The 144,179-nt window shown below is 29.0% G+C and overlaps 4 protein-coding genes across 5 annotated transcripts; 1 reads left to right on the forward strand and 3 right to left on the reverse strand.

The window, feature by feature from the left end:
- Window positions 1-31,775: 31,775 nt before the first annotated feature.
- LOC111031061 lies at window positions 31,776-33,682 on the reverse strand. The gene has a single exon (XM_022310847.1). The coding sequence runs from the start codon at window positions 33,366-33,368 to the stop codon at window positions 31,950-31,952; it is 1,419 nt and encodes a 472-aa protein (XP_022166539.1). The 5' UTR covers window positions 33,369-33,682; the 3' UTR covers window positions 31,776-31,949.
- Window positions 33,683-36,373: 2,691 nt separating this feature from the next.
- LOC111031062 lies at window positions 36,374-39,085 on the reverse strand. The gene is made up of 4 exons (XM_022310848.1): window positions 38,432-39,085; window positions 37,438-37,690; window positions 37,183-37,352; window positions 36,374-37,106 (listed from the first exon to the last, which is right to left on the reverse strand). Exons 1-4 carry the CDS (start codon window positions 38,660-38,662, stop codon window positions 36,732-36,734), a joined length of 1,029 nt encoding a protein of 342 aa, XP_022166540.1. The 5' UTR covers window positions 38,663-39,085; the 3' UTR covers window positions 36,374-36,731.
- A 3,879-nt stretch (window positions 39,086-42,964) lies between these two features.
- On the forward strand, window positions 42,965-50,019 carry LOC111031053 (2-iminobutanoate/2-iminopropanoate deaminase). Its single transcript, XM_022310838.1, has 5 exons — window positions 42,965-43,243; window positions 46,474-46,634; window positions 49,430-49,498; window positions 49,590-49,645; window positions 49,855-50,019. Exons 1-5 carry the CDS (start codon window positions 43,092-43,094, stop codon window positions 49,897-49,899), a joined length of 483 nt encoding a protein of 160 aa, XP_022166530.1. The 5' UTR covers window positions 42,965-43,091; the 3' UTR covers window positions 49,900-50,019.
- Window positions 50,020-50,169: 150 nt separating this feature from the next.
- Window positions 50,170-105,432, reverse strand: LOC111031051 (pyrokinin-1 receptor-like). Of its 2 annotated transcripts, none has more exons than XM_022310837.1 (8): window positions 104,969-105,432; window positions 85,048-85,156; window positions 81,731-81,988; window positions 75,880-76,096; window positions 66,911-67,199; window positions 54,511-54,747; window positions 52,040-52,165; window positions 50,170-50,817 (listed from the first exon to the last, which is right to left on the reverse strand). In XM_022310837.1, exons 2-7 carry the CDS (start codon window positions 85,098-85,100, stop codon window positions 52,056-52,058), a joined length of 1,164 nt encoding a protein of 387 aa, XP_022166529.1. In that variant the 5' UTR covers window positions 85,101-85,156; window positions 104,969-105,432; the 3' UTR covers window positions 50,170-50,817; window positions 52,040-52,055. The 2 variants fall into 2 exon arrangements, with proteins under 2 accessions (XP_022166529.1, XP_022166528.1); XM_022310836.1 differs by having other exon boundaries at window positions 54,521-54,747; window positions 104,969-105,423.
- Window positions 105,433-144,179: the final 38,747 nt, after the last annotated feature.

The following is a 144,179-nucleotide window of genomic DNA, read 5'->3' on the forward strand; positions in this document are numbered from 1 at the left end:
ATAAAAATTAATAGATCTTTTATTTCTAAACTAACATAAAAAAAATCTGATACATTATATTTGAAACCTGGGTGTCATTCTCTCATATATTAAATCGTCATTTTCAACACTGCTTTTAAAGTTTGTATGTTAATAATTCATGTTGCAATATTATACTTAAGACTTAAATAACGCAACAAAAAAAAATTATTCATTTAGATGGTATCAAAAATTAAAAATTCGATAAAAGAACTTTCCAAATCATATCAAAATGAAATAGGTACACTAAATTAATGACTAAATCCAATATTAGTAAATAAGAAGTATGAATTTGTATAAATAAACAAACAAACAAATATCAATAAACTAAAATCATTAAAATAGTTGTTATAATATTATATATTTATACGTCAATATAAAATTGTGTGTATAAAAGAAAAAGAGCGGTCAGCTGTAACGCGATGTTGTACATTAAATGTTAGGAGAATCACTGAAATAGTTGTTATTAATTTAAATTCGATAAAATATAAAATCTTTGTACTTACAAAAAAATTATCTGACCGAAAATTACGTGTTAGAACATGATATTACTAAATTTGTATGTTTTATGATATTTTTGTGATTTAAAGTAAGTAATCCAGCTCAACGATAGTGGTTCAAAAATAAAACACGAGCCTGAGTTTGCCCATTGAATGTGTGTAAATTTAACCAGGCCTATACAGACCTAATAAAATATGGACAGATTGGTCCGTATGTGGTACCAATACATCGGGCATGATATGCAGATTATAAATTGTAATATTCGAAAAAATTGGTTTAATAATAACGAATATATTAACAAAAAGTTAAGTATTTTTGAGGCAAAAAAATATTGTGCTCCACCGTTTTTAGTTGTAACGTGTCGAACGTTGTATACAAGGTCGTAGCCAGAAAAAAATTTAGGGGTTTCCTAACCTAACCTATAAATGTTATACTATGTAATAAAATATGAAATTATAAAAATATTATTTAAATTAAGAACATAACATTTTTTTAAAAATGTCGGTGGGTAACTATGTACATTATCTTATATTTCAACATTAATAATTATAATTCATTACACTTTAGTATACAAGTTAACTATATACAATGCATATATCAAAAAAATAAAAAAAGTGTGTAAAACGTACTACAATACAACTATCTATCTATACTATTATATAAAATGGTAAGAGTTTTCTTAGACCGCGCTAACCGAGAAAACTACCGAACCGATTTGGCTGAAATTTTTTACTGTTATACTTGACAGTCTGCTGGAGGTCATAGGACCACTTTTGTTTAGAAAAATCCACCAGCAAGTAGGAAATATGGATGTCAAAAATACAACAGTGGCGCAATCTGTATAGGAAAAAATAAACTAAATAATAAAAAGTTGTTGTTGCAGATTAATATAATAATAGTTGCTATTGGTTAATCGGGCATGTTTGTTGATTTGAGTTATTATTTTTCGTGAATTACGTGTACGCCATTTACGAGCATAATTTGTGCTTACTTTTTGATTATTCTAATGAGTTAAATTTCGGGTAAGTGGCTAATTTATCATCATGCCAAGAGCGCCAAGAGCATACATTGGCAGAGAACTGCCAATGCTATTCGAATGTATAAAAGAATGTATAACACAACAGAATGTTCTCAAATATTTGCACAGGAGCAACGTAACGCTTTGAGTATGAAATCAGCGTTTAATTATCAATCCGAGATTGATTATTTAAATATTAAAGTGCCTCAAATAGGACCAATGACGATATTATATCCTAAGTGCCATGCAAAAAAATGGAAAGATGAAATCAATGGATTTTGCTGCGCTGACGGTAAAGTTGTTTTACAACAATTTGAGGGTCTTTTATAAGTAATTAATTTTAATTTAAATTAAATTTTTTATTTTTATAAAGCTAGAAAAATTAATGTTATTATTTATACATATATATATATATATATTTATTATATTATATATTATTTATATAAGTTTGTGTCGTTTATATTTGGTACATTTATTAACGGGTAACGAAGTACACGGGATCAGCTAGTATTAATATAATTTTCCTTGAAGTATTTGAAAATCTTTTGATAACTTCTTCAGTGTCAATTTCAATATCTCTATGTACACTCATGAGGGCTAGTCATCCTACTAACCTTTCTTGTCTGGTTCTGTTTCTTAAAAACGTTTTCGCTTATCTAACACAATTTAAATATAAAATATACCGTTAAACCGTTTTATTTTTTTATGTGTTGTAATCACAGTGACACGTATCAATTCCAAAAAAAAAAATTCGGGTGGGGGTGGGGGTCTAAAATATTTATTCGTTTTTATCTTTATCTAGATAATATTTAGTACTGTTATCTTTATCTTTATATAGATAAATTATTAGTTATCTATTCCCAACACGGCAACGGCATTGACCATATACCCTGTCTAAGCGTATAAGTCGTACATTGCTGGGCAGCGGTTCCCGCCGTTGCCAATGCCTTCGCTTATTGTAATTTGTAATATACTAAATAGTAAAATACTAATACATCGTATTCGTTCTGGTGACATTCAGTGTTGACTTGTATTTTCGTTGCCAAGCCGTAATATTTAATAACCACGTATTATTTGTTGTCTTTGTAACTACGAACATTAAATAAATATTTCACAATTTATTTACATTTTTTTAAAATGGATTCTTAAGTGTATCAATCTATAATTGTATAATTTTTCATCAGAATATTATGTCTACGATGTAATGACACTTCAATACATTTTGAACGATGGCTGAGAGGGGGTAAAGATGTGTGTATTTTAATATTGCAAAAAAAATTGAACATGATTATAAAAAAAAAAATCGAATATATTGAATGAACAAATATAATAATATAATAAAATATAAATAAAAACATGCGAGAACCTCCAAATCATCTTACATGCCGGTACATAAAAATATGTTACAAAAAAACTACTGACATCTTCACAAAAACACTTCGTCCAACTCCGGATAAAAAATTGAGTAGGCAAAAAGAGTAGTAATTCATAAAACTTTAGCATCATAAAGATGTGATATGTTCAATAAATGCTAAGTAAATTAAATTTAAAATAAATTTATTCCATCTCAATAATTTATTTACTTTTGCAAAAAGTTATTTTGACAAATAAACATTTCTGTTCATGATTAGACTATTAAACAAATTTCCATTACAAATGTTACTAAATTTGTTTCATACAAGGTCTTCATTATTAATTTATAAATAAAATACATTCTCGCAAAGTAAATAACTTATTGAGATAGAATTGATTTAAAATTTAATTTAATTTACTTAGCAGTTACTTATATAAATCATTTATGATACAGAATGTAGGTAAGTAGTAAGTACCTATACCAAAAACCATTGGAAATTGTCACAATATCATTTATTTTTACAGGCTTAGCAACTCGGTACCTTGACTATATAGTCGGTATGTATAATTTTAAGAGTGTTTTAAAAATTAAAATTTTAATAATATTTAATATTTAAATTGTAAGTAAGAGCATGGTTGACCGTAAAATAAGAATATGGTGTTAAATTATTATTACAATTGTTGTTGTCCTTGGGACATTATATGTATTGATTGGCAAATCCAAACTGTAATATATTGTGTATTGTAAATTAAACATTAAGGTCTGTGGTGACTTACTGTATCGTAAAATAACAAGATAAATTTTACAGTTTCACTACTTGTTTGTTTGTCCAAAGAAATAGCTATTAACTTAGGTACATAGATTCGTTACGGAAAACGTCAGCTAGGCGAACACAAGAGGGCCGTTGCAGCTAAATAGGGTCGTACGCAACTAACACTATACTCTACTCCTATTTACATTAAAAGGGGAATAATATGTCTGTGTGGGCTGTTCGTGACTTATTCAAGGGGCCTCTGTGTGGTGATTCATGCTTGAACGATGGTATTTAAGTAAGTGTATATAGCATGATAGTGGGGAGGGCAGTAGTGGGGTATCAGTGATCAGCACGCCAATCAATATGATACGAGTGGCCGTGCAATCAATCGACGTATATCGATAGTTTTCGGCACAACTTATGCGAGTGGCTGGTCGTTCGATTCGCCGTGTTGCTGAATCGTTTCCACTGGTTGAACTGTACTGTTGCCTCTTGTTTGATCAGTTTCGTCGTGCTGCTTTATGCTGGTTTTTGAGCTTATTTGATAGTTTTCGGGTCTTCGAGTTGTTGTAATATGTTTGAAGGTTGGTGGAAGAATGATTGTAAGTGCTAAAAGTCCAAACATTTATACATATTTCGTAGTTGTTACAAGGTAGTTCTGACAAGAACCGTGGTAAGAATTTTTAGTCTCAATAATAAGGATTGATATGATTTAACTGAATTGAGGCATTATTATATGTTTTATTATTAATAACAACATTTTTTTTCAGAAAATGCGGGTAAGTAAACATAGTTTTTGTCTTATAATCTTTGTTCTAACACAGTTTTCCATTATGAGAAGCATAACTGGAGATCCATTGATGTTTCTGATGAGCAAACAACAATATCAATGTGCATAGCGGGTATTCAATATCACTCTTTTTTTTATGGTGTTGCGGGGTTGAAGGGAATACTTTTTAAAATTTCCGAGAAAATACCAGAGAGTAGTCCTGAAATTCATCCAGAAATGTCAGTTATTCCGTAATTGTGAATTATTTAAATCACTATTATACAATTTCTTAAAATATAACTGGGGAATACGAATCCTTTTGTAAATTTAAACAAACATATTTAACTTGTATCGTATCCGATTGAATCTATTTGACGTTGCACATTTCAATGTCAGCTTTCAGTATAAGAATAGAATTTCAAACATTTTGTTAAGTTTAACACTCATGTATACTGTTTAACATAAAATGTCTTTCTAATCATTTCGTATAGTTAACTTTTTTTCGACTGTATTTTCGTGAGAGCATTATTAATATTTTTGTAATATTCATTGTCTACGTTATCATTCTTTGAAAAAATATTCCTGATGACCAAGCATTCAGTGACTTCCTTAATAACCTCATAGTTTTTAAATCTCAAGTAAATGGCGTAACATGAACATTGTCAAAATGGGACATATTATATTAGTATTTTCGAGGCCAGAGTGTCATTTTATTATATTTATATTTATTTTATTGATATAAACGCCTTTATAGGCTCAAGCAGAGTATGATAACTTAAATAATACAAGGTTATGAACATAATATCTTAATTAGTTTAAAATTAAATAATGAAAATACAATAACACAAAATAATTTGAACAATAGCATTAGTTAAGAAAGATAATTACTACATACTAAAGAGACCAAGCGTACAACTATAAGTTTCGAGTAAAAAATAGGTCCACATTTCTCAGCTCATTACATTCTCGAGCAACGCAGTCAAAAGGATTATTACATCCATAAGAGGTACGATGAAATGGTATTGAAAAATTAGGATGATGCCGTGATTAATTCACATTGAGGAACATTAAAATTTAACGATTGTAATAAGTCTGAACAAGATATATCGCCATTTATTAATTTGGACATAAAACGAATATCTATAGAATTGCGTCTAAAAACAAGGGATTCCAAATTGATACTGGCTTGGATTGATGATAGAGACGTTAAAATAGGTGGATTTACTTGAGAACGCAATTTTCTCTTACACCCAATTAGGCGTAAAAACTTTCTTTTGACTCACTCAAGTGATTCAATATGTCCAATTGGTGTAGGATTCCAAAGAACTGAGTAGAATTCATGAATTGGTCTAACTAAAGAGGTGTATCAAGTTTTAAGACAGGTTTCGTTGCTAAATTCTTTCGTATTCTGAATTATAAAACCAAGACTTTTAAGTACTTTTGAACATAAGTAATCAATGTTGGAGGAAAATAATAAGTTAGGCTGGAATACCACCCCTAGATCATTACATGAATCAATTTCAATGAGTTTGTAACCATTAATATGATAGGAAAAGTTTAATTTAGACTTAGTACGGAAAAACGACATTTTGAGACATTTGGTTGTATTTAACTTAAGCCCATTAGAATGGCACCAATCACTGACTCTGTTTAGGTTATTTTGGATTAAATTAGAATCATCTACAGAGGAAACTTTGGCAAATATTTTTAAATCATCAGCAAACAATAATTAGTTACAACATTTAAAGCAATTACTGAAATCCAATAGAAAAATGGAAAACAGCAACGGTGATAAATGACCGCCTTGGGGAACACCTTAAGGGACTGATAAATATCAGATAAAAATCCATTGATTTCTACTTGCTGCGATTTATCGTCTAAATAAGAGCTAAACCAAGTTAATAACGGATCATGTATACCAAACAGACGTAATTTGGCAATGAGGACAGAGTGATTTACAGAGTCAAAAGCCTTACTAAAATCAGTATAAATAACATCTGTTTGTCCACCAGACTCCATTGTTTTTATAAGAATATTAACAAAACATAATAAGTTAGTTTCAACAGAGCGCCCTCTCCTAAAACCATGTTGATTGGTTCAAAAATTATAGTTATTTAGAATATTATTAAATTTAAAAGTTAATGAAGGAATCAATAATTTTTCCAAAAGTTTAGGCAAGGCAGACTGTTTAGTTATCGGTCTGTAATTTGTTACCAAATTATTATTACTTGACTTAAAAATAGGTGTGACATAACTATTTTTCCATTGAGATGGAAAAATACCTGCAGATAAGGACCGATTAAATATTTTGCATATTGGAACTGATAATGAATAAGCACATGAGCGAAGAAGAATATTAGGTAAACCATCGGGTCCTGGACACGGATTACCATCTAGGGAGCTGATAGCTTCAAAAACATCACTTGTCGAGATTTTTATAAATGGTTGATTACATATATCAGCAAAATTTTTAGAATAATTAAGACAACTATTTATATTTAAAGATAAATCAGAATAGACTGAACTAAAATATTCTTTAAATAGATTAGCTACCTCAGGTCCACCCGTTGACGATTTATCATTAAAAAACATCATATTTGGTATATCATTAGTAGAATTTAAATTTTTAATATATCGCCAAAAGTGTTTGGGATTCCGTGTGAGATCACTTTGAACTCTGTGTAGATAGTGCAATCTACATTTTTTTGATTCGACCTTACATAAACTGCGTAATCGAGAAAATACATTATATGTATTGCAATCATTAGTCATCTTAAATTCTTTATGCAAACCTTTTTTGTTGAAGATTAAAGATTTCAATTCCTTACTATACCACTGAGGGTACTTGTGTTTACGATTTGAGAATTTAGGGGAAAAAATACTAATTCCTTTATAAATTGTAGAATAAAAGTTAGAGATAACCTAAGAAAATTCAAGATTATCACTTAATAAAGATCCCCAAACAATAGTATTGAAATAATTATTCATATCTTCATAGTTAGTACAAACAAAGTCAAAAATAGGAGGTAGAGATTTAATTTTACAAACCGTATCAGCATTAAGACCAATTATTTGTAATGGAGGATGTGCTAAATCAATAGGAACTAAAAGAAAAGAACACTTAGTCACTACCAAACTATAATCATTAGAGATAACTAAATCTAATATATTATTTTTATAGTTGACAATGGCATTATATTAAAATAATTACATAAAGGCAAAGGTTTCAGCTAAAATTTTAGATTTTTCAGAAGCAGGACCCGATAGAATAGCATAATGATCTCCATTAGACCATTTTATATCTGGCATATTAAAATCCCCAACTACTAAAAAGGTAACATTAGGAAATGAAAATTTTAAATACTCAAGTTGTAAACAGTGGCGATTATATAGATCAAAAGGACTATTTGGGGGAATATATAAAGAAATAATCATGATTTTAATGTTAACTAATTTAAGCATAAACGCAACACACTCAAGAGTAGGATCTGGTAAAGTAATTTCAAAAGAACAGAAACGATTGTGTATAGCAATAAGAACTTCCCCACCTCTTGAGTAAATACTATTTAAATTATTACGATCATTGCGATAAATAATGTATTTATCCATACCTAATTCTTTACTATTAATGTCATTCGTAAGCCAAGTCTCCGTTAGTATAAAATAATCATAATGATTTAAAGAGATATAATTAAGACAAATATTAGATCATTTAGATTTAAGTCTTGATAATAACCCGAAAGAGTACCAACATTTTTATTTAAAATACTATCATTATTAACATTTAAGAGAATATCATTAATACAAGAAAAATTGGTTTTAGATTTACTTGAGCCATAATTTAGTTTTTTTGAGTGAGCTTGGGTGTTCCTCGAATATATAATTAATGAACCAAGTCCCATTGTCAAATCTATTTCTTCGGTCCCTTTCCTTCTTAAGTGATGATAGAAATTTCCTTTGATGGTATGTTAAATCCGTAGTAATCCATGCATTTTTCCAGCGAGGAACATTCAACAGTGATTTTTTAGATTTGAGAACAGTTAAGACCACCCGAGGAGAATCAAAAGTGATTCTAATAGGTCTGGGTCTATTAGCAGTCCTATCTTACTGTTTACCTAGTCTAACAACAGATGAAATACTAACATCAATATTTAAGTTCTTAATGAGGACACGTATTCTCCTGCGTTAACAATTTGGTATTAATAGAATGAATATCGTTACGCACAATTTTCAAAGTATTTATTACATCCGTTAATGAATAATTCTGTTTAGTTACGGCCTTAATAGATGGTGATTTGCTCATATTGGAATATACAATAAGTCAATAACTAATAATAGTAATAATAATATAATCTGCACTATAATATTATGTAACGAGTTCAGGCAATACAAGTTAATGTAATAAGACGTAAGAATGTAATTATCAAAACGATAAGAACATGACTATTGTCCAGACGGAAAACGATTATAAGCGCACGAAACGCTTAAATTACGATAAACGACAAACAAGTATCGCACGTCCGACCATCCTGAAGGTTGAAACTGTTGAAACATGCCTTGGGAATAGAATATTTTAATACTTTTTAAAGTTTTTTTTCATTCCTTAATTTATGCTGATCGTTTTCTGTGTCAGTAAAAAGTATTAGTTACATTTATCGAAATTGTGAAATTTAAAAATAATTTTTAATTTATAACAATTTTTACTTTTTCCAGTTTCGGATCGTAAGTAATTCATTTTATTACAAGTTGATTGTAATACAGTATTTCTTCTTGCAAAGTCTTTCATTATGAAAAGTATAGGCCAGAATAAATTACAATTTAAGGTTTAACTAAAGTTTTAAATATAAAAGTAATGAGTGAGATGGAGGAGGGGCTATGATCCACGAAAAAAAACCGTGTTTTGAGAAGCTAATGAAACACTTGCAGAAGTTTGTTTGGGATTTTCCTGGAGTACACTCAATTTCACGAATTTATCGGAAATACTATTTTTTTTTAATAATGTTCATATGTTTCAATGTTTAATTTAACTTGTAGTATTAAATAATCCTAATCACAAATATATTATTCCCCAAACTTTTACCGAATACTAAAAATACGTTTTTTGAAAACGTATATTGAATAAGTATCTTATCAAATTAAATCGTATTCATGTTGTGCTATTTAATGTCAGTTGTCAGGTTAAAAATGGGTTTCCAATTAATCTCTTCGCTATAATAATTATGTAAACTGTCAATTATTATTAAAAATCTTTCAGTACTATTGAATGACGCAATTTTTTGTTTTTACAGTATTTCCCCTATTGGTAGAAAAATATTTCAGTAATATTCTATGTACTTGGGAACGTGCCTTGAATAATATTTTAAGTAACCCATCATAAATTGAGTATAACCTCATAGTTTTTAAAAAACATGTAAATTACAAAAAAATAACAGATTATCCCAAGGACATCCAGCTGAGATATTGCAGATATAGGGTATCATAATATTGTGTGATTCATACTTCTCTTTTATTAATTTTTGATTCATAATGATACTATTTTGCTGTCTCGATAAAAAATATTGTTAAAATTAATCGAAATCAAGGTATTTAAAAGTATTTCAAAACTAATATTATATTTTCAAATAGGTACAAGGAAAGGTACGTAATCAGTTTTATGTTGTAAAATATGTTTTCATATAGTGGTGTTTAATCTTAAATAGTTCTCAATCATAAGTTTAAACGTAAAATTATGAACAATTTTAGGAGCTTTTATTTTCAAATTGAACGATACTTAAGAGTTATTAAATACGTAGGAAGTTTCTTTAAAAATCTTGTCAATATTCAAAAGTCCAGGAATTTATCTCAAATAACGTGTTAGACCATCTGTTGCGCCAACGAGCCTTATCTAGGGCGTACGCTGGACGCTTAGTTCCCTGGACTTATGTGAGGGGTAAGATACTACGTTGAATTACTCGTCAATTATATAAACATCAATATAATATTATACAATAGAAATATACATATATTATTAAACAATAGAAATATATATATATATTATTAAACAATAGAAATATACATATATTTGTTTTCCAACAATACGGGACGGCAAGAGGCGGAGATCACCGCTCCGGTGGGCTACCGAGTACTTGAGCGGAGCTGCTGAATAATCTGGGTACTGCACCGTCGATAAAGATTATCACAGCCAATTTACCAGGTTTGTATTGAGACCACGTGTGAGAAAAGTTGTGGAGCTGCGACTTAGAGCAACGATAAAATCGACACGAATCAAAACGATCTTAAATAAAAGCGAGTTGAGCTGACACACGACGAGCAATACGGACGTTGAGCTAAAACGACCTGGCAAACAACTAATGAGCGACGACGAACGACGTGGAGCAACGAACAGTTGCGAACGAACGACAAAAACGAGCCGGGACGCGCATGCACCGGGTGCGTAGCAACGCCGACGGCAGCATCTCCCGCGTCGTTACCCAGACCGGGGTAACGGTTACGACGGACGGGTCACCAACATTGGAGAATGACCGGTTGCGATCATCACTGCACGATGAACCCTTAACGTGGTATATTTTACCAACAGAAAAGTCGAACACCATCTTAAGATTGATTTACGTTTACAATGGTTTTGTACAATTGAATTTAAATTTAATACATTTATAGTATTGTAACTCACATATGATAAATACAACACAGCTATGGATTACTTATATCCTCAACTTTAATATTATATTATATATATATTTATGAATACAATGTTGCAGAATAATAAACTTCATTAAAATAATATATATAATACAATAATAATATATATATAACTGCAATACATCCATGTATACCTAACTCATTATTCTCATAAATTGTAAAAATATACTTATACCTAAACAAGGATGAGCACCTGAAAAACAAATTTGTAAGTTACTAGTTTTCATAAGTGGCTCTCAAAAAATGTCAAGTCATTCTTTGTATAGTGCTGGTACTAATACATGTCGTCGAAATTTGAACTATAAATACTTGTAAAAAAATCCTGAACATGTATTGTTCACATTCAGCTGCTAATGTAAAAATAAATTAGGAGCCTCGTATTAAATTTTAAAGCTTTTTTGTATATGAAATACATTTTATAAAGTATAGACACTCAAAAAATAAATTTAAAGTATCTACTGTTATTCATTTTTAGTATTTGCCGCTGTGTGTATGAGATGAGGGTTGTAAATTGGATAAACAAGAACACCGAATACATATCTACTGTGAAATTATACTGATTTATTTAAACTTCGATTTTCTGAACACTTGAATGATAATATGTAATAATAGTTTCATGACTAGCTTACTGCACTATGTTAAAAACTGCACTGTCAGCCATGCCATTAGCGTGAGAACCCGTCGGTCGCTTGATGATACAGCGTTTTAGGAATATCCGATGTTGTAAAAATTTGAGGTTGCAGGATAACCCATACTTTTTTTTTTTTTAATTATAAGCAATGTTATATGTATATTTACTAACCAAATATACAGCCAGTGCCCTACTTAAGATATGCTAATCTATAGAATATTTAACCTACGAAGTGGCATATTATACTACAATGATGTACAATTCATATAATATCTATATACCATCCAATCTATATACCTACCAAAAAATTTGGACATTGTCTAAAATGTTATTTATTTTTACAGTATTTAGAGAAATGTTCAGAAGAACAGTACATGAAAGTATGTAGAATTAGTAAATACCGTGTATTTATCTGACCAACAGAGAATGAATGTGCGTAAAACATAAATATGGTGTTAGAATTTAGAATATTTGATGTGTATTTGACAATTAAATACAACAAATAATTTGATAAATGGAGATAACCTAGGCTTAAGCTATCGACTGATTAAAGTAGAGATCCAGAAACTGATGTGCTGGGATCGACCGTACTTTTCGAGCACAGTGGGTTATACCAAAACAATGCATTGTGTAAAATTACTAGAAAACCTAAAAAATCGTTTTTCCAGTTCAAGTAATTTTGTGAATTATTTATTAATTTTTTTGAGTACGGGTTTTCCCAATTGACAAAATATATTAATTAGCAAGTCGGAAGTGTTATGTAAAACAAGTATCAGTACAACTGTCCTAAAATTTGAAACTCAAAATATTTTATAATTTAAAACAACATATTTTATTTTTTTCCTGATCACCCAGGTACAAGATATTTGTCTTAAATTGGTGTTTATTCACACAAAGTTTTTAATTGTGAAAATCATAAACGGAATTATATTTAAAATGTGAATGTGGAGGTCTTCGATCCCAATCAACTATAAAGTGAGTTTCCGACACACTTATTTCTAGGAACTTTTAACTGGAGTAACCAGTTACTTTGTCTATGATCTGAATCAACTAACACATAGAACACTTCAGTAAAATTTAATTAATTTATATACCTAATAAATGTTAATGTTTGTGTGTATAAAAGCAATCATAGCCCATAGCATTCGTTGTTATCAAATAATGAACAAAGATAAAGTTTAGCCAAATATGCTTGTCACGAACACTTTGTTTGAAAATTTGAATTTTAATGAAAATCAAAACTGCATCGAATACTTTTGGATTGTGTTGGGTTGCAATTGGTTAATGCAAATCGTTACATAAATATTTAAAATTAAACTTTAAATAATAGTGAATCTTTGGCCATTCAATTTATCAGACATCTATACTTTTTTATTTAAATACAAATTGAACTTGCATTTATTTCTACTAAGCGAGTATGTAATATGAAAGTTACGAATAAATGTGGATATTCAATTAAAATTTTTCACCTAATGAGAAATTTGTAGAATATACCTAAAGTGTTACAGACCTATTAGATGCAGAATGTAGATACACAAACACAATTGGAATTCATCACATTGTTGTATTTTTACAGATAATCCACAGCGATTGTCAGTAACGTTGTTTGGTAAGTATATTATATTTTAGTGTGTATTAAAATGTAAATTGATAATAAATATTTTAATAGTAACTATGTAGTGTCTATATATATTCAATGGCAGACAGAGCTTACTTGACTTAAAATAAAAATATGATGTAAGAATGCTGTTAAAATTGTTGTTCGTTGTTTTGGATATTTGATATAAAATATTTCTTGTGTAGTATTATTGAGTGAGAATTACCTCATAATATTCAAGATCAAGTAAATGGTTGAACAAAAACAAGTAATTTTAGGTGACCTGATTTATTAATTGTCGATGTCAGAGTGTCTTGTGTTACACGGTTACACATTATAATATAATTTAATATCGTTTTTAATAGTTTTTTTTAATAATATTTTCTTTCATGATACATAGTATCGATTAGATTTATTAGAATAGGAAAATTTAATAATATTTTTGAATTAACAACAATTTTTATTTTATTCTAGAGTTTATAAGTACGTATTAGTATTATATTGTAATTTTAATATGATTTGAACGTTTGATTTGTTTGATTTTGTCATGAAGCATTTTGTACATACACGATGTCATTCCGTCTTTTGCGTTTTGTGCCGTGTACTAGCGGATGTTTGGCATCATCCTTACCACAAGCGTAGCACTCAAAGTGATTTGTTCTACAATTTGATTTTCTTTGTTTTCACCAAAATGCTTATACAACCAAGCTCATGAAATGTGATTTATACATCTGATTTTTTATAATATATTAATTTACTCTACTTGTTATAATTAGTAATCCATTATAAACTTTTGTAAACATAATGCAGACACAAACTTCAATTATTATAACATAATTAGTACTAACATTCAGAATTTGTATACTCATTCATATTCATATTTAAATCTTAATTAGTACTTCCTACAATAATTTGAAAAATAGAGTTAAATGGTAATTATTGAAGATAATAAACCCAATGAATAAGTTAGTTATTCAATATTTTATAAATTAAAAAATTTACTCATTTAGTAGTCATTACATTAATAAGAAAATTTTATATATTTACAAATTATAAATTATTGTGGTCTCAGTCAAATATTATTGTATAAATAAAATCAAAATATTTAGACATTGAAAGAATGGTCAAATGTATTATGAACATTAATGCTCTTTCTATTTCGACACCCGATTGAATTAACTTCATTTATTGGAGATATTGGAATATGATTCTTGTTTTGATTTTCTTGAGTAAAATCTAACTTGTGGTTCAATTCAATTTTGAAAAATATCATTTTTAACTGATTGAATTTTACTCTTCTTTTCTTCATTCATAAGAGAAAATATAGCTTTGGCCATCTGCTTTTTATTACATTTTTTTTTTTTGAATCATTGTAAACACAAATTACTCAGTCTTCAAACTTTAGTTTGGTTTTTTTTTTTTTATTTAACACATTTTGATAAAATTATTCTGTGTTAGAAAAAAGTATCAGAAAGATTTATCAAAACTTTGAAATTTGTAAATATTTTATAAGCACAACTAATACCTAACTACATTTCTATATTATTCCAGGAGACTTCGGTACGTAATCAGTTTTATTTTGTAAAAAATAATTGTCTGATAGTGTCTATATTCTTACAAGGTTTTCCTTTAAGATTTCTTAAAGTTTTAAATTACAAGGCTGTTTGTTTTTGAAAATGCTAATGAAATATTTGTTAACAGTTCATAGGAAATTCCCGAACATATTCAAAAGTCCACGTTTTATTTAAATACACAATTGTTTAGTTAATATTGAAACAGTAAATGACATTTATAATAAAAATATTATATCCATAAATATTAGAAGACTTAAAAGATTAAAAGATTAAAAGACTTTTTAACAGTTTTAAAAATGCATTTAATTTGTATAAAATTATATTTAAAAAATGTCAGTTGACCGTAATCATTCTACAATTTAAATAGTTTTTTAACTAAAAAAACAATAGAAATTGAATTATTCATAAATATTCTTTAATTAATTGAATAGTAAAATTTTAATTTTATTCCAGAAAATAGAAGTAAGTAACTAGATTTGTTTTGTATTGATGTTCTATATGATGAGGAGGATAGGTGGGAATTTATTAGAAGGTTATGGTCCCACACTCTATAAAAGTCGCTTATTTTTTGGGAAGCAACTGAAAAACTTCCAGAAAGTATGGAAAAATAAAGGAATTTACAGTTAATATTTAAGTATTATTATTTGTTGTCATGATATGTTTAGTTAAAAAATTCAGTGAAAAAAAATGTATTTCAAACAATAATGTAATTATACTATTTCAAAAAATAACTATGACTAGCAGGTGATTTTAAAAAACGTATATAGTGCGCACCTATAAAATAAGAATGTTATAAAAATCATATTGTGTACATCATTATAAAATCTCAGGTTTTTAAAATGTTAAGGTGTATGAAAGTTCGTCTTTATTTCGTGGCATTTCATCAAAACGTAAAATAAAATAAAATGTACTTCCAGAAGTGTAAATTTTTTTTGTAAAAAATATTTGAAATTTTTCGATTTGAGTTAGTTTAATTTGTTTTATTAATACAAAATATAAGTTAATTTTATACAAAAAAAAAATGAAATTTATTTGGAGTTATACTAATCAATTTATACAACAAATCGAAAATCTATTGACTACTTTATTAAAAGTTTTTTGATCCCAAAATTGAGTGACAGCTGACTGTGCGTACGTTTGCTACTGATTTCTAAACATCAAAGCTGTAGTTTGCGTTAAAGCTTAAATTAGCAACCTCCAGGGGACTCACCCACAGTTATAATCAGTCTCTACACATACACACATATCATTCACGATAGATGTATACAGTATTGCCCACTTAAAGTGGTTTGTTTTAAACGACCTTAACATGAATATTCAACTGACAATTGTATTTTTAATTTAACTATTAAAATCAGAACTTTTGTAGAATGTATTGAATACCTATTTAGCCTATAAAAGGACTAACCTATATGATGTAAAATGCAGATATACCAAAAATAAAAATTGAAAATTGTCACAATGTACATTACATTTACAGATATAACCACCGAATTCGAAATATTTCAATCACGTATGTATGTTAGAACCTAATACGTGTGAATTATAAATTAATTTTGTTGCTAAACAGTTAAGTATCAATGTAAAGTCTATATTACTTGCATATATTCAATGTTAAAAAGAGCAAGGTTCTACGTAAAATAAGATTATAGGGTCAGAATGTAGTTACAATTTATGTTTTTTTTTGAATATATGATATTCAAAAACAAAAAAATAAGTTGGGTAGGATGTTTTTGCTGAGATTTTATTTTGCCTAAGACTAAGTTTAGATTCCGACGGGAGATTATGATAAGAACTTATAGGTTTATCCTGCTAAAGTAAAGTTGCTCAACCATTTTGAGTTCGCGACCCTCTATTATGTCACCAAGATGTCCAACGACCCTTTTATAATGTAAACATTAAAAAATTGAACAAACTGTTAATATTGTATTTATTTGTGTATATATTTTACAAAAAAAGGTTTATTATGTACACTTCAATTAACGTTTTTATCGACTATCGGACTATTCAAAAAAATATATATATATTCTAACACTTACTATTAATTATAAGATGCTAAGTGAAACAATTTGTTTCCCACATGGATTGGCGATCATATAATAATTATTGACGACCTCCAAAGGGGTCGTGACCCCCCGGTTAAAAATCGCCGAGCTAAAGTAAACATTGTTGGAATAACTGGTCATACCAAGGGACATAATCCATGTATTAGTAAGTCCAAAGCGTCATATGCTGGGCGTTATTGATTTTTCAAATTTTATTTTCTGTTTCGGTAAAAAGTATTGGTAAAATGTAACAAAATAGGAATACTTAAATTGTATTTTATAATGAATCATAATTTTTTTTTTATTCCAGGTTATCAATGTACGTAGTCAGTTTTTTTGTTAAAAAGATGTTTGTTTTATTAAAGTGGTACTAATTCTTAGTTTTCCATTATGAGAAGCATGAACAGAAATAAATTGAAATTTTAGAGAAGCTAACATTTTAATGAACAAGTGGAGAGCTTCGATCACACACCACTAAAATGGAGTCTGTTTTGGGGGATGCTTAAGAAATAGATAGTTTCATAGAAATATCCTATTAATGATTAATGTTCTCATGTCCGTGAACTCATCGTGAATCAAGAATTAACTGGTATACTGTTAAAGCTTTAAATCTTTTTACGTACACAATGAATTAACTGGTATACTATTAAAGCTTTAAATCTTTTTACGTACACAATTAATTTTTACACTTAAAGGTTTTACCTTTTTGACAATTTGTTTCTTTTCATAGTACCGTCATATGTTAAGATATTATGTATTGAACAATTCTAAAAAAATAATTGTATATATATATATAGACTCTATATTAACGTACATATACCTAAGGCTGACTGCTGGTTAATAGGTGATAGTGTTCGTACATTTTAGTTGATTAATGTGATGAATTTTTACATTAGTATAACATATAAACTCATCCATGATCACATTAAATCTATATCGAGCAGAGATGCAATCCAAACTTATAGTTTATGTTGTATTGGCATTTCCTTAAACTATTGACAGGAGGTTATGACAAAACCTTATTGTTAGTTGATCTAAAGTCCGGAATGTCATGGATTATACATTATATATTTTTGTATACTTAATTTATTTGTTTTCCGGAAACCTTTTCGATACCATTTTTCTGTTTCGATAATAAAGTATTATTACGATTTACCAAAATCAAGAAATTTAAAATATTTTATAATTAATGTCTACAATTTATATTATTTTCCAGATACTGCAAGTACGTAATCGCTCCCCTTTGAAATATATGATTTTCTTTTGTTAGTGTTTACTCAGAGAAATATTTGCGAAATAAGAAGTATAAATGAAAATCCATTGAAAATATTAGAGTCAGTTCTTGGAGATGTTTATGAAACAAATTTGGAAACATTTTATCAAATTCAAGGGATTATTGAATGTCCGAAAACTTTTCGGGAATGAGTAACTGGACCGTATTTGCAAACAATTAATTTATGCATACAAGAATTGTACATGATAAAAATTAAAACTTTTACACAACTGTTATAGTGATCCGCACTACACGTACGGCAGACCAGAGCTTTTCTAAGTGCCCACATTTAAACATTTTATTTTTTCATTTTCAACTTTCATACTTGAAAATGTTAAAGTGATGAGAGTCATAAAAAAGTTGGATGAGAGCAGTAAAGGTGGAGATGAAAACAACTCTGATATTAGTTGTGCCGGCTGAGACCGTTGAGAGCAGGTTAGTAAGCTTTTGGATGGTGTCTGGATAAACAAGTTCATCCGGAAATACACCGGTATATATGGCCGTTGGCTGTTGTATTCGGTTCTATTATTGGCTGGCAGCCAATTGGTTAAGTTTCATGTTCAATTGAAATATCCGGATAGTGTGTTGACCACTCGATTTCCATGAGGTTGGATGTTTCAGTTAACGTGTGAATTTGTACCACAACATGCTTTTTACAGAACATCGTCATTGAGTAGATTAATGTGATGAATTTGTTAAATTAGTATGACACATAAATGCATCAATAAGTACATATAATATCTGTTCTGAGCAGAGATGTACTCTAAATCAATCGTGGAATGGTATATTGGCATTGTCATAATGATAAACTTTTGATTATAACAAAACCTCATTGTTGATCCAGCTTTAGTAAACAGTGTTCAAAGCACATGTTAAAAAAAGGGGACATAATATATTAAATAGCATGTCCATAGCAACATTTATAAGTGTTGATAAAAAAATATTATTATGATTTTTAAAAGTCAAGAAATTAAAAAATATTATATAATAATTGTCTTCAATTTATATTTAATCCTAGGTGATTCAGGTACGTAATCAGTATTATTTTGGAAAATATGGATTGTCTTATGGCGGTGTTTATTCTTAGAAAAATGTTCAATTTTCAGAAGCATATCCATCTATTTTCATGGATGCAAATTAAATACTTATGGAAGTTTCATAGAAAAGTCTTATTAATATTAACTGTGCTATGTCCGTGAATTTATCACGAATAACCTGTTAGATTCTTTGGTCAGAACCTTATTACAATTACAATGATTTATACATAAATAGTTTAAAGCTTTGAGTATTTAAAAACTGTTCTTATTTTCTTATGATCATCATACAACCGGAGCAACTAATAATAACTAACCTACATGAAGAACCGTATTCAATAATTCCAACAAAAATAATAGTTTGTAAATACTCTATATTGACGTATCAATACTTAAGAACGGGCGAAATCAGACTGCCGTATCGTAGATGGTATTGACCTTACATATTCTTTGGGTGGATTTGTGTGATCGATATGTTAAATAAGTATGACATATTTATTCATCAATCACCACATTGAATCTATTCCGAGTAGAGATAGACTCAATACTGGAACCAATGGTGGAATCGTGTATTATTCTTACCTTAAATTTTCGTCAGGCGACTTTGAGAAAATAAACTTCATTTAAACATCGTCCAATGAAAATTTTATTCAAGGAGATATCAAATATTAATATTAACCAGTACAATGTACTCAACATTTATATGTGTCGTTAAATAATATATAATTATGATTTATCAGAATCTAGATATTTAAAAATATATTACAATATAATTTGTATTTTATTCCAGATATTTCAAGTAAGTTATCAGTTTTATTTTGGAAAATATGATTGTCTTATGGTGGTGTTTATTCTTAGAAAAATGTTCAATTTTAAGAAGCATAATATAAAGAATTATATTTAAATATGAGTCTATTTCTGTGGAGATGCTAATGAAATACTTAGGAATGTTTCCATGAAATCCAATTGAATATACAAATATCAAAATTAAATTTTTATATTTTGAAAGAAATATACGTACAGCGATATAAGAAAGACACGCTTTATGATATTTGAAAAAATTTGAAGATGCATTTTAAATTTTTACTTCTATTCAATTATTTTTTGATTGCATAGAATATTTATCCTTTTGTGTTAATGACTTATATGAATTAAAAGCATTTTAATGTAAATACACCAAAATAAAATATAAATTATCACAATGTTGTTTTTTACAGGATATGAGGCTGAAGTCCAAGCATTTATGAACTGTATGTATAGTTAAATATCTGCAAAATAAAACCTTAATTGATTAAGAATACTTTAAAAGTAACCATGTCAGTAGTGTCTATAACATAAAATAAACTATATTTTATGCCTAAAATATTACAGGATAATATTAAGAGAATTGGATTATTTCAAAAATGTGTTTTATTTGTATAACATATAAGCCAAATACGATCACTCAATCACTCATCTTCTCAGAACCTACAAAACGTATGAACTTGAAATTAGGAATATTGATCTAAGAATTTAGATTTGCTACAAGTTTGGATGCCTTAGCTTTTAGATTAAATAGTTATTGTAAAGGAATACAAATTTATCTGTTTGATCATAAATGGTTGTCATTTTTTACTCGAACAAATGAGGTAAAAGCATGCATCACAGTGTCAAGTTTATTCATGAACATCAGATCTCACCGATATAATACAGAATTTTTAGAGGACAGACAGTGGGTTTTATTCTTTTGTGATGAATAACAAGAATGTATTCTTTATAAATATAGTATGTTATAAACAAATAAATGATAATTTTAAAGAATTTTAAATACAATTATAACATTGTATACTCACAGATTATATAACAAACAGAAAAGTTATGGGGGTAGCACCTTATTGTGAAAAGAAAACCATATTTTTTTCTCAGTATCATATTAGGTATACGGATTTGTATACTCATTTAGTTACTAGGTACCTATAGTTATATTTTTATTTATTCATGAAATTACATTTACAATAAGATATAATGATAATTTATGTAGTCAGGGTATTAATAATGTTCTAATAAATAAATAAATAAATAATTTAGTAGATAATTGTTTAGTATTAGGTAAAAAAATACAGAAACATAAGGATAATTATTTGGTTAGATTTCCTCATTGATTAAAGTATTAAGGTATAAAAATATTTTAAACTGCAAGACCTTTATTAAATTACTATAATATATGTAAGTGTTAAAAAAAACTGTTATATTTTATTTTTAATGGAACAAGTAACTTTTTAACTAAGTTAAGTTACTTTTATTTTCTACTTGACTTATATTTCATACAAGTTCAGAAAAAAAAGTGTTAAAAAACATAGTTGATTTTCCAAGCCTTGACATGCAAGTCATGAAGTGAAAACAATTTCATAGTTTTCAAGTTCAAGTAATTGGAACAATAATCGCTGTGGGTATCGCAGTGGAAATAATTTATGTTAATTGTCATGGCCAGAGTTCCATGTGAAGAAATTTTTTCATTCACTGGTCATGTATTTTAGTATTTTTTTAAGTTATTTTTCATGGCAATTTTCTACTTCGGTTAAAAGTATAGGTAAAATGTATTAAAATTATGGAATTTATGAATTTTTAAATTAATGTAAATTTTTTTCCAGATAAATTAAGTACGTTATCAGTTTTTTATGTTTTTTATTTTTATTTTTAAAAGTAATTAACAATCTGTATCGATACTAGACACAACAAGAAAATGTGATAAAGGTTATTAACATATCATGAGATTTTGTTGAAAGAAGACACCCATTGATAACACTTTCTGCTAACATGATAATTATTTATTTATTTATACATTTTTTTAAATTAAATTAAATTTAAGAGATATCGACACCACTAATGCTTCAGACGTATCGGAGGATTTCCAGGTATTGAGGGAATTTATTAATTGATTGGGGTGATTATTTAGAAGGTTATGGAATTTTTTATAAAATATTTTAGCTTCATCGTTTATTGAGTTAAGTTTTGAGTCAGTGTGTAGTTTATGATTTGACACGTAGGGTAGCGCATTCATTAGTTTTCTAAGCGCAATATTTTGAAAGTTTTGGATTTTCAAGATATTTGTCTTTTTCGCATTGCCCCAAAGCTGAAGGTCGTAGGTCCATATTGGTTTCACTAGTATTTTGTATATAAGCAGTTTTGTTCTAATAGAGGTATGATTATTATTGGATAATAAGGGTTCGTGACAATGATTCAATGATAATCTTTTGGTTATGATATGATGAGCCCACGTTAACCTTTGATCTTAAGTATGGCTAAGGTATATGATTTTTGGAGAATAGGGAATTTTAATTCTGTAAAGAACAACACCAGGACAAGGAGTATGTCTGAGGGTAAATTTTGTGTGAATGGTTTTTTTCTGGTTGACTTTAAACCGTCATTTTATAATCATTTTTCAATAGCATTAAGGTGAGTTTGTAGATTTATTGAAGATAGGATTGGATTATTGTTAATGGATATTAGTGCTTTGGCATCAGCATAGTCAGCTACTAATGTGTTGGAAGGGGGGGGTAGTAGGTTGATCAGTTGCAAATATGTCATAGAGAATTGGAGATAAGAGGCCACCTTGAGGCACACCGACATTTATAGAAGCTAAATCAGAAAAACCGATCCTTAGCGAACTTGAAAATATCGATTAGTTAGATAGGATTTGATGAGTAGGTAGTAAATGGGTGGAAGGAATTTCTGAAGTTTATATAAAAGGACATTTCTAGGAACACACATAGCCAGGTTATTGTAAATTAGTTTATGAGAAGGGAGCCGAGTGCGCTGGAAGAGAGCTCTAGCTCTTCGTTTTTCGACTATTTTGTTCCGTATATACATAGGTAATGGATCTGATGAGGGAGGAGCAAGAATATTATTTGTAGCTGAAAAGGCTGCAGTTTGTATAACATTAGTAAGGTTGTAGATAGCTAAATCTATATCGTCGGGAAAGTTTTTATGTTTAAATGCATTTCTTTATCGACTAGTTAGGTAAACTTGGAACGATCTGTGAATTTATTAAATAGTTTATTGGATTCTTTATAATTTGGGGAAGTACTGAGAGTAGGAGCACTGATGAGTGATTGGAATTAAAATCAAGTAAATTTTTAGTAAATAAATAAGTTATTTGGTATTCTGGTCACAAAAATATCTAGTATATCTGGATTTTTCCCGAAAGACGAAGGCCAATACGTTGGATCAGTTGAAGCTAGAACTTTAAATCTTTTTAGATTGATAAAATTGTACAAGGTGTTAGGTGACACCACGTAGGTTATTCACTCTGCGCCCCCATGATTGGCGTTTGGCATTGAAATGGCCGCCTATAATAAAGTAGTTATAAAAGTGGATTTAACAAAAATAGTAGCACCACCGTGCGCTTTGTTATCTGGGTGATTTGTTTTAATTAAGGTATAACTAGGAATATGGATATACGAGTATTTTGTGAAGTGAGTCTTGGAAATGAGGGCAATATCAATGCGTTTATTGATAGAAGAGATTCGAGTTCATGGAAATGGTTTTTGAGTTCATTAGCGTTAAAGTGTAATCTTAAGAGCGAGTTGTCGGTGACGGAATTATTATAATTATTGGACATTATTTGTCTAGAATCTTGAAAATTACTTTAGTTAATAGAGATATAAGGGGATCAATTAATGTTTTTAATTCGTCTAAAAAGCTGGACATTAATTTGTTTAAATCAGGAGGATGAGTTTCATTGGTAAGAGGTGAAGTGACATTAAGTGAAATGTTGGACCTAGTCAGAGAGTAAGTTTGCGTTTGTAGATTAGAGTGAGTGTGATTAGGTGGACGGCTACCTTGTACATAAGTGGATTTAGTTTTATAATTATTACTATCTATTCTGTTACTTGGTGATCTGGGATTTTTTCGACGTTGAAGTTCTTTGTAGATTGAGCAGCCTTTGTAGTTGAATGGGTGGCTTTTGAACAGTGGACGCATTTTGGAAGGACATCTCTTGAATTTGGGCATGCAGATGACTGATAATTCACTCCACAACGAACAAAACGAGGATAGTATCCACAGTATCCTTTTTTGTGTCCGTATTGTTGGCAATTTAAACATTGACTGATTGTTTTTTGGTTCATAAGGTTCTTCAACTTTAATTTTACAGTGAAGTAGTAATGAAAGTTTGAAAATTCCATTAGACTGATGAGTAGGCTCGCGATTGATGAAGAATAGTGGAAGGGGGGTTTCGCTGACTTTGTGTAACACATTAGTAACTTAACTTAGCTCAAAACATCAAACTACTAACTCCTCCTTTATTAGAGTTAGAGCCGTGTATGAGTGAAGGTTACGAATAACTATGTGGAGTGGTTTTGTCTTCTTTCAGTTGGTAAGTGTGATATTCAGCTTTTTCAGTTTTGAGGTATTGTATTAATGCTCTGTACGCACTAGGGTCAGGTTAGGTTGGGCACTAGGTTTTCAATGAGTTAGTTGTAGACTTGCATATGCAATTGTCAACACCAATTAGCTCAATTAAGGTCGTACATAGTTCGGGATTATATTCGACACCCTTGACAAATATAGGCGGAAAAGGTTTAGTGAAAATTTCGGCATCAGTATTAGTATTAGTTTGATGAGAGTTGGGTATATTTTCAGCAGTAGTAGTGTCAAACGTATCGTCTTTGGCGAATATTTCAAATCTGTTACATGTAGCAAAAATTTTCTTTTTATGGTTCGGAAGCTGAGTTTGAGGACCTGTAAAGATCCCGCTTATTCGTTTGTGAATGACAATCATTATCCATGCTGTTTGAATCGGGCTTATTTGAAGGACTGTTTTGGTGAGCCACCTGTATATTAGTTTTGTTTCTGTTGATAGTAATACTTTTATTTGTATTATTAGTCTGTACATTTGGCGATTTAGGCGTGTTTATCTCGAGGACAAAGGTCGTCCTCTGTGGTACGGTGCGGTCGATACGCGTTAAGCAGGTACTAAGATACTTAGTCTAGAATCGGTCTAAAGCACGGGAGACGCCGATGGCGGGGTGAAAAAGCACGACGGACAGTCAACTCGTGCCAAGGGGCGGGGGGGAGGGGGTGTTTAACGTCCTACACTAGTACAACGAGACCATGAAGTCGACTCAAACGAAACAAAACGCTAACAATGACAGCGAGAGACACTGGCCGGTCCAGTAAGAACGTGCGTTAAGAATAGGGATCCCATACGTTCCGTATTTAACGGGATTGTCCCGTAATTGAATGAAGCGTCCCGTTGTCCCATCAAAAAATCAAAAATAACACTTTTGTCCCGTATTTTGGACAACCCATCCCGTTATTTTAAAATTATTTCAAAAATTAGATTTTTTCTTATCATTTAGCATTTTTAATTTTTAATTATTGATAAAATATGATAATATCTAAATCAAATGATAATTATCTGATTATAATGACAACAAATGTCTTTTTTGATTTTGTGGTTACACTGATTACTGATAATATATCGGCTATCAAATCGGCAGTCGGCACAATATTTTATATTATTATTATTTATTATAGCATATGTAATAAATAGTTACGAAAAGTACATTTCAAGTATATAGTATTTATCCAGTAGCATATTTAGACCCCCCCCCCCCTCTTGTAAATACGCCAATGTATTCCTACTAAATACGTATGATTTAAAATGGCCCGTATTTAAAATAAATAAATCTGGGATCCCTAGTCAAGAACTAGTTGACGACCACGACGCTGATAGACTCCGGCTGAAGACACGCCAAAATGGTGGGAGGCTGAAGGTTTATAACTTCACGAATGTTCGACGACCAACCCGACGTCCATCGGCGATGGTGCGCAAACACGTACGAACTGGAAATTTGGAATAACTCTAATGATCTAAATGTGCAATATAAAAGGATTTTCCGAAAAATACACATTTTATTGATTTGGTCTAATGGAGATCTTCAAAATCACTGTAGATTTTTAAACTTTTTTTGGATTATTTATTATTTATATTGTTTGCAGAATATTATAGTAATAGAAGAAATTAGTGAATTTTTTCTTGTTTATGTATGGTTACCGCTGGGTACTTGGCAGTTGATGTTAAGTCATGATTATCAGGTCTTTAAACAAAAACAGTTGTTCTCATAAACATAATATATTAATTTACAAGGATAGAATGTCATTTATGAGTATTATATATTTTAGTATATTTAAATAATTTTTTATGACATGTTTCTGTAAAACAATTTATCAAAATAGAGAAATTTAAAAAGAGTATTAATATAAATACCGTTTTACTCAATTCCAGATTATCTAAGTACGTAATTCGTTTTATTTTGTAAAAGATGTTTCTTATATTGTGTTGTATATTCATATAAAGTTTTTCATTATGAAACATCATTTTCAACATCCATGTTTGTGGAGAAGGACTACGATAGCACAAAACCAAACACCTGACAGCCTTTAGGAGTCTGATGGACTAGTAATTCCTTAAGAACTCCTAAGTTCCTAAATCGCCATCTAGAAAATAATAATATATTGTTACGTCAATATTGTTCATATTATTGTAAATTCTCCCAATGGTAAACTTTCCCAGGTTTACTCCAATTCCACCTTACGGTAACGTGTAAACTTTCCCGGTTGTTCGATACATCAGTACTTCTAAGCTTGGCGACCATGGGTCATTATTCGTATTACGCTGTCGGTAAAGTTGAAAAACTTGATTAAGCCATTATAGTTAATATCGTTTTACACATTTAAATTACAAATTCATATTAACAGTAATAGTGTAATACAATTGATAATAAGTATTTAATATGATAATCACAATCTCTGCAGTGAATCCCATTCATAGTGTAGCAATAACATTCAAAATAACTGAACAGAAATTACACATTTCCTTGTGGTAAACATAATATTGACTCTGGAGAGCTTACTAGTTTTGAAAATCGAGATTGCTTACCATACGATCGGGAGAGTTTACCACCTCCTCAAATGATAATTTAATGTTAAATAAATCATACAGTTTTAATTAAATGATCCGAATCACAAATATTTTATATTTTAAACTTGGCTAACTTGGCTGTATTCCTACATAAAAAAATTGTATTAAAAGTACTTCACTGATGAAGTGAAACTTATTCACATAGATACGAATAAAAAAACCGCTTCAGTCAGTCTCAAGGTCGGTCGGCACACTTCGTACATACTCGTTTTATTGTATCAATATGTAAAAAAAAAATTTGAAATACCTGGTTTCCCCCACTGGAATCGAACGTTCATGAATTTGGGTAATACCTCATAATATTAACCATTAAGATATCTAATGTCTATGTTGCCGTGAAGTCGTCATTTTTGGAATTTTTATTTTTATAATCGATTAAAGTTCAAATTTAGAAAAAACTTATGTCATTTAAAATTTACAAATAATTTTTAAGTAAAAAAATTAGAAACTCTTTAAGCTAAAAACTGAAAATTTAAAACAATGTTCCAAGAGAGTCGACTATTCTGTCTCTAAAATTGTAAAAAAAATATAAACACTGTTTTTAATTTTAATTTTCTTAAGTTCAAATGTGGACGAAATAACATTAAATAACCAAAATTAAAAATATTATTAGTATGTACATTAAAATTTAAAGTATATTATTGTATTTTATACACACTACGACCATTCAAATGTATTTTAATGTACTGTAGTACTGATAAATTAGATAACTAAAGTACTGTAATCGCAATAATATCATCTAATGTAGTAAATTACTAAGTAACATTATTGACTGACAAATCGTTTTCTCTCAGAATCGTTTTTCGTATATATGATTTTGTATCATTGAATTAAAATTCAACAATATCTATTACAGTGACCTATTTGTACAATATTGTACAGTAGAGTGATGTAAACATACCAGCTTTTTTTAAATTACTTTTGATGACACCATGCTGTTTGATAAAAATATTTGTGATAGTTATGAAAGTAGGGAAATTCCATAATATTTCATAATTCTTATGTATTTACTATGTCTTATATTTGATTACAGGTCAATTCTGTACGTAACCACTTTATTTGATAAACTGTTTGTCTTATGAGAAGTACTATTTATTCTTTTAATTTTTCCATTATGAGAAAATATGTGGAAGCAAATGAAAATTGTAATGGGAGATTTTTTATTTAAACATTAATTGGTGCGAGGAATGGGTGGGCAATGATCCCACAAAACTAAAATGCCAATTATGTCATATGTTTAATTGAACTTGTTGTGGTAAATGTTCCGAATCACAAAAAAGAATGGGTACTATAAAATATAACAGGATGATTCTAAAAATGGTTTTTAATTGTTTAGTATTATTTAAATCAAATAAAAGATACTTGCTAGATGGTCGCATTTTTAATATATTCTTAATTACAATAATAATATAATTTTGAAGTCTTTCCCGAGAGTTGGAGATATATTTCAGAATCATTTCTTATTTCCGGATAAATTCCTTCAAGAATATTCTGAATATAACATCATGAAGTGAGAGTAACTTTTATTCAGTAACCTCATAGATTTGTCTTGCTCAATAAATTGTATAAAATTAACTGGATATCCCAGGGACATAATATTTTAATTGCCGATTATATAATATCATGCGATGGGAATTTTACATCATTCAACATTCTTTATAATGACATTTGTCTGTCTTAGTAAGGCAGTAAACAATATTGTTAAAATTCATTAAAATTGAGATATTCAAAAATTATTTTATTTTTAATACATAATTCAATTTTTATTATATTCCAGATCGACCAGGTACGTTATCAGTTTCATTTTTTAAATAATGTTATTCTTATAGAGGTGTATGGGTATATTCCAAAGTTTTCCATTATGAGATGCATAAATGTAAATTAAATACATTCCAGGTTGAGCTTTTAAATATAACTAAAAAACTGGTAGCTTTTGTATAGGGGCTAATTAGTCAAAAGACTCTTATGGAGAATAAGTCTAGTAAAGTCAGCATGCTGTGCCTGCAGTTATTTGTACCCAATCTATAATAATTATTTAAGTTGCCAAATTTTTTTTAAAGATATTTCCTGAGATTTAGAGTAATATTTCAGGAACATTCCATGTCCCGTTACATTCCTAGAAAAATCTTTATAGTTGCAGATCATTAAATTAATGTAATGGTTACTCATTAATCTCATAGAATGTTTCAGATCAAGTAAATATCATTATGAACACACCTTATCCATAGGAAATTGATGTTCTGATTGTCCAGAACACAGTGTCATTTGTTGGGCATTGTATATTCCTTTTTATGACAATTTTCTGTATCAGTTAGGAATATCGGATAAATTTATTGAAATCACATTTTCAATAAAAAATGTATTTAATAATTCATACCTAACTACTTTTTTTTTGTATTTCAGCGGCTGGAGGTAATAATATTTTTAAAAGTGTTTGTTCTCTAAATTTAGAGAAATATTTCTAGAATATCCCAAGTTCCTGGGAACATTCGCTTGAGAATATTTTTAGTAGTGCATAATTACAATAATGATGACATAAAATAATGAAATTATAGTATAGTTTTCTATCTACTGTAAATTATGTGAAAATAATTTATTATCCAAATAACATTTTTCGCTTATGGGTTATCATAATAATCTGTTACGTCTCATATTTTTTTGAATTTTTTTGTAGTTTTTTTTTAAATATTTGGATAAAAATGTTCTATAGGCAATAGTAAGTATGGCCCAGATTTATCAAAATCATAAAATCCAAATATTGTTTTTAATATTTTAGTGTTTTTTTTAAAAATTATTTTTATAAAAATGTTCTGTAGAGTATAGTAAGTATTGAAAAGATTTATTAAAATCGTAGAATCCAATTATTATTTTTTAAATTTATGACAGTTGAAAATTTCTATATTATCATTATAAAAAAAAATTACATAATCACTTTTTTTGATTAATATTCTGACTGTTTTGCAGCGAAATGTTATTTTTATACTATTTTATTATCAATTTTGTTGTATGCCTATCTAATTTATAGTCAAAAAATCTAATGCTTATTTTAGTATACGAACAATTTCTTACGAACTCTCGAGATTACTCTCAAGACGAATTTAATATTTTTTTTTTTTTGTTAAATACCTACTCAAGGTTTAGATATTTAATTAATTAATTAATTCAGTTTATAGTTGTAAATGATCTGAATCCCCAAGGTTTTACAAGAAAATAATATATGAAGTTGTTGAGGGTCTCGGAATCTCCACATATAATATAATATAGAGTACATGGACCTCACACAATTTATAAATTGTTAACTCGAAATCATTAACCACTCTGAAAACATCTAATGTTCTAATAGTGCTTGATCTCTCATAATTTTACAAATCATAGGGCATAATAGCCAAGTACAAGTGTAAATTAATTTCTCTACAAAAAATTGGCAATAACAACCGAAAACAACACCACACGTGCAAGTAGCTCGATCCGTTACATCAAAGTAGCTGACACCACATTTATGCGAGCCCAGAGAGCAGTATAATCAGATGTTTCATTGGAACGAACATTTTACCAACTTCTAGTCAAGCACACGCACACACATACACACACCGTATTTTTTTACTAATTAACACTATTCTTCAATTCACTTGGAAATCGTCTGAATTTCGTCGCAAGAGCTTACGTATAAAAAATAGTATTTAATTTTCTGAATGATTTTATCTAGAGCTAGAAAAATATATCTGGAATATTCTTATAGTGATACATAATTACACGACTGTAAGAGCTATTTGGTAACCTCAACGACCTTCATGCTCAAGTAAATATTACATAATGAACTCCATCCAATAACCATCCCAGGGAACAAAATATTTTAATTGCCGACTGTAGGGTGTAATGCGTTGGGCATCCTACACCATTGAATATTCTTTTTAATGATATTTTTCTGTCTTAGTAAGACGGTAAACAATATTGGAAAAATTCATCAAAATTGGGATATTAAAAAACATTTTATTATTAATGTCTAAAAACAATTTTTATTTTATTCCAGATCGACCAGGTACGTTATCAGTTTCATTTTTTAAATTATGTTCTTCCTGTAGAGGAGTATATTCTTACAAAATTTTCCATTATGAGTTGCATAGATGGAAATACAACACATTTGAGGGCGAGCTTTCAAATTTTAACATCAATGTGGAGTTATAAGTCTAAGATCACACACACAATTAAAAACTGATTGTTTTTATGGGCTAATTCGTCAAAAGCTTCTTTTAGAGAATTATTATGTTTTTAGTTGCAAAATAATAGAAAAAAAAAAAGAATATGTGTTATACCCTGGTAGTTGGATAGATGCTTCCTGGGTTTTTGTTTCAGTCCGGTTCGATGTATTTGCAACATGACTCACTGACGAATGTAAAGCTATACAAAAATACGTACATTGTAGTTTATGATTTTAAAAAATAGTCTGTAAACTGAATAATGCCATGACGAGTTCTAAACGACAAGTATGTTTCTTATCCGAGCCTGTCATCATTCGACGCGGACGTTAACAACGGGTGCGACTCGTTTGCGCACATTTACCTTTTTTACAACACGTTTGCGCACAAAATCACAACTCGTTTGCGCACACATATTTTAGGTTTAAATAATGATTTTAATATTACAAAAATTAAAATATATTAAAAAACATGCATTGTAGGTTTAATAAGTAATAATAGTAGTCTATTAGTTATAAAATTATACTAATTTAGAATGGTGACATTTAAGTCCGATTTTCTTCATATAAGTTAAACGATTAATAATATTATTTTTATATTCATTCCAAATGTTTTCCAATTGTATCTCCTTATTAATTGTCTCTTTTCTTTTGAAATTTATGATTTTATTGTTTATCGAATTAATTTTTAAATCAGTGTCACTTTGAATTCCAATAATGACGTCGATTACTTGATGTATGTGCGGATGAGCAGTGTAAAACTGACTATTATATTGTTTGTGATAACTCTCGGCACCATTAGTAGTCTTAGGATTATTAGTAGGTTCACAAGCCCATAATGTTGGAGGGAAATTGCTGTCCGATGTTATGTAATTTTCTAAAATATAATCGGAAAATATAGAAATATTAGACGTAGTACTTGGTGCTATTGACATAAGATCACAAAATCCATCGGAAACTTCGTCAGGGGGTAAATAACTTAATCCAAAAAAACATTTCATCCATTTTCCAACTTCTGAGTCGTTGTTTAAGTACTCGCTCGATAATAATTTATGTTGTTGAATATGCCTAAACCAATTTTGCCCTAAATGAAAGTTACAACACATGATTTTGCATTTAGGGAAAATTTGCAATACTGCATTATGCGCAGATTTTTCAAAGTCGACATGAAAATTGCTTAAATTTATTATATTACCAGTAATTTGAATACATATATTTTGTAATGTTTTCCACATACTGATGTAAGTATCAGTATGTTTGTTACTTAAAAAACAAAATGCCACAGGAACATAAAAATTGTTTGTAAATACGTGAATAGTATAAAGTTGAACAAAATATTTCGGAGCGAATGAAAATGTCCCATCCCCAAAAACGTGTTCTGCACTTTGTAGCAATTCCAAATTTTGTTTACATGTAAATATAAATATATTTTCATCATCACTAACGAAACAAAATTTATTACCTTTGTAAGTAATATTATGCTGATCATCAACTAATTGTTTTTTAGCATCTTCTAAAGATCTCGGTATGTTTGGAAAGGATTTTTTTCGTTTTTCATACATGGATCTTCGAATTAATTTCATATCGCTATATTGAAGATGTTCAGATTTTTCGTTGTTTTTCAATTCCCGGCGTATTAGTTTATTTGGTTTAATATGTAAATCCTCTTCGGCTCTACGTTTCAAATTGCTTCTTACTACTTCTCGATGAATTGTTCGGTCGTCGTACTCGTCATGGGTATGCGTGTTTGTAATTTTTAAAATTTTATATGATTCATTAACTAACCTAACTACAGCACTTACGGAACAATTTTTATTTGTACACCTAAAATTTTTATCACCAGATTTTAAAGTTCGGAATTCTCTAAATTTATAATTTTCTATGTTTAAACATTTTTTTCCTCGACGCGTTTCAAAAACATCACAAATTTCGATATCCATAGTCAATATAGTCAGTTGTTATAGTACAGCTTTCTGGCGAACGACTGTTTAAAAGTATTATGCTTTCCTAATACACGACGATTATTTTAAATCGATATATATTGATTATTGATATGCTGGTAATTTGTACTGATAATTTTTACCGATAATTCAATTACTTTAGGTAAGTCCAAATTTAAAAATATAAAATATATGTTACTCAGTGTTTATGTTGTGCGCAAACGAGTCGTCCGTTACAGGTAAACGACTGATTTCGTTGTGCGCAAACGAGTCATCGATATCTAGGTAAAAAATGTAGATTGTGCGCAAACGAGTTGCACCGGTTAACAACAGATGCGTGGATAAGATAAGGGCACGACCCGGACGTTAGATACCATGAACAGCAAACGACATGTAAACGATACTATGTCGTTGTATCATACGTATGAATTAACACGTTTTATGAATACGGAATCAGCTGCATGTAGCATAGAACAGAAGTAATGCACAGTGTATTAGTAACCTTAATGGCAATTAAAAATCAAATAAAACGGCGAATAAACGTGTGATACGATGAAGCACGTTTTAAGTGCGTCGTGTGATAAAGCGGGGAAAGCACCTAAGTAAATTAAAGACTTGCGTGATTTATTAACCAAACTTCTGTTTTTATTTTATTCCAGCTGGAGGAAGTAATTACATTTTTTTTCTGTAAAAATAAGTTTAGAAATATTTCTGGGATATTCCAAGTTCCTGAGAACATTTTTCGGAGAATATTCCTAGTAGTGCAATAGTAAGATAATGATTTGACATAACATGATCAAATAAGAATAACCTCATAGTTTTCTGTCTCAAGTATTTGACGTCAATAGAACAAGTTATTCCAGGAACATTCGGCGATTCTGGGTTATCATAATATTGTGCTGGGACTTGGGAGTCATATATTTATTAATTTTTTCGGGTTATTATACATTTTTGCATACAAATGTTTTGTAGAATATAGTAAGTATTTCTAACACTTATCAAAATCGTAAAATTAAAATTTTTTTTTAATATATGATGATTGGAAATATATATATTTTCATTGTAAAACTAATTATTATATAATCACTTTGTGTTGAATAACATTTTGAATGGTCCGCTTCAAAAATGTATCATTATATACGTTTGTAATCAAATACAGCGAGTTTTTGATAGGCCAATAGAATGCAAATTGCCTAAAAATCTAAAACTTAATTTTTTCAGAATATTTAAGGGCATTTCCGGTTCAAAATTATTGTAGAGCAATGATTAATGAAAAAGACTACACGACATTTTTTAGAAATTTATTAGTATAATAAGATAACATATCTTGATTTATTATAACTAAAAATAAAGTTGTTAAATAAATATTTTAATTCGATTCTAATTATATTGTAATTTTTTTTTTGACTCTCATCATGGATGTATTGAACGTTTCAGCGGATAATTATTTATTATTTTATAATCACAATAAAATTTTTAATTTGAATGAACTAATATCATAATGATGATAATTTATAAATAACATAAATGTAACTGAGGATTTTTTTATTGAAAATGATTTTTTGAAAAAAATGCATTTTGATGGGGAAGATCAAACCTTTCTATTATTTTTTCCCTCTTTTAACGGAATAATTATAATATTTTTGTATTGGTTTATGATTATATTCATATTCATAATAATGTATTTTGACATTCAGCAGTATTTAAATATAAAAAAAATATAAAATAACTTATAATATGAATAAATGTTATGTACGTATTTGTTGATGAAGAGTGTACTCTTACATATACTGCACGGAAGCAATGTGAAAGCAGTGCCTAAAGCGTCGTCGGTTCAAAACATAAAAAAAATAAGTTAACTTCTGTGTAGTTTTGTCATATTGTTTCTGTAACCCGATGAAAACAATGTGCTAAGATGTAATGGGAGTAGATGATAAAAATTAGTATTCAATTTATATTTACCATTTAACTTATCAGTGGTGCATTTAATAGTGGACGCCGTTATGTATGGCAGATATTGTTTGTCGTCGTCGAAAGTAAATAAAAAATCAAGAAAATAGAAAAATATGGTTACTAAAATATTAACAAAATATGTAAAAAAATTGATTTTATTTTTAGTCAAAATTATCCAAACTGTACACATTTTTCATCAGATTAAACAAATCCTAACCCAAATATAAGGTTATTCATTATATTAGTTTATTGCTGCAATTAAAAAGTAAAGAAATTCAATATCTAGTTCATAGTACAATTTTGTCATTATGAATGATAATAAATTAGAAGATAAACTATGATGTGAATTAAAAATAATAAAGATATCATTTCTATTCCAAAATTGACTACAATAGTACCTAACCGAAACCTCTGCAACGGTCGTGGTTTTTTATTTTGTTTTCAACCTTTTCGGATATAGTGGTTATTTTCAGTTGCGTGAAGATAGAACTATTTTTTTTTTAAATGTTAATAGTTCCCTGGCCTTCACCTTAAATATTTTCATCGATTTGGGCCCATTTCGCCGAAACCCATTTCGCCGAATCCCGTCTCGCCGAAAACCCATCTCGCCGAAACCTATCTCGCCGAAACCCATCTCGCCGAAACCCATCTCGCCGAAGCATAGTAAAATAGAATTTTGTTTCGTTATAATATTATTTTAAAATATATAGTCAAATAAAATGGTGAAATAATAAAAATAAATGAAATAATAATTACGTTATAGTAAAAATATATAAAAACATTAATTGTCAAAAATGTATAGTAGAAATTAGTAAAAATAATTAATATTTAGTAAAAATATATAAAAACATTAATTGTCAAAAAATGTATAAAAAAATTTATATTTATATTTATAATTTTATTCAAGATGGAAGTGGTAAATAATCGCATCTAGATATTCCATAATAGATATTTGTCCATTTCCAAATCTGAATTAAACATACATTTGAGGTATTAATATAATATTATAATAATTATATAGTTAATTATTTAGTATTTACCGCTCTTTTCCCGTTTTTAATCGGTCTTCTAAAGTTTTGTACTTTTTCCTCATTTTCGGAGCTTGGTTACATTTTTTTTGAGTAATAATATCAAGTTCAAAATTTTGCTGCTGGTTTTTTAATTCTTTGATTAAAATAAAAATGTTTGGGTGTGGTCGACATATAGTCCTGTTAAGAGCTGCATGCCAACCCTCGAGGTGGTTAATTGTCCTCGTATGGTCTGTTTCGTAGTGGTTCCACATGCTACGACTAAATATACTAACGTCGTTATCCAAATAAGTTTCTACGAAGTAACTCATCAATCTATCCAAACCTAAATAATTTATTTATATAAATATAAAAATTGTAGTACACAAATTTTAAATACCTTTTAATATTTACCTTCATGTTGAGGCGCTTGGGCATGAATTTCTGTCCAACAATCATCGATTTGGTCTATTGGTATTAGAGCTAGGCTACACATACGGCGTACAGTTTTTTTTATATCGTCATTTTGATTATAATCACGAACAAGCCCTAAATTTTGAACTTTCCGCCAAATTGATTGACCCAAGTGGAATAAACATCCTTTTATAGATGTTGTATATCCAAAAGTTTCTCTAATTGAAACAATCATACCAATTTCAAAGTCTATTTGAAATGTATTGGGGTTAAATATTAAACCATTCCTTAGAGCAGCTTCTTTTATTATTTTAAACATTCTGGAATACGTTTCTGTGCTTTTGTTGGGTAGCAATGCATAAGCCTTTAAAGTCAATTTTCTATAATTAATAATTATGTACTAAAAACTCCTATTAGTTTATTTTTATAATTATAATTACCAATGGTATCATTATTCCTACAACATAGCTGTGCAAAGTATAAATTTGGGTAAATAACTGAGGTGCTGATTTAAATGTCCCATCCATAAAAATAATTTCACTACTGCATAGTCTTCTTAAGAATCCTTCCGTCCCAAATACAACAATTTTGTCGTCAAGACCATCACATCCTATATACATTTAGTTATTAATGGTTTGTATTATTAACTGATTGAGCAGTACCTACTTCTCAAGTTGTCATGAAAAAATAATTACCTAATAAAAAATCCTTTCTGTCGTTAGTTGATCTCCATTCGTTCTCAAGAATAAGTTCCGATAACTTTGTAGGTAATTTTGGTACCAATTTCATTCGCTTTCTGTATGCTGAAGATCTGACACTAGTATATACAGGAACAGCATCTTCTACTTCTGATATAGTGCAACCTTTTATTCCTGAAGAAACAAGGGATCGTCTCACTTCGTGGAAATTCTGAGGCACAGATTTTGTTGGATTTGAAACCACTTTTTCCTAAATATATAATAATTCGTTTTTTATGTGATCTACATACTAATTATATATGTATACTATATACACGCTTGATATATGATTTATTATTATAATATATATATAAAAAATATAATAATATTTTATAATATTTAATATTATACTATTTAAAAATTTGGCGCCCGGGGCATATAATTTATTATATTAAAAATCTTTAAAATTTAATTTAATTAAGTTAATTTTTAATGCAAGGTTTGTTATAAGTTATCGTAGTAAAAAAAAAAAATCGTTATTCACATACAAATCAAATTTAGGACCAGTAGTTCATGAGTTTACGTATTTAAAATTTTGCGGGGTACCCCGTACCACTCCACTCCGCTTGTCTAAACTATAAATACGTATAACTCATAAACTACTCGCCCAAAATTCGATTTTTATGTATCAAAATACTCAGAAAATTATTCTGCTTTGGAATATGAAATTAAAACTCTATGTTGTCATTCAAAAAACTAAAAAACTAAAAAAAATATAGGGGATAAAAAATATTTAAAAATATAATTGTTTAATAAAAACGTATTATTTTTAACGACTTAAAACTATGTAAAAAATTGTTTTCAAAAACACGAATACTTTTTGAAATAATGAGTGTTTTACGCTTAATCAATCACACTGTATTATTTATATATTAACGCAATATATATACGTATACTTATAATATATACAAACTATAATATAATATATAAACAAACTGAAGATTTATTTTACCTTTAGAGTTTCTCGAAATCCACGTCGTGCCAATTCAGCTCCATGCGTCGGGTGATGATGAATTTTGGATATTATTGCAGTCGTTTGCGATCTTAATATTGCTCGTCCTCCACAGTTATCAATACACTTATAATATTCATTATTTCCATTATTTCGGTCAATCCTATGTATATAATTATCTACAACTAATAGCGGTTTGCCGCGGTTTGAATTAATTGTATACCAAGACATATTAAAATACACTTTTAAAATACAACACTTAAATAACTAGTACGAGTGGCAAATGTGACTGCAGATTATAAAGAGAGTGACTGTGAGTAAACTCATCATCATTATATGTGTAACATTTTACATTTGTAGATGTAAGTTTTTATTACTATTGTCACTTTATCAGCGATAAGATTACGGAACGATGTTTCCGCGACGATGTCACCTGAAATAGCTTTCTTCCCACTTTAATAATACATCAATTATAGCGAAAAGCAACAGAAAAAAGTGAATTTTTGAATTTTAGAGTTAGAAATATTAAAAACTTATTTAACCACTTTTTGTCACAATATATTAGGAACCTTGTATTAATTTTTTAGTCTTTATGACCTAACAAATACAATTTTATTTTAAATTTTTCGGCAAAATGGGATTCGAAAAAATAGCATTCGGCCAAATGGGATGATACCGCCTATATATCGTATAATAGCAAAGGTATTCGATTCCGGAACGAACCCTGGTGGTCATCCTTTTCATCAAGGGTTATTGTTTATGCTACGTTTGTATTATTTTTCATGTCACCGTTTTATCTTGTAAGGCAAACTCATAATGAACTAAGAGAAATTTAAATTTGGGGTGATACCAAAACTACCACGCCCCATCTAGGAATATTTGGCATTAAATTATGCTATTCAGTTTTGCTTGAATGCTTGTGTGTAGTATGGGGAGTCCGACATACCGAAACCACAACTTATTATTTCGGGATTCCAAATGAGCGATTCTTCAGTTGTTTGTTTTTATTATGTACCAGATTAATATATATTTGCAACTAGGTACCTACTCTATGGCTTCCGAAGTCTAATTAAATTGCATTAGGACATTGTAAAGACATTCCTTCCATGGATAAAAGATTGACTAAATGTTGGCAAATAGTATAATGATATCACACACCATATAGGCAGGTATATGATGTGATTCTTTTACTCCGGTCGAAATTGGGAAAAAATCATTTAGCAAAAACGTAAAACCACTAAAAACATTTCAAAATATAATAGAACTAAATATTGCGATATCATAGTCAAAAAAAAAAATATAACAAAAATCACTAATGAACAATTCACACAGTTAGACCGGGAAACTAAATTCGACTTAATAAACAATAAATACAAAAATAAATTCATTAATTTTTTATCCATAACAGCTATAGCAAAACACTTTCAGCATAAAAGTAAAAATTTAAAAATTAATAACCAACACATAAAAAATCAAATCAAAACACACAAAGGTGACAAAAGTTCCACGGATAACCGGTTCCCACACACCTATAACAAACGCTGAACCAGCATTAAAAATCAGTGAAAAAATACTGAACGAAATTACAATTAAAACCCTTGATATAGACATAAATCCCACTTTAAAATTCGAAGAAAAGCTATTGCTACAAAATCTAATAAATAAATATCACGATTGTTTCGCAAAAAAAAATCCAAACAATATAGGAACTTTTGAAGTAGTAGATATTTCAATACCCACAACTAATGAGGAACCAATAAGCCTCCCACCTCACAGATTATCTATTAAAGAACAAACCGAAATACAACGGCAAATAAACATATTAATAGAGGCAAAAATAATCGTACCGTCTAATTCGTCTTATGCTAGTCCCGCGTTTCTGGTTCCCAAGTCGGACGGAACAAAACGATTAGTAGTAGACTATCGCGCTCTAAATAAAAGGGTACCTCATCAAAATTTCCCAATGCCGCATATACAAACAATACGTATATGACTTCTTAGAAAGAGCGAATTACTTTAATAAAATGGACATGCAAAATGGTTTTTTAAATGTACTATACTCACAATAAATTACTAACAATAGTAGATAATACCTAGATATATTTTAATATTTATTAAGAAGTATCGTTTAAGCTGCAATAGCAATCAATTATTGTAAGCCATTATTTAAATGTATTAGTATACAAATGTGTAAAAGATATGATATAAATGTAAACATTATAATGGCACTTTTCTTCAAAAAAAAAATAATGCCAATGAAGAATTACAAAATTCATGTATTTAATTTTCAATTTTTACTAATCTTACACTATATAACCTATATTAACCTACTAATCTACTATTATAAAATAATATATATATATATATTGTATAAAAAAATACACTCATAATATTGAAAGCCATAACTCAATTGTATTAATGCGTAACTGTAAAAAAATGTATAATGAATGTAAACATTGAGCTTACGTATGGTATTTAAAAAAATTATGTTAACAATGAAAAATATTTAATTCTCTTGTGTACCTAATCTTAAAATTTAATTAAAATCTAATAAATATCTTCATTACTCATTTAAATTAATAAAACCGATGATCAGCACAATATCTTTTTAAAAAAAATGTCAAAAAATTATATAGGCATTACACGTTTACAATGTATAATTCTTTTAAGCCATTCACAGCATACAACAACCCAAGCAGTTTGTAAAATGTTCAACGGAAATATCAATTTACAAGGAGCAGAGTTTTTTCAAAAAAAAGGAGTTAGTAAACAACAGATACCTATCTTGTTGTGGAAACCAAATTTTACTCTAAACCGAGAACCAATATCAGACATCTCAAAAACAAAATATACCATTGTATGTATACAAATTAAATGATGTAAGCATTATGGATGTTTTTGGTACGCGTTTAGAAATAACTTATACTTTAGTAACCAAAAATATATATAACACTGAAATCAAATAAATTAAAATAAAAGAGGAGTATTGTGATGGTGTGGAACACCATTACAGTTTTCATATTTTTATAATTATAATATTGCGAATAGTATTATATACTGTACAAATATCATAGATGCGCGTATCATCTTTTATCCATTCTGTAATATCATGGAGCAAAGCTATATATATGTATAACTATTTTGTATAGTTAACAAAATTTATAATAATCGTACGGCCTGCTTGACATTCGTCAGCCGAACCAAGTTAGTCTCGTCTCACCACTTGATCCGTGTATTGTTGCTGCCAGGTCATCGGTAAAGTAAAATATTTTATATTACATTTTGTTTTACATTTTAAATATACGTTAAACAATACTCGGTATAACTACTTGTCTTGTCGAACATCCAAATCCTCTCACATTCCCCCGTTTGGTACATGATCTATCACTACGGATACACAATTACACACCGTATACCAGTAGTGATAGACAATAATTTAACTGTTACCACGTAACAATGGCTCTCAGTATATTTTTGAAATCTTCGTTTGCCCTTTCGATGGATCCTTGAGTTTGACTATGGGGTGGTTTACCATGGACAATTTTTACACCATCCCACATTGAACATAGCTCTGATATAACTTTATTTACGAACTGTCGTCCGTTGTCGGAATGTAAAATATTTGGAGCACCGAAAATAAGAAATATATTTAATAAGTGGTGTGAAACTTCTTTAGCAGTTTTAGATTTTAGAGGTCTTAGTTGAATAAACTTGGTTAGGTGATCCTGATAATTTAATATAAATTTAAATTCACCATCTTTGCAAGTTTGCATATCTACCAAGTCTACTTAACGACGGGAAAAGTTCACGACATATAATAGGTTTGATTACAATACCTTTTTTCGGAACTTTTTGTTTATGTGCATTATTATATTGTTATCTGGTATTGTATCTTGCTTGGTTACCTACATCATTTCTAAGCGACTTACAGTTAAATGTGTGTGTGATACGGTGACGTCTGCAATAACTCCATAATAAAATTATAACTTTTAACGACTCTAAGAACACGGTAGCTATACACGAATGACGTTTTGAATTCTGCATATGATCATTTAAACAATGCAGGCAATCAACAGCCGATGTGTAGGAATCGGACTTTGTGAAACCATTACGGTCGTTGTGAATTAATTTACATTTAATGAAAATGTTTCATGGCGTTTGACCTCGGCGCGTTGAAATAATAAATCGTAGACCACATTAACAGCCCTATCAGCCGGGACATAGGTTTAATTTACCTTCATTATTATATATATATATATATATATATATATGTGTGTACATTAGGTATACATAACGCGTACGCACGCGCGCGCGCGCACACACACACACACACACACACACAATACATATCATAACTGGCGCAGTACAAAATGTGTACAATTATGTCGAAACGTGATATCGGTTGGGCGGGGTAACGCGATCCTCAATGATCTCTGATTGTCGCGGCACACTCGGTGCGATGTCGATGAAAACAGTTGTCGATTATAATAATGTTATCATTATATTTTTATTTTTTTTTTTTATTTGTTACCACGAGTAATAGGCGAGACCTCAGATAGCGGAGAACTCATCACCGAAGGACTCCGATAATAATCGATAACCACCGCCATCACCACTCAATAATAATATTATAACATAACTACTGAAATACGTTAATGTTATGTTCATTAGTAGACTCACAGCTCGCACACCGGTCATCTGCACTCCGTCGCTGTTCACAGCGCTAAGGAAAAGTTCCGAATTCTCCGAAGGTATGAGCCGCTTGTCACACGTGTCCACGGACTTGGCGGGCCCGTCGGTCGGGATCTACAGGTGATTGCATTAATTTGATAATAATAATGTCAGTGTATTCATATACATGCGAGGCGTACACTGTAATATTATTATACTATTGTATGGTTTTGACGAGTGATGTTATACGTACTGCACGACGAGTTTACTCATCGATGGTAACACCCCAGACATACGATGCCGAGTTCATATTTCCTTTCGAATTGCTTATGACGGTCAAAGTTTTAAACTTCCGTCACTCAGCGTGAAGTCTGACCGTTTATTTAGTAGGCCGTCCGCAATAAATATCGTTGTCATACAGCTTGAGTTTGCGATGCACTCGTGTCTCATAATATATATATATATATATATATATATATTATGTAATATATATGTGTATGTAATGCACTCGTAGATCTTGTGCGGACCGATACGTCAAGTCGGACATATTAATATATTATTGTAAAGTCCGTTTTATGAAATACATTTTCCCGACGGGCCATGTTGTAAGCCCAATTTGTTTGATCCGCACATAATTCTCAGGACGCATTACATTATTCGAGTTCAAATATAGCTGTGTCTAAGTTATTCTACTTACAACGGTCATTGAAAGTTATTGCTGTGATTCTGTCAGTTTGAAATAGAAATTGCAAACCAAACAACCTCGAACATATATAGAAAAAATAAATTCTGTTTGAAGTGAAATGTAATTTTGATTCCGAATCCATTAAAAATGTATTTTAGATCCGGGTGAAAATGTATCTTTGATATAATATAATATTCTAATAATGTCATATGATCACATAATATAGGTACCTACATACAGTTTCTACGCGGTATATAAATCAACAAATTTATTGTCAAGTATCAAATACTGTTAACATTTTTTAATCATCTTTTTCAATTGAATGTTCTAATATTGTCAATACCAGCTGTAATTAGAGATCTTAATATAAAATACAAGGTAGTAATATAAAAAACCAATAACAAAGTGAAATAATATTGTCACATGTTTTCACAGACGTTATTTTGTGCGGCAATATAGATCAATTATAACTTCTACAATAAAAATCACGATTATCGAATAATAAAATGTTAACTATTTAATTAAAAATTTGGTAAGAAATATCGTGAGCCTGAAATAATATTTTTAAAATAATTTTTCCATATTTTTTTTTATTCAAGGGAAACATTTTAATCATTTATATTCTATACGTAAAACTTATTCGTGATTTAAAAATGTAATGTCTTAGACAAACTGTAATAATATTAATGACTCTACAAACAATTAGTTGAATACTCTAATCGTTTAATCAATAAAAAATAATAGTGCACGTGCATACTTTTTATATTTTTAGTATACATAGAAATTAAAATGTCTACAGCGTTCTTTTGTTTTAATTGGATTTGGTTGTTATAAGTATTCTTTCTTGCATTAAACAGATTTAATTATGCTTGTTTTAATGAAAATCTGATTGAAAATAAACAAAAATTTTCTGAATTTATATTGGTTATACAAGTTTTTGTGAAAACCATTCTATTATTTATTTATTTTTACTTATTTTCTTCTTATTATTTTTGAGTGATTAGAATAAAACTCATAATCCTCAAAAAAAAGTTTTTTGTTTATTAAACTTAAAATTGCTTGATGTATCAATCTTAAAGGATCTTACCGAGATTATCATCGCTTTTAAAATATATTTTTCTAGTATTTAAATGTGTTTCATATCGGTAACGTTTAGAACGTTGCAAATTAAGTATAATTAAAGCGCCGTTCGTTCGCAGACATTAAAATTATATTTTATCATAAATGATATTCTAAATAAATTAGGTATTAAAATTATTTGTATCAATGTATAAGCATTTTTTTTTTATCAATGGATTATTATTTTTAACTTTAGGTCAAACTGTCAACACTATATTGCTTCTAGTATACTTATCGGTCGAACGATATCGAATAGTTAATTGAACATTTAAGTAAGAATATTAATACGAAGTAAAACTAAAAAAACAAATGTTTACAATGAAACTTAATGCATTTTATATATTAGTTATGTACTTATCATTATGAAACATACAATAATACGCAAGTAATTGCATTACAAAATTCTTGAATTATAACCAATTTTTGAAAACAATAAAATGCACGTATTTATATAAATTATAGGTACCTAAGTTCTTATATTTTTAAAAACATTTAATTAAAACATAATAAGGGTTTGAAAGGTAACGACTATATTGATAAAATATTTTATCTGTTTGTTACGTTGTTTTTTACTCATAAAATATATTATATTGTTACAACTAAATTTTTTTTTAAATGTTTGAATTTGATCGATTTGTTATAAGTTTCCTTTTGAATTAGCTAGGCAATAATAAAATCATGTTTTATTCATACATTTCCACGGGTGTTTTATGAATGTTGGGTCGATCTGAGACACTTACATTTTTTAAAGGAAGAATTAAATAAACAATTTTACTCTAATTTGATTAATTTAGTTAGTGTCGATTAATGTAATTATTTTTAATGATAAAGTGTGAAAACATGAGAAATAAATGTTACGAATTATTTTAGTACCTACGTATCAAATTTTAATTTTTGAGCATCAACTACAACGTTATATACTTACATTAAATTATTTACATTCGATTCATTTATACATTTTGTTGTTTTTTTTTTAATAAGATATTACTTTATTTATATCCGTTAACAGTTTTGTACAATATCATCTATAATTATAATTACAAAAACAAATAAATACATTTCATTAAATTCTCGGAGAATGCTCTAAACCTTCTCTAACTTAATGAATAACTTTCAAATACTTATGTAATTGTAGCAGTTATACCTCAGTTTATTGAGTTATTTATTTAAAAAAAGTTAAAAGTTATATTGGGGCCAATTGGTTACATTTATCCTGTACATCGGTCATCTGGTATTTGAGAACAACATGACAAGCATAATATGCTTTTTCAAATATAAATAAAGTCAAACATTTTTTAAGTGATTACATTCATTTTGAAAATTAAGAAATAGGAACTCTTTATTTTAGATTGAAAAGCATCTAAATACCGGATTACAATACTTATCTTTTATACAGTGTTACACAGCTGACCTTTTAATATTAATTGTTATGTTATATGAAACTATAATCTCTATATTATAGGTACCTATCTATTTACTTAAGATAAAATGTGAACTTGTATAATATCAACCAATACAGGATAACACTGTTCGTCTTCAGTTAAAACGATTTTAATATTATTTGTAGCCAAGCAGTTAAGTACGGTGATACAGTTTACTTGTCAGGTACTTTGGGCTTGGATCCTAGTACCGGTAAGCTGGTTGAAGGCGGTGCTGGACCCGAGATAAAAAAGGCATTGGAAAATATTAAGCATGTCCTGGAAGCTTCTCAATCGTCTTTCAGTTCAAGTAAGTATATCAAGGCTAGGAAAAACTATGAAACTATTTTATCGAAACTTAACGATCATAATTAACATTATATTTCATCAGTGTGACCGTTTCACAATTCACACAAGTATTATTATTTAAGTAAATATAATATATTATAGGAGTAGTGCGCGTATACTCCATATAAACTGTGTTTTTAAATTAGAATCTGATCGACACAAATTAGTAGACATGTGTATTTTTTCCTGTAAATGTTATGAAGTCTAAAATACAAGTCTGTTTCTTCTTTATCACATGATACAAATAACTTGATTGAAAACCGATGACTCGTATACATTGTTTGAAATGAAGTCGACCTTTCCATAACACAACATTTTCATCAACAATTATACATTGATATACCACTATGCCACAGCAGATCTGACATTTTTCTGTTTATATTATTTTTGTTTCTTTGTGTAATAAATCGTATCGTCATGTTTTAAAATAAGAATTTTCAAAATTATAATTTGTCACGCGTAGTTGATTTTTTGTAACTCAATATATTTTTTCTTGAATTTCAGCGATCGCCGTTGTACATTATGTAATGTAATTAAAAGTCTAGTAGTTTTTTTATAATACCTTTAGTGTACCTATATAGTTATATAATATAACATGGTATTATTTTAAAAATATTTAAATTTAATCATGATTTATATTTAATACCTATAGGTATTAGTTATGCGGTATCTGAGGTGGGTATCATGTTTAATACTTTAATCACTGAATTTGTTGATATTAATTAAACAAAATACTAAATACATTTACCTCCCTTATATTCTCGACTTGCTTAACAATGTAAAATTAACGGCTGTTTCCACAGTATATTTTATTATACAATTTATAAAAACGACAACGGCACCCGACAACACATAATTCTGTGTGAATAATTGTGTAGGAAAAAATATTAATAGTTTCTGATACAGTTCCGAATTCTGAAAGTTACACAAGTGTCTTTTGAACGCTAGCGTATTGTATAACCACATAGGTATTTGTTCATAGTTTGCTGTGCAGCAATAGACATTAATGAGGATTCAGTGAAAACGACGTGGTATATTAAAATTTTCAAACTACTCGTAGATAATTTCGATTACATGAAATGTACGTGTGATGTGTCATATTTTATATTATACGTTTTGGTCAAAGGACTAGTAATGAAATATTTGACTTAAAGTTTACTGCATTGTTTGTTAACTTGGAGCTACGTTACTTTCCATTGAGGAAATATGCGAACAAGCTAAACATCGACATGGTACATCAGATTTACAACTCAAAAGGAATCGAAAAAATATGGAGAAAATTCAGTAGCCAAAATCATATACCAACAATATAATATCTGTACTTTATATAACTATATTTATTCGTGTTGCAATATTCTTTGATATTTGATCCGTTAAGAGAATATCTAGATACCTATATGACTGCACTGTCTAGAAGTTATTACTTTACACTTATAATACAGTATACACATATAATATTGTGTCGTCTTCGGTTCTGTATTTTACACTTTGCCATATTATGATTGATTCTTATAATAGGTATGTTTGCGATCGCCATCGTTATAATACATTTAGCGTTAAACTAATTGTTTTTCATTTTATTCAGTACATATTAATAATATCGTGTGGCCAACAAGTGTTTTGAGCACGTGATGTAGTAAAATTACACGTATGCGTCGGAACTACAATATATTATACACATATTATATAGTTGGCATGTAGTCAAACCAGGTTATTAATAAAATGTGCACTAAATAATCAAGGGCTTACCATAATTTTAATTCAAGTAGTTGAACTAGTAGCAAATTACAATAAGTAACTATATTCTACATTGTATTCCCTATTATTATCGCATTTTTAAATTCCAACCAAACTGTGATTACAATGATTGTAATAGATAGCATTCATTATTAACTACCTATATAAATACGTCAATAAAATCATATTATAATGTAATAACCTTATTATAATTATAAATATGTTCATACGTGTAAAGTTTTTCATCATTCGACCCACAAACTTGTATTAAAATTAAAACTTTAATTTGGTCTTTTGCTTAGTTATTACCTTATGAATTCCTAACATAAATATATCTTCAAATGTTATTATATATACCATACAGTTTTTGTGACATATTTTATTATGTAAGTGAGTCTTACTGGATTTTGGCAAATTTCCACAGATGTTATGGTATTTTTGACTAGCTACGTGGCCAATTATGATTATTCATTAGGAAGTAATTACCAGTGATATCTTCATTCACAGTAAAAATTTGAAAAGCTTATAAGTACATTTAGATATTACATTTTTGTATTCACTAATTTTTTTAACGAATTATTATTATTTGGTTGAATGTCTGTACAAACCATATTATACAACATAATAATATATAGAGTAACCAAATTATAGACTATGTTTATACCTATGTGATGAAAATTTAGAAGTTGAATAAGTATTACAATACTAATAATGAACTCCATACTTCATTTTATATGCCACATATAACTATGCTTAAAAACTAAAAAAAAAAAAACAGAATCAAATAAAATGTATTTTATTTATAAATTATTCAATACACTTAGGTATACAATAACACAAAAATAATAGTAAGTTACATTTTAAAACAAAACTATTTTGTTTAAATATAAAGGGTGAATTTATTTATCTCGGATACAGTCATCCATGTGATTACGTAATAAAACAAAAAGGGACCCCTTTATTTTGGTGGTAACATGTTTGGATAATTCTTATAAGTGTATATATTTTTATTATTTCCAGTCGTTAAGACCACGGTTCTGTTAGCTGACATAAAAGACGGCCCGACGGTGAACGAGATTTACAAGCAATGTAATTATGCGGGCTCATTTGAATTTCAAAATAGATAGCACTAAGTACTGATTAAAAACAATAATTTGTCTCTTTATTTTCTATTTAACAGTTTTTGTGCCGCCATATCCGGCTAGAGCAATGTTTCAAGTGGCCAAATTGCCTTTAGTAAGTATTAAACAAAACTGACTTTAAGACATCACTGATGTGATAAATTATTATAGTTCGTGTTTTTTTTTCTGTCACTATTTATATGAGAACACTTGTGGCTTCATTCTTTTCGGAGGTCAATAAATTTACCAAATTATACTCATGTCACTCGGGCTGTTAAACTATGTGATGTGATGATAAATCTTTTTTTATGTTTATTTTTATAGGACGCCAAAGTCGAAATAGAAGTTATCGCGGCGGTTAACAAGTAACCTCAATAAGAAGATATATTTTAATTTTGTTTGTTTAAATGTTTTATTAACTCGCTATGAGCAACGGAAATAATCTAAATATGTTATTTACAATATAAAACGTGCTGTGTACACACAAAAGCGAGGATTTAATGCATATTCCGGGGATGGGATGGAAGTGTCTGTCTGGTACAATTGGAAATGTGACAAATTCATAGTTTTTATTTTACTTTCTTAAATATCTCATGGAGGACTTGTGGCAAAAGTTTTCAGTAGAATAATATTATGATTGAGTTAATTATTTTGAAAAACTCCTCATTCAAAAATTGTAGGAACTCGATTAGAGCTACTACACGAATGTACTATAATCATTGTGTTTCTAATTTGTAAAACCTAATTTTTAATTTTTTTCTATCTGTATTTCTCTTGTTGTCCTCCGCATGGAATTAATTAGGAATTCAAGTGTGTTTATACACATCGTCAAACCAAAGGGGGGAAATGCAAATTTCCTTCACATGTAATATAACCTAACAGAGGATATAAATTTAAGTGTGGAGACCAGGTCGTATATGGAAATAGGGTTTACTATGGCCTCCACTAACAAACAAGTACCAATCTCAGGTTTTAATATCTTTCGTGAGCATTTCTGGTTATGACATCCTGGGCAGGTAACGCTAAGTAGGAACACTAAATTTAATTCGGCGTCATCAGCATCGTGGTTGTCCTGTTGTTATTGGTCAACACGCCAACGGTTATTCCGTTTTCCAGCATTGCCGTGCCGTTTTCTTTGATTGCGTCTTGTTTGCTGAAGATCATTTTGCGTGGAAACCGCCTTGACTTGTCCACGGCCGACGACGTACCTGTGTCACTGGTCTCGTTGATCGCTACGATCGTAGGTTGCCAGGACTTGTTCGCCATCAGTCGTTTCATCGAATTCACCTGAACAGTTTCAGAAACAAATTATAACAATCGCTAAACAAACGTATAATATTATAATGTAGTCACCTGGTTAGAACAATGAAATATATCTATCACGAGAGGTAAGATGCAAGCAACAAAAATTGCTTTATAATATATAGAATAGTTATTTTAAAACTTATCTTATTAAATTATTATGGGCTTTTAACAAAAACCCCGTTATATAATATTTATAAGTACATAATTATATATAATTTTTTGTTAGGGTTATTTTTTTTTAGAGTGAAAAATGGTTTTTTTATTTCTAAATGGTATGGGCCTTTTCTGTACTATCTATAATAAATTAATATTTATTTATTTATTTTATTAATTCAAACGAGAATCGAGATGAACCCAATAACAATTTTTTAATTATTACATTTGTGGACTTAAATCTTTTAAAATCAAAGACAGAAAAAAATATATATATATTATAAACTATAAGTTGATAATAAAAATAATAATTACAAAACAATATTCAACTTATAGTTTATAGTTTGGCATTGAAATTTCAAGATCGATGCATACTAAAGATAAAATAAGAGGTAAGCCCTGTGAAATGTGTGGGACATTACTCCACTCATCTAAACTTAAATTAATTGTAAATACAAAATTATTTGCTTAATATTCGTTGTACTTAGAAAATTATTTACATTTGACGCTTTGGAATATTAAATTAAAAATATGGGTTAACATTTAAATAAAGTAAAACATAACTAGTTTGTATTCAAATAAATAATATATTAAAGTGTTATATATGATAAAAATAAACCCTACATTTAAAATGTGGGTCATCGTATTTTCCCGTTTCCTCATTAAACTATTAGGTGAATAATGGAGAAAATAAACCGACTATCCTATATATATATATATATATTATATGTATAGGTATATATTTATTGTTAAGCTTAATAATATTTATTTAGTTCATAATAAGTACCTACATCACATCATAATAGTATGTAATACTACTCACAAAAATGCCTACATGTATAATAGGTATGTTTATTAAATATTTGAGTGTAAATAAATAAGTTGCAGCAGAGTAGGTTATTTGTTTCTAGTTTTTAATAATATATGATATATGGGTGGGTACTGTACTACTGTGTATATTAGATAGGATGGACCTATTAACATAACGTGATTTTCTGCCTGGGCATTTTAACTCTCAACAACAATACAGTTAATAAATAGTTTTTTATACCTCGTCAAAATGACTACTACTGAAGCTTCTGCTGTGGCTGTGGTGTCTCTGCCATTTGTAGTCCAAAGCGGGCATGCCGTGATCGGGACTTATTCCACTGGCCCCTTTGCATGACCTCCAAGTTTCCTGACAAATAATTATCAGGAAAATGTACATTAAATACAATATGTGGATGGGTAGAAAAATATTCGTGTGTCACTTTAAAATAAACATTTATTAATTAGGTATTTAAGTATATTATTAATTAACTAACACGATTGTGTGCGTCTGAAATATAGTTTGGTTGCTTAAGTTTATAATAAATAAAATTATAAATTCATTAATTGTTGGAGCACGAATACAAAGTTTAAATGTTTTTAATACTTACACGTTCACTGCATGTTTAAACTTTCAAGGTTAAAAGTTCTTGCTAACAATTCATTTACTTATAATTTTATTTAGGCAAATAAACATATTACTATGTTATCAATTAATATAATTATTTATATCAGAAAATGATTGCATTTATGCCAGCGGCGGCTATCATACAAAATATTGGGGTATTAAATTTTAATTTAGTCATAAACCTAAATTAATTTTAATATTATCAATTGTTAAATATTTGTATAATAGGTATTACCTATAAATACAAAATATTGATTATAAGATGATTTTGGTATTTCTCAGCCATGTAACTAAATAGTATTGCTCATTGACCATCAAATTTTATGATTTTAGAAATCGTCTGAGACCCGAGTTAATTATATATTCAGTATATCCTACTGAAAATGTTTTAATTTTTCTGTGCTTTGAAATACTGACCTTTCCTGTGTTTCCAACTTTTCAAATTACTCATTAATATCAATAAAAATTTTCCAAATTAATAATCTAATAGAAATTTCCTTTCCCAAAAACAGCGACCACTAAAAACAAGAAAAATGTTGGTAGAATCTTGGGGAGTACAATCTAAATTTTAGAAAACTTAAAATTCACTATGAACTAGTATCCTTTTATAGGAAAATTCAAACGGTGCTACTGTTGGTTTATTACCTATTGATACCCTCTCTTGATCCTATTTCAAAAACAGCACTTCTATAATAGTATCCTAAGAAATTTAATAAGATAGGATAATACTAATTTGTCTAGTTATACTTATAATTATACTATCAATCAATCTATTCATGGTTTGATTACTTGTTCCTATTGTTCCTATCACTATCGTATATATTATGCCCTAGTCTCCAATTGTATTTCTAAGATGTTTTAAGATATTATGTGCAGTTTAGGTTTATAACTTATAAGTCTTGTATCCACTTTCCAGGAATATTATTTACTGAAACTTGACCAACCCTGTATCGTAAATGAAATGTTCAACATTTTTAACCGTGTAACCGTCATGAATAGAAGAAACACAAAAAGAAAACCATGTTTACTATAATATTATTTAGTTCTTACCAACTCATATTTTAAAATAAAACAATAGTATACATATGTGTATAGTTTATGAACTGTACACGCTCCTAGCAGGATCATGGGATGTATTTATTTTAAACAGATATTTCAAGTAATATAATATAATTTTAGTGAAAATGTAGGTAGGTATATTTAAATCGTATTTTGAAGTTCTATTTTTACAGTTCGAAATTGCATTCCCCCGTCAAGGCATTACCATTAGACTTATTGTAATCAAAGTTCATTTGCATATTTATTATTAAACTTGACACTTGTATAATGAATTGCAACAACTAGTTGTTAGTTGAATAAGATCTTAACTCAATATAGGTGCAAACAGTTATTTTCCTTTTGCCATTTTTAGAAAATATAATTGTGTTAAAATCAAAACTTATATTAACTAATAATATTATAGAGAAAATCATGATTCGAATAATGAACAAAATATATGAATATATTTATATACCTTATATTTATTATTTTATCAATTCAAGTATTTATATATAATTTCGATTAATTTTCCTTTTAAGGTTTCCAATCAATATCGTAGAAAGCATATAACATCCCGAAAGCTATATAGATATAGTATCTTTTGATAGTTGGATAAAGTTGAAACACAACTTTAATATAATATTATCTATGTATAATACAATATTATTAAAATTTACAAAATGTTCATTTATACAGTGGACTATGCAAATATATATTATCGTCGTTGTGTACTTAACTCTATACACGTGTACATGATTAAAATAATACCCACTGCATCAAGAGTCGAGAGCCAACACTACTAATCCACTCATTAAATGTCTGAAAGGCTATTGTCAGTTACCGCTTTCGGATAACACGATATCTAATTCCTATATCTTATGTATTCACTATATTATGCTAAACTTTTGTAGAGACCGTAAGAAATTATATGGTGTTTAAACTTTAAATTTTATATTTGGAATGTCTGGTAACGTAAAACATTGTTTAGCGTGGAACATTATTTGTTTAATATAAAATATTAAATAAATAATTACACACCGTCGGTTTACCTCTACTCACTTTGAAAGCTGTCCGGAATTTGTACGACATGAGGTTGTACAGAAGCGGGTTTATGGTAGCTGACAAGTAATACAAGATTCCCGATACGTAGTTGAGCACCTGATATACATTTGCATCGATTATCGAAGTGCTCGAGTGGTCCTCGTGATTCACGTCTCCGTAGATAGCAACTAGCCTTTGTGCTTGAAATGGCGCCCAGCAGACGAAAAAGGCCACCACCACGACAACTGCAAAGTACAATCAAACCTTACTTTTAGAAGAAAAATTCCTGGCCATAACAGTGCTGACATTTTAAAAACACTCAAAAAACATGCAAACACTATTATATAAGGGCTGTATCTTCACGATTGTAACCATGTTTACACGTCTTATACACACATTTCCAACCGCCCTTGTTGATTGTATGGCCTGGTTCAACCATGCACAAGCTTATAAATTTATAAATAAACCAACAATCTTATTTTTCTTTTTAAATATTACATCAATCGACTTCATAAGGTTTTTTTTATTTCAAGTGTAGGTAGTCTAAAGGTACTCTACATTTTAACAAACGTGACTTTTTGACAGTATATAATACATTTAAAAAATACAAATTACAAAAATATGAAACTCAATAATGACGTTGAAGTTGCTTTGATATTCCAACTGTAGTTCGTAAATAATGTTGAAACTATAATACTTTATAGGTAGTCACATTATTTTCGGTACCTAAGGTAGTTCATGCAGCGGCCTCACTCAAAAGTTTGCATCAAAAACACTTCATTTTTTGAGTCCAACCTCGAGTCACTTTAAACTGTTTTAATTATTCAAATGATCGATTTTGAACTTTTTTTCGTTGAGAACTAAGCAAACATTTTATGAATAGGGATGCTAAAGAAAAATAACAAAATGTTAAAATGTTGACAATGCCATCATAATTTTATTGTGTAATGCATAACTTTTTTAGGAGTTCGGCTAAGGATTCGGATATTACTCCCCTCCCGACATCAACTAATTGGCTGCAATGATTTGTCTCGTTCCGACATTGGTACTTGAGGATTAGTGTTTGTGTCGGACTATGGTTAGCTCTAACCAGGGATGTCGTGCACATCGTACAGCTCAACTCGTTCAAAATGATTGAATATTTATTTTGAAAATAATTTGAAGGAAACTTTTCGTACGTTTTTAAATTAAATTGAAAAGAAGTATATTCTGGATATACTAAAGCTGAATGAAACTAATTATCGAAAATCATTTATATATTTTTGTGAATTAATTTTTATGAATTGATTAATTTACTTGGAAAAGACAACTTAACTAATCATTAACAATTGAATATAAAAAAACAATGAGTAGCTTAAAAGTATGAATTAAAATATTAAAAACAAATTATTCATCAAATGATAATTTGCATATCAAAGTTTTAAAAAGACAGTGTAACCACATTAATGAAAATATACCATATAGTAAATATTTATTTGACGAAAAAAAATGTTGGTGTTTATACGGTAAATATTTTTGTGTGAGCGGCAAATAGTTAGATACTGCGTAATCCGTAATACTCCTGATAAGGTAAATCAGTGTCCGCTAAGAGAAATATTACCAATGAACAAAAATGTTTACCTTTGAAAAACGAACTGTGAACATACAAATTTATACTACCGATATTTATCATAATTAATTAGTTAGAGTATAATAACATACTAAATACGTGATTACTAGTGTCTAGTTGCTGAAAAATATAGAAAGAAAGTGATTATTTTTATGATATGACAACTACAAAATATTGATTAATTTAAGAATATTGTCATTAAATAACATAGATTCTAAGTTTTAAAATGTGGTACCTATAGAGTAGGATTACAAAAAAAAGATTATCGCTGAAAGCCTGAAATGCTGTAAACCTTTAAAAGTTGATAATATTATTGTAAGTTTTCGGTATTATTATGGATTCAGAACACGGAACAGTGGATTTTCAATTTAGATTGATTGTTGCTTAAGTTTGGTGTGACCTATAAGACTCTAACCTTCACAAAAAAAACTTTGTGAGCTTACTATGTTTATATGGTTGAAACTTGTTTTCAAAATCTTAGCTTAACGTTAATTCGTTTTTAATTTCAAATATTTTCAATATTGTTGCACAGATTTATTCAATGATTACAAAAACATTACAAATAACCAGAATTAACAAAAATGAACATTAAACAATTATTGGAAGATTCCATAATTATTATTTATGTTTTGTGTGTTCATTCATCGGTGCAGTATCTGCATCTAAGCTTATACAAGTTGTCAGTAAGTAATTTCTATTGGAGCCCGGAAGATTAAAATACTAAATAAATAAAGTCCAAAAAACAATCGTTGATTAATTTTGTAAGATACGTATCTTGAAGATCCAATCCTTCTCCAGTTGCCTACAGTTGTTTTATACATAGGTAAACAACTTTAATTATCATTTATTTTACTCTGACACTTTTATTTTACATTATAATACGAGTCTTAATTCGATATTATAAAGCTAGGAAATTTGACTATTTTGTGGATACATTTTCGCAATCATTTAAAAAATATAATTAAATGCTCATAATGGCGGAGCTTACTTAAATATATAAAGAACTGTTATCTACCCATAACGCTGAAAATAAAAAAAAGCTTATCTCACCCTCCTGGCAACTGCTACTAGTGTGCTAGACGGCTGAATGCGCGTGGTTACTTATTTTCTTCGACCCACCTTTTATAACTATAATATATTTACGAGTGAGACAATCTGGAATCTGTAATAATGCATTGGTTATTTGATAGAATTTTTCTATACATTTTCATGAGTTACATTATTGTGACGGTTATGGTTAGTGCAGTTTTCCTATCGATTTTACGAATTAGTTGAACATTTCAACAGAACACTGAATTGATACAATACATAATTGTCATAATATAATCTAAATTGTATAAAATGCTAAGTTTTTGATTCTCCAACAATGAAATAATATTTACTTTTAGTTATATTTAATAACAAAAGTGATTAATAATAGTTTATTATTCACATGATGTGTCCTATAGTTTTAAAGTAAATTTTAAATAAAAATAATGATTACAGGCGAATATATTAAATATTAAAACCGATGACAAATTTATTGTAATATTTTCTTTCTCTATAATCGAATATCAAATAATGTTAAGTATTCTTTCACCCAAAATATTAAACTGACTGTTTTTCAGTAAGCTCTTATGTGTTATAACTTATAACCACCTAAAACGTGGATTTAAAAAAAAAATACTTCAAAGTTCCACATATTAATGTGAACATAAATATAATTTTATTACTTCTGTCTTAAGTTTTGAATGAAATAAAAATTTATTTTTATTTTTTTTACATGAGTACATAAAACATAAAATGTGGAAAATCCCACGAATGTTTTGTATTGTGCAAAATTCTTCATATTCATCAATTTTCAAACTATTACACTTCTTGGTGGAAATACATGTTTTTAATGATTTGTTAATGTTAAATATTTTGTAATTCAGCAATTAGTAAATATTTGTACCAGTTGTACCCAAGATGTTTATTTATTTATTTATTTCTAATATTAATTTAAAAGTATATTAATCACATATTATTATCATTAAAATTATGAAATGTCTAACTAATCTTAAGTGAGTCTGATTTTAAAATATCAATATAATCAATAGTATATTAGTACGTAGGAATCTACCTATATTTTATTATATGGCGAGAAAGCAGTTTTAGTACCTATTTATATATATATCAATAATGTTTATACTAAAATACAAATTATAGAATAGCTAAAAACCAATATGTCCAACAATTTTTTTTTTTAAATATACATTCCTACACTGATTTTAATTAGTGATGAAGACAAATTTCAGCGACTAGACACCACTTATTCATTAAAATATATCATACCACATGTTAAAAAGCGGACACTAAGGAATAATATCGAATTGTAAAAAACAGTGAATATTTAAAAATAGCACAGCCAGCGAAAATATAAAATCACATAAACCAGTCACAACCACTAGACGAAAATATTGATATTACGCTCCTATTATTATAGTACTAAACATCTCACAATTAAGAGTAGAGATAACTTAACTTCTTTGCGGCACTAAGCATATCTATAGGGCATGTGAGCCACCAAACACTCTGTCAGTTCTTTATTGTCATCTCCTATTCCAATGAAGTAATTATAACTATAATAAAGCACCATAATCTTTGTACATTTATTTTCTATCATAATTAACGAGCTTGGTCTCATAACATCCTATTCAACAGAATATTTAGGTGTATATAATAATAGTTTGAATTTATTATAAAGTTCATCATTCGTCAGGCAAAGTTTTCTAGTTTTTCAACTGTGCTGTATTTATTTCAATTAAATGCCTCTGAATGATATACGTTAATTCTTCATGGATCAGTGCATAATCATAATTTAAACCAGGGTTAAAAATAATAGAACAAATGTATTTACTATTTACACAATATTTTCCTCTAGGTTGTTTTATGTAATAACAGTCATGAAGACTGTAAAGGAGTTTTGATAACATTCACAGATATTTAGAGCAATAGATTCAAACGTCATTCGATTTCTAGGCCTATCTAAGTGTGAGGCAATTCAATAGGCATTGGACTTTTTATCCGTTTGTAATTCATTATTCAGCATATTTTAGGCAGTGAGCTGGGACGCAACAAGAAAAAGCGAATGGTTATGCCTATCATTTTGTCTCTGGTTCAATCCAGATATCCATACAAGATATCGGGTTGGTCCAGATAAGTTCGTCTAATAACGAATAGATGAAAAAGGGAGTGGGCACTTGTGAACAAAAATTTTGTTTTATTCAAAAGAACAATAAATGAACATTAACAAGACACAGTAGGCAGACGGTGTAAAATATGAATTACATAATATTATATCATTTGATTACATATATTTTTTTTTCTGGTTAAGTACTAGATTTTTAAAGACTGACTATATTATATAATTTTAAAAACTCTAATTAAATTGTATAATTGTTTTTACATTTGGTATTGAACTTTACGATGTACTATAATTAAAATGTCCATGTTTATTGTTGAACCTATATAACTATAGATTTATATTAATAGCTTGTTCCATAAAATTAAATAATTGGACCAGCTAATAAATTGATAAAATCATATATGCCATTAAATAAATTAAAATAAGTCAGGTTTTGCAAGTGTTATGTGTTAAGATATATATGAAACTATAATTATGTCTTATAAAATCAAATAATTAATGTTGCCTAGATTTTATTGACCTAACCTAACCTTGTATAGTTTTTTTTTCAGGCGCGGCTGAATTTGCTTTATCGTTTTCTTGTGAAAGTTTAAGTTTTATGGTAATAGATTTAGCGTCTTTTTATTTCGAAAATGTTGCATCATCAAACTCTTCGTGATGGTTTAAAACTTTAAATACATATAGCAGGTAGTTAAATAATAGTTAGGTACATCGTATGTTTTTATAGCAAAATACATTTTTCAAGACCTGGTTAAGGAAGAGGTAGCTGTAGAAAAAGAGATATTGGAGCCAGCCAGTACTATTAAAGCACTATTTAGTGTTAGGGTACCTAGCCAAATCCGATAACCGATTGGATTTAAAATGTTTAATTTTTTTGAAATATAACATATTCAAACAATAACATTAGTATGTTATTGACATTGTCTTTCTTATTATTTTTTATATATTGTTTAATTTTGGTACAAAGGGTCTGTTATATATGAGGTTATACATAATTGGTTAACCACAACAAATAATTAGGTTAGACTTGATGTTATGTAAGAGCACATGATGTTATTATAATATTTTATTAAATATAATATTTAATTAAATGCAACACAGTAATAAATTAATGGTAATTGTTAGTTGTAACACAGTAATAAAGTAATTGTAATTGTTAAATGTAACACAGTAATAAAGAAATGCATTCACGGTCTTGGAGACATAACAACTAAAATATCTTATAGTTTTGTTTGATTTTGATAACATTTAAGCATTTGATAACATCCAAAAAAACTGAACTTTTAAGTATTTAAATTAAAACATGTTATTTTAAAATGTTAACTATTTGACACTTCTGAAAGTTATATATCTAAATGTTAATTTAATAGATTTTGAATAATAAAAGAAATATCTGGACTCTAAAAATAAACCCCAAAATGTTTTAAACTTTGATTGAGTTGTTCAGTATTCTATAGCAATATAGAAATGCAACTATCATATTATACAAGATTAAATTCACTTACATCCGGTGGATGTATTACATACGTCGTACGTATATTTATAGGTAAAGATATCACATATGACGTGTGTGTTTTCTTCTAACAAAGATTAAATTAGAAAAGTATCTAACGTCTAGTTTACCGGTAAGCCATAAGTAAATCTAGTTTTAGAAATAGTCAACATTATGGCGAAAAGTAATATACTAAAATATACATTTGTCTTGAAACAGAACTTTTATGACAAATTTATTTATCTTAAATCATTTTTGTTCTTTAAACAGAATATTCATTTATATGTTTTGAATTTCTTTATATAATAATGTAGGTACTTCTATGCCATGTTATATGTTGTTAATACTTCGTAAGTTTACTTATTAGTTAGTTCACTAGTTTGTAAAAAAAAAACTTAGGAAATACGTGTAATTAAGGTACCTAAATATATCACGGTACCCGAACAGTTTAACGAAATAAACAATTCATCAAAAGGTTTACTGTTCAAGTCTATAGTTACTCAAAAAACATCCTAACTTGGTTGCATAATAAATATTTTTGGTTTATTTTAAAATTTTTCGTTTATAATTTTAATTTTTAATTCAATTGGTAACAATATAAGTATATATATATAAATAATAATATATAGATATAATATAATATAAATTTATATTTATATTTATTTTTATTTATATTTACAATATAAAACTGTTTATCTTCCAATAGTTTGACTTAACTGTTGATTTGTAAATTATTATCCTTAGTTAATTTCAAGTTCCTTCCTCGTAAATTCTGTATTTTTTATGTCCTTATATTATGTTCGACCAATTATGTGAAAAATAAACCTATTCGGCGTTTAATATTAATGGCCAATAAGGATCCTTCTATCGATCTTTAATTATACCTTATAAATATAATTTGTTAATATTAATCTAGTTTAATGATTAATTTTACCATACTTCTCATATTTTTTAAGAATGTTTAGTCTAATTTACTTATCTATTACGAGTATTATTAAAATTACTGTTTAATTATTTGCACAATTTTCAATAGCGTTTCATATCCAATAAATACAATAAAAATTAAATTAAAAAATTAAACAATATACAAATAAATTAAAAATCTTTTTGGACTGGCGTTCTAGGCAGTCATGGGACAAGTGCCCGGTTTTTTACACACTCAAACACTAGATAGGGGAGGTATTATATCTCGGCCCACTGGACACTGCAGCAATTTTCTCGAACTGTTTCCACCTTTCGGGATTCGCTTTCTCTTCTGTCTTCTCTTTAGACAGTTGCCGAGCTGGTGTTCCTATTCCCGTCATCGGCACGATGTACTTCGGTTCACTTTCTGATTCATTAAATTTAAAAGATCACTCAGCAACTTGAAGATCCTCTTCACTGAGTCAATCAGACAGCATATAAAGCCATTTTTCTGGAAACCCATCTCTATCCAGGCCGGTCAAGTGCATTCTCACAAACTGTAGCACATTCTCAAATGGACAAATATTTGAACATTTGGGACATCATTTCTCCCAGCTTGTCCTCTTCCTGGATTAGTATTTCGTTCCTCAAGATTGAGATAATCGATTTACTCAGGTCGGACACAATTCTATACTCCGGAAGTATCGTTGACGTAGTTATGCAACCGGTATGTCAACTTATTTGGATACCTTCCCAGGTTAGGTCATCTTCCGCAGGGATTCAACCTCGATCTGCAATGTCGACCTTTCGATCTGCGACTTGAGCCTGGTGACAAGATTAACCAATTCAGAGTCGATCTATAATCAATTCATCTTATCTCTTCGCGTTAACAACCACGAGTTTTTGATAAGGAGAGAATCAGCGTTATCAAGCATTACCCGGAACCAGCTCAAAAATAAGATTCTTAGATATTGTGTAGAGACAACAAAATATCTATGCATGCTCTTCAACATCACAAACAACAATTTATCTTATATTTACAGTAGTGCAAACAGTCTTCTATAACAAATACTTCTTCTTCCTCGGAAATAGACTGCTCGACCACCACTTTTATTTTGTTAATTTTGACATGAGACTTTTGACCAAGGCTAGGCAATAACGAGTTAGGTTAGAAAAAGTTAAGTTACTTTTAACTAAGTTACTTAAAGAGTTATCTTTATTTTCATAAGTAACTTCTAACTGAACGATTTTCTTCTTTTTAAAAGTAATTTCTAACTTAACGATTTAATTTATTTTAAAGTTACGTTATTTATTTGTTGTGCTTTAAGAAAAAAGTATGATGATCAATTGTACTTGTAAAAAGTATTTTATTTTTAATTAAGTTAAATTACTTTTTTTCAACTTAATTTTAGACTTTTAACCAGTTAAATGAATAAGAAAAGTAACTCTTAACTTTTAACTTTAAACTTAACTTAACTAGTTAAAATAATTAGTTAACTTGCTCAGCCTTGCTTTTGACCCATAGAAAACACTCAGTTTCGGACAACATAAGACATACCTAACAAAAGCTTCTCTGCTAGAACTTAGTATAAGAACAGGATCATTTATCTTCACCGGAGCTCTCAACAATACTTCCACATCTGCCATTCGAGTAACAAGGTAATATTTCACCTCACTCATATCTTGTATCATGTCATGCTAGTGTGCCACCTAGTTGTTTTTGTACAAGCTAAGATGAATCAATACCTGACAATTTGTAATTACAATACATTGTATTCTAAGAAGGAACTGTCAGAGTTTATATTAATCCCACATCACACACACACACACACCAGTTTTAATTTGCTTCAGTGATATATGGATTTGACATCCTTCGTCTTTCTACTTGCATAATATACGTTGCGAAGTGGTCAGTGGATCATCTTAAGACAGAGATCGCAGCAATATCGTTCTTAATCCGGTTGAATTTTGACAGAACATAATTTATACCACACTACAAGTAAAGCACCTTCAAGATCGATTGAAATCATTTCCTTGTCCAGCACTCCAAATTAAGTTACCTAGTCATTATGTGTTAAACACGAAACTCGTTCGGCAACCTCCGAATACCGTTCCACATAACATCCGGATTTTCCCCGTTAGCCCCGGAAATCTTCTTACAGAATGTTTTTATATCAGTTGGAGTCAGATTCTCATAAATTTCTCGAGTTTTTTGCTCGTCGTGGCCTGATTTCCCTGGTTTTAACGATATACTCCCGAAAAATCGATTGTGACAACTCCAAAAAAACTCTTGGCGGATTTCAGTATTAGATTGGCTTCTCTCATTCCATAACCGAATAAAATAATACAGAAATGACTCGTTCTAGTAAAAAACACATCGGCTTATTAATCTTACATACGAATATACTATTTATAATATCTACACAGTATACAACAAGTTAAACAGTTAAACAGTTAAACGAAACGATCCGACTGTCAACGACAACTATCACGTTGACCGTACAGGCAAATCAATACGACATTATAAAACATATGTTCGATGATATGTTATCAATATATTTTAATGTTGTGTTTATTGAGATTTATAATATAATATTATATTTTACAGTATATATTTAGAAATTTTCTAACAACGTTTCAGTTTACAATTAATTACATTTGTATTCTTATAACTATTTTATTTGTACAAGTTGATATTACGATATTATATGGATATGTATTTTAAATTAATTAAACAAGATATGAAATTATATCGGACTACAGATCAGAATCATTTTGACATATCTTGGATGCAACTAGGATTTAGTTGTTCGTTCACTAACGTATATCATTTGGTATTATCTTATAGTTGTTACTTAATTTTCGTTCTTAGTATAAAATACAGTTTTAAATATTATCTGTTTGTAAAAACGTTTTCATTATTCATATACTTTTTAATTTAATAAACATACATTATATAATACAATACATAGTGTATAATTAATATTAATTATGCTCTTGCCCAATTGTTTTCAGCAATGAAATGAAGGTAATAGTAATTATTATTTCTGTGAAGTACGAGTACAAACTAATTGTTTAGTTTTATATTTGTTATAAGACAAAAAATGTTTATCATTTTTAAGTACAACGATTAATATCATTAAAATTCGTACAATTTTTTACTAATACACTCGTATATTAGTATATTACTATTGAAAAAAAATCAGATGAATACAGCCTATAAGTACTTATTGGGTTGTCATTTCCCTTCGCTCATCTTGAAATAGGTTAGCAACTGGTGACTAGTGGCAGATATTTCAAGTATAATTTAGGGAAATTCAGAATTTATAAAACAATTTTAAGCAAATCTCAGTCATTATATATTTTTTTTAAAGTTATTAATAAAAAAATTATTAATATTATTAATATATCATAGTGACAGTAGGACAGGTATAACAAATAAACATTTGACATTAATTGAATACATAGTTATTCATATTGTACGAGTATCTTCGTGATAAAATATCAAGTCTAGATGCTCAAAGGTACAAATCATATTGAAAGAAATAAAAAAAATTTTATGCTCAGAAAATAAATTCTTACATATTTTATCTATACAAACTTCGAATCTCTGTACAATTTTTTTAGTTTATGACCCTCAATAATGGCATGTATGATATATCAATTTGATCTAATAATGTATATATAAATAATACTTATGGAACAAAACATAATTTACTGTTTCTATTTTTATGGTATTATAAATTAAGTACCTGTAGAATTTTAAGAAAAAATATATCACTTATATTATAATATATTTACTGTTTTTTTTAATGTCCGTAAATGTTCGACCAAATTATATGAAAAATGAACCTATTTGGAGTATAATATTAATGGCCAATGAGTGCTCTATCGATTTTTAGTTGTACCTTATATCAGTTAATTTGTTAATATTAATCTAGCTTAATAATTCATTTTACTATACTTACCATACATTTTAAGAATATTCAATCTAATTTACTTATCTATTACCAGTATTATTGTAATCATTCCTGTATTTAAGTAATTATTTTTTAAATGTTCTGAAGGGTTTCATACTCGTTTATTATAGTAATATAAAAATAAAAAATATATCTGAAAACATTTGGTATTCTTGTAGCTATTTAATTTTGGAACTTAAATGAAGTGAATCAAGATTTGGCATCACATGAATTGGCAATAATGGTTTTATTTTATTTCACGTCTTTCGATAGCATTATGTGTTGACAACGTCATGTCTAACGTTTTAAAATTAAAAAAAAGAACAAAAAAAAATGTAGAGTTCAAAATACTCATTAAATGTGTTTTGTCGACATAATGTATATTTTGTGCTTTTTTAACTTAACTCCCAATAAATGTCGACGAACATTTGTACTTTATAGCAGTTTAAAATTCTCGGATAGACGTGTACCTAACTAATATTGAAAACGTTTTCTTTATAAACTATACTTTATAACTGTACTTATTTTTAATAAAAGGACGTATTAGGTTGGTTAAAATTTAAAAAAAAGAGGTTTAAACTGTTATTTCCGACTCACACATCCGATTAGTGGCTTTACTTATCGCTCTATATTTTCATCTCAAATTGTCCCAAGACATCCATTTTTCGTCAATACACTGTTTATCAAACGAGAATCAATCCAAATTTCGGATTTCAGCCAAACTAAAAAAAATATAATTGAATTTTTGTTTTCCTTGAATACGAAAACATAAAATAAATACCGACATTGTTCGTTAAGACTTGCCAGAAACACATTTGGTGTACCCCGCAGTGCGTGCAATTTATCACAGTGTTTGGAATAACTGATTATTTGACTATACGCGTTAACAAATATTTATGTATATGCCTAAGTATGGTCAACCTAATTTTAAAATGTAATTATTCATCAATTCAAACTCAGATTTTCGAGTTCCGAACCATACTATATTTTCAAATAGATAATTACATATTTTAAGACATTGAAGGTGACGCAAACATATTTCTTCAAATGAGTCCTTATTTAAATTAAAATAAACTAATTTTAAATGAAATTAAACCTACATAATATTATAATACTAAGTCAGGTGCAATTTTCATAATTTTTAAATGATAATATGCAAACATTATGCATCACCCACGAAATGATTTTTCCTCGACCGTAAAAACGTTCTATTTTTGAAAATGTGGCACAAATAAATAGATAATATTATTATAGCGATATATATTTGTGGAATACTCACCAAGCATTTTGACTACACGCCCGGTGGCCCTGGTGTTGGTGGAGCTCAGGCACGCGGTGTGCCGGCAGTGAGCCGAGCACGTTGTCCTGGACGAGTCGCGCTTGGATTTGTACAGTTTAAGGCCGATGAGTATGTACAGGACGACGATGAGCGTCCACGGAGCCAGGAAGAACAGTACCGAAGACAGTTCGAACGCGTACGGCAGCTTGTTGGCCAGCCCACACGTGGACAGCTCTGGTATGATGGTGCCGTCCTGCTCGCGTCCGTACACAAGTCCCATCTGTATGGCCTACACATACCAAACGACAGGTGGTTGTTATCGTACACGACGCAATGCCCTGATGGTTCTCGTGACGAGAGAAAATATAGAAGATAACTTAGGTGGTGAATTTATTTTTTATTTTTCACCCTCGACAGCTCTGCGCCCCCCCCCCCCCCTCGGCACGGCATCACACAGCCACGAGTGAACTTCGTTTCCGCCCGGGTTAAACCTTTTTTGTTTGTTAGGACTTTGCAAATCTCTTTGCGCGTGCGGTTAACCACGAAAACCCCAGGTTACCCCTCACCCCCGCTCGACAAAAATGTACGCAAGTAAGTTTCCCGTTAAATCTCGGCAAGACAAATACCTGCGATAGGTACCAGCCATGACTTGTTTAAGACGTAGTATCGCGGACTCAAGAGTGCTATTTAAATCCGTTTCGTTAGCGATGTGTGTATAAATAATGTGAATAGGTATATAAAGTACACCAAAACTAACCATTAATATCGTTTTTTTTTTCATATTACCCATCTATAATGGATGGCATTACACTAAGTACCTATACTGTTTGCGACCTGTAGCAGAATATATCATTTTTTTTGAATGCATACATCGGAAGTTTTTTATTCCTATTATTTCCCGAAATAAACTTCCAAGTAAAAAAAATTTCCCTGAATCTACCTAGAATACACAGACTACATAATATTTTGTTTACATATAGTATCTTATACCATATTATATCAGACATTGCGATTGCTTTTTCAAATCTCGGACGACTGTTGAAGTCTGAGTCACTCTAAAAATATACTTTGTTTCTATAGTATAGGTATATTATTTCACTATTACACATTCGTACTGTAATGTTGTCAATGATTTTATTTTATTATTGTAATCAAATAGTTCATCTGGTGCACACAATGAACTATTGAAGCCAGACAAATTGCTATCGTCTGGACGGTTTGGAAAATTTAAATCCTATCATTGGGTTTTTCATTACATTGTCATTTTTAGATTTTCTACTTCAAATAGAGAAAATAACATTTTCATAATGATATCGAACGTACAAAATACGGTACTAACCAAATTAAAATTCATCAGGAGTAACAGTCCACTGAATTATTATAGGTTCTATGTAGATGAAAAAATAAATACAGATTTTTCCCAGTGGCTGCAGTGGCTGTATAATATTGTTATAAATTATAAATTGTTACACGTTTATTCTATAACAAAAAGTCATAGAAATATGATGTACTAACCGTGTTGAATTGTCATCAACATTTTTCATGCGTAATAATATTATAACACTATGACATAATTAATGCTAATATTTATTATTTTATAATAGTATTTGTTATGCTTAGGTTTGATCAATATTTTATTATATGCATGTTAATATATTACATTATAAATTGATTAACTGAAACCATATGCACTGAGTACATTACACTCGTATACCTACATATAATTTAATATACTTAATACTCCACTCAAAAATATTTCCCGAAAAATGAAAAACGAAAAACCGTATATTAAATATAAAAACGATTACAGATTCAATTTCCGAGTACTGTCATTCTGAAGTATACAATAAACATAAAATAATATATATACATTTCAAATAATTACGGGGGTGTTGACCGGTATAATGCTCCGGACTGTGAAGTTGTCTGACCATGTCCATTACTCTGTTTGTATTTTACCGGAATGAAATAACATAAAATCGAACGACGGCTAACGCTAACTGAAAAATGCTTTTAACATTTTTTCATTTAACTTAGAACAAAATATAATAATATCAGCTGTATAAATCGCATCTGTATACATTATTATTTGTCAAAATTATTATTATATGAATTTGGATGTCTAGTTATCACTTATTAGTCGCACCACGGATCGAAAAAGTCGTGTACAGTGTGTTGCAAAGCTTTCACTCAGAAACAGCTAAGAACTTAGAATATTTCTTTTTTTTTTTTTTGGTATAAATTTTACTAATTTAAATTTATTTAAAATATATGACTTTACTCCGCACACGGACAGCAGATGCTCAACGGGTTTTACGCTGTAATATAACGAAACAACCCGATCACTTCATCATTAAATTCAATATTGCATTCAATATTTAAATACATAATTTACTATGTATTTGCTTATCGTCAATCGTCACATACTTCAAACTCAGTTAGGGTAACGTTTTCCATCATAGCTAAGCCATCGTTCACTCACTCATGGCCTGGTCTGTGTGGCAGAGTGTATCAGGTGTCAAGTGGTCATTCAGATATAATCCCACTGCGGGAAAATGAATAAAATACAATAATATTATAAAACGGCCCGGGCAGTATAGTTTGGCTGAAAAAAAGAGATAAGTCTGGTAGACTTTTCTAACCTTGAAAATACGAGTATGCTCTAAGTATATCTAAGTTGATTGTTTTATTTTAAATAATTTGATTTAGAGTATTGAAAAAAAGTTTACGAAAACAATATTTGTTGTATCTTGCACGTATGAGTGTATGACGTATAATATGATCTATTACTTTTAAGGATAACGAAAAACCATCAGTAAACTAATATATTTTTCCGCTTGAATAATTGGATATAGCAACAAAAAAAAGTTTGTTGAAAACTTATCTCCCATAAAGAGCCACGTGAAACGAGTCAAGTAACTTTAAACAGTGATGGATATTTGTGAGCAAACGTGTCGGCGTATCCCTTGGTGTTTTTTTATTGTTGATGTTTGACACATACCATATAAGACGAAGTACAACAAAAAAAGAGTGAAAAAATTAATATTTCAACAGCAGTCGCACAAGTTTAAAGTTAATCGAAATCGCCTTAAAGAAATAGTACTTTATTCAAATAGTAAGTTAAAATGTTTATTCAGATAATCTTTATAAGCATAGGGTATTTACAACAGTAGGTACCTACAGATGTTGGCCAATTCATATTTATTTTATCTTTGTATAAATTTCTATTTTTTAACTCACCCCAATCTGTGTGCTGTCTGTTATTGTCAAGAAATAAATGAGCCGATTATAATGGTTAAACTTTTAAGTTTAAAATATGGAGCAGTTTATAACAAAATTATTAATTTAATAATATTAAGAATAGGATTATTTTAATAATGTTACAAATTAACTACTTAAGTGTCTGGAAGTCATTATTTTTAAGCGTGTTAAAGATACCTATAGAATTATGATGATTATTATTTTAAAGTACCTTTTGTATAATAAAATCATGCATATACTTATATGCCTTCACATAAATCAGTCTAATATTTAATTCTTCTATTTAAATCTCAGAATCTTTGACAGTTACATATTTTTGTAGATAATTTACGTACAATAAAATATGTTTAGATTATTTTTTAAAAGTCAATCGTCATTTAAATTATTTAAAGCAGCTCTAAATAGAGAAAGGATTACTAAAAAAAAACATATCAATAATTAACGTGACATTTGTGAAATTTTTTTTGTGGTTATTAACTTTTATAACATTATTACTATGCATAATTGAGCATTATCAGTGTAGCCTAATAATCAACTATACTAATGATGTAAGGGCTAGGTGAGGTTAACGAGCCATCGTTTTTGTCGTAGTGAAATTATTTATACTTTGTTGATTGAAATTTATTCAAACAATTATATGCTCACTCAAAGGATTTGGCGAATAAGGTAATTAAATTACAAGCCTTTAAAACACAGATTAGAAAACGTAGATCAGTCGATAATAATTACCTACAAACTTGGGTAATAGAGTAGCAGAGAGAACTTTAATTATTACTTAGTCAGACGAAAATTGTGCTTACCTAGCAGATTTGAGCGTCGGGCTATAAACTAAGTTTTTTATTGCAATCCTTGGTTTCTACGGACAATAGAGATGGTTTGAAATACAATGTAAACAGAAGCGCACGCCATTTACACAGTAGGTACCGAGGTGAGAGAGAAATATTTCATAATTTTATGGGCGCCAATGTTTATATTGTATACAACAATAATATATTAATACATGCATGATAATATTATATACCCATATAATATTATATCTAATAATACAAAACTATGTAGCAGCAATGATGTGGAAGTGGCGTATTCTATTATACAAACTTAACGTGGCACTCTAATAGTTCAGACTCTCCCTGCAAATGCAGTGTGTATGTGTTTCAATATAATACCCCAACACTTTCCAGTGTCATTTTATTTGATCAAGTTAGTTTGAGCTAACCTACACGAGTAAAATATACTCATTGGTATAATCATTTACAATAACGGGGAATTAAATTGAAAACTAAGTTTGAATGCATTTTAAATAGATCGCTATATTGGCTGATGTCTAAAAACGTATAAATGTATAACGTAGGAGTGTTTATTCGTCCATACTCCACAAAAAAGTTCAAAATTAAAAGCTATTTATTGTGTAAGCGACCTTTACAGAACTATTCACAGGTCGAAATCGGGTCTCACTTCAAAGGCTATAATGTAAGAACTCCTGCTCTAACCATTAGCATCGTTAAAATTGACAACAAGAATATTCAATTGTGTTTTGCTTGCATATTATATTGACATCAAAGCTATTATATTGCAACGACGTTAGATCGAACATGTCTAATATAAAATTCTTTGCGTGGAAATGTACAAGGTTTCGATTTGTTGTCACTGTTCGATGGCGAGATTTTTCTTCGTATAATGAAATGATAAGTCTAGAAACATTGTTTCAGTGCATAAACTGTTAAAGTTTTCAAAGGTTCATGCCTCGTCTTAATGAAACAATCAGATTCTGTTGATAAAATTAGGAACAAAGTTGAGACCATTGCTGTAATTTATAGTTCTAAATGCGATCCGCATTTAGAAAAAGCAGATAGTTTTGGTTCTAAAACGTTAAATAAACCGAGAACAGTTTACCATAAAATACAGAACATTGCTTCTTTATGTTGGTTAATTCAGACTTTTATTTTAACTACTATAAACAAAACTAAACAACTGTCATATTTTATTTTCATTATTTTTGTTCGACCATTGAAATAATAGACACATCAATAATTGTATTGAACAGTTTTTGTTCTAAACAAATACGGTTTAGTATGATAAACATTTTAAACGAAATTGATTGAAAATAACATTTTATTCTTCTTAAATATTTAAAGAAACAATTTATAACTGTCTGATCATCGACATAATATTATCGACATTCTTTATTTATAATTAATATATATGTACGTATCAAAAACTTAAGTGAGATGTACAAATTACGCGAAATAACGTAGCAACTTTTTAGTTAGGTAACACTATACATACTCATAATACGTATTTTATTATATTGAATAAAATGTAAAACTCACACTGTGAAACTGGAGCAATTAACCAACTTTGGTGTTGAAAACTGACATAGTTTTTCGTGGTAAGTAATATTTCAAGAAATGTTTGAATTCAATAGGTAAAATATTATAATATCAATCATTATATTATATTTTTGTGATGACAAATAGAGAATATTACAAATAACTTTATTGTTTTCAAAGTTTATGTCAGTTTTGTATTTAACGATTTAAAATGCAATTCTTTCATGTGATGATAAAATATTATGGCCATACAATACAAATGTTTTTAAATCAAATAAAGTATAATATGTGGTAATGAAGTGTATAATAATATTATAAATGTTTATCGAGTTTTAACATTCTGCGTCGCGTACTTTTGTTGTAATAAGAGCTTTATCTGTTCGAATAAGCAAAAACGCTCAATTCGAGACATCCAAATCGACATCGTCAAAATAATGGCAAAAAGAAAAACGTCAGGAAAGTAATTTTTTTGACACATCCGTGACTACGGTTACATCTCGATTAGTGAAGTGCGACAATTGGCAACGGATTCTAACAGAGAAAAAGAAGTACCTACAGGATGAATCACAAATTATGCTGATAATTTGAACAGCTCGTTATGACTCTGTCATCCGGTTACTGCTGTAGTGTGATCAAAAATAAAATGAATAAATCTAGATCGTTTTAAGACGTCAGTAAGAATTTATGGATAGATTATTACAATGTTATATTAATATGATAAAATGAAAAAAAAACCGAAAGCATATTTACTCGTATTTTGACAAGTAGATACACACATTTCTGCAACCAATCACTCATTACATTTACCAAAAACAGAAATTGAATTTTATAGATTTTGGTTTTTTTTTTGTCCTTTCGACGATATTCTATTACGTTGTGGTATTCTAACCGTCGTCGTCAGCTACGTATTTAGATGACTCATATATTGTATCGAATTGTCAATGTTTGCCGACGTTGATCGAACGACAACGTTGACAAATACAGTAAAGACAACTTCAAAAATAACATTGGTACAAAATGGTCCAGACAAGGCCGGTGTTTGTACTAAAATACGCCAATTTTCGCTGAATTAAATGCAGTTAACTGATATGGGATGTCATTTAAATATTTCACTATGATATTAGACTTGAGATTACTTTGATTACTGATACATTTCATATTATACTTGTACAAAAACAATTCTAAAAAAAATCTTTTTCACTCGAAGGACGTATACAAATATTTATGTGGTAATTTGTATGATGTTCATTGGTTAATATTTAAATATAATTAGTATTTATTTATTTACAATTTTGTATTTATAATTAAGTCGAGTTTCAAAAACTCGAATTTCGAAGGAATAAAAAAAAATTGACTTATGTAGTTTTCGAATTACATATACCTCAAACACAATTTAAGAACACTCCAAGGGCGAGAAAACAAATCTAGTTATCGAGACTAGGTTGTATATTTCAGAGATATTTACCGGTTGTCGTTAAAATTATTGCTGTTAAATAATTTTAATATTTGAACGTTGGAGAGTACAAAAAAAACTATTTAATATTATACAGTGAAATATAATAAAACAGAGCACCGCTTGATTTTATATTAAAATATGTCTTTTATAAATTAACAATTTCTTGTACAAAAAGCATTTTTGTATGTAAATGCGGGTTGTCAAAATTAATAAACAACCTTAGTGATTTTTAAAAATTGTTGAGTTTTTGGAGATTTCAGCTAATACAATTGATATTTATTAAGATCTGAAATGTAATACAAGTTTTATTATAGAGTTGTATAATATAAACCAGACATAAAGTACTCTTTATTTCTGTAGAAGATGTAGTAAATGGTTGCTCTAATCAACTATTTTAAGTTTAAATCTATTTCAAACTCGTTTTTGCTTTTTTTATGATTCAAATGATAAAACATACTTTGTTTTTACTTAGCGGATCCATCGCTAATGTATAAGCTATAAGAGAAAATACTTAAATGTGCACAATTTATGCCCAGGGATGCATCGCCTGCAGTTCCACCACCCTAGTTCTAGTCTTGGGTCCAGATACAGTTATAAGGGCGGTCAGCCTTGGAAGGCGTACACATTTGTTCACATAATTTATAAAATTACGGTTCGTTACTCTTCTCCCCCATACGTATCGGAGCCATGACAATAAAGAATATCATATCGGTACAAAACTCTCTAACTTTCGATGACCGTATTACAGCGGTTATTCAATTACAGATCTAATATAAAAGTTTCTGTATAGGTATAATGAGTAAATATCTTTAAATGCATTTAAATGTATTTACAGTATAACGAAAACAAACACTTGACGAATCGGAAACGTTATACACAATTGTTTTTCATTTGATACCAATGGCCGCCAAACTTTCAATTGCCCATGGCGAAACAATGTAATATTATAAGATCATTAACAACACCGATGAATGAAAGTTTTACGCGAAATGTAGCCTCGAGTCTGCTCAAGCGTTTGGTATAAGCCTCGGAGCTTTTATTGTAAAAGAAGAAATTTACTTTTCGTATGAAATACACTATATTATAACGGTCCACATAATATAACTCGTGCGGATGTATTTAATATTATTTGTTTTTTATCACTGAAAGTAATATAAAACATTGCCTCGAAAAAGGATTATGTGTTATGTTCTAACTAACTCCTAAAATGAATATTTTAGGTACCTACGTATAATAATGATGTCTTATGTGTTGAACCTTTTTTATGCCAAGGTGTTACATAATAGAGAAAAATACACATTATTACTTTTAATAGGTAATATTTGAGTTATTTTCGTATATTCTCATTACGCATATAATGGTTTATTGTTTATTAGTATGTACCTATATCTTATACTAAAAACCCTAACTTAATATCTTACTACTTCTGAATTTAATTATTATGAGAAAACTTATATGGTATAGAACGCCTGGTAACTATTTTTTTAATTAAATATGTATTTACTTGAAATTTTTTCATAAATTTAATGCTATGCACAAGAATATACTTATTAAACTGCTCAGTACTGTTCTGTACTGTTTATGCCTGTACTCCGGATATAGCAATTATTGAGTAAAACAGTGTAATATACAAATATGGTGTTGTTGTATAAATGTATAATATTTACCTATTGAATATGTAGGTAATTGTTGATGAGAATTTAATTTGCTCCAATGTTCTTTGTTTAATAATGAAAGATAATAAATAATAATATAACTAACAGTTATGGAAACGAAATATTTTTTTTCGATTCATTTTTTATAATTTGTTTGTGCTCTGCAAACTATTATTGCAACAATATACATTTAATTAAAGTTAAACTCAATTGATACGATTCGCGAGTTATTACTAATTTAATTTCTAAGCATTTTGAAACATTTACCTGAGGAAAAGCCAGTGTCAACGCTATAACCCAAATGATTAATATGTATTTAAACGCTCTGGGCAGATTTGATTCTGTGTGTGATATAAACGGATGACAAATTGCAACGTATCTTTCAATGGTAAACGCTGTAATTGTCAACACAGTAGCGTTCGTCGATGTCTCCGCTGCAAACCCTCTGATTATGCAAAACATCTCTCCAAACACATAAGGATACCTAAAAAAAAATAGCATAAAATAGCATACAATTATAATGCATTTCAATAATTTAAAAAGTATTCTAATTAAAATAATTATACAATAAAGATTGTAATAGTTTAATGTTAAAAACGTATATATACATAATATATTTTAATTTTAATAATATTATACTATTTTATTATTTCATAGCATAATCGATTATTTTTATTCTAATAAGTAACGACTATAAAAATATTGAAAAGTGATGTATTAGTTAATTTTAAAAATGCTGTAGATACTCGCTATTTAAACAAACTGGGATTTTGTTGACGTGTTTTTGTGGCTATTTATTAAAGAATTTGCAATCCTTACAAATCAAATACCTCAAGATAGTCGTTAGTTGTGATATTTATTTTAATATAGGTACTTATTTGACTTTGAAACGAACTTAAACAAAAAATAATAAAATGTTCTGAACGTTGAGCGTCATACAACAATAAAATGTATAGGTCATTATTAATATTACAATATTACACCATAAGTAAATTTAAATATTTAATTCAAATGCTAGAACACTTTTTTAAATGTAGTTTTCTATATTTTACAAATTAATAAGTAGAATATTAAAATAAAATATAATAAATTACAAATTTCAAACTGCCGTTATTAAGACTTGGAAAGTTAAGCTCTTGAAGAATCAATATTGTAAACGTACACAATACCAATTACCAATGCTGTATTAAATTTGTAATATATTGTATACCACGGTTCCTCCAGCGACCGAAATTAAATTGAAGTCGTCACACTCCTGTCTGTATTATGTACCTTTATAAAACATCCGTTCGCAGAATTGATTATATAATATATATATATTATAATAAAATAAATATTTATGTTAGGTAGGTACATTATTAATTTACATTTATGAAAAGAGCTGAACAGATAATATTATGTAACGATACACGAGGAAGGACGTTTTAGTTTACAAGGTTGCACATTCAATCATTTGAAATACCATACACTGCGTTAGAACTATCCTAAATAGATTTATGACCGTTTGATAAAAATACGATCAACCTTCTTAAATGGCAATAAAAATTCGAATAAAACTGGTATATTTCAATATTATGTATTAATATATTTATTGTCATCATAATTATCACTTGTAGTGTACATGCAGGCTGGCTATTACTCTATTTCTCGATTGTTTTATAGTTTTTCTAGTGTTGTTTGATATCCTTCATTTGAGACCGTTACTATATAATATCATTTTATAAATATTTACTATCCTAGTATAATGAGTAAAAAGTATTAATTTAAACTTGGTTTTTGTAAAACATATAATATTTTCATCACTTATTTTTGAACCCAAATACACTAAACGTTGGTTTTGAGAGACTTCGTTAAGTTATTATTCTTATAATTTAAAAACAAATTAATTAATTTAAACCAGCTCATATTATAATAATGTTAGTGATATTTAATCTTTTGAAATGTATACTGTACTGATTTATGTAATAAATAAATAATAATTAAGGTTAACATAGTTAGCTATAAATATTTTAATTAAAATGTGAGCTTCAAAAATACGTATATTTTAGATATATATAGGTACAAAAACTAATTAATTCTTTTATGAATTGAGTTACAAATATTTTTAAAAAATACTAATAATTGCAGAAATGTTAAACAAAAAAAAAAATGTTAAAACAATAGTAACATTGACCAGGTAAAACTAAAAGTTATATTAAATTGTATGTTGTCTTTGAAGTAGAACCATTTTTCGACGTATAAAATATGAAGACCAACAGGCAATAATAAATTTATTTATTTAGATACCTCCTACTCAACATTTTAATCAATTAAACAAATAGGTATTTATACTTAATTTAAGGTTTGTGTATTTATTATTATTTATTTTGAATATTTTCACTATAAAGACGTACCTAGTAAATAACCTCTTGTTTTTCTAAATGTTATTATAAAAAGAATCGTCTTTGTCTTTGTCTTTTTACCCACAGATAATCATTTTCGTATCATCTGTTGTTTGTAAAACATAAAACCTTTTCATCCGATCTAGTCTTCAATTAGCATAAATTACTACTTTTTTGTGTTCTAAATCCATTATAGAGTCTACACAGTGTGAAATCTTGGTTTTTATTTTTACACCTGGAACGGATGTAATCTTATAAAATGTCTTCTTAATTTACGTTATTGAAGGGGACAGACGCCCACCCATACACATACACACACATGGCATATTAATTATATATTTTTTAAATGTCAAAGTTGCTCAACGCCAGAATGTGATTCATTTAAGTTTATATCAGACGATTTGCAGTTATTCGAATTAACAATGCAATGTGTCCCCGAGGCACTGTTTTATACGTTTTTCTCGGTCAAGAACGAGAATGTTTTATTACCATAGAATTCTTTTGTAACCATTACGAGTATATCCTTATTTGTTATTCTTTATAAAATACAATTATTATTTGTTATTCATGAAGCGTTCTCTCCTCACGAAGAATATTTCTCATCTCAGAGCGTTTTATAATTTCAATTAAATCAAATGCACATAAACATTCACATACTTTTGAAATATTATATATTAAATATATTCAATTCAAAATAGATGAAAATGTGTTTCTAAAACTAGGATAATTAGTCAAAATTTGTTTTGAAAATTATAAAAACGGAATTTTAAAGTTGTGTTATACTTTATGCATCATTCTTGGATACTTAATGTTGATCAAAGTTCAATGGTTTTATTTGACATGGTTCAATTATTCGCACCGAGTCTTGGCACGAATAATGTCAAAAGAGATGTTTATACTAGTTTTTCATAATTTTTTAAAAGCAATTTTAGCAAGTCAGGGAATGTACATGTCACACATCATCATTGTATGTCCGAAGGGAAGTTTAATGGAAATTCGAATGTAACCATAAATATCACCTCTAAAGCAATTAATTGGATCTCAGAACTAGATATTTGACCTATGATACCTTAAACTTATTTTATGTATTATTATTTTTCTATTTTACTACATGATTATGTTTCAGTTTTACTTTATTCTAAAAATGATTTAATGATACCTTATATTTATGCCACATGTTGAAAAGCCTTGCACAACTTGTTTATTCCATACGAAAAATAATATAAATAATTTAACAACAAAATAAGTTTGTATAATTGTTAACAAGAAAAAAGGGAAAAGATATAATATATACGTATAAAAATCAAGCGTGTGGGGCAGTACGCCAAAATAAAAGGCGATGAAGTATTAAAGTCTACTGGGACATGCGCTCCGAAATTGAAGATAACGAGTTTTGTTGTATAATTGTGAAACAACAGGATATTTGAACATTACTAATAATTTTAAGCCAATGACCTAACCACAAAAATATGTATAGGATACACATTTTTTCATCATACATAAATATATAAATTAATAAATTATTTATATTTTTTTTATTTAGAATATTATTCATTTCATTATTTTAATTTATATAATAAAATTGTATAAAATACAACATAAAATAAAATAATAATAACGTCGTGAAAATAAGATAACCAATGTTATATTTTTTAGTGAAAAAGTATTCCATGGTAGTTATTTTGGCTAATGTTTAAGACGTCATTAAGTAACTACATGATTTAATATAGAAAATAAAAATGCCGAAATCCGTATCATTATAATAAATTGTCCATTTTAGATCTGAGCAAATCGAACTAACAATGGATATTGTTTTGATACTAATTTAACATTTTAGTTAAATATTGATACATTTTAAATGTGACATTTATAATAATATGTTTCACACTGTCTTGGAGAAGTATACATTTTAGTCATTAGAACATAAATATAATTATGTGACCGTTTTATCGTTGTTAGTATTTACTGAACGCATAAGTCAAAACTGACGTGTTCGGCAATAAATCGAATAATAATTTTAGCTCCACCCACAAATGGTGGACTCAAAATAAAATTCTACCATAGCAAACAAAAAGAATAAATATTATCGTTCTTGTAAATGGGTTGTACAACGTTTTCAAAATATTGCATGAAATATACCTAATTGAAAACTACTCGTAAATAAGACTCGTTACTCACTATAATTTATACGTACCACGAGCTGTAAGTTTTTTTATTGATCTTCAAAATACATCGGAAACGTCGCAATTAGCTTATATTTTACATTAAATTGTTATTAAATTGTACAAATTTGATTTTTTTTTTTTTTTAAATACAAGTGATGGGTTCGTATTATGTCACGCTGATATCCATACGCGCTGTACGATTAATGTTTATGGATAGCAAAAATAGCATGTTGTTCACGTTATTGTAGGTTGTAAGGGTATTTAGAAAACAAGTGTTGTTTGAGAAAAAATCGTTTAGAACAATAACTAGAACTATCGTAAATAATAATTTTATTTGCACAGTGTAATTAAATATGACGATGATAAACTGTCTGCCGTGATCTTCAATTGCACATTTGTTGATAATGTTCACATAGCTATATTATAACGATATGATACATTTATCTCTACCGCCCATACGTAGGCATATGATCGTGAGGTGGGGGGGGGGGTCCAGAGCCCGCCTAGTTACGGTAATGATGAAACCCGCCTAAATACATTCTACTTCTGTAGACTGCAGTTGTTGTAGTACTCAGGTATTTCATATAATTACACAATGTTTGGAAACAAATGCTGAAATGCGTCCGTGAATAACGAAATCGCCGGCGATCGTTTGCGGCTTTGTCGGCAGATACATGATTGGTAATTACCATCGTAATATCTTTATAGACTATAGCTTGGGTATTATAATATAGGGGGTTTCCGTTTTCCGCCAAAATGACCCTCGCTCGTTATCACCATGGCCGTTTTCCGCCAAAAAAAATGTATAAATTATTTTTGAGAACCCCTGGACTAAAACCATCAAATAGTGATGATTACGATGTAGGTACGTGATATTATTATATATTTTATATCATTTTAATTTTTATAACAATGTATTATTTGGACGACAAACTAGTGATGTTTATAATTATAACAATTAATATTTATACTGTTTTTAAGTACAATTATAATAGCGTATGCGTTAGGAAACACACTGGGTAGTGGGTACATCTATAAATAGGGGAATAGTAATAGTAAGATAAGATATAGATAAAAGTTTATGATCAATAAACTGAGGTGAGGCGCGTGTGTGATACAAGGTGATGCGCGTACATCGTGATCATTACTATTTGATGGTTTCAGTTCATAAATAATTTATAAATTTTTTTTGGTGGAAATCGGAATACAAACTTTGGCGGAAAACGGCCACGGTGATAACGGGCGAGGGTCATTTTGGCGGAAAACGGTGACGCCCATAATATAGGTACCTACTATACGATAAGCTCGTATATAATAATACAATATTAATATTATCACTGCAGCTGTGCAACTATTGTCACTGTATTGTCATTGCTATATGACTGCGATACTTGTATAATATTATAATATCACAACTACCCTTCGGTTATTACGGCTGCAGCCCACCATGTATGCAGTTCGGCGCAGTATGTTAATTAACTATTTTCGTTAAAAAAAAAAAAAAAAACAAAAAACATTGGTGCGAAATCCAATGCGGAAACGCGCGTCTGGACCTCGCGGCCATCGTCATACCTGGACCATGTCTGGTAGATCTCCTGCGGCAGTCCGGACAGCAGCAGCAGCAGGTCGGACACGGCGAGACTGAACAGGTAGTAATTGGTGGCCGTGTGCATGTACTTGTTCCGGGCGATCACTATACACGTGCTCACGTTGCCCACGATGCCCGTGGCAAATATCAGGGTGTAGACGAGGGTGACGGGCACGACGACCGGTAGCGGGTCTCTCCTCGGGCCCCACGGGTCATCGTGTCGGCTGTAGTTGTTTCCGTCGCTGTTTAAAACCAGAAACACGGTTATAGACGTCAACGCGATTTATTAAGCACACTTATTGAGTTATGACAGTGATTTCAATTATTTTAGCAAGGCGTGATGATAATATATGTTTAGCGTACAGGGCAGGGGGGTAGGGCGCGTAATTATCCTATACGTTTATATGTATATAGGTCTATGGCAATTGGTCATATCATATGGTCGAACACTGCTGTGAGGTTATGATTTTATGAGCGTTCGGTTGATACCGAGTTGCGGTCGAGATTATAACAGGTAAAAAAAAAAATCCGAGTTGCGGTCGGGATCAAAACAGGTAAAATATCAAAATATGTAAAAATCCTAGTTGCGATAAAAAATATGATTAATAATTATTATGTTTTAAATATTGACAAAGTTCCATATTATTATGCTAAATACAAAAATGAAACGGTCAAAATGTTGGCAACATATTCCATGCTCAATTGTGTTGCTAAAAAAGGATACTGATATAGGTACTAAATACTGCTTCACCGTTGGATCGTGAAATTATTGACATGAAAATTGGATAAGAGCATCGGATAATCGATAACCGGATACTGACCGCAATTAAGACGTTAATTTTAGCTTCAATATTATTAAGACCGCAATTCGTCTATTGCGACCGCAACTCGGACAATACCGAGCGTTCGACCAAGTAGATACATATTTTAACCTAAGAACCATATAGATTCGCCTGGATCCCTTCCGTATTTTACTGTCCCAATTCCATAGGTCTCGGAGTATATTTTTTTCTCATTCCTACAAGCTGTAATGTCGTGACGACCTGTGACGTTTTCCATGCCCAATTTGTGGGCTGAATTTCATTAATATTGTAACATTTAAGTACAACACATTTTTACCGTTTTAATTTATTCCTAAACGGCCAATATTTCTTATTTCCCAACAATAGCGTTTCACATATGTTTACTCCCTCCTACAAACCTCACATTATTATCGTTTCGATATTATCTTGTCTTATTCGACACCATTTAATTACACCAATAATTATCTAAACTTTTTCGAATCATAATTTGTTTTTTTTATGTGACGTTTTATTAACTTTCAAGGGTGTAAAATATATTATTTCGAAAATCGAAAAAATAAAATATCGCTGCCGGTTTGTCACGTGCAATTTGAGCCGTAAGATTGTTAGAAGTCGGCAGACCGAAACTCGGGCCGAAAATAAAATAATATTATAAGTTTTGGCATTCCAGCTCATACTAAAAATAAAAATAATATAAAACACGAAATATGATGATCGATAGAGTTTGAATGGGACGGTGGCACACGGTATAAGTTAAAGTTTTTGATTCAAAACGGGGAATTGCATTTTCATACAACGATGGACGTCCGTAATGGTTATACAGTACGTTATATCTATATCTAAAGGCTATAACATATTGGAAATCAAAGCTTTATCGGTCTGTCTCCATCGAAAGCGATACCCTGTGATATTGTAGTGCCACAGTGGTAACTGCGTACCACAGTTATGTGCACAGGCGTATAAGGGTACCTATAGCCCATCTAGAGTCGACTCTAATCATTAATACTTTTACATAATAGCTCTCTTTATTTAATTGAAATTAGTAGAGCTACGACATTGTCATCACTCATATCTCTCATATTCGTTTAAAACGGAATAAAAGTGAAAATAAAAGTCATCACCGATATCGTGTATTTCAATCAGTATACACAAAAATTGTGTCTAGCTATAATATCAAATCTTTGATAGGTACTCTCAAATTTTGAATTGAAAAAAGCTCTAAAAGGGGAACCCGTCGTTGCGATTTTTAAAATTGTCTGTCTTTTGACTTTTTTTTGGAAATTGTCATGGTATAGTAGCGCTGATAGAACCTATCCTATGCCTTACATTTATAGATAGAAGTCGAAGAGGATGAAATTGATTTCACGTTAAGAGCAGAACTTCAAACAGAACACCAGGTGCTGAAGTAGTATGACCTATGTCATATTTAACTGATTTAGTAGGTATTGGATAACATTATTAAATTTTTATTATTTATTATAATTAAATCCGCTATAAGTCATCTTAATTTGCATTGTTCGGACCCGTAATAACAATAATAAGATTCATAAAATATAATAATTATATAAATACGTTATACCAATGCATCCAAATAGAGTTTGCATCACCATAAAATGGGTTCAAACCTATTACATTTTTAGTTTTTCTACTTTAAACCTCCCTCTTAATCTCTTATAACATGCACTTGGTCTCTCGTAGTAAAATTTTACGCAGTAGCATCAGAAACGTTCTGTAAGCAAGAATTCAAAAATATACGATTCATATTATGTCTATAAAAGTTCAAAGTAACTAAATGTAGTAGATATGGCTCCATCACAATGACTTTGCATAATTTCTTCTTTTTGAATTTCAATTCTATTCGGATCAGAACAAATTATTATCTCAAAAATATCCTATCCATCTTATCCTGCCTTGAAATATGCATAATATTACTTATGGTTGTATATTATTCATTTTGAACGTTTATGGTTCATCGTATAAATTCTATTTTAAAAGGTAAAATGAATTGCCCAACATTGTTAATTGACTATTATTTGCCCAACTATGGAGATCGAGAGTATGAGTTTCAATCATAAACAATTTATTTTTATAACCAACATATTATGTCACAAACCGACAACATTCTCTGATCAAGTTTTTAAAGAAAATAGTTTAAGTAGTAAGAATAGTAACGACGATTCAAGTGATTATGAATCATATTCAGAAACAAAAAATTATAAAAAAATAATAACTTGTATCAATTAATTTCTTATTTATACATAAGTATTAAATTAGGATTAAAAAGTCAAGATATTAAATTCAATAACTATATGATGAATATTGAAAACAATATTTTTGACTATCTAAATATTATCGTATCCCACTATATGCGACTGCCGTGGCATTTTATGAGCTGTGTGCACTGTGCACACATTCGATTTAATCCTCGTGCATTACCTATTAACTATTTGAACCATGTTGTTAAGTAGGTACATCTTTTATTATACAACGGTTTTTACCTAATATTGTCGTTGTAGAAGGTGTTGTTCCTTAAAGTTTCTTCAAACAGCATACTCAAAAATGCAGTACGACTGATACATTATTCAAACCACCATCGCACTAGGAATCCTGAAACAGGGTGTAATTTAAATAAATATATTATTATACTTAATCTCTGTTAATATGCGTCGTACGTTATTAATAAAATAGCATTCCCTATTTTTCGGAATCACGCTTTGACCACTTTGTGTCTTTATCCATGTAGTAAATATGGTAAATTTTCCTCTTATTATTATTAATATTATCTAGTTTACCAAAATAAAAAAAATGAAATAACTTTCCATTGCCACTATTAACAACCAAATAATATATTACACAATCGTACATAGTACCAATAATTAATTAACACTTGTTAACAAAGTATATTATAAGACTGTTGGACTCCACGGAAAAGATATATATTAAACACTAGAACACTGCATTGGCCATTAATTAAAATACATTGGCCCTGAGACTCGGGTCCAGCGAGCTATGTAAGGGCTTTTGGACTGAGAGGCTGTGTTAAAAAAAATGTTAATTGATATAATATTAATTTGTTTTTAAAAATCATCTGTTATAGTACCTGTCTAGTGTCTACTATGGACAGTGAACTATGAAAATCTGACATAAAATAAGATTGCATTATGAGAATATACATAGACTAACACTTTACAGAAAGTCTTGCTTTAAAATTATGCTGTCAAGTAAATAACGAAATATATAATGCTAATTATTAAAATAACTAATTACTAGGTAATCGCTAATCGGCTAATTAAAATATTATTTATTTTATGTCCAGTTAGCTTGTATAGTTATACATTTTTAATTAATATTTATAAGTATGTAAGTAATAATTATATGTAATTCGATGTCTTATAAATATTTGGTAGGTATATTATATTCATTGATATAGGTACATATTTCGTTGTATAATAATATAAACCGATGATCAAGATTTAACTTTCAAGATAAAACATTTCGAATAAAACAACACACAATTTACAAGAACAAGTTTAGTTAGTTATTACTCTGAATATTTGAAGAATGAAACAAGTAAATCAGCGTAGGTACTTATAATGGCAATAAACATTTTTGCATGGCACTCAATTAGCAGAACTGTAAATTAACGTCAGTAACAAATGCCCGCTTAGTAATGCACCCTCTTATATTTTGTTTAATTTATAATTTGTGTGAAAAAAATACTTGACACCTGTTTCAATAGGTATTAAATAATTCTAATAGCTATAAATTATTACTTTGAGAGGAAATAATCTAAAATTAAAATTTATATTTCTTTAAAAACAATCTTATCTTATATTATTGTGATGTTTGGCTTAATAATTATTCTAGTATACTGTATATAAAAATCCATCCTCAACCCTTTGTCAATTAAGACATTATACAGACAACCATGCCAAAAATATAAAAATCAAACAAATTAAATATGAACGAAAATAACAGAGAAAAAGTTTAATATTGTCCCATGCATAAAGAAATTATCACAAACATCAAACTATTTTCAAATTTCAAAGCTTCTATTTGCAATGATAAATACCTATAGAATATAAAGGTATTTCTGTAAAATGTTATTAAATATTTAAATTATGTAAAAATTGTTATTCATCACTTTTATGTTTTATATTTTATATTAACTATCTATATAACGTTGGATACTTTGGATTCAAAAATGGAAAAAAAAATGTTGTTCATTATGACTCCAACCTTTCTATTTTACTGTTTCATATTTAAGAATCTCCCTTCGAAGACAACTAACATGATGAGTTTGAAATAGTAAAGACTTAATGAAATTATTTTATATTTATTGGTTTTCTAACGAAATATGTCCTTTCGTAAGTGACATTCATTGAAAGCGGTATACTTTTGGCATTGCGTGACTGCAAAATGTTTATAACATTTTTGTTGGGTTAATCAAATTTGGCGCAGATATAGATTTCAGACAAACTTACATTTTTTCATATTACATATTACATCAAAAAGCCACGACTATTCAAAATTAAAATTACGGCCTCGGTTGTGGTAAAATAAAATTTATTTTATTTCATTTATTTACCTTAATAACTCATTATAACCTATTATAAAATGGTATAGTAGTTAGGTAACAATGAATTTATTAAGCTTTGAGGCTTAAGCTATATATCACATCAACGTATGACCATCACAATTCTACCAATCAAATAAAATTATATTCAACCCATTTATAAAATCATATTTAAAGTATTATTCTCGAATATAGATTAACTTTTCAGCATAAACATTTAAACTCGCAACGAAATTAATATTATAATTCACAGAAATCAGTAAACAGCGTTTATATAATTTATTAACACCGTTGGACGCGTCATACCATTCCTTTATTTAAAAAATTGTATTATCGATATGAAATCTAATAATATATAGTTACACGCAATTGAGGTACGTATGGCCGTATCGATATTTAGTGTTACTGTACCGATACATTTACACTCATCGCATTGTTTTAATGAAAATAAAATTCAATCTTTTACAAAAAACGGTCGTAACTATATAGTCGTTGTAACTATATAACTATTTACTGATTTATCCGTGAATTATTGTATAAGATAATGGGGTGAAATCCGGTAGAGGGTTGGCTGTAATCGTGCAGAAATTACGATTTGAGACGTCGTGCACTTTAATAGAATTGAATCCACCGACTGATGTCTGTTAAGTTTACGTGAAGAGAACGCACTTGTGTCTGCTCAAAAGATTAACATATTCGTTTAAAATAATTTCGTTAAAATTTCTCAAAGGTCGAAAACTTATCGCGTTTCGTTAAAAGCATTGGTTACGATATTCTTTGTCAATGCCATCGTAATTATTCGTTTAATCTTTTAGAAGCGTTGATGAGCGCTTAACATTTTGATATATTATTATAAAATAGGGTTTGGAGAATTTGGAGCGCATCAACATAAGAAATGGCACGGTCTGTTTGTTCTTTTACAGTAACATAATTCGATGGTCATTCACGTTTGGATTCAAACGTATTGTGTAGTTTTGTTTTTATTTTTATACATTTTACATGTATATTTAAGCAGTCTAGCCACGAGAATAAATTAACGTGAGTCATGCGATACACCTATAGCCTATATAGTATAGGTACTACCTATATTTTATATACAATCAAAGTATTCAGTCAAATGTGTTCATTATAATTTAATTGAAACTCAAACAATATTGAAAGGCGTGTATCATAGTGTACACCGTCTATCACAATATATTATATGATGTAGAAACCTTGTTAGAATACATATTCTTGATAAAATTGTCCACCCGTGAAATTGAAACTAAGTAATTGCTGGTCTGATAATTATAATTTTAATTGGCGTTACATGTAAATATAAACGTTTGTATTGTACGATACCTATGAATAATGTATAAAGTTGATATTAATTATTATTAATAATAATAATAAAGCGTTAAAGTGAACTTTGATTGTAAAAGTGTTGTATGGCTAAGATCTGAATTGAATTCGTATTAATTCTGCATACTTTTTCGAACGTTGATTCTGTTATTGATATCATTTATTTTTCGGTCAATACAATTTTAATAATATAATTTTTTTTTGAGAGGGAGTAATGAACTCTTAATACTTCAAACGAGCAATATTAAAGTCAACTTTGAGTACTTAAATATATTAATTAGTTTACCTAATTTTATAGTTTAACCAAATACAGCAAAAAATTTTAAGACAATGCAATTTTATTATGGCGTTTAGTTAAGATGAATAAAGAGCCAATTTAGATTTTTTATTTTAATTTACCTATTTAAAATATTCGCTATAATATTTCTACTAAATTAGTACTGAAAAAAATGTACTTAGTGAGAGAGTGATGAGTTCATTAAAAGTACGCACGAATTGAAACCAAAGAGTTGCGATGTAATTATGTAATCGTGCGGCACGATTACTAAAAATGCAGAATTCTTGTTAATATGTATATATACATCTAAATGCTGTAGCTACTTAATAAAAAAAATCTTTAAAAGGGTGTGTGTATAGTATAAACATTCATCCTACACATTTTATGTCAACATTTTATAGTAAAAAAGTTTTGGACTTAAAATACAATAAAGAAATATTATTGTAACTACATTGTTATTCAAGGCTATAACAGAAGTTTATAAGACGTTAATATAAAAAAAAATACCTTAAGCTTAAAAGTCATTTTATCATTTTTATTCTGTTGATGCTTAAGAATTAAATTTTAAAAAAAATAATTCTTATTATTTTATTCAAAGTTGAAGTTTGATATTTCCAGAGAAAAGTAAAAAAAAATTATTGTTTCAAAACCAGAGCAGCCATACGCTGTAGGCCTAGTTTTCCCCCATATGTTGTAAATCGTTAAGTAGAGTGGAGGCTCAATGATAATTTTCTACTTTTTAGTTTTTAGTGTTGTCTATTGTCTATACTATTTAATGGTTCATGGCTTTATGTAGATTACGATACCGACTTAGATTTGCTATAAATGATAAAATGTGTGAACAAATTAAAATATGAAATTAGAATTGATGTGCTTGAAAAACTATGAAAAAAAATTATATTATATGTTTAAATTCAATTTAATTTAATTTAAATGATTGTAAATTAACTAGGAGTCACCCATACAATATGAATTTATATATATTATTCTATGTTAATGTACACATTTAAATACTTAATTAACTTAGGTACACGTTAACCAGGAAAATAAATTTACTGAATAAAATATAAATATTAATATACAGTTGTGCTATTAACTCATGTGGTGAGCGCTTGAAAATAAAATAGTAGGTAGGTACTTATAAATTCACTCGTTTTAATATTAAATTGTATACAAAAAAAAAGTAAGGTATTTTATATTTATATAATCATTGATTCAAGAGATTAAATTATTCCTAGTATTTTTTTAATGTAAAATGTTTAGATTAATATATTTATTTTTTTATTATATAATTACTTTTCCTGAGTTATTTATTTTCAAAGTTGATGAAGTCTTTTTAATTGTCAGTATCTTTTTGATATAAACTACTTGTATTTATTGATATGTGTACAAAATATGTAAATTTCAAAAAAATACCTTATTACTATTTTTTTTTAAAATTTCTTTATTCATTTGAAACCAAAATATTATTACCTATATTATACTATTTGACCGTTACACGGTTATGACAGTAATAACCGTCATTATAACAAGCAAATATGCTTACAGCACTCGTACTTTATCGAATCGGGTTTAAAAAACATGACTACCCAAATAATTTATAACGATAACCTTTTGTTAGAGTTAAAATAAAATGTGTTGTGGTTAGTTGACTCTTCGATGTTATTTGTGGGTATGTAGGATCCATAATATTTGCATGTCAAAATTACGTATACTAATATTTGGTCACTGAAAATAACAATAATCATTCATAATCTTCCTAGTATCAGATCATCATGTAATATATAACATTTACTTGTTCTATATCGAATTTGTACATACCTACATAATTTGTTATTTGTATTTTGTAATAAAAGCTTCTAATAAGTTATATAGTATGTGTTAAAAAAATTAAGGTTTTAGATAATAATAATGTTATAGTACATTATATTCAAACTCGAAAATTGAAAATAAGTACCTACCTATAAGATGTTTGTATCCCATATTCCATAATAATAACATTCGTAACATAATTTTATTGTTATGTAAAAAATATGTTTCAAATGTATGTTTCAAAATTCGTCTGTATTATAGTAGTCAGTTTATATCAATACATATGTACACGGTACAGGAAGTACGATCAAATGAAATAATCTTTAGTAAGTATAATGTAATCATATAGATAACTCGTTTATGTATTTAATTTAGGCGAGTGACGTATGGGTACTTATCAACTTAATACCTATCAAAAAGTAACAGTAAATAATCATGTTTATTTGTTTTAACTTGGGCATAAATATTTTTAAGTCAAAGCGACTACCAAACAAAATTATAAACTTAATGTCGTGAGTAGGTAAGTAGGAACCAAATTTTAAATACATGCATATATTAAGTCTTTTAAGTTTATAAATCTTCCACAAAAAAAGTCCATTTTGTTTTAGACAAGAATGATTTAATATCCAGTGGGTAGACCGTAACCATGAAATTAGTTTTAAATATATTTTTAGTGACGAGTACCTCCTTTGAAATCGTGTCATTTTAATTTAAAATTATATTTATTTTAAGTGAACACAATGCCATCGGCCTATATGGTGATATACTGATATCGTATATTTTTTTTCTATTATTACTACAAAAGTCAAGAATATCAAATAACAAAGTAATAAACAATGACACTCGTAAAATGTGATTTAATTACACGCACTCACGAACCGATAAACTACGGGGTGAATCGTATAAATTCCAAAACGCTGAATAACTTTAGCTGCACTCAAGACATCGGAGACGAACTTACAGATAGGTTCACTGAACTTCCGCAATATACATTACAAACGTCATGCTCCATCTAGATTATACCAGATTTCCGGCGGTCGGAAGTAATATTCGGGCAAATCACGGGGAATAAACATTTCCTATATTGGTCAAAAATACAATATTGTGGCCCGGTAATTCGCTATGTTTTTGGCAACGGTCCAATTTATAATAATATTAATATAACACACGAATGTCGGAAGCATTATATGTACCTATAGCTAATGCCATGTGCACGCCAAAATGTTATGTCGAAAACAGGAGACTTTTGTGTGGATGCGATCCGTCACTTATTAAGAATTTATGATACGCCAATGCAAAAATAGATGGTTGGTATATTTAGACAGGTGATTATATGAATATTGGATAATAATAATGACGGTGTCAATAATATATGGTAAATGTTAGCTAATAATTTAAGAGGATAATACGAGAACACGTAAACAATTTTAAAACGTAAATAAACTAAAATGTAAAAAATGAACCTTACACGGTATCACTCACTCGCCCGCTCACCATATAGATCTCTTGGCTGATACAGTGACGATATTTGAATATTTAGCTATGCAAAATTCAATATCGCACATGTCATATCATTCTATTCAGATATGTATACCAGATAGGTATATTGTATGTTTAATAATTTGATTATATTCACATTATAATGTATTATGCATGCACCATTTGCATGGTGTATTGGTGTGGTCGTGAGGGTGGGTGTGGGTGAAAAACCGGCTATTATTCCTCTCTATACCGACTAATAGCAATTTTTTTCAGATTTAAAACCTTTTGTTTTATGTTTGAAAAGTATATATTATCTACAACGCAAAAAAAAAACCGTTTAAATTAAAAAGCGCATTATTCAAGTCGGTTCGTTATTAAATAACATCTACATAATAAAAAAAGAAAAACTATGTAACTATGTAAATTCCGAGCGTGATCGTATTCGTTTGCTTATACTTTTTCCCCGACATCCTCTGCATTGTACGTATAGGTATTTTAACCGTATATGTAAAATTCTGTGAAGGAATGCCAATTATAAATGCTCTATTGCCCTATACATTTTTACTTGTTCAAAATACTTTTGAAAGGTATTTGAAATGTGCGTTTGACTACTTGAACGAAATAGTGTATATTATAAATGTGGCAAGTTTTTAAAAGAGAATACAATTTCTTCGAGCAAAAGTTTGATACAATTTTATTTTTTTTCCAAATAACGAGTTAAAAAATAAACCACCTGCCGTAAATACTTTTGTACTCCGTACCAATGTATTTGAAATAAAAAAAAAAAAAAACATATTTAAAAACATAACAGTGTTATTACGCCCCTTGCAAAATGTCGAGTCCGTTCTTGTTAAGCAAACATATATAGGTCCGTTGAACTTTGATGACTGCACTCTTACGTTTCGTCGTTGTCGTGTTATTGTGTTATAATAATGCTGTCCGTGTCGTCAGAATTGCTTCGGTATATACTGTATATTATGTGCTGCAGTGTATATAGGCGGTAAACACCCTAACGTCGACATTCAATAATTATCGGTCGAAAAGCCCACCGAACAAGTGAGGATAACGACGACCGCCATATCGTAGGTAGGTGGTAAACGTACGTCCGACAACGTCCACGGAATAAAAAAGTTCGACACCGTCGTTTGCAATCTTTCTTCCGAAATAATATTATATATTGTCTAATCTCCATACTATTGTATATACCTACTATCTATGCGCGATGACGATTTACGGCGGTCGTGTCGTGGAGTTTTGAAAACGTCTTTTTTTCCCGCTTCTCGCGCTGGACAAACTACGACTTACGACGATAATGCTAATAATATTTCCGAGCGATTTTACGTCTATCGTATACATATAATATAATAGTGACACTATAGAATAGTATGCTCAAACACAGTATAATAATATGGTAATCGCGTGTATGGTCATTGGCAATGTTCGAGCACAGAATATCCATTATTTTTCATATATATTGCATTCATAAAATCAAAAAGGGTGCAAGTGTGGATATTGGATTTTTGAACGTCTTTAAATTTTCACGCTACTATAATAGTATACATAACATATAGTACACATTACATGTGCATATCGATGACGCTCTCGCTTTAGGTCAATTTGATGTAACTAAATAATAACGTCCGCGAGTAATTCGAAAACGTTTTCCTATATAACACAATAATGGGTACCTATGTAAATCAAAACGGTCGATATCCGGTTGATTTTTTTTTAACGCAGACACCTTTAATATTTAAATGTTTTTCGCGAGCGATGAAATTCCGTGAATGGAAATAAATGTACCCACTACGTGAATAATTTTGTGATTCAATGAGCATTTTCAAAAGTCATAATATAAGTCGCAGCTGATATTATAGTACTGCAGCTACAACGTCGGGGCAAAATAAGTGTAGGAATCATATAAAGTATAATATTAAAAAATAAAATATTAACATTATGACGTTAACCATGCCTATACAATATTGTCGTGCCCACCTATTATGTTAAAAAAAATGAAAAATATTAAAACACGTATAACACAACGCATTATAACGCACAATATAATTCGTCGTACTTTTTATGCGCCGAATGTTCGGCTGTCTGTTCGGCGAAAATCTCGGTGATGGAGCTGGAATTAATGTTCCGGCATAAAAGTAATTGCGTCTCGTAACACCGAACGCTTTTGTAGTGTAATTATTCTACTGTAGCTGTACATCATAACGCCACAGCAGACTGTGCAGATTTAGCCGGCTGCGCTATAGCTGCGTTATTTGCCGACCGCTTTCTAAAATATTGGAAAATCCTCCACGTTCGGGTCCATAATTTCGTCGGAATATTCGCGTTGCGTTTTCGCCGTAAGCCCGGAGCCGAACGTGTCTGAAAACCACGTCTCAGCCTTTGCGAAATCCGATTGAAGATTTCGCGGGGCCATAATGCCTCACTCCCACCCCCTCCCCCGCGCACGAGGCTTTTTAGCCGCACAACAATGGCCACCGCCTCATTCGATGTCGGCCAGGTGTGTTTATTATCGGATTTGTGTCACGGTCAGTCAGCACTTCCGCGTCCGGTGTGCGCGACATAACATAATGGTTATATTGTATAATACACCGACAAACTACGTCTCGTACACGTCGGACACGCGTCGCGCATATAACGACGCGACGATATTATGTCGACGTATACGGTTTTCGTATTGAGCATGTTTACTCGCCGGCGGGGTTTATATAGTTCACCGCTTAAACGTAATATATCGTGTATAAAATATATTATATATTGTATTATAGTGCGGGTTCCGAAATAATGAAAATTCCCTGTCCGGGATCTATATAATATAATAACACCTCCGGTGGACAGTGTCCGACCCTTATCCCACTATATTTTTACCACCCACCGATCTGTTATTTTTTTTTTTTCTGATACATATACGATGGCCACAGTGTTACATCGGATATAAATGTCTCGCGTTCTGTACGATTGATCATTGCTAGTGTGGAGCCACAAAAGAAACACTTTCGCGCCCCCACTGGCAGTGCGTATGGCGTACAATATATTAATCGATCGACAGCGTAAATGCATTAATATATAAGAGTTGGTACATGTGCGATTTAATGCCACACCAGCATCGCGTGTGTATATATATATATATAGACTAACGAGTAACGACATGCTCAATTCGACCATGTATGATAATATGACTATAAATTATTTTAGTAATACTAACGCTTGATGGAGTCCCACAACAAACTCCAATGTAGTTGGCGTTCATGACTGTTTTTGTTTAGCAAACGTATCAAAGATTATATAGGTCGATTAGGCGTCCTCGGGCAGTTAGGCGTTCCCTACGCGGCGATTTAAAGCATGATAGTATAGCCTTTGGGCTTTGACACAATCTGTACAGTTTAACGGCCAACCCGAACTCTTTGCAAGACTCACCCCCAAAATAAATATGAAAAACATTCATTCAATCAACACATTTTTGACTTTTTTCTTTCATTCAAATATATTTTAAAAACTGTCACTATTATAATATTATGTATCGATTAAAATTTCACAATAGGTACTAGTTATATATATATATGCTTCTGATAAAGAGAAAGAAACCTGTGATAGTGAAAACTTTACTGTTTATACAACATTGTTATGGGGCGTGTGGTTATACTATGTCAATTTGTTTGGCTATTTAAATAAAAGCTTTATTGAAACAAATATAAATCGTATATAATATTATAAGTAGCATGCTATTAGATATTTTCCTCTGCAAGGAATATTGAGGAATCTTGAATATTTTTGTGTATAGTGCAGTAGGAAAATATCTAGTAGCATTCAACATTTTGCTATTATAGGAATTTCATTTCATTTTTAATTGTTGTTGTTGGTTTGCGTTTCTATGGCAATAAACAAAGCGTTACAAAATTCAGCCTCTCAAAAATCGGTTGGAAAAAAAACGTCGCACAAAAAAACATATCAACATAATATATGTTAAAAAAATTGAACTCCTCTGTCAACGTTCTACCATTGTGCATCTATGATTTACTAAACTATACACCCACGTTGGTAGGTATCTATACTAGATTGAGTGGTTGATATTAGAATGCACTATCGTTGGGAGAAAACGGATAGCGGAGATGGTGAGTTGCCAATAGTTGCGCTGTAAAATGCCGCTTGGAAATAAAAATAAGCTTCCGAAAACCATTTTTATATTTTCGACGTCGATATAATTGTTTCTGGTATTTTACCAGCCAATTAATGGTGTTTAAATATCAAAGCTAGCGCTTGTACTTTATTTGTTTTTTATTTTTTTTTTGGCTGTGGCCCTAACCTCTCACTTTATCACACAGCGGTGGGTTCGTGAATGAACATATCGAGCCTCGAGCGAGCGTCAAAGACTAATTTTACGACTGACACGAAATCATATTGCGCGCGCCACCTCAGTCAGACACTTATATACTATGCGAGATTGTATAAAAATAAAATGGTATTGAAAAATATAGCCGCGTTGTATTTTTAAGTTTTGTTTTTTTTTTTTTTTGTGCATATATTGTGATGTCTGTGTTGTGGATGACATCGCAAGACCACATGACGGCGTTTATTATAGTCCGACCTTAAGATCAACACTTGTAATACGCGTCATGTCTTGCGTTCTAGAGAACGACAACGATTGAGGAAGGGCGATGGAGTTGTTGAATATCATAATATTTATTGTTTCGACGGAGCGCAGAGAGTCTCAACCCAAGCATATTTTAATTTACTATATTATTGCCACGAACATAACACACACACACAATATATATGAATATATGATGTTTGCAGGGAATGTATAATACTATTTACACTCTCGTGTCCCGTGCATAAAATTGCGAACCACGTGTTAACTGTTGTAATTTTGTGTCCACATGTACTGGCGTTGCGAATAAATTTAATAAAACGAGGTATTATTATACGAGTCGCAGTAACCAAATTTGCGGTCATGACCGCAAGAAAAAAATAATACAGAATTAATATAATGATAATGACTAATGCCGAAGATGTTTTAAGTGGACGGTATGAAAAATTAAACAGCATTTCCGTGCCAAACAATATTATGGAAAAATAGTCAAGATTGAAGCTTATTATACTTATTATTATTATTACAATGTTATAATCATTTGGGATGTTTTGGTGCCCGACGAAAAACACACACATTAAACGGACACGGAAATCTAAGACTGAGACTATGCAGAGAAATGATAATTAGACATGTCCGAAGAACATTAAACATTTTTATTCCACCATAAAACCTATCAAATTATGTATGATTTAGTATCGAATTGAATTTCGACACTGAAATACATATAATATTTCATATTGATAGTGCGTTGTTCGTGTTCTACTGTAGTGCGGAATCTTTCAATTTCGAACATTAGACAAAGTGCGAATTTACAATAAAGTATTCGACTGAAATGAGTAGAGAGCATTATAATAATTATTATAGTTCATAAAAATAAAATGGATTTTATAAACGTTTTTGTTTTCATTTATGTCGATTATTATATCGATATTATGTTGTCATTTTTTTTTTTTTGTCAATTCGCCAAGACGTGTCATTCACAGGATTGAATAAATATGCGTATCACGGATTTTATCTTATTAATCGATATTTTCGATATTAAATTGTCTATTTTATTATTTGATCGACATATTTAATACTTTTTAAATTACAAAAGCTCAATTTTTAATCATTTTAACTGTTTTTAAAGCTCATCTTTATAATTAAAATTTCCGATAAATTGAAAAGAGAATATCAAATACAAATAGGTCGAGCATTAAATACTAAATAAATAAGTAACGTCAATTTCACACTAGATTTACCATGATTTTGTCACGTTTATGATTCAAATATTATTAAAAATATATATGTAGGGCGTTATAATAATAGTATACTATTATACTAATGTATGAATTATTCAAATATTATAATAATGTATTATACTATAACAAACCATGTCGATTTTACCCCGTAGGTATTACTGTAATAAATCACGTGTTAGCGAACGCACCAACTGCCGGTTATACACGCAAATTTGTCTATATATTTCTACTGAAACACAATTTATTTAAGATTCCAAGAGGAGCGATAACATTGGTGTGTAGTTTTTTTTTTTTTGAAGGGAGCAGGCAAGTAAAATGGATAAGGAATGAAACACCGATAGAGGGGTGATTTTTTTATTTCCCAGTAGTTTTCCGGCCACGAATGAGAAAGACAGCGAAAAAAATAAAACAAATCCGAAGAAATAGAGATATTTTTTACCAATAAAACCCTGATAAGTCATTTGTCAAATTGTATTTAGAATTTTTTTTGAACGTGGTAGTTCAATGTTAATAGTTACTATTTACCAGTATTCTTGACTGAGAAGAGTGATTAAAGCTTATAATTTTGTATCATTTAACATAATTTAGAGTCACTGCTACCACAATACAGAAATACGTCATTTACATTCCAAACTTATTATTATTTCATTTGAACATTTTGATTTAAATTTAACTTTTTTGTCTTTAGTATGGTTGATTAAAAATTAATGGCTAGTTACCGTTTTTCCTTCATTTTATTTGAAAGATGAAATCTAGATCAGTTTTCTACGGCTTCAAACAATATGTGATCGCACTCAATACAGCTAGTCACACTTCCCATTCAATCCAACATAATATATTAAAATATGAATAATCTTCAACGCAACGAAATACCTATATTATTACATTATTATTTCCGGCAGTGACACACTAACTTTGGTTTTTCTCGGAAATTGAACTACTAGATTCTTATCAAAAGTATGCAAGTCTGTTCTAAACGAGTTAAAAACTTAAAGATAAGTTAATTTTAACTTTTTGACATAAATTTTTGAATTTAATTTTCGTTAACTTAATTTCTAATAATGATTTTTATTGATATAAGCTTAATTAATAACGAGTTAATTTGAATCATTTTCAAGTTAAGCTAATTTATAAATAATTAAACTATAAACCTAGTACAATTATTATTGATTATCCATATTGCATAAACATTTAATTTTTATTATTTTAAACCATAAACTGGCTATTTACGTATTATAAAATAAAAGACTTAACTTAAGTTAATATTTTAAGTGTAAGTTTCCATATAACTTTTAAATTAACAAAGTTTAAAAAAATAAGGATAACTATTAACTTTAAACTTTTTTAAATGTTTTATATCAACTAAACTTAACTCAGTTAAAAGTTATCATTAACTTCACCAAGGCTTGTGAATAGGCAAGGAAAAAATATCTCTTTAAATTCATAATTATTTCTGTACCATTCTATTATAGTTTTATTTCTAAATGGTTAGTGTAAATACCAGTAGGTAGGTACTACCTGGTGGGTAGTTGACTAGTGTCTTGTGTTTGTGACTCCTCCTTGGCAACAATACATTCACGGCCATCTGTTGATGACTTTTGGTTCTTATTGTATCGCTGCTTAGTGTTGCGATGTTAATAGCACTTTATTGGACTTAAAACTAATATACGTAAATTAAATTATATTATTATGCAATTTTGTAACTAGGTATCTATTTTATAATTGCGTCAACAGAACAAACGGTTATAATACGGTTATGTTAATTTATATTTTATATTAGATTATTATTTTAGATAGCGAGGAAAGCCTGGCATAGTATTTCACTCCAGTTTCCATTACATAGTTATTATCATGATTCGTATTAATTTTGTGTTTATTTTTTTTAAATAAATGGGTATATATTCCTAAATAACATATATTATTATTATTATTTTTAAATAAATAAATATTATAAAAGCCGTAAGTATACGAGTTAATGTTGTGTTTTCTAAAATTAAATATATTTTGCATTTTTGCATCAAATTCTCAAAAATTCGATCACAAACGAGCGTTTTCTTAGAAAGTCATTTTGTACAAAATGTATTGATTTCATTTCATAGAAAATAATAAAAAAATAAAAACAGCAATAGTATGTAAGTTCATAATTAAAACTGCTGTACGAATGGTTGTAGGATTTATTGTGTTTGTTATAAAGTAAAGTACGATTAAATCGGAGGAAAAAGTTTTATTTTTGGTTAAAAAAAAATGTATTTTTTAGTTTTGAGTCCTTTTAAAAACGTGTGACAAATATATTATTTTAAAAACTCGTTTAATTTTAGAGGACGTTGGGAAAAATAGCTTATATATAACAGATTTTACTTTTCTAAAATGACAAAAGGCGAGTTTGATATCACGAAATTATGCATTTGTCGTTTTATTTATTTGTTGATGCAATTTTAAAAGTAAACTTTGGAATTATTCGCATCTGTGTTTGATTTTCATTCAGAATAAAACACGATACAACCACAATCGGCTATAAGTTAAACTCGTGAATTTTAATTTTTTTTGTCTACACAACTGTCTTTAAAATTTATTTGTATTGATTAATTTATTTTTCAGCTCAAGTAAAGAAACACACGACGCATTTCAAATACAAATCGATCGATTTTAAATCATATCCGTTTCATAATTATATAGTTCCGCGCATGGGGTTTGTTAGGCCATTATTTATGGCGATGAAAATTTTTCCGTTTCGATTATTACACTATGTTAGAACGATAAACCGATTGGTCTTCGGACGTATGTACAATATGTAGGTGCTTAGCATTATGCACGTGCCTGTGTGTGTGTGTGTGTGTGTGTGTGTGTGTGTGTGTGTGTGTGTGTGCACTATGCACTGTGCAACAATAATTGACAAAACTGCACAGTCTTATAATACTATTATGATGCCGAACCGATAATGACGATGGAGTCATATTTCGCGAGCATTTTAGGTCAAAGATAAATAAAAACCGTTGAGAAACTTTTGTATTTTGACCGCTTGTAATGGACCTCCAGCAAGGGGGTTGTTTTTTTTTTTATTATTGTTCTATCTGCCGATTTAATGGACATGGTGTAAAATGTAATTTTCCAACTTGTTCTACATCATTATGAGATAGGGACCCGGTTAAACCTCGTATGTTCTGGGGTCGTTTAAAAGTTACTGGGCGCTTAAAAGACACTATTATAAAACTACCATGTTATTATAACATTATTTCGTAGACCCGCCAATGCTACCACCGCCGCTATACCATCAACGGTCACCACATGATGAACATATTTAAGACGTTTATTCGCACAACTCATATGAATTTACAAACGGTTTCGTTCCGGTAACGGAACTGATCTATAAAATAAAAAACATCGTTATAGCCTGCACAAGTCAGTCGTTTCTTCTCCGGATAAAAGGAAAAACCCCTTGATTCGTTTGCATAATAAAAAAACAGCACGCAATCGCGACTTCGACGAGTATAGTAACCAACGTTCTTGTGTAAACAAAAGCATTTAATTTGGGTTGTCAAATGCAGATGACGGAGCACTAAAATGTCTAACCGGAATAATATTATGCGTTTCACTATTTGCCATATTATGCCACGGTTAAACAATTGCTTGGTTGTATTTGAATGGATATTGTGTAAAAACAACAAAATAACATATTTAATGCATAGAATTTTATGTGAAACTTTTTTTTTTCAATGAATAGACACCGGAATGCACTGAGCAGTGATTTTCTATACAGTACGAACATGCAAGATTGAAATCGAAGGTGATTACATAGGCCTATAAAGGGTTGGACTGCTCGCATAGAGAAAGAGGTCCGAAAGTTGGAGAAGTTAGAAATAGACAGCGAAAAGTTTACTATTTCCGTGGAAGAAATATATTTAATTTAATGGAAATGTACGTCGGCTTAAAGGTATAATATATTAGTATGCAGTCGTGTGATTTGTATACGCGTCATTAGGCATAACACCAAAATATATTTTATTTAATTGTAATATTAATAGTTACACATATTCCTGACAACACGACCAGACGACCATGATAGGCATTCATATTCGAAAAAAAATTTTAAATTCTTAAAATTCATTTATTTTAAGGCCATGGATAATTGTTTGTACCTAATTACATAATCATCTTTAGTTATCCTTTTGATACAAAAAAGCCAAGTCTCTTAAATATTTTATTGTACTAAATTAATCAAAACGACGAGGATTACGTGAAGTAACTACTAACAAATACAATTTTATAAAAAATATAGGACGTTTAAGTATTCTAATTTAAATTTTAATTTTCGAGAACAGATAACAAGAGAACTCTCTTAACCTTGGCAACTAGAGCGCTTCTTGGCACACTCCTCAGATACACTCGACTTTACAAATTATTGTACATATGAGTTCAGCTTGTCAAATAAAAGTAAACATAAACTTGGTTTTTTTATAATATGTGCATGTGTGTTTTTTTAAATACTTTGTAACGATCATTATTAAAAAGGTTGTAAAGTAGCTACCTACCGCTATTAAGTATTCAATCACCCAATCATCCTAATACGATTTAATCCATTTTTTTTTTGAATTTGTATGTTTATCTACAAAAAATTTATGTTACCTATTCGCGCATTTATACAGTATTCAAAATTTTGAAACTTATATGGCTAATACAAAAAAATATTTATTTAATTGTTATACACATCAAACAGTACTCTGGTAGAAATAATTTCACCACATTAATCAAAGTTATAGGGGTTATCAATTTACATTATACATTTATAAAACTTTATTAATTTTGTACTTATGGATAAAAAAACATTTATTTTTTTATAAAACGTTTAGTGGAAATAAAAACTTTAAAGTATATACGTATAAATAAAAAATATAACATAATAAAATAAAATTGACTTTATATTAAATTAGTTTTTAATATTAAAATTATTCAATATTAAACTGTTATGTACAATGTATATTGTATATGTATATACTATTATCTTGATTTATAAACCTACTTATTTCATGTAGGTAGAGTATGTATTGATGATTTTTAATATCACAATTAATTTATGCTTCATTGTAATTCATGTATTTTGTATGAACATTTTACAATTTTACAATATTTAATATAATTTATTTTATTTTAAATACAACTTAAAAAATATAATTTCTGATTTTAATGTTTACCTGTATAATTACTTTAATAGGTACTACACTTCTGACTTGACACGATTATTAGGGGTAACTGGTTACTAAGTAATTAGGTTTACCACTTATCGAACTTGATCCACTACAGAAAATGTATGTACTTTTAAAACATTTTTTATTTGAAGTTTAAATTCAGAATATATTGTATTACATTTTATTTGATGTATTTATTTATGTTTAAAATCTTAATATTAATTTAATCATTTAAAATTTCAAGATTATAATCATTAAAATACGAATATCTGTTATTTAAAGTGATATTTAAATAATTTTGAAATTAATAATTCCTATTTTTTTGGCCATGATTAACAAAAATAACAACTGCAAAAAAAAACCATAATTAAAACAAAATTAATGTTCGTCGACCTGTTGGGAACGAGTTATGCAATTGTTATTGAAAAAATTAAATGTCAATAACATAAATGGATTTCAAATTATATAATAATAATATAATACAGGTATACCATATTTTATTATGTTCACATAGTGTTGGCTTATTGATATTATTTTTTTATACAAAATCAGATCATACATTTTATAATTTGTATATTATAGGTATACCTTATACTATTCTTAACATTATTAATTACATGTTCGCTGATGCTGAATTTTAGAGTATAATAGTATATTATATTATATATATGATATTATAAATACTAATCGGTGGTTTCAAAAATTGTGAATAGTTTATTTATCAACATAATTAATAAGTTAAATTGTTTTAATTTAATAATTTATCTTTTATATTTTTTTATGAGAAACATTTTGTGTAGGGCATTTTAGTATTTACTATCTTGTTTTACAACAAGTGACTAAAAACAAGTTGTCAAATCTAATGACAAACTAGACTCAATATAGGTTTTATAACTCTATAAGACATTATTACTCTGACAACTTAAAGAACTCCGCAGTTAAAAGAGAGTTATTTTGAAGGGCATAATCAATAGCAAAAAGAGTGAAAAATGATTTTATTCTAGCGTATATGTTATGCATATTAATTATTGTATAGTAATTAGTTAGTCCACAAACGTATACAATTGTATATATTCGTATTATTCTTGTGTTTTTAGTTAAAAAAATTATCATAGCATAAATTGGTGTTTGTATACTCGAGCAATAAATTAAAATTAAATAAGTGCTATAAGAATCGAAAACACACAACGATTGTGATTTCTTAATTATATTAATATCAATATTACTCAGGCTATGACTCAACGAGTTGGTCTAGTTTTTTTTTTTTTTTAAATGACTTCGTTTTTTTTTATTAAATGTCTTGTAATGGAACTGTAATAACGATATAGGGTTTTTGCACTACTCAACAAACTTTGAACGTTTTTATTCAAAACTTTGTTTGGATGGTCCAAAAAAATGTGTAGGTAAGTGCATCGAACATTGTTAATATCATAGTTGTAAAGAAACTATTGGAATAATCAATAGCGTTGAATTTTAATTTTAAAAATAATAAGCTACTATGGAACGGACGGTCATCATCGTCAGTACAAGATAACAAGCGTTTTCGTCATCGTTATTCTGATACACTCGCGTCGGATACACATAATATATATCTACCGACTACCATTAATAAAGGGTCGTCTGCAAAACGAATTTTATTGTAAAATGATGAAATTAGTTTTCGTCGGAATGCGTTTATTTTTTAATTTGCGCTCACACAAAATACGAAATATTCCGGGGGAATTTAAGGTCCGTAGGTTTATTATAATTTATAGTATTTACACATAAAATATACTATTTTATATTTTGATGAATCGTGACTACCCGATGGTTGGTAGTTCCGATATCATTATAATATTCTATCGCACGTGCGAGGCAGGTAATTACATCAGAAGTACCTACTTATATTTCTATTATATACTCACCCGGTATCGATGAGATCGTATACATTTTTATCGTTGTTTCGAAATGTCACACAGCATAGACTTCGGCAGGATGAGAAAGCGGAAAAACAGTATACACTGACGAAAACGATCTGAAATGACAATAATGATGTTTGGAATCGCTCGCGGGGATGACGCGCGGAGCACGAAAATAAACACAAGACACGACTGCCGGCACTCGGGATGAAATCCGGAGAAACGAATCGCAATAACACAAAAAACAATCGAGTCGACCGGGCGAGAGGATAGATTCTAAATTATACTATAATGATATTAATATATTATTATAATATGTCTAAAAAAAAAATCCCTAAAATCGTCACCGCTGTACGGCAGTCGCGCACTGTTTACGCGTGCGTGCGTATATAATTTTCCCGAAACGCGAAAAAGCGACTCGCGCACTGACGGTGAACGCACGACTGACATGCGTGGGGTGTTCCGATGTTCGTCGCTGGCGAAACCCGTGGAGGTGGTCCGTCGTAGTACTATTTTGCACACACTCGATGCTTAGCCCCCTATAATAATTCTCAAGACTCCCCCCTCTCCCCTCAAAAAAAATAAATATTCCTCGGTTGACGAATGCTATTATTTTGCGGTGTTTAATCGTCTGTCGTTTTATAATTATTTATGCGAATTGGTTTCCGTTTGTTCTAATTTTGGAGCCAATACTTTTCGTTTTTGGCCCAACTCGTCTTAATAATCAGGAAGTAAAAAGTTTTATTTTAATGATCGTAGATATTTCATAAAAAAAAAATGAAACAGATAGATATTTCTGATATAATGAATTTATTTCTGACAATAATCTAAAATTAACTCGTATGATTCTGCGTAAAACCGTAGGTATACCTACGCAATGTTTGACGTGATGATTTATTTTTTTTTTTTAATCGTAATTTTTAAACTACCTACTTAGACTTTTTACGATTTCCCGTCCGGCCACGAAATAATCACACTGGATCTAAGATAAATAACTCGGTCAAAAGTTTAAATTTAGAGGCCACTCTAGGTCATAACTATTTTTCTTTTCCTTCAATAAAACATACAAAAAAAAAAAATCAATAATAATTTTGATGCATCAGGAATTCAAGCCTAGTAAGTTTACACATGAGTACATTATACATAGGAACACTCAATGTTGACCATATATTTTAAATTTAAATTCAAGGATCAATGAAATTCACTATTTACAATATTGTTGCAATTTTAATTTGATATCAGGAGGTGCTATTCATTCCATTTAATCTTTTAAATTGTTTTAATGACAGAAGTATATAACCTCATAATATTATTTAAACATACAATTATACCAGCGTCAAGTAGCATGCTCTGTTATCTATTAAAACGTCGCTCATCAATGATATCTGTGACATATTATACTTATACAGGTAAATACCGGCAAACGGTGCAATATGGAAGGGTTTCGATGTCAATAATATTAAACATCCAATATAATTTAACGAAGATTGAAATAAAATATGAATTATATAAATTATTTTACTTTACCGATGACCTGGTAGCAATAGACAATATATGCGGAGCAAGCTATGTAACGAGACAGGTTTAGCTAACTTACCTATATAGAACATCGAAATAATAAATATTTACACCTTATGTATTAATGGCGGGATCCCGTGATAATACAGAACGAATGAAAGATGACACAAGTGTTAAGGATGGTTATGTATATTATAACAATTAAATATAAATACTGTAATGGTTTTTCACACCATTGGGCCAGTGGTTGTAAGTGTTTCAGAGAGAGAGGGGGGGGGGCTAGAAAATGTATTGTTTACAATTTGATCGAAAAAATTTGTTGGTAATAAACTAATAATATAATTATTTTTTCAATTTCCTAAGAATTAGTAAATTACTAAATTAAAAAAAAAAGAACGAAATAAATTTATATTTATTGTACTCAGATTTTACGTTAGGTTTTATTTTTCTTAAAACTAAATATTTTTTTTAAAAATGCATAGCATTCAAATAATGTAAGCAATTTCAACTCGATCATGAAGTATACTGAGTAAAGACTACTACAATAACAGACAAACATTTTTCCTGAACACGCCACTCGAAATTTTGCTTATTATTTTTCTTAAACTTTATTCAACACAAGGTACCTATAATACTGATTTTAAGAATAAAATAGCCAACGGCTATTAAATCCACGGCTGACGACCGCCAGACTGTGATAATTACAACAGAAAATAACAATAATAATATAGGCAATAATTAACCTGTACATGTAACGCAACGGAAAAAAAATCACTCAACTCATCGATACACGACGACGACCGGTTTTCGCCATGTTACGTTATAAAATATAACACACGTGCGGTTTTTTTTTTTTTTTTTAGTTATTTATCTCCTTATCCGTTTTCGACAGCAAATCACGTCCCTGAAGACCTGTGAAAGAATATTAATATAATAATATATATTTTATTAGTTTATTACATCATAATAATATCACATTTTATAATAGGTAATCGCAAGACACCACAGCCCAAGCCTATTTTTTTATAATTGACATAGGTAACATCGTGTTTTCCGAGTGACTTTTTTTGTCTCTCGCACAGCTCAGCGGACGAACAATATTATTACATCAGGACTCGATGCATCTTCTCGTACGGCAAACTGATTATAATAATACAATATTATTACGGTTGGTAGTGTTATAATATTATTATATATGATTCTTACAATGTCATACTACGTTTTAGGCGTGAGCGTCTTTTAAAAATAATTATCTTAAAGCCTGATATGGCCAACTAACAGTGTTAGCGGGTAGGTTATAATTTATAAACACGAGACTTTGTTTTCACTAAATGTAATCTGTTGTTTTCGTTTCGAATGAAACGCATCCAAGGAAAAAAAAATAATACATTATTTGCCAAATGCAATTATTATATTTTGTTCCTGATGTGTCATCATGCATAGTGAAGTGCAAAGTATGTACATACATATCATTGGTATGCATTGGTATTAATTCTGATATAAAATTAAAGATCGTGAATTGTTTGATTAAAGTTTTAGTAATATATATTATACAAGCGTGGAACTTACACTAGCTATACAATTCGAGAAATTTGAATACACGAAAACCTTAAACAATTTAATTGTTAACAGCTATTGTTGTCGTGTATACAAGCCATTTGTAGTTAATACAATTACAAATAACATTTTGAATAAGAATACTTGTGAAAAGAATATTAATAAAAAGAAAAGTTACATTTAAATAGAACTTCTATAATTAGGAGTAAGATTCGTATAGGTGTGTTACTATATTATTATGATTTGGCACTCGGGCAAGAAGGTAGAAAATATTCGCCTCCACTGGGCCTACAATTACTTACAATTACTAATTTCTAATAAACTAATAAACTAAAATATTATTTGAATTATTTATATTTAGAAATAATTTACTAAGTATTTATCTACAAAACATAACAATATGGTAAACATACACATACAAAATAATATTAATACATCTATAATAATATGGTAAAAATACAAAATTTGAATTTTAGCTCATCATCTTGAGTTAAATGACTACAAACTTAAAAGTTTATAATTTTAAATTGTTGTAACTTAATTTTCAATAGATAACATTGACGCATTGTTTAATTATTATATTTCGGATCGTTAATACATTTTGACTAATTTCAGTTCACTAAACGAACGTTCTCTAGTTGCAATAGTAACATTGGAATATTGAGATACAGACTAAATGCAATTACCAAAATTTGGAGATTATGTTGAATCAAGTTCCAAAGTTTTAATTGCATTTAATAAATATAACTAAGATAAAAACTATTTTTAACATTGAACCTGATGTTTAAAACTTTATAACATTATATTTCATTAATTATTTCATAATCAACTTTACTGTATTTTATTGCTAAGTCGGAATCGTGTTTTATGGCATCACAGATTATGGAAATTAAAAATCATTAGAAATAATTGTAGACGATTAAATCAAATTTGGATTTAATTTTAAGGACTAAATTAAACAGAACTTCGAAGTATTATAATGTTAATTATTGATCTGCAGAAGTATCTTTATCTGGATAATTATCACTTTTCTAAACTAATTTTTTTTCTGATTTGATTGAATTCAGATTTTAACCCATATTTTCACAATTATTGCGTTTTAATCAATATTGTTCTATAACGTTATTCCGCATTTTATATATTAAATATATTTAATGAGATCAACATCCTTATCGCCTGATCTACTGAAATATTTGAACATTGTAATGCTTTATTGTAATGCGATATTAATTGATTATTGAATATTTTATCCTGCATTTATAAAGAGAATACAACTTTTAAATCGAATTGTTGTAATATACTTTCTGTACCTGCTACTTCATTGTGGACGTTTGGATATTACTCGTAAGTCTTAAGATATTAGGCACTTCCGAATTCATAATATAACGAATAAAGTATACTGTATTTGAAAACCCATCATCGTGTAATGTCACTGTGATGTTTAAAAATGTTTAATCCATTGGAATTGTTCAATGATTTGTTTGCCCCACAGAAATAATTAAAAATATCTTGTACAATTTCAAAAAACGTAATAGTTATACATTTTGAATAGGTAGTTATGACACTTTAGCTATGAAAATAAATTAAAACGAGACTGACAGACAGCACATGGATAAATGGATTAAATTGGGTATGTTAATTAATTTTTAGTATTCAACGCTAGTCATTGTACTCGTTTTATACGGATCATGTGAAACAGTCATAATATATATATATTTTTTTTTAAATTTAAAGTCATGTCTATAATATATTTTGAATACACTTTTTAGTGCCCCCCCCCCCTAAATATGTATGGTTGGGGAACATGTCCCCGTGACCCCCCTTTACGCACGCCTGGTTATGATTTTATTAAGTTGAAAATAAATGCACCTATGTGTAACCCAACAAGTTGCTGTATATACATACGATATACCTACACAAATATGTACATTCCTATGGATTTTGACCATTAAATTATTAATCTATTATTTAAGTTGTGTCAACAATTTTGATAATACCTTCCATTCAAAACAGGAACTCTTCAGATTATCTGGATATTACTTGGGAAAAATGTTTTGAATTTTACATTTAAGTAATATTTATAATTAAAATACCTTTTATTATCTTCTAACAGTAACATGTTGATTAACTTAACCTAAGTATTCAAATCTATCAAGTAATAAATCAAACGTTCAAAAGTAAATATCACGTCAAAAGCAATTATTTATTAAATATTAATTTATTGATTTACCTTTTTGTAAGCCGTATAATTCAAGAATGTCCAATGGTCATTGTTCATATTTATATCGATGGTTATTTTATTTTAATCGAAATCAAGTTAAGGAAAAAAAGGGTCAGTCTGTAAATGGTTATGTTGTTCGATGGACTGAAGAATTATTTAAAAAAAACTTGTCACTCACGTATTTATAATATGTATATGTTACGCCATATTTATTATAGATTCGTAGTTCGAGGTCATAAAAGTAATAATAACTTTAATGACGTATGGTGTTTTATTTTATTGTTTTCTGATAACCAAAGTGTATAATTAAAAACTTTCTCAGAAATCTTGTGTGGAATATTATGATGGGTTCTCCTAGGGTATGAAACGAATTTTTAATTTTGAGTTAATGGAGACGATGGACATTTTGTTTTTGCTTAACAGCGAATTTATCACATTTTTGTTTCAATTTGGCTTCGTGACTTGAATAGGTATAGTTACACTTCACGATTAAGTCCTGTTGTATTACTCTCTTTTTCAAGCATTTGGTTTACACGCTGTGCCTTTATCGTTGTCTATATTTCTGTTATTATTTGACATCTGTATTTTATCTTAGAGCGTAAAATTAAATAGAGTTTTTAAATCTGGTAATATAATCCATGTAACAAAATATAACAGGCTTAATATTATATTAAGTGCATCTACTGGATAATACTGCACATTTTGATTGCTTTTAAAAATGTTATCGGAGAGCAACAACGTGGTTTTACGTCCATCGCCAGAAATACGATAGTTCTGGTATAAAACTGTTGAGATCTGATTTCAGAAATAAATAATATAATGTCCATAACAATGAGAAACCACAATCAAAAGACGGCTTTTTTTATGAATTTCTGCATGGTGAATGTTCATCGTGGACAAAGAAAAATTAATAATGTTAGAGTTTATGTTGATGTAAAATATAAATATACTACGGTTTGTGTGGATGACAGCTGATTCTAAGATAAGTCGTAACAAGTTCTCAAAAAAAAAAAATATATAGTTAACAACGATATTAATTTACGCGAAATTGTTAACACTTGCGCATTAATGATGCTGATTGAAAATAGTTTTTTATCGTAACTCTTTGTTTTCTTATCATCAACATTATTCACATTTCTTTCTTTGCTTTTAATTGAATTCTGCTTTGCGTAAAAATGAGTTCGTAATTATTTAGATTCCCTTGTCCCTGCTAGCATAATTTAAAAACAAACTATAAAAAGAATACTGTGTAATTTTTTCCTGGATTATACAAATCTATTTAAAATGAAAACCACATCTGCAGGTGTTGACGTGTAAGCCAATATTTTTTGAATAGTAAAACAGTGTACTATTTAAGCTTACGTATGCAACGAAGCTTGACTTCCTGACTGAGTTCAATCTATAACTCGACAGTGACTTTGATTGTACACATTTTCATAATAGTACAGTTATACAAGTTATTAATAATCCTCAGTTTCATATGTATATATAGTATAATATATTATACTGCTAGTATCATTTAAATATTGTAACTTTTAACCTAAACGGTCTTTATATTAATTTTATGTGAATTTAGACAACATGATATATTTTGATATTAATGTATTAACTTTCATCAATAATTTATTATTACAAATATAAACATGTAATTAGCTAACTATAACTCATTATGTTAATTATTGTTAATTGTTCAACAGTTCTGACATAGGTTCTGACAGTTATATTTTATACATTTATTATTTTTAACCCGTCATTGGTCGAGTGATGAAATATTCTCTCACAACGGTATCATTTTGGTCACCACTGTTTTTACATAGGATTATTGCCTAGTAGTTATCCTTACCTTTTCGGTTACATTTAAGCTAAAAATAGGAATAAAAATATTTTGTATAAAAGAAAATATAAATACTGAAATATATATAGTTTTTAAGTGCTCTTAATAGAATAGTTAATGCAAATTACATAAGCAATGTATTTAGGCTGTTTAGAACATATTATATTATGACATATTAAAAAAGTGAGAAAATCTCTAGACACTCGACTTAAAGAGAACAAAAAAAAGACGCGACCAACGACGGGTTAAAATCCTTTATATATTTATGACTTTGGAATTTTGGATTCAATCGAATTTCCATTGTTTTGAATATAATAGCTATTATTCAATACAAATTAAATTTAAAAAAAAAACCCGTTTTTTTGGGGGGGGGGAGAAAATTCAAAAGTGTTAAGGGTAATGTTCTGATGTACCTATTTGAAAATATATTACTTTTCTTATTTTTGTTGTAAGCAACTGAATAGGATTACATTGATTGCTAATTGGTAATTTATTGTAAATGGAATTATGTTGATTTAGAATACGTGGCATTATAAATTACAAAAAATAGTTTGAAATTAATTAAAAAGTTAATGAAAGTTGTATCACTAATGAAGACAGTCCATGCGTATTTTTTTGTTTTCTTAATTAATTTTTAAAAACTTATATAGTTAAACACTTATACCTAAGTAGAATAGAAAAAAATGCATACATATTATGTTTCCTAAATATTCGTATAATATAATGTATAATATATATTATACATAAAAAATATATATAAATACTCGTATAAATGTTTGTAAAGTATAAAAATATCTTTAGAGTTATTTTTATGATTTTTTATAATCTGGTCCTTTTTTTTGGATTAAAGAAAACTTCCAACTAAAATACAAATTTAATAATTATTAATAACTGTTATAAAGTATACTTACTTGTTGGTCAAAAAAAAAAAAAAAATGACATTTATTTTGAAATTAAATGTTTTCATTAACTCCAATAAAAATGTCAACTTATAATTGGCTGTCAAATTTGACTGTTTATTAAAATAGTCTTAAAATCTCAACATTTGAAATAAGAAAAATAATACTGATTACAGAGCTTATAACTGTCGAGGATTATATTTTTTTGTTTAGATTAAATAATTCAAAAGTTTAAACCATTTATGGTAAAAAGTAATTTTAAAGTTAAAATTTGTATTTCTTTAAAGTTCCTGGATTTTAGTTATTTTGGACGAATAGAATCCTCGTAATTAAAATGTATTATTGATTATCTCCGATTTTTCTAGTTCGAAAATAACTGGAAAAATCGATAGGTATTGTCTATAGCTACTTGTACTGGTGGAACCGAAGTAACTTTTCCCTTAAAAAAAATCTTATGGTTTCAATAAAATCCCATAAACAGATATAAATTAAATATTTATGGTCTTTTAGTAAGAAGAATATTGTTTAGAACCGTTGATAGGAGGAAATTAGAGGAGTAGATATAGAATTTCAGTCTGAAACGAAATGTAAATAGGAACAAAATATGTAATAAATAGATGGAGAATGTTTTACATTGAACAATTTTTCTCTAAATAAATGGAAATGATTAATGGTTGTTATTGTTTGTTGATAAAAATAAATTGAATTAATGTATTAATTAGTATACAACCACATCTCTGAGCATCGAGCAATGCGTAAATGTTTTACCATAAAAAAAACAAAAAATAATGCAATATGTTGTAAATCATACAATAACATAACTACCTGTAGAAAAATCGTACTGATTTGCTATGTACGGGAAGCCAATACACCATGCGTTATTGCGTTATAATAATTAAAGTGTGTTCTTGTTAGATTTTCAATAAATGAATGAAAAAATAAATTTGTTGTTTGAAATTGTTTGAAACTTAGTTTATAAATTAAATAGGTAATTAATACTTATAATAATTAAAAGTTTCGGTAACCAACGTCTGATGATCAGAATCAATATAACCTGATTAATTATATGAATATGTCCATATGGACAAACACTGTTTAGTTTATCAATATTTATACTTTGCTAATATTTATTTTATCCCATATACTTCAAACATGCTATTGTTAATTTAACTAATTAGACATAGTGCATACTTATATTAAAAAGGGCAATAAAATAGTAATACGATTTAATAAATAAAGTATTGAATTGTTACATACCTAAGTATATAATCGTCGGCTTGATGCAAAAAATCACGAACTGCAAATACTGAAATGTCGGGGAATTAAGATCTGACATTTTAAAATTGATATACTCACAATTAATTTTGTAGCATCTTCAATTTTTCTCAGAATTTCCTTTTTTATTTTTAAGTGATTTCATTGATTTTTTTTATCATGAAAATATTAAAATGTATTTATGTTTATTTAATAATCATTAAAACTTATTATTCATCACTCTAATTGAAAAGTCACAGTCGTTTTTTCCTTAATACATATTACAGTACTTAGATTTAATAATAGTGTACATATTACTTACATCTTAAAAGTAATAACAATACGTTAATTGTTAAAATAAAAAATTGTATTAAAATCTTCTTAAAAATACAATATTTCATTGATTAATAATATGTACTTTATAGTTGTAGGTACCTATAGTTTAAGTAAACAAAAAATAAAACTATTAGGTGTACCTACCGTATATATCTAAATAAAGTGTTCTTCTATTATCTATAGTAAGTTTTAAGTAATAACCGTGACTAAAATTAAAAATATATATATTTATTTTTCGACAGCCACGGCCGGATATAGATTGTTATTATAGGAAATTGCACTATCACCATGCATTTAAAATATACATGGATGCAAAGCTTATTATAGAATATATTATTACGGATCAAGGAATTATTATTTGATTTATTTATATTTGCATTTAAAATGTATTCATATTATTTAATTTACTGTATTTAAATATCGACTGGTGAAAATAACTACTTATGTTGTAAAGCGAATTTTGCAACTTTAATGAAAAAAATCTCTTTGAACTCTTAAAGGTCACATAAATCTACTTCCGAGATTCAAACTTTTGTTTAAAGTTCACAAATCAAAACTCTTGTAAGTTTCAGTTAACGTCTATCACGCCCACTTAATAACTAATTCTTAAATTTGACTGTATTAAGTTTGCGCGCATACTGAAAATTCCGAATTTCGACATATAGATGACGAAGATGACTCGTAAAAGATAAATTTTACGGATCAAAAGTTAAGTAAGCAATGCGGTCTATATATGCCGTTGCCATACGACTTTATTCAAACGTCTTAAACGCCATTGAATTAGAAATTTCCCAATAAATCTAATATGCTATAAATTAAAATGGTCATAGAGTATTACACATAAGAAAATCCTATGGACGGCGTGTCTCTTCTGCGTAGCTGTTACAATCAATATATTTCTAACTTATGTTTTTTGAAATGTTCACAACAGTATCATGCCATGTTAAATTATTCTTATTATTTTGTGTTATTAAAAATTACTTTATTGTAGTTTGAACAGTGTAGTCTACGGTCATAGCACAATTGATTTGATTTGTAGTCATTCTTATAAAATTAAATTAAAAGTCGAGTTTATTGCATCACTAAGTCCATCCAAGTATTCATAATGAGTTATTTGGTTATGCTTTTTAAATCTAAATTAGGTAATACAGGTAATAAAATATTTTCATAAATTTGAAATGCATACCACAATGCATATTTAATGAAAATATAATTTGAATTTTATATTTTCTTACAAAATTCGGGTATATAAATTGGCTGTTTACAATTTTAAAACAATATATATACAATGAATAAAAATTCTATTTTGCATAAATGAATGTACCAACCCACGAAAATATTTTGAGTTGAAAAATTACCTAAACAAATTATGTATTGATGAAGTAAACACTGAGTGTTCTCCTTTATAATACTTATATATTAGGTGTATTTTGATTACTTTACTTTATGTGTATTGGCATCAAATTAAAAAACAAATAATTGGACTAGTTTATAATATGAAAGTTTCAAATGTGAAATTAATTTTCCAAATTATAATGTAACCCTATTAGACTGAAAATACGAATGTTAATAATTATAAAAATAATAACATCTGCAACATTATGATGATAGATGATAATATTATTATGACATTGAATAGTCGTAGTTTACAAATAGGATTCAAAGATTATTAATTAATTTTGAAAAATGTAATTAGTCAACAATTATTATTATAACAACAAGTGACATATTGGACAAGTAGGTACTTCTTTTAATTTATAAATAGTTAATTCAATCATTAATTATTTACTTTATTATGTTAAATACATTGGGAAACAAATGCACAATAACATCGTAACAATGCCATGTTAAAAACTTCTGAGCATAACACTTTACTTTATAAAGTTCTGTGGTACTTCCTTAAATGGCCATGGAATTACATTTTTTCTCCTCAAAATTCTATACTATGTCATCTGTTTCAATTAAAAATATAAGCTTAAGTGATAAAATTAATAAATTATGAAATGGAAAAAGACAGAAAGAAAAGGCCTCGCAGCGGAGGTACTTTAACGTGAAAAGAGTGAATTATATAAAATCAGTTTTTTTAATTGTAAATTATAATTATTTTTATATTATTTATATCATTATTATTCATTATTAAAAGGTATATCAAAAAAGCAATCGTATAAACAATAATTGACTATTTAATAAGATTGTGATCAATACTTTTCATATAAGTATTATACCTATTAGTTATTGCATTGAACTATTACAATTATGTTATATGTGTTGATGACCAATAAGTTATGCAAATACTTATTAGTTTTTATTTTTGGAGAATTTAACTAGTATTTATTATATAATTTCAAACGGAACACATGTGGCGGTAGAAACATGTAATTTAATTGAAAGGATAAAAGGATGTGAGTTGTTATTTTTAATCTGCGGTAAAAATACACAATGATTGCTTATTAAATCCGACTTTTAGGTTTATTTAATATTCAATGCACAAACTATTTATTTTATATTGTATGTTTTTAAATCGATTTGAACCATTTTCGGTTACATTTTCAAAATGCACAAAATCACTAAAGTATATCCTATTGCTACCATTATATGTATTTATCACGTACAATTATATAAAATAATAATCACACAATTTTATATGTATTAAAAATAGAAATAATTTTACCACCCATTATTATTGCATCTGAATACAATGTTCTTGTTCTTATATCGTCTCTTGGCCTTAACCTAAAACATTCGTGTCTTCAAAATCATTGTATGTTATTTAAAAGTTAAATTTATCTAGTTTACACATGTTGTGTTGAAAATTTCAGACGAACACAATAATAGATGAATAGTTATTTTTCAGTTTTTGACACTTAGCTTTATTGTTTATTTAATCAACATTTTTTTCACGATGATTCTTTTTGGCTATGGCATCATTTACATTGTATTAAATAGGTACTCGATCGCATAAATAATTTACCAAAAAATAAAAGGAACAAAGGCATACATTTCAATATTTTAATTAATTCATGTGGTATAATAGTACTTAGTATTGCTCAAGCTGTTTATATACTTCTCTATATGAGGGCTTTTTTATTTTTCACAAGATGGAGAAAATTATTTGTATTTCAAAATATGTATACAGAAGGTGAAAATTTCTTAGATTTACATTGCTATAGGTAGGTAATATATGTGCACCTTAGGGGTTAAGGGTTAAGGGTTAAGTTAGTTAATAGTTAGTTCATATTAAATAGCATAACCGAATAAACTAAAATTATGTGTTACTATTTTACTTGGTGTTAAACTTATAAAGTTTAATTTTAATTCGTCTATTAGAAAAAAAAACCGAGTGCCCATGTTGAGTTAATCATCTGTTACTAATTTTGTTGATTTGACTCCGGCCATATGGCTTGCATAATACTTTTAAATGAGGCCCATACAATTATTTCTTAACTACATATAATTAGAAAACTACTACCTAATTTATTTAAAAAATATTAATTCATTAAAATTGTCAAATTATTTTTCAATTCGAAATTGTTTATAACCAATTTTAACGGTTAGTTAATTTGAAATACCTGTGATTTAAAAAAAAAAATGTTTAATGTTCTATAATGCTTTAAGAGACGTCAGTACTCTATTTAGTTTTACATAATACACTCAGCGTTTCTGAAAACTTATGTTTCGTAAGAAATAAACTTTTGTCGTGTTGCGTCGATAGAAAATAATAAATTATAGTGGTTAACTAGAACCTAGATGTATACTTCGTGAAAATGAGTTCAGATAATTTATTACCACTAATGGCACTGCGGTCTAAATTACATTATTCGGCATTAGTAAGATAGGTAACAGATTATACTAAAACACGTTTATTTTCCTAATGTGTATACTTTAGGAGCAACCGGCAACGTTTTCGATCATACATTTGAAACTAAAATGATTGTAGTGTAAAAGGCGTATTTAGTTTAATAATTTTTATCATACGCATCTTAACATAATATAATTAGGATAAGTAAGTGTATTGGTGTGTTTATTGTTTTCAATCGAATTTCTTAAATAATATTCAGATGTCTTAATAAACATTATAATATAGATTATGTATATTATGACTTTAATTATAAAATACCAAATGTATTATTTTGTCAAATTCTAGTATGCTTTGAGGCTTTTAATTATCAATAGTTTTGAATTCGACAATATTAATAGATATAACTGTTTAGGTACCTGTATTATAAGTTGGATTTAAGCTAAAACGTGTAGTCTAACCTACCAAGATATTTAATTACATACACAGTGAGCATTGTTGTTTTTTTTACATTTCTGAGTATCGCATTATATAAATCTGACAAACCGTTGAAAACGGACACGGCACCATCGGATGTCTAAATTCTGCCAAACAACTGCTTACACCCGAAAATATTCCGATAAATTATACGTTTTTATTTACTTGCCAAACAAAAAAAAAAAATAGTAAATAAATATATGAACTGTTCTAATTGAATTAAAAATATTATTTTTAGTCATATGACAATTATGACGTTAATAGTTTTGTCATTTTTATTTTAAGTTTCAGATATGTATAGTTACATTTCTTGTACGAGTGTGTGCGAGCATAATATACATATATGTGTTTCGACACATGGACATTATTTAAAAGTTTTTACAGAAAAGAAAATTACATAAAAAAGTATATCGTAAATCGATAGCTCACGCATCCTGCTATAGATTCCAAAATAGTATTTTATTGTAGTACAAAATAAAAATATAAATTTCAAACTATTAGATTTACTGTGTCTGATAAAGATTGCTTATCAATGGGACAGTTTGTATGTTTATAGTTAGTAAACTTTCGATTATTATTAATGGTTTTTACGTGTTACAATGAAGTTAAATAAAACAAAAAGGGGAAATGCGACATAAGTAGATATATAAGAATTTCAGTAGTTTTTGAAACAGTGGGAAGGTACAATATATTGTGATCATCAATTATACGACATTAGTAAGTATAAGGAATAGCCGGTTTACCCTCCCTGTGCGCTTTCCCCGAAAGCCTCTCGAGCCCCTCCTTATAAAATTACTCTCCGCACCACTACCACAAAGTATGTGTCATCCGTCAGTAGGCACTATACGCACTACGAGATGGAAAAATGACAGTATCCTGACAGCTGCTTTCAAAAATGTTTGATATTCTCCCAGATAATTTGCTTCCACAGAAAGTCTAGAGAGTTCATACAATTATGAAGGATCTAAATGATTTGTTGCGGACTGATCACAAGTTCTAATGCTGTGAACGTGCTGCAGGGTTGGATAGTCATTGGTGCAGTTCGTCACAACTGGATCGAAATGGACGATGTACAACCGATATTAATTTAATTTTAGGTACCAAAATCGTAACCGTGATCCTGGTTCTTGTAAATGTTTAACAGATGGACTAATGTATAAGGTCAGTAGTGGATTCAGGAGGGCAAGGGGAGCATTTCCTCTCCAAGCACCTGTAGTTTCCCTAAGTTTCAGCATGCGTTTTTAAAAATTTTACTTTTAATGTACACTATTTAGTATTGTTGTTATAAATTTGTTTGTACTTTTACCCCCCAACCCCCACTCAAAAAAAAAAAAAAAATTAACACCACTGGATCCGTCATTGGGTACAAAGGAAGGCTAACGATGTTTTGGCTATGTCTAAACAGATATGGCCGAAATGTATTGATTCCCCATTGCATTTTTTATAATCATAAAAATCGTATTAAATAGTTGAGAAAACAGTTTGAAACTTTTATAAAGTATTGGAAAACAATTATCAAGAATAATTTAAACCCGTCAGTTATCGACTCGAATGAAAAACTTAAATAGTTATATTTTAGATTAATAAAAGTTGCACTCGTGGTTTCAAGTGAAATAAATTCATGTAATCGAATCAAGAAAAAAATAACGTACTACATATTATTTATTACATAATTAAATAGCAGTGGATTATTGCAGTTGATTGAAGGACAAATAAAATAATATCGTGTGATTAAAAAGGTACAATTGTTGTATTTTTATATCATTTTATTTCAGGCAACTGCAGTAAATTAAATTACGCACCGATGGTACGAATTAAAATGTTATACCTAGGTAGGTGAGTACTTTTAAATAAAACATAAAAATTAATTCAATCATTTCTGCATAAATGTTTTTTTTGTAACACAGATTTAGTCTGTGATACGAAAACATCCGTAATACACTCAATCGATGAGCCGTTTAATTTTGTAATTTGCAAAATAAACCAAACCACTGCTGGGTCAAAATAAATTGAGTTCGGTATTATTTTTTTTTTTTGTTAACAGACCACTGGGTAATTGATCGAACGTTCATATTCGTAATATTCTGGAAATATTATATTTAGCAATGAGATGTCTGGGTTTAATCTTCATATATTATTTTCCGAGAGCTTTTTTTTATTTAGTTTGTGCTAATACCTACCTATATTTGAATTATACCATCATGGTTATTATAATCGTTATCATTGCATTTATTATTATTATTTTTTATTTTTATTATTATTATTTTTTTTTTTATTGAACCCTATTTAAAATTATAGTTAAACATAATTATATCCACACATGCATTTTAACATAAAATAATAAAACACTCATTATTGTCTCAATACGTTTCCAAGAATTCTATAGATGTTTTAAAATATATCTTTGAAGTTTGAAAGTACCTATTCATATTTTATAATACTATATATGTTTTAATGTTTCTTTTTATACAAATAAACAACGTTATGATATCTGCTTTTGATTCAATATGATAAGATATTTATAATTCGATATTTTCATAAAAAATATTAACATGTTCAGGGTATTATACTAAAAACATGATAATATGTTAAAATATATTTTTTCTAAAACAATGTTACTTTATCTCATAGGTGTATAAAAATAAATTTTTTTCAAACACCAAAATATTTACGGGATTCTGGGTACAGACAAATCAGCTCGTAACTACTATACTATATTCCTCAATAATATTATATATATATACTGAATTAGGTAGCTATATAATTGAACTATGTTTTCAACCCAACTTAAAGGCCAACATCGTTGTCTTTTTTTTATTAAAACAGTTATAGATTTGAAGTATATATGGTACATTATCCATCCATTTATACCTAACCTACGTCATTTCATATATTATGTTATACTCAAAAAAATCACTTGTACTTGGTGGATATAAGGAGACCTATCATATAGGTGTCCCACGAGGCTTATACGTATGGTTTTAACGATGGAAACTATGGCAACGCACATTACACGTCGTGATAATCTGTATGGAAATGAAAATACGACGGAATATCGAGTATGTGTGTGTATGTATTATTTGAATAAAACAACAGTAAAATATTGATCAGGTACATAATATTATAAACTAGGTATATATTGAAATGTGTCATCCTCTAATATCATTGTCTGGTAACAATGGAATCGGACGGCAATATTTGTTTATAGTTTTATAAATCCGAGTAATTGTTTGTTGAGCGTATGTATTACGATATCATCTATAAACACACACACTATATGTCTAAATATATATATATATGTATATACATACATAATATACTATTATACTATATACTATTATTATAAACATATTAAATTAATAAACTAGAATTAGGACGTGGGAGTAACGTCCCAAGGTATTTAAAACCGGTAAAATATCGATACCTATATAAATATGTCGTAACAGTATCGTACTCTTGTTTACTCTAGTATTTTATTGACAGTATCAATAATTATTGTTTTTTTTTTATTTAGTGTCTCGTGGACAACTCTAGCACTGCAGGATGACGTGTCTCTTCAGAGATAAAATGCACATGTGATCCCTCTTAAAAAAGCTCCTCATAATATTGTTGGTTCGATGATCTATTTCGTAAGTAGCTCGTGCACGTAGCTGATCGCCAGGGATATTCTTTCAAGGAAGTTGATAAAAAAACGCTGATAATAGTAAGCTTGATGGTTTCCAGTCAAGAGGCACGCATGATTATTTGTAGAAAGTAAGCCACCGCAGCGTCAAACAGTGGAACAGCACGGCAGACCCATGGAGTAAAGAACCGGACTAACGACCACCTGTGGGATTGTGTGGTTATTGAAGTTCTTAATTCTTGTGAAGTAAAATAATAATTTTTTAAACATTAAACACGAATAAAACATGAAAAAAATGTCTTCGATATTAATTGATATACGGCTAAACCTATTAGTGTTACATATATATATACGTCAACTTTATTTGCAACAATATTATGTTATAGATTGATAAATTATTAAAGATATTGAATGTCATAACGAAAAAATAAATTGTAAAACTATTAACTAGTAGAGTTTTTTTTTAAAAAAAAACAAACATAAATATGTTTATCGTAAAAAAAAAAAAGAATCGTCTAGTAATTAAACTCATACTATTCTTATGAACGGTTTGTCGAATCTACATTTTATGTACTTTCCGCACACGTCATTTGCACCGATACGGCAATACGTTGGTTTCAATTATTATTGCTCACACCGACGCGCCATGCTATTGACGTAGATCCGACGAGAGGCAAGCCGCGAGCGTTAACATTTTGTTTTCTTGTGGAATTTCTGACAACTACACAATAATAATGATATTATTATTATAATATATAGTGTAATATTACATAAAATCATAATTATATCGTGTATACCTACGTCGCGTGTATACCAATATGTGTGAGTTCTGTTCGTTTTAATTTTACTATTCTGTTTGAAGGGCGGTGTTAGTTTTGTGAATCAAAATTCAAAACAATTTACCTACGTCACAATGAATTACGATTATATTACATTATACTGATAACCATAAATATACGCTACGAAAATCTCGGTACACATGAGCTAATCGATAAACGAGTTTTACTAAATACTAAATAGTATAGGTACCTGTAAGTCGATGCTCAGTCCTCTAACCGCACGCGAATCCGCTATTAAATCAAGATAGGCAATAGGGAATATAGGACCCATCGTGGTCCGATAATATAAAGCAGAGAATTGAAATACCTAGTGAATGCGTTTTAGTCAAATTCGTCTACAGTATATTTTGCATTAATTGGATTCAGACCAAGGAACAGGATCTCAAATATTATAAGCCACAGTTATATTTTCTTATCGGCGTTTGGGAAGTTTGAAGTACCCATGTGTGATTTTGTGTTTTGTCATGCATATAATATTGATGAATAGTGTATATAGTGTCTTGTTGTACCAATTAAAACACGATGCTTTTATAGAATTTTCCGCATTGACAGGTTTGCATTTATGGAGATAGGTACCTATTGAGAAATCAATTAGAAAACTATTGGTTATAATTAAACGACTTCATTAAGAACGAACTGGTACAATTGTTGCCTACAATTAGATCGGCAAGGTGGCGCGATAACGGAAAACTAGGGGTTCTTGGTATTTGGATGTTGTTACAGAATAACAAATAGTGGCATAAATTAGTAAATATCCATCTATATTAATATATTCCACGGATATCCATACCACGGTAGATATGGCACTAAAGGCTTTTGACATTGGTAGTAATGAGTAATGACTGATGAAGTTCGGTGCTTATCATGCGTAATACCTCTATATTCCGACTTGATGTCTGCGTCATTGTTAGAACCGTTAGAGCTTTTTTTTATCCGTTTAAGTCTTCGTCACCACCGTAATGAATAACACATTGTCAATATTATACTGAAAATTGGTTTACAAAATACGACGAATAATAAATTACCTTATTTAATATATTTTCGATAAATAGGTACATTACAGTATAAGCCAACACACACGAGTACGATGTTTTTTATGAACAAAATATTATAACCTAAAAACAGTGTTTTTATAATACAGTGGTAACTTCACTTATCGTATGTACAACAGCACCAGTTCTATATCATAACTATTAAATATTTTTTCTATCTCAGTGAATTGTAATGCATCTCCTTTATCTAAATTAATTACCTACTAGTTTTTAAAAACTATAGCTGCCATAAATCTAAAAATATATAAAACGGCACTTTTGTGTTTAATATTTTTAATATTTTGTCAATTTTCAGTGTGGCGTTAATAATCCTTTCCATAAACTTTTTGGTTAAGTAACCTGTGGCAAAATCGAATTTCCTCTAAAAATATCTGGACCCGCCTCTATATCAAATTTTTCCAACAACTCTTTCGAGGTATAATAACAATAACTCATGACCTCGTTGTGATGAATATTGCGAGTATATATTATTATTTGTATTATTGCCATCATTAATTTTTCAAGTAATGCCTCAAAATCGGAATATGTTGCAAATGGATGCTTGAGTAGTTGAGTAGAAGTTATATGCTGTAAACATTAACTGAAACTTAATTTATTTTTTTAAATTTGGAAACATATTCTATTGTTACGGAGAAATTTAAATTTGAAAAATCACTGTTGTGCTTTATTTCAGTATCATTGGGTCCTATTCTTTAAGCGCGAAGAGGACTAACATGTTTTGACAGCATGTTATATTTAAAGCATTTTGTGTCGCTGTCTAGAACATTTATGGTTGCTTTTTTATTTTCTATGAAAACAATTTTCATAAAAAATTTCCAATCTGTCATATCTCAGACAATAAGATAACATTATTTGATTATAATTTATTAACAACAACTAATAAAACTATTTAAAATGTTATCATACCTTAGACAATATTATAATATAATTAACAATATAAAAAATTATATTTTTTGCCATTCCTCAGACACTAAGATAAAACTATTTAAACAATAAAAAAACCATTATTTGATTATAATATTATTACAGTATTCAAAAATTATTTTAATAAAGCATAAAATAACAATGAACATAAAAATAGTTTTTTAGTTATAATAAATATTTTTAATAATATAATATCACATCATTTATTTATCCCAGTCTTTTTTTAAATTAAAATTTGACTTTTAAATCATCAGATTTTGATCAGTATCACACATACTTTCACCACAGCACATAGTAATATATTCTTCATCATCGAATATTAAAACTTGAGATTTTTTGAAAATTTTGTCTTTGTAAAACCTAGGAAAATCTAATGCTTGCCATCAGTTACCCTAATGCTTTTTCAGTAAATTATCCACATCTCTAACTTCAATGGATTTATTTTCATATTTCCAGTTGATATTTCACATAAATGTAGATTAATTTTTTGTATAAAATGTCCTTTCTTACGTACATTTTGATATGTACCAGTTTCTACTTGATTGATTACTAAACATTTTATCAAAACATTAGTTTTTTGTAAATTTTTTTTTAAACAAAAATCTTTTTGTTGAATTAAAACTGAAATGCCAACCACCAGGAGGTTTGAAAATTGACTATACAGATGTCTTTCAGTCATGTACTATTCCAGTTAAAGGTACTGTAGTACCGAAATCTGAAAATAAATTTGTATATTCATCTGGACTAGTAATAACATCTTTCCTTTTATTATTTTTTTTCAATATTAGCGAAAACCCTATCTGCTGATAGAAAAGAATGTCCTACGATTGGGAAAACAAATTATAAATTTTGTATATGAACAGGGGCTAAATTCAGAAACCAAGTTGATACCATAACCATCATTGTTGAATTTTTGTTTTGACTTCCATAGCCATAAGCCATTAACACTACTGTTTTAATTGACGTAGGGATAACTAAATTTGATAGGCAATGAAAAACAGCAAATGAAATTTCGTTCGATCCTTGGCATGTTCAGTTTTATCCCCGCGATAGATTATCTTTAGTATAGGCACATTTTGAATGACCTATTATAATGGTCAGGTTATACTTGTATGCAGTTTGACCAGGAACATGAGGCAATTGTTGATTTTTTTGGCAATCAATTGAAACAATAAGCAAGTCTTGTTTATTTTCTTTTAATTTGGAATAAAATAAATTGGCTTTTAATTTGTGTAATTTGAGTTCTGTTTTTAATTCATTTTTTTTAGTACTACTATCTGAATGTTTAATTTGTTCTGCTAAGCTTGTACACGTAGAACATGCATCTGTTCTAGGTTCACCAAATTCTATTTTAAATTCTGTACAGAAAATATTGTGCAAGCAACTTTCTTTCACGTTTAATAAATTCTCTGTTTCATCATGTTGAATTGTCAAATTTCTTATTTCATTACGTACATCAAGTTCTTTTTCGATGTGTACTTAAATATAAATTAATGTTATTGCATTTTATTTAAATTACTGTAAAAGTTTTTGTGGAAATCTATTTGATCAACACACTGTATTTCACTGCATTTATTCAAATTTTTTTAAAGTAAATATTCTAAATCACCAAAAAATAAATTTTAAACACAATTTAATCAAATTGAAAACACTAAGTTAATGGAACCAAATTATTGACAACACGTTAGTTGAAAAGGTTCCAATTAAATTGATCACTACCAATAGTACAATAATAATTATTATTGTTGTACGATAATATTATGGTGGACAATAATTGATACAATTATAGTAAACAGACTAGATATAATACATATAATATAATACTACAGATAAAATTATTGTCTGTTTTACTTGACGTATTCATGAAAAGGATTCTGTTAAAAATAATAAAAATAATAAAGAAGAATGAATAAGTTCCATAATTACCTTAATATTTATTTTTTTATTTTCATACTAAGCAATATTCAGTCTGCGGCGTATTTTGAGGCGGCGACGGTGTTGCAAGTATACGTACAGTATAGTTCTGGCGAGGCATAAACTGGTGAAAATGACTTAATGCCAATTATCGATCTGTGACTCCTTGTGAGTCGAACGTCCTCTATCTTCGAATTGCGTCTAAATAATAATATTAGTATTTTGTATTTTATATATTTTCTTTTAAAATTATAAACTTACAATGGGAGAATATCTGAATGCTTTGGGTTGGAAATTCCTTGGTGACCAAAACATTTCCGGAGCCATCCGCTGTGCATTAGTACTATCGTCTAATGGTATTTGCACAAGATCATATTGAATTAATTTCACCGAACCTTAGTGTATAAAGTGATGATGGACTAGACATCTAAAAACAGATAACGCAAATTTTGGAAATAATTTAAATTCAATACAGAAAAAAAACTTACATTTGTGCTGGTGCTAGGGAAGAGATTTATTTGGAAGATACGCAAAGTAAAAATCTTGGACGTGTATATCTGTTATAAGCTAATAACAAACTGACGATATAATATATGCAGTCAGGCTTTCTGCGTTCAGAATCGTTTTTCGCATGCAACGATTTATCACTGGATTCAAATTGAACACATACATTACAGTGACTTACTCAGTGATGAGGTGCACTCCAAATCTACTATACCTACAGCAGTGTTTACCTACTTGCCAAAATGTATATATTTAGCAAGTATGCTATTCTGAGTAAAATATTAAACCGGCGTATTATTGAAATTCGAAAACGATTTGAATAAAAAAAACATATAATAGTAACCAATAGGTTGAGTTTATGAAATTGTAGTTTTATGTTCAACATAATCGATAATAAGAAAACGACCAAACTAGGTATACAAATTGCAAAAAGGTACACAAATCACAGATTATATTTTAGTACACTTTCGTTAACTAATAGGTACTTCAAAAAGTTCGACGTGCGGAGTTATAGTGAATTAAGCCTGCGGCGAGTGATGTGTAATCATATTAAAAATTAGCTACCACAGTAAATCTTAATCTAACTGGAAAAAACTAATTTCTATTGATATTACGACGGGGTGGTATAATTGTATGACTTCCGCAAATAAACATAATTTAGTAACCTATTATAGTAGTAATTATATAATTAAAAATAACATATTATTATGTTTTATTTTAAACATTGATTCTAATAAGGACTAATTGTATAGCCTTATAACTTATAAGTAAAGTTAAAACGTTCATTCGCAACACTATGTGTAATAGTTTTTTTCATTCATTAAAAAAGTGGGAATTCTGTTATATTTTTTACATGCCTAAAGTACAATTCAATTGCAATTTCCGGTTGATTGAATCCGTGTTAAATCATTGAATGGTGAACTGGAGCACAATATTTATACTAAAAAAAAAATGTTCTCTGACGCAGAAATAAATGTATGTACACATCGTCGTTAAATCTATAGCTCTCTCATTCCTTCCAGAATTCGAAACATGGCAAGAATTTTGATAAATATTCTAGTCTATGGTGTTTTATTTATTTATTAAAAACCATGATATAAATCTTAATACACCATGTACAGTATATTATACAAATCACTTCTATACGCATATTACATTATTCTAAATAAATCTTCAAATCATGTTCAGCAAAAATGTTTTAATGATTGTAGATGAAAATGCTAAGCACAATCCATCTCGATTCTCAGATCATTTAATATCTATATATTATAATGACTGTCAAGGTTGGGTGGTGTTCTGAAGTTGCCCCACTAAGTTATAAACGGTCGTACCATTGACATGAATATTAGATAAAGTTGGAACTAACGTCAGATACATATCTTATAGTAATTTAATGATAATAACTAAAATATTATATTATATTATATATATTACTAATTATGTTAAATGGTTCTGGTTATGCAGATACGTTTTTTTACACCTGTTTCTAAATTGGTTTATTCGATACTTACAGAATAGTATTTTGACTGATTTATAGTGATTATTATTTTAAATGGAGCACGTGATGTCGTAACCCAGGTACTACGATGAAATTTAAACTGAAATGCTCCGTCAAAAATAATACTGATACTAATAATAATATTGTTAAGTATATTATAATAACAGTTTGAGGTTTTCCTGTTTAGAATAAATTATTTTTTTTTTAACACAAATTCAATGCCGGTATTAATAAAAAATAATCCATATTTAATCATACACTACAAAAGTTCATGTTGATGATGAGTGATGACTCTCATTAATCATCTGTGTTATATAAAATGGGCTTAAGTTTGTTAGTACTAGTTCATGCGTTCACATTTTCAAAGAAATATAGTATAAAGAGGGAACAATGAAATTACATTGAAAACAGTTACATTCTTTAGAAAATCTATAGTTGAATTTTCTAAAATATGATATTATATTAACAAAACAGAATGCAGTGAATATTTAGAATGTATACCAATGACTCTTAGTACTAATATTATAATTTTAAAACTGATAACTTCAGCTGCCTCGACTATAGGAAATAATTATTTCAATCAGTTAAATATCTCACACTGATAAATGTCCAATAAAAATATGAAAATTAACTTAATTTCTTTTTTCAAAATTATTTTCATTTAAAATAAAAAATAAACCAAAAATGATACTGAATTAAGTGTAAAATAAAATTTGTAAAGCTTAACATTTTATAAAAGATTAATAAAAGTAGATTACGACACGATTTAATACCTACTAATTTAAACTTTTAATAATTTCATTAAGGTATGCATTTAGAACTGAACAATGAGTTTTGATTTAAAATGTAATTATACAATACTTTATTTGATCGTTGATATGCTCAGTAAAAGATTAACCTACAGCTTTAGGTATTGATTGAAAGTCGAGGTTAATGCACTTATAAAATACGTATTTCGAGCTTGGTTGGAAATAACGAAAAAAAATTAGACAGCTCATTCGTACAAGTCGATTTAATTAAATAACAATTTGGGATGAGCCAAATTTATTACGTTTTTTTTTTCTTGATACTTTAGTGACCACGCGTGATGGATTTATCTATAGACAATAAAACGCTTCGTCCAATGAGCCTTTTTTAAGGAAAAAAAGAAGAAATCAACAAGTGACAATTTATTTAATTAGAGAACAATTATTACTATCTGGGGTATATGAAATGTTAAGGTTTTATTATTATGATTATATATATTTTTTTTTTAATGATAAACGTACGACTTACATGGTTTTATTTTCAGACAATAAACTCTATTTGTGTGGCACGTGTACTGTGTATTAGTTCCGTTTGATTCCATAACGAATAAAAATAGCTAAAATTGTATCGGATAAAAAATGACATTTTTCAAAAAAAATTCCCATTCATCTTTAATGTAATGGCTGCTTTGTTGCAAATGGTCGAATTTCTACGTACTGATAATACATTTTTATGGTCTTATTATCAAAATAACGTTTGTTGTTTCCATCAATGACTTGGTATAATCATTTAAAAATTCAAAATACCGAATTGAAATCTACATAGTATGCAATTTGCTCTGCAGAGAGAAATTAATTTTTTACGTAAACTAGAGTTCCCACAACATTTGTTATGCTTTATATAAAAAATAATAATTTATTACATATATATAGTATATACCCACACCTATATACATACTTAACTATTATATGAAAAAAATATGCAATAATACCTAGGTAGGTAGGTAGGTACCAGGTGATTTAAATTTTAAGTTAATAATTGACATGCTGGAGAAAATATAGTACCTATTCACTTTGAAAGTATATATTTTGTCATTTTATATAGTCATGTGCAAACATTGTACTCTGTATTATTAACTATACTAAAATGCATTTTTTTATTTAAAAAAAATAACAGATTTCATATTAATAACTGCTACTACTATAAGTTTTTCAAATTTTAATTTTAATATTTATTTCTGTTTTGTAAAGCTTTTTTATGTATGGTACTTTTGTAAAATATAAGAGTAGAGGGTACCTTATAATTATACTTTTTTTTAAAACTTTCCATGTAGGTATGCTCGAAGAAAAGTTTTGATGTATGCACATTGTTTATTTATAAAAAAAAAATATCATATATTATACTATAGGTACTATATAATTATTTTACTAGAATGATAGTTATTGAAGTTTGTTAAATTAAAAAAAAAATGTTTAACGATCATCTTTAGGTACAGCTTTCGGAAGTCTTAGATATCACTTCAACGAGTACAACACTTTTAATGATATACGAGTCAGAAGACAAGTTGGTCTTTTTTATTATTATCTATATGCTTCAACATTTTGGTCAATAGCGTTAAATTTTAAATTGATTTTACACATACTGATATTGATACCTAACTATATAAAACGATGGCGTCTTAAAGATTGTTATTTATTAAATAAATGTTGTGTACCTACATTGGTTACCAAAAATGTAATGTTTCAAAATTACTGTTCATGATCTTCCTTATAAGTCATAGTGTACAATAATTTACTATATAAATTTAAAAATGTTGTGTTTAATAAATACAATATAGGTGTATTGAATCAGTTATTTATGCCTATGTAATCACGGAAACATTTCAAGTAGAACACACACACACCACGGAAATTAAAATTTCACTAAATATAAAACACCAATATTGTTTTCAAATAACACTTATACCTGTTACCTGTATTATTATAGGGGCGTAACTGGTAGGTAATTTTCTGACGTAGTTTTTTATTAATGAACTCGCTGTGTCCGAGGTCTTATATTTTATGGTGCTTTAAATTGAGGACCATGACGTGACCAACTATTAAATTCACTATAGTACCTACTGGGCAACTTGTAGATTATTTTGTAACTATTTAACAAATTCAAGATCTCAGTATTGATTATTATAACCCGGAAAATGAGAATTTCAAAATCCAACTGTGCAAAACACGATACACTAATATTTGAAAACTATGCCTATTCACTTTTATACAATTATTCTGATGCAATACCATTCTCACTACCTACCTACATATATAATGTTTTTCAATTATTTTATTTTAATTTTTTTAATATTATTCATTTGATGTAAAAGTGTGATGCACTATTCTGTCTGATGCACTCGTCAACACAAAATTTCCATTTTTAGTGCTCTCGTGGTGAAATATTCCGAATGGACATTTCCATCAGTCTAGCCATCTTTATGGGTTCACCAAAAGTTATTTCAATGGTATTATTTCACTTTTATTTTGATAACGTCAACTTAAAATATAAAATAGGCCATGGCCAGTTTTTTGCTATATTATGATTTCCAAATTATAACAGAAATATGATATTATTATTATATTATTATATTTTTATAAATTTTATTTCCAGTGAAAGTCAACGTTCTACAAACTGACGGGTGTGGCAGCTATTTTGTCAGAGTAAAAACTTGAGTAGGCCTATAAATATTATTTGTAAGTTCACGTATAAGATACAATAATTATACAAAAATTCTTCGGCTATATATGTATTTTGGTACTTGTTACGTACTATCGATCGACTATCTTTAAGCTACACACAAATGAATTAACAATTATTTACGATGCCGTTTATGAGAAGTGATTGCCAATAGGGTACGTAGGTACCTACACTACAATATAGGTACACTTACACTCTCGTCTACGACATTACGCCTGCGTTGAAAGTATCAAGAGATTTATGGTCCTGGTTTTTATAATGTTTTTATTTATTTTTATCATGTTGTATTTAAACACCAGAGACTTTGACTCTTTGCTATTTTTATCATCATTAGCTTATAAGATATTATAACTATTATTGACTACTGTTATTATTTACAACCAACTATTATTGATAAGTATTGGAACTTAATTGTATAATATTATATAAATAAATACTTACGAGTCTACGGCCTATTTAGGACGTCGGTACTTCACAATAGTTCGTAGACTAATAGTGACTGTTTAAGTGCTCGTAAACAATTTGGCGATTAACAATAGAGTTTTAGACATTTTAAAATACTATTTTAAGAGGATGCTAACCACGAGTTTGTTGTCTCCGTCTTACCAACTTACGACAGCAAATTTTCGTTTAGTAGTTTGAATAGTGTGTCGTTAGTTTTGATATAAGAGTAAATTTAAGGATTATCAAACTTTTAGGTAAGAAAATTATCTATGCTTAAGCGTAGTCGGATTCTCGATATTTTCATTTTCAAGTACGTTAAATAACACAAATCAAAAATGCTCAATATCTCGCTTGAAAATTAAAATATCCAAAAATCCCCCGAGAGGTTAGGTAAACGCAGTTAATGTTCTTGCCTAAAACTTCGATGATAAGTCAATTCACTATAATATCAAAACTAACAGCACACTATTGAAACTAGTGAACGAAAATATTCTATGTCGTACGTGTGTAAGACGGAGACAACAAATTCGTGGGTAGTGTCCTCTTAAAGTAATTTGATGCTAATGTCACTATGTCATGAATGGAGTTTAATGTATATTAAAAACTTGAGAAATTGGTTATTGATGAACAGCAATTGAGTAAATACAAAGATTTGAATCAAGAGCAAAAATGGTTTCTTCTCGGAAAAGTCATGGTTAGCATATTATAAGCGATTAAAATATGTTTAACAGATAAAAGAATCATCAAAGTAAATTATTAACGTAACGATATAAGCACAATATTGAGGTATCTTAGTGCTTATACCTATCAACGTTTAAGTTCAATTAATACCTCTATCATAAAATTAAATGATTATATTATCAACGAATAGATAACTTGTATTTAAAAAGTTTAAGAAATCAACATAATTGAATTGAGTATAGTCCCGTAATTTCAAAAAACTGATAAAAAATTGTGTAGGTTATTTTGACAATTTACATTAACTTGAAAAATTTGACAGCGAATTGGTTTATAGTTAGGTATTATTATCGTAAGACGTATATGAACATTACAAAATGTAATTTGATAATATTGTTGTACTGCAAGGTATTGGAACACTGAACAAGGAACTATTTAGTATTAGAACATAGAACAAATAAACCTTTCTCTCCTTTTTTAGAGATTGAAGAGAGGGTTTAGCCCCTCCCCCCCCCTAAAAAAAATATCGAAAGCCCTAAAAAATTTTAGACAATTTTTCAAAGCCCCTACTTCTTATTTTAAAATTAAAGATTTTATCACCCTTTAAAATTCAGTCAAATCTCTGCCTATGTTTCTACCACGAATGTGACAACAATTGCTCTATAATAATTGAATTAATCTAATGAGTATAGTCATAAGTTTAAAACTATGAATTGTTGAAATACTTTATAGTTGGTCCCTTGCTTAGATGTAAAAATAGCAAAATAGGTATACACTGAACATTGGATATCAAGTTGATATATATATTATATATGTATATATTTCTCACCTGAATATATTTTAGAAGTGTATCTGACAACACTTAATAAATAATTACTCTCCATTTGTATATCCTTTTATTTCTGATAAATATATTATGCTTTAAACGAATGTTTTAACTGTTGAAAACTCTAATAACACTCTAGTACAGTAATATAGTAGAATGTAAATAAATTCATTTATATACATATTTTTAAATTGGACTTTCTTCAAAGTTATAACGTAAATGTCTGTTATTTATTTTTATTTCTAATCGTTTTTTGATTAAATCATTACCATGAAATACGTAAACGTCGTGGGTATTGTACCTTAATAACAATAAAACGTTGACTAATATAGTTGGCTATGATTGTTAATAGCGGAACAATGTAGATATTTTCTCAAAATATAATATGCCCGATAACATCAATTGTTAGCTAATGACTATAATAATAATTGGCCAGTTTTTAAGGAAATGAAACTTTTTCCCGAGGCATTTAACTATTGCGTAATTTCCAATTGACCTTGACCGTAACTTCAAACAATTAAGATATACAATGTATAATATTATTTTTATTTTTATATAAACTTTCAATAATAATAATAAATTATAAAAATTATAATAATAATAATAACGATAATCATAATACTCTGTCGTTAAGGAACATAAATAATAAAAACAATTGAAAGGAAAAAACCTAGTTGGACAGGGAATAATATTATTTACCTTATATCTGAGAACAAAAGCAAAAATGCAGTATTCTAGTAGTTTAACTTGCACCGAAATTGTCTTGCATTTGTCAACTTTTAAAAAAAATAAAAAGATTTTCAGTTATTTCAATGAGTTTAAACAACAGTTCAATTTTTTTATTGATATTTCATTGTAATATAATGGGTAGGACTTGATAAATAATAAGTTACCAGAGTAGCTTTGGATATGCTGTTAGAAGCACTTTTCTAAAGCACCTTTCTTTGTTTATAATTTGTATACGGATAACTAATTGGGTAAGAATATTCTGTTTTAAAATAAGTGTAACAGATGTATACTAGTATTAATATTAACGGATTTAATATAAATATAATAATTATAATTACTTGACAGAAAAATGTAAATTAACTTAATAACTTGATGCGAACAACGCATCGGCGTTATGACATTAAAAATAATTCACACAACTACTATATAATAAAATATGAAAACTGACTCGAGATGTATACGGAGTCGACGGTGGTGTGTACTGTGTATACACTATACGACCGTAAACCAAACGGTCAGTTCTCAGTACCACAGCCCGGGGCGTGCAGGTTTGACCAATCGACTAACGCAAGGTGACATTGCCCACGGCCCTTACAAAATTTGGAGAAGCATACAATATTTTATAATACGACAAACTCTATAAATCAAAATTATTCGATGCTAACATTCAGCTCTTCCTGTCCTGTAGTATAGAAATCGATTCTGATCAACTGCACATACACACAAATAAACAAAATAATAACTACCTATTACAGGAATAAGATAGAAAATAAGTAAAAGACAATATTAGGCAACGCCTAATCAATTAATCAAACATTGCCATGTAACTCTGGTGGATCTTCGTCAACGTCTTGTACAAGTTTTAACGACTTTAATTGGGAGACTTCTGTGCATATACTTCATATTCATCGCTCGTTGGTGGCTAACGCTGACATGTAACTAGGCTACACTTCCATGATTTATAGTGGGCGTTCAAGAACCGAATTGGTCGGAACATGGTTACTGAAGCATCGTGGCTACCAAAAAATACAACCACCAAAGAGGCACAACTAATAGTGATAATACAACTATTTTTAGATACAAATTTAGAGATCACTTAAAGCGATTAAAAATATAAAAGGAAATATTAAGAAAATCGAAAATGGACATCAACAACAAAGACAAAAAATGAAAAATAATACTTAATTAAATTGATAAAAAGATCCAGGAAGGTCTCAAAAATCTTGTAAATTTCTTCAAGTCCTTAAAATTTATTTTTCTCAACATAATATAAGTTACAACACATATCACACTAATACAACTTTAATCTATTATATTTTAAGTCCATCTTTTCACTTTTGTTCTGTCCAAATTATAGTTATAATACATGTATTTTTTTAAGGGGTTTTTAGATATTTTAAAACATGTCTTATTCAGTTCAGTTCATTATCTTAAAGAATATTATTGTTACAATAAATATATATATAAATATACATATATATATGTATATATATTATAGTACTATATGAGAAGTATTAAAAAAAAATGTGTTAAATATTATTACTACCTGCAATAACTATGCTTACATTGAAATAGTATTATAAAATTAACTATCTTTTAGTATCAAAATAATTTAAATAGATTTATGAATTTAATTTGTAAACATACACAAAAATTGTTCTATAGTAATACATCACATTACTGTTTTACTGTTCACCAACCATAAAATTATAGTCTAATTGATTTATAGTTTAAGAAAAACGAATTTTGTATTTAACTAATATAAATAGTATGGGCTGAGGTGACAAAAAAAACGTTTTATATAACAGTGGTGGCGGGATACATAATATACTCAGTTATGTAAATGAAAATAGGGGTGGTACTTGGCAAGCCAGTGCCAAACAATTGACTTCAATTATACCCATTATGTACTAACCTGAATATATGATTTTTAATTAATGGGTATTGGATGAGTGGGTATTCAATATTCTTATGAATTCAATTTCGTAACTGATAATAAAACATCACTCCACCACTGCTAGGTATATAACAGCGCCTCACTCTTCCTAACTGACAGTCGACGCTGTGAAACTCGGTAAGACGGTAGCGACAACGATCGTAGTACGAGCTAGATGAAATATTTTATATTTCTTTTGCATCATTAAACGTATTTTCCGACTAAAAACTGAGTTTGATTTTTGTTACAGTCGTTTTATGTACTTACATTATAAAAATAACAGTGTCAGGATATATACTTGCTATTTGCCAATGAGGTTTTGTTAAACCAAATAGTGCTTTGGTGTATGAAATCTTTGAGTTATTCTAAATTAGAAGGGACAAACGTCAAACCGACAAGCATATGCTATTTTACCATACAATCTAACAATGTCAATACAATTGATTTTAGAAAGGGTCATTAGCTTGAGTGTATGAGGGTAAGACGTCGTAGGTTTAAGCACTTGTCATTCTATACCTACAACAGTGACAACTGACAGGTTTATAACACACATTAAGTATTTGGTTACAATGGAAAATCTATAATACATGACATATAGTATAGAACATAACCTTAATGTTTCCAAAGACACTGTATAACAGTAACCCTTAGAGTGTTTTTAATGTACCTATTTAAAATCAGAAAAATATAAAAGATGTTGATTATACATTTATGAAAAACATGGATATAATCCAAATGATCATATTATACACATTCTGTGGAGGTATGTTCTTTAAATATGTTTAATTTTTATGTATTGTATTCTGAAATTATCGTTTCTCTTTTTTATTTTTATCAGCCAAATGATCAGATTACCGTGGAGGTGGAAGGCCAGTTGGCGTGTTGTTCTCCCACCCTCATGACACGTGGTTGAGGTCATAGAGACCAACGATTAGTACTTGGTGTTTTTTTTCTTTTTTATGATTTTTGACCTTTATGTTTGTCGTAGTAAAGTTTTAATAAATTATTTATCTATCAGCAATCAGCATGGTACTTTTAAAACTTAAATAGAAGACATACACACTCAACCAACAACTATTTAAAATAGACAAATGAACAGTCTATTTTAATTAACACAAATTACAAATAGATTCCACATATGCCTTGCAAACTGTAACTAACGATTATTACAAATATTAATGACGTCGTCTTCCGCATCGTCAACGTTGGGAGCTTGACAAAAGACAAGACCATGTTTTAGACATATTTAATTATATTATTATGAAAAGATGAGGGGAGGGGAATTCACTGCAGATTGACAACATGGTTGCTAATTACTCGACTGCCCTAACATCAATACATCCTCATATTATCCTCCAGGGTACAAAATCATCCAGATAAGGTGGTTGGCGTCTTGCTCTTCATTCTTTCGTGATTTTAGATACCCTTTTAGCTAACATGTTTTAACACTGACTAAATAAAGTCGACAAACGGTGTAATATGTAATGTAAAAGCGTACTGGCGGGTCGTACGACCGCCATGCATGTTGTCCGGAAAAACAATTTTAGTAAAACACAATTTATTATTTGATTTCAATTTAAGAATTTGCAATAAACTAACATTTATTAAAAAAATGAGGAACTGTATAAAAATATTTGCGACGATACTCAATATCTACATTCACCACAGAAATATCTAGTAAAAATAAAAAAAATAGTAATAGTAGAAATAATAGTAATAGAGAATTCAGGTTGGCTCATGCTGGAATATTACTACTATAAGAACGACTTTATTAGAACAAAATAATTTAAAATAACAAGGGTAGTTAAGTGATTATAAAAACAATAGCGTCGATGAAGACGGCTGTGCTAGAAGCTGCACACGAAGCCGGCGGACGAGTGTGCGTGTGTGGGTGCCTTCAAGTGTGAATACTTACGTTAAAGTCGGTAACCCTGTAGGAGGAGAGTGGACTGTTTTTTATGTAGGTTCAAATATTGAAGCTATGTAGGTATTTAAAATGATGATGAAGAGTGTGAGGTACTCCTAGAGTAAATAATAACAATTTTTTACGGTAAAAAATGTACAGATCAATTTACTTGTTTGTTCTGCAAATGGCTCAAGTGCAAAAGTTAGTAAATGGGGCACGATAAAAAATCGATCGACCGGAAATCAAAATAAAGAATAATAAAAAAATTCAAAATAAAACGTCGAAATGTTGAAGATGAATATAATGTAAATATAATATAATATAATGTATAACCTAACCTGCATGTTGATGGCAGTGTAGTAGTTACTTGTTTCGGAACAACGATGAACAGCAGGCATGCTATTTCACCACTGTTTTCTATGCTCAAAGAAGGTTCGGCGGACCAGGGTTAGCACCTTGACTTGGGCAAAGCTGGCTCGGATGTGGCTTGGTCGTTCGGCTGTTCGCATTGCCCATCAAGGCGGACGAAAGACGCGCATTCGACGAAAGCGTGCACTCTACGGTTCGCAGAGTGTCACGGTCGGTTAGAGACCGCGGTCTTCTAAAGAACGCTTTTATTTTGTATTCGGAATGCGTAGGGATTCGAACTAATGAGAATTAAAGTATTCAAATACTTCTCAAGACTATAAAAATGATTGTTAGCAAATGCATATTTTAATTTAAAAGTTGCTCGGGTCAGGAACTTAAAGACAGTTAAACAAAATCGGTGTAAAACATAAATATATACCTATATTGTATAACGATTCACTGGAATAAACAGCGCATCTAACTAATTGGAGTCGGACGACGCATAATTTAGTTGGGTACAAGATTCTAATAATTACACAATTAATAATAAATTACATAATGGTAACGTCGTCGGCTTCGGTTGCTCGTGGACCCGGTATGCCGGTATGACGGCATCACTGGTCACTAGCAAAGTATCAAAAACTTAACTTACTGGTTGCGTCGCTGCTGCTAAGCGCCGAACCTTTGCCATTGGCCTATAGGACACAGTGTGACCAAATTGAGGGCACAAGGTGCCCTATGACCTTACACAAAATTAATACATATCTATCAGTGATAATACAATACCCATTGACCTCTTTCCTTTGCAATCATAATAAAACCTAAAGGTAGCTTGGATCACAGTTCGAGTATAGTGTGTGTATGATGGTAGAATATTCGCAAAGAAAATCTAAAATGCATACCCCCAAAAAAATAAATAGATTACCCTCTGATGAGAAGGTTATGCACTTACATAATATATGCTTTCAAAGAATAATATTTACCTACGTGTCGTTTATTCTGAAATCCTACTTGTCGAGTAAATATTATTAAATGTATTGACATTGAGCCGTCTATTCGATTCTGAATTTATTAGGGTCAAGATCGTATTATGGAGTCTCAACATTTTCCCAATTTACAACCATATTACACAAGTATCTAGGTACGTATATTTACATCGATTCAACGAAATAGCTGTCACCATAATACAAATCGAGTAGAAAACAACAAAAAGATCGAGTCCACTGTTTACTCATTGGCTGTAAATCAATTCAATAACGCTTGTATATCGGTGGATGCATAAATGGCCACCATAAGCATTTTAAACATTGTTTAAAAATGTTTCGAGGGTTAACCAAGTGCATGGTTTTAATGTGATGCAACTAACAAAAGTTTCCACGGAATTTAAAACGAACGTTTCTATTTAAACAGTAATCCACTGAAAAAGTTTTATTCGACACAAACTACATAAACCACAGAAGATTTCAGTTAATTATATTGGTAATAAACTGTACTTGATGTTGATACACGTAATTAATTAAATTCAATACTTAAAAATTAAAGTAACCCAAGTAGGCTTGGATGAAGGGATTGGATTCGAAATACTCGAATCATCATTAGGTATTCAAGTTGGTAGAGCTGCTAGTGTGATGGTATAATATAATTACACATTTGGAAGCAACAATAGATAATTATGGAATACAAAAATATAATTTTACTGACATTTTTCTCAGTTATTAGTTTTTTTATGATGCATAGGAATTATTACTGAGAAAATTAATAATTATTCAACTAGTTTTAATGCTCATGTACATAAGATACAAACAGCTTAAAAAATTGTACGCTTAAGTGTTTAAAACACGATAAATATTATAAAATATATATTTTGTTGTCACTTTTCATAGGGTTGTAAAAATGTTCCAATAGTTCAATTATTATTTGAATATTATAAAAGCGTCGAAAATTCTTTACTACATTCATAATTAATAATGATAGCACCATCAGAGCTTAAATCAAAAAAAATAATACCGTTTACCGTTATATGGATATCAAACGTTATGAAAAAATTACTGTTTAACGTTATATGATATTAAACGTTATGATCGATTTAGCGTTTAACGTTATATGATATTAAACGTTATGATCGATTTAGCGTTTAACGTTATATGATATTAAACGTTATGATCGATTTATCGTTTAACGTTATAAAGAATTTAAACGTTTAAAAAGAGGTTCCGTTTAACGTTTAAAAGTTTTAAATATTAATTATTTATAACGTTTAAACTTTATGAAACACTAGTCTTGACTCTTGAAAAATTGGGGAGGGTTATATAATTCTAGTTATAACTTATAAATTATAACTTACTCATTACTTTTGTTTGTTACTACTAGAAACTTACAAGTTACTTCAAATTTATATTTTATAATTTAGGTATAATGAAATATATATATAAATATTAAATTGCAAGATAGGTACACGATGACACAACACATCATAAATTCATAAGTGATATATTATAATAACTAATAAGTATTTATGATTATAAATTAAAATTCATAAGTCATAACATAAAACTATAAAAGTACCAAAGAAAGAATTTTAATAAGATAAAAATAACTTCTTAAATCTTAAGTGGAGTCACACAGTTGACTATGACTCCCATAGAATTCAGTGAAAAGTGCAAAACAAAAATTGTGTGGTTCTAGTGTTCTACACTTTCTTGTTCGATTGTGTCATCCAATTTCCAACTAGGTCCCACTTCAGGACCGCACATGTCTCCTCTTTGAGAAGGGCCAGAAGGGGAGTAGTATCATTATGCATATAGTGTGATGTATTATATATACAATATACATATATGAATAGATCTTATGATCTCCCTAGTCCCTAGTCCCTACTAGGTACCCATTTGATATGAGCATTGACAAAGACCTTGAAAACATTTCAATGAACAAATACAGAACAAAAATTATCTTAAGATTTGGGAATGGTAAACAAGCTGACCCCGCGCAGAATACCCCACCATCGACTGGGAACCATTTTCATTATATTGGTAACCTTTGGGTCTAACATTATGTTAGTGCACCGAACCATTTCCTTGTTTTTCGGAGGTTCAGACTTCAAATCGTTGAGAACCAAGACCCAATCAGCTGATCGAGTTTCGCTTCTATATTGTTCTATGGTATTACCATCTCCGGTTAATACTTAATCACCGTGATACTATGATGGTAGTTACCTCAGTTTGTAGTATTTGTACTTGATATGCATTGCATTTGCATATAACTTGCTGTCTTAAGAATCTAATTTCCGAGGACATTATTGGTTTTTATTTTTGTTTATTCTTCGCGTCGGGATTTATGTTTTTCTCAAAATAACGAAGTTTTCTATAGGTACCTATTATTAATTAGGTAATAAACGTTATTTATAAAAAGTAACAATAAGTAATAACAATAATATTGGTACCATAATTATTATCATTATTGTTACTTTTTATAAATACATTACTAAGAAATATAGAATCCGTTGAACGGGTTTAATACTATCTACCCAGACATTATTTATAAATATTTTCTACTTATGTAAGAAAGCCTTAATATAATTGATAATGCGTATTATTTCTTTGAAATATTTATGGCTATTTTAAACTTTCATAGTTCCATGTACATTTAATTAATTTTGATTAGTACCTAATATTAAAGTCACTTTATTATTATAGTCCTATCAAGCGACAGTTCTACAAAACTAACTAAATTCTAATTATAATCTATAGATAGTTTTTAATATTTTCGTAATTTCCTTTGATGTCTGACATGTTTGTTATAATTCAACTTTTAATCGTTAATCGTTTTTTGTTGCGTTATTCGATATTAATTTTAATTGTTTATCGTTACTGTTCCGTTATCTATTATCCGTTTCAATTGTTTATCGTTTACCGATATGTTATCCGTTATTCGTTTCAACCGTTTGTCGTTTACCGATATGTTATCCGTTATCGATTTCAATCGTTTTTTTAATCGTTTAACGTTATACTCGTAACGTTATGAAAACGTTTTGAAGCCCTGAGCACCATAGCAATAATTAATATTTACATTAATCATTTTTATTAAAGGCCCACACACACTGCGATAGTACATTTTGTCCAGCTGAATTACTAGCATTACCTTGCATGGTGACATCACCGGAACACTAAAATTGTACTATGAAGGTGTGAACTTGTCTACTCCTCGTAAAGAAGTTTCACTTTAAAAAAAATGTTTTAAATAAGAAAATATATGAATATCAACTCGTATTAATAATAAGAATACTGAATGACGATAAATAATTTCAGAAGCAAAAAAATATATTTTTGGCGAACGGCGCGGCGAGGCCATTATTTTAGTAGAGAAGGGTATTGATTGTTTTCTTTTTGTTATACGCATTCGAAATCATTTCATATCAAAAATGTACCAATTTAGACGTACATATACCACCAAATAGTTTGGAGGATATATAATAAAAAAGGCATTTTTCTGTCCAGCTTACGGTGAGGTGGGCTCGGCGTGGGAGGACTAGCAGTTGCACCGGAACTCAAAGGCTGTTGCGAGTTGATAAGGTCCGGGCGGAAGGAAGATTGGCTATGCTCGGTGGTTGAGTAGTTTTGGGA

This window comes from Myzus persicae, unplaced genomic scaffold (assembly GCF_001856785.1).
Source record: "Myzus persicae strain clone G006 unplaced genomic scaffold, MPER_G0061.0, whole genome shotgun sequence".
In the NCBI taxonomy this organism is placed as follows: domain Eukaryota; kingdom Metazoa; phylum Arthropoda; class Insecta; order Hemiptera; family Aphididae; genus Myzus; species Myzus persicae.

What these genes read in the sequence shown, in the direction of transcription:
- LOC111031062 (XM_022310848.1), bottom strand. Translation starts at nt 38,662, where the DNA reads ATGTCTTGGTATACAATTAATTCAAACCGCGGCAAACCGCTATTAGTT. An exon ending in GATTTCGAGAAACTCTAAAG is followed by an intron (nt 37,691 to 38,431) that starts GTAAAATAAATC and finishes TTATATATTTAG; the next exon opens with GAAAAAGTGGTTTCAAATCC. An exon ending in CAGAAAGGATTTTTTATTAG is followed by an intron (nt 37,353 to 37,437) that starts GTAATTATTTTT and finishes AAATGTATATAG; the next exon opens with GATGTGATGGTCTTGACGAC.
- LOC111031061 (XM_022310847.1), bottom strand. Translation starts at nt 33,368, where the DNA reads ATGGATATCGAAATTTGTGATGTTTTTGAAACGCGTCGAGGAAAAAAA.
- LOC111031053 (XM_022310838.1), top strand. Translation starts at nt 43,092, where the DNA reads ATGTTCATTAGTAGACTCACAGCTCGCACACCGGTCATCTGCACTCCG. An exon ending in TCAATCGTCTTTCAGTTCAA is followed by an intron (nt 46,635 to 49,429) that starts GTAAGTATATCA and finishes TATTATTTCCAG; the next exon opens with TCGTTAAGACCACGGTTCTG. An exon ending in GAACGAGATTTACAAGCAAT is followed by an intron (nt 49,499 to 49,589) that starts GTAATTATGCGG and finishes TCTATTTAACAG; the next exon opens with TTTTTGTGCCGCCATATCCG.
- LOC111031051 (XM_022310836.1), bottom strand. Translation starts at nt 85,100, where the DNA reads ATGCTGTTTGAAGAAACTTTAAGGAACAACACCTTCTACAACGACAAT. An exon ending in TTCTACAACGACAATATTAG is followed by an intron (nt 81,989 to 85,047) that starts GTAAAAACCGTT and finishes GGTTTTAAACAG; the next exon opens with CGACGGAAACAACTACAGCC. An exon ending in GTAGTAGTCATTTTGACGAG is followed by an intron (nt 50,818 to 52,039) that starts GTATAAAAAACT and finishes GAAACTGTTCAG; the next exon opens with GTGAATTCGATGAAACGACT.